The sequence below is a fragment of the Lepisma saccharinum genome, chromosome 2 (genome assembly GCF_977018435.1).
Source record: "Lepisma saccharinum chromosome 2, izLepSacc3.1, whole genome shotgun sequence".
In the NCBI taxonomy this organism is placed as follows: domain Eukaryota; kingdom Metazoa; phylum Arthropoda; class Insecta; order Zygentoma; family Lepismatidae; genus Lepisma; species Lepisma saccharinum.
The window spans coordinates 211,559,689-211,703,867 of NC_139230.1; the positions used below are offsets into that span (position 1 = coordinate 211,559,689).

Sequence of the window (144,179 nt, forward strand, 5' to 3'; positions counted from 1 at the left end):
AATTAAATTTATTATATATTTGGATATACTCTTTTTGTTTTTTGTTTGTTTTTTTTTGCAAATTTTCTCCAATTTCTCCCATAATGAATTACAATACCCAAGAAAATTTTTTTGATAACCATAACTATTGAATTAATTATATATATAATTGAAATCCAAATCATGATTAGATATAAGCCACTAAGGATACAGAAATATACACATCCTTGTGGTAAGCAATCAACAATGCATTAGAGGAGATCCACTCCGCAAATATAGCAAGTAACACATTTTAATAAATATGCCTAAAAGGCTATAAGACAATATTAAAATAAGATTATATGGTTTGATCTGAATAAATATTGGGAGAAGATATCCCAAGATATAAATGACAATAAATAAATATATTATAGTACTCTGATAATAAAAGACTAGTAATAATAAGAGGCATTATGAGCCCATATCTATACATACATATATATATCCCACATATATTTCAATGAGGAACACCTATATAGCACCACACAATTTCATATATCACTGAAAGAAATTTTATAGAAGGTGTCCTGCTTTTTGTTTAACCAAGTTTCTGCACTACAAATATATTTCAAGTTTATAAAATCCCATTAATTCCATGGTGTTGAAATAAATTTTAGCCAATATATCGTATGATTTCGCACAATACAAGTTCCTGGTGACAGAAATCCTAATAAATGTTCATATATAATTACAATCATCTTCTAAGAATCCCTATGCTTCCTGCACAAGGTACACAAAGAAGAGAAAAACTCGACGAAAATTTCCATATAAGAAAAGGGGATGTTTTAATCCTGTAATCGGGAACATCCAATACAGTTCATACATTTACAAGGCAAGACGTGTATATAATCCAATCCCAAGGAATCCTTAAACTATTCCATCTTGTTGAACAAGGTAATTTCTTTTTGTAACAATTGAGATAGCTCAATACATGTTCATCAAAGGAAGTATCATCACTAGAGGGATTTCAAGCAGTACACTAAGGTCACGATGCGGCATATTTTCTGAAATTTTTTTTTTGTGTGTCACAATGTGCCTCTTACGTATCGTAATTTCTTCTTCGTCGTAAAACAGTATCTGCAAAACATACCTGAGGAACACCAGAGTCAATCGGTACTAATCCCAAGTATCCGTACTAGAATCCTTATCCATCAGGGGTCAAAGAGATGCAGAGGTGACGATCTATGTAGAAGAAAATTTAAATCCATTTTTTCTAGTGCAGTTGATGAGCGAAGATCTCCAGATAGACGACTGTGACGTATGACTGCAGGCAAAAAGGCAGAATCTGATAGCAGGGCACTTCGATGAAGATGTTGATATGTTCAATAGGTGTAGTAGGTCATCACGGTACAATTCTCCACGAAATGATAATATGAAAATAAATACAAACCAAAAATTACTAATAAGAAGAGAAAAGAAGGAAAAACAAGAATTATAGGAAAGAAGAAGAAGAATACCATATGATTAACATATACAGATGTACATTTCTACCAGAAGGTGACATTATACGTCTAATGCCTAAAGTTATTAGTTGTTTACATGATATTCAGATTGTTTACGATCATTATTAATGTTCTGATTAAATTTACCTCCGGACCGTACATTGGCCGGTAATTTAACACGGCAGTTAGTCTTAACATGGCCCCATTTTAAACATCTATAGCATTGCTTATTAAGTCTAGAAACACTAGAAATAGGTATATTGCCTGTGACCTGATTTGAAGTTGTCGCCATCAACCTATGATTTTCATGATCCATCTTTTCATCATTTACAGGAGCGCGTGTAAAATTCCGCTCCAATGGGGAAATTTCCTGAGCTAATGTAAGTAATTCAGAAAGGGTAGTTGGTGTTGGTTTAAACAACAAAAAGCCACGAGTGGTGGGGTGTAGATTTTGTAAAATGGTCTGAATCAAAACAGACTCCTCCCAATAATATTTAATGCATTAGCACAGTCAACTATAGTTGAAGCAAATGAATATAGCGTTTCGGTAGTTTTTTGAAATCTACAAACATTAGAATTTATAAGTAAGGTAAGGATATTAGAAGTTACTAACGTTTTCCAAATTTGACATTTTAATGCAAACCACGATGCGTTTGCAGCCAAAGCCTCACGCCACAACATTTTGAGGTTTCCCCCCGTTTTCCTGAGGACATTCGTCAAAATTAGTGATTCTGGGTACATATTTACGCTGACAATCAGCTGAACTGATAAAACGAAGAAGAATAAATTATTACTATCTTCTCCGTTACATAAAGACAGTGCATCGATATCGGCATCCAAATTGCGTAACATTACTTTATTTGACAATGATGATTTGAATCCCGATTCTTTGGGGTCCTCAATGTCTGATTTATCCGCACCTGTTTGGGCGGGTGGGGTAAAAAGTACTTTGGGCATTTTAACATAATCTGGCCGCTTGGGAGTAGTTGTAGGATCTAATTGAACAAAGCCCTTAAACTGAGACATGACGTAGTAAGGTTACAAATAGCAATCAATTTTATAAGTCTGTCAAAAGGAGCTGGAAAAAAAACTAAAATTTACTAAAGATTACACTCCGCAATTTAAGTTCTCCATGCCTGCTACCATCTTTTTGTGGCGAATACTATTTATTTATTTAATTACGCTTCAATTTTGCACGTACCGTGGCTACCCGATACCCAAAATTTTCAAAAAGGCAATATTGAAACGTACAACGTTGTAGAAACGACTACTGTAAATTGTTAATTCGCCCGGCCCAGTGTAGGACCCTGAACTTCGTGGATCGATTCGTTTTTTGATTTCCTCCAGGACACAAAAACAACTTAAATCGCCGAGTGCATGCAATCTGGGTTAACGTAAACTTCTTGAGAAGTGGGGGAATCGTCTAGTTCCCCTTCTCAAAAAAATTACGTACGCCCCTAAACAACCCAGATAAATTCTCTCCAATCCACTACATTACGCTACGTCTAGTCCTTTTGCAAAAGAATAATCACTTAATCTATTTTTTTAAATTGATCAAAATTAATATTCCATTTTAAACAAACTTTTATTCATAGACAGATTAGTTTTTGTAAAAAGGGTAACAGTGACTTTATCAGAACAATATTTTTAATATTTTAAATTATGCAAAATGTAACAGTTCAATGAAAATTCCCTGAGTCTATAAATGTTTACAAATTGGAATTAAACGAACCTCCAAGTACTACTTTCACCTTCGCTTATTCCCTACTTTATCCTTTCTTATTTATAGTTCCAATTTAAACAACTTACAATAAATAACAATGATCTCTCCCCAAAATTTAGTTTGTATATATATATATATGCATTCAATCCCTTCCCAAATCTTCATCAAATGTCATGAAATACGTCTCAACAATTGTGGAAAAAGTATTCGAGATGTTGCCGAAACAAGTCATTGATCAGGTTATCAAATAAAAGGGGGGTACTCGCAATGTTCCAGCCGGTTACGGAGTGGAGAGACACACAAAAAAATATGATTTAATACTACTTGATTTCTTTGTAATAACCAATTCAAAAATAAGTGGCTCAACAATTTAGAAGGATTAATCGGTTACTACACAATTCGCGTATGCATGTTAATACAATGAATTTGACAAAAGCCCCATATCGACCTTCTTCCTTCCCCGTTACGTAATGGCAAAAAGTCCTGATGACTAGGACGAAATGGGCTGCTCAAACGTATAACGTTAGCTACAATGCCATGCCATATACGCCACAAAGGGGAAGAAAAGGTCGGGCTCCTGTTTCGCGAACTACTGTATATACCTGTTCGTCTCTCCGCTCCGGCTGGCGAGTAATCCTGGTCTGTCCTGGGCAACGCGTGTAAGAGATCTCTATCGTGACTGTTCGCTCTCCCAGCTCCGACCGCTGGTCAAACGACGAGTCTATTACGCATGCGCGAGTGACGACTCGAGGCAGCAAACGGCCTCTGTCGAAAAACTGCGCAACTTGATACATCACGTAATGATCCATGAATTGTTTCGGCGCATGACATATCTCACTCTCGTAAATAAAGAGAAGAGAGTGACTGTGGCGGGATGATATTTATGTAAGTATATCAACCGTCACAGATTGTATCCAACTATGGAGCATAATGAAGGTGTGGTATGGAAATTTCGCAAGTCTAAAGTAACATTCGAAGGGGACAACATAAAAATTAATTTGGGTGGGAGAAACAGCTGGTCCAGATATCCTGGTACCGTAGGGCTATGGGAGCTCATTACCAAAAAACAACCAAAAAATTTTACAGAAGATGATTATCAAAGTTACTCTGAAATTTTGACACTCTCTGATACTTTGTACCAAAATAACGATGCCACTCAAAAGCATGTGGAATCGAGCAGCGGGGATAAATACAAAAATCTGATTAAACCTATCTGAAATCAACTAAAAACTGGTAGTGGTATAAAACAATACAATACTTTACCTAAAGAATTTGTATGGGTAAACGATGTGATAAAACTTATAGATAGCTTGCTGGTTATAGCACGGGAGGAAAATGCTGGGAACAATATTTTCCATAATGAGAAAATGGGTATTGTAAACATGATCAGTGACAAACTAGCTAATTTTATTGTAAACGATCCTAAAGGTATAGGATACTTAATTAAAATTATCAATACTTTACCTCCTAAATTCTGGAATATATCAGAGGGTCGAGGTTTAGTAAATATAATATTAATAAACTTCCGTTCAAGTTACACGTACCTGGTTACCAATATTGTGGTCCTGGTACAAAACGTGAGAAACGAATAGAGAGAGGGGACAGGGGTATTAATCCTCTGGATGCAGCTTGCAAAGAACATAATATTGCATACAACACACACAAAAATCTGAATGATCGTCATGTGGCTAATCAAAAACTGGAAGAGGCAGCTTTTGGAAGATTAACAAGCAGAGATGCATCATTGGGTGAAAAAATAACAGCGTTGGGTACAACCATTGCTATGAATACAAAACAAAAATTAATGTGGGGTTTGTAATATAAATACCCTGAAAAAGAATAATAATAATAAAACAACATGAAACCAAAAGGAGTTGTATACCAAATACCATATCATGATCTTAAAAATTTAAAACTTAATTCGATTTTAACTAAAAAACAACAAGAAAAGAAGAGGCAATGTATAGCCAAAGGAAATAGAATGAAATTATTACTCAGTACGCCACAATTAAAACGATTGCAAAATACAAGAAAGAAAACACACAGTGGAGGATTTATATTCAGCATTCCAGCTATCCTGACTGCATTTGGGGCAGTTGGGAGCTTAGCTGGGGATAGTGCTGCTATTGCCAAAACTGTAAATGATTCCAAAAAAATAAGGCAAAACTAGAAGAGCAAAAGCGTCATAATCTTGCCATGGAGAAAAAATAGGTAAAGGTATGAAGTCTAGAGCACTTAGAAAATTAAAAAAAAGAAGAAGCTTTTACCAACCAAGACATTGAATCTTTAATTAAAATATTTAAAGTTAAACACTTCAGGGGGGTTTGCATGTCTGATTCTCTCCCTAAAGGTAGTCCTCACTCTCGAGAATGTGGCGTGGTGAATTTGGACAAGTCCGAAAACGTTGGTACTCACTGGATATGCTATTATAAACAAAATGACAATGCTTTTATTTTCGATTCTTTCGGTGGGGTACCCCCTACAGAATTAATTCGTTACTTGAATCATGTTAAAATTTATTACAACGGTGATCGTATTCAAGATTTCGATCAAATTATATGTGGCCATGTTTGCATTACGATGCTCAGAATTTTAAATAGAATACCAAACATCAAATTAAAAGATTTTCAAAAAGCTGTATTATTGTATATATTAAATATGGGAATTTTTCATTTCTCCAGCGAGACTTCGGTTTTGAAACTACATCTTCACGATGATATTATCGATCCAAAATCCATAGCTCTGAGAGCATTCTACAGTATGTATCTGATTCCGAATGTAACTACCTACAACAATACTATATTAGTAGGTAATAAAAAAATAATTATTCCTCCTGGAAAGTATAACTTATCTACTTTACAATTTGAACTTCCAAACACTGTCTTGCTTTCCCAAGATTCTGTAACACACAGAGTAGAGATTGTAACTACCAATGAAACAGTGGACTTATCTACCATGGGAGAACTTTTAGGATTTGAGAACAATAGCAAATTAAAACGTACTAGTGTTAGGCACATAGGTAAATTTATACCAAAATTCTTAGCTATTGAGACATTGAATATTCACTGTAACATTTCCAAAGGAATGATTATCAAAGCAGGAGAAATTTCGATTGGCAGTCACAAGGAGACAGGTATTATTGTTACATTTAAACCGAATTCGGAATTTATGGAACCTATCTTCTATTCCCCAATCCCACCAGTCTATTTCCCTGTTTCTATTGATAAAGTTGATTACATAGAAATAACAATTACGAATAAGAAAAATGAAATCATCGATTTTGCCGGTGCTAGACGCTAATAGCACTGCGATAATAACAGGTGACAATTAATTAATGACCACATTTATATTGTAAGTTTTGTGGTACTAATTTGTTTTTTCTTTTACATATATAAAGATCGACCTTTGCAAAATTTAGTGGTATAACATGGAAAGGTGGAGTGCACAACAGCGAGCAGCAATAGTGGAATTTTATTTCGCTAGCATTTAGTCGGTGATCACTGCTCAAAGAGGGTTCTGTGCAAGGTTTGGCACGTGTGCATGTCTTTCAAGAAAAACAATTCTGTGATATGTTGCATCCCATAGAAACAGAGGCAGTGTAACTGATGCTAAACGTACTGGTAGGCGGAGATCTGTGCGCAATGAAGAAACAATTGAAAGTGTGAGAGTTGCAATCACAAACAGCCCAAAGATATCTGCAAGAAGGTTGTCACAAGAAGTCGGTGTCAATAGAGAAACAGTGCGCAAAATCCAGAGAAACGATTTGCACTTGTTTCCGTACAAACTTCAGGTATCTCATCAGTTGAAACCGACTGATTTTCAAAAACGTTTATGCTTTGGAGACAGGCTCATAATGACCGATGAAGCTCATTTTCACTTATCCGGTTATGTGAATAAGCAGAATGTGAGAATATGGACTGGAGAAAACTTTATGAAATCCATGAATGGTGTGCATTATCGAGATCATGGATCATAGGCCATGTTTTTTTGAAAACGCAAATGGCGTTACTGTAACTGTTAACGCTGATCGTTACAGACAAATGTTAAGAGCATTTTTTTTCCTGAGTTACAGCGTCGAAACCACAATTTTGAGGACATGCTTTTTCAACAAGACGGTGCAACAAGCCACACTAGTCGTGAAACAGTGCAATTATTGCAACAGAAATTTACCAGTCAGGTGATTTTGAGGTTTGGTGACTTTGAATGGCCTCCTCGTTCCACAGACTTAACTGCTTCAGTTTTTCTTTTTTATGGGGGTACTACGAAACCAAACAACTTACTGGACTTGAAAAGAGCCATATGAAATGAAATTGACTTGATATCAAATGAAACACTTTCAAAATTTATGGATCATATGTTTGTTCGTATTCAGGAATGCATACGATTCAATGGAGAGTACCTCAAGTCTGTTTTTCTTTTTCAAAAAATAAGCAGTGTTTGTTATTTTCCTGTAATTTCATATATCATACTACCTACCCCTTTACTTTTGTAGCCGCAAGTTTAATACACATAAAATTATACTCAAAATAAATGTGGTCATTAATTAATTGTCACCCTTTAGAAATTAATATTTAAAAAATATTAATAAATACCAAGATGGAAAATATTGAGAGTTATGAATTACAGTCCTTCCCTCCAAACAGGAGGGCATTTGTAAATTTGAATCAGCCCAATAAAGAGATACAGTATGACATCACGGTGGGGGACGGATTCATTCATCCACATAGATCTGATCTGTATATAAAATTTGATATTGTAAAACAAAGTAATGGTGAAGAATATCCCCTCCCTGGGGCTAATATAAAACTTATAGATAATTTTGTTCCATTCTTATTTTCTCAAATTGAAGTCAGAAAGCATGGTACAGTGATTGACAAGATTGATTGTCCTGGAATTACATCCACTACAGTGGGGACATTGAAACTGTCCAAATCAGAGAGTGCATATTATAAAGTTGGTGGGTTCGAAGCTGGAACAAAAATTCAAGCAAAAAGTCACACAGTACTGTTCCCCATGCGATTGCTATTTGGATTTTTCTTTGATTATAAAGAAATTATGTGGAGAGGTGGTTTGAGTGGCATATTTCGCAGAGCACCCAATGATCATAATGCTATCATGAGATACAAAACTTTGAATGCAGATGGAACAGCTAATGAGGGTAGTTTACCCGAAGCTGCAAAATGTGTGATCCAGTCTATGGAGTTGCGAATGCCTATAGTTGAATATAAATCGAATTATGCTCTCAAATACAAAGCCAACATTTTGAAAAATCCCCAAATTCCGATACAGTTTTATACATACCAATGCATTTAGAAACCGGTAGAGGGTAAATTGTTTGAATTTGACCTTACTAATCAGTTCCAGTCTTTGCAATATGACATGCCAGAGTTTGTAGCTGTGCTGTTTCAAACAGGGAGAGATGCCAATCAGGAAAAGGATAGCAGCCAGTTTGATAATTGTAAAATTAAAAATGTGTATCTGAAGAATGGCAGAAATAAGGTGTTCCCTCTTGAAAATTATAATTTAAACATTGCAAAACAAGATTATTTGAAGTTATATGAAGCATTTAGTGCTCTTAAACGAGTAACTGAAGGTAACATAGACATGTATTATAATCCAGATGAGTTCATAATTCACAGACCAATGTTTTTAATAAATGCGTCAAAAAGAAAATTGGTAGTTATAAATGATCGAACTAATATAAAATTGATATTTGAATTTCATGAAACTCTACCAAAAAATACTACATGTAGTGCTATATTAATAGTAGAAAAGTCATATGTATATGATGTCAAGAATGAGAGAGTAATAGAACAATTTTAAATAGAATAGAATAGAATATAGAATTTTAATATTTTATTATTTACTTCAGAGCCTTAGGCTCGATAAAAATATATGAATAATTATATATAACATTAAAAAAATTAAATATAAATATTTTTATCAACTTTTTAATTTACATTTATTACAATGTTTTGTGTCAACATTTTCATAGTGTCCATATTCTCTAGTATTGATGTTACAATCTAATATTTCTAATTTATTGTCATGGCCATCGAGGGCTATTTTATTTTTTATTGTAGTATAAACAGTATGATTTTTGTTGGTAAGATAATATGCAGACATTAATTTTTTTTCATTTTTATTTTCAAATAAACAATTTTAAAAATCATCTATTGTCAGTCTTTCTATATTTGGTCGTTTTATACCCTGAGCGTTTTTTAATTTCTTCTTTTTTTCATCTATTTTGATACAATACATTCTTGCTCTAAGTCCAGCAAATTCTGATATTATAGATCCTGCTGCTTCATCTTTCATTTTCAAAGGGGTCATCTTGTTGTTAACACTATAATAAATTATATAATAAACAATCTTTTGGATAGTTACTAAAATCAAAATGTTCTTTCATATCTAGTAAATCTTTGTACAAATCCTCTGTTTCTATTTCATATATAAAACTATCAGTATCCATGTATGCTACTTTTATGTTTTCGTATCTAGCTTGCATCACATCATAATGAAATTTATACATTTCTAATTTAGATAATTCAAGAATTGTAACACCCACAGCAATTGGCACATCACACACTACATCGATGCTACTTCTTTCAATAAGAGTCATATTTTCAGTAATTTCTATAAAACTTTTGTACGTAGGATCAGCAATAAGTTTCAAAAGTTTTTTCCAATTGGTCACCAAACTACACCTCAATCGATTTTTTTGTTCTCTAAAATTTTCCATATATGGCATTAATTATTAATTTATAAAAATCTTTCAAAACTTTAGAATTTGTTTGTATTCGATTGTTTGTATTTTTCATAATATATTGAGCTAACCTTTTTGTTTGATCAAATTTTAAACCCGTATGGATTTTTGTAAATATTATACCTTGCTTTTCATAACATTGTAACATTCGATAATGAAGTACATAATTATTTTTGTTTTCGAATGTTAACATTAATTTTGTTTCTTCTGTACCTGGAACCTTTTGAGATACTGGTGCCATAGCTAACCCATGGTGTTTCTCATGACACCATGGTGGGTATAGCATATCAACTTCCAATAGACAACCTTTTGGATGATCTTCAGGCCATTTAAAAAAATCCCTGACTTTAAGTTCTTCCTGGGTCATCCATTCGTAATTACCAATTGGGAGTGATTTAGTCATAACATACCCATATAAATTGTTCATATCAATATAGTGAATATATTTAGATTTTTTATTAGCATCATAATCAGATAAATATTTATTGTTTGCTTTTATATATCTCAAAGGACACTGTACTATACTGATGTACAAAAGAACATCTAATTTCAAATAATAATCATGATAATCTCCCATTGTTTCGCAACCTAGCATGTCCCAAATTGTGTGTGCAAGTTGATAATCCTCCTCGCTACATTCTTTATCTTGAAGATGGTTATAAAATGCTTCTCTCGGTGGTAACTATCTCTCTTCAATTTTTTCAAAATCATGCATGTATTGATAGGGGTAAAATCTTTTTCTCATTAGCAAATTTATATCATATTGTCTAAATTCTTTTTTTGTATAAATAAATTTGTCTTCGGTTAATTGTTTGACCAGAGTAGCTAAACTGCTGGAAAGAAACAGATATGAATCAAAAAATTTAAGAACAACTGTTATTATATTTTCTAATCTGATAGTTTTCTCTACAATAATATATTTTGTGATATAATATTAATATTCTCTGCATCATAATCTAATTCTTTAATAAATAAATGTGTATCAAATTTTTGTGAATTGTGAATAATTACTGGAATAAAAAATGGTTTTCGTATTTTCAAGTTACATGAATTACAAATCGTATGGATATCTTCTCCATTAAAATGGTTGTGATGTAGAATTTTTTCATTATCTAAATCCAAATTATTTTTACAGTATTTACAACGTATAGCATTATTATATTCCTGTTGTTGTTCTGGTGTAAGTTTCTTCATTGTTTTTTCTGTATGTAAGAATGGAGCAAGAATTTTTACCCACTCTCGAAATGTTTCAATAAATTTTTTGGCTGCATTTTCACCTCGATATATAAACGGTTCTCTTAAGTTATCTGGTATCTGGATCCCATAAGTATTTATTAATTTTAGTCCAAAACTACAAGCTTCATGCTTAGCTATATGTCTTGTATGTGATGTACTTGAATATTGGTTAAAGTTGTTTGCTATTAGCTTTTGTATTGTTTCCAAATCAGCAGAGATTATAAATGGATGTTTTAGCAGTGCCCTAAACATAGAAAATTTTATACTTTTCTTTGAAAATTTGTAAGTTACATGAGGATGAGTATTACAATTTCTAATATGTTGCTCTAATTGTTGTTCGCTTGATATTTTACCCCTTCCATAAAATGTTTTCAGACATCTATCACATATAGTAATTTTACCATGATGTGGTGTTACTTGACTTTTTGTCAATTTTTGGAGATCCTGTATGAGACAGTAGTGTTTTTTTGTTATTGTTTTAACATATAATAAATTTATAGTGCGTCTATCATGTGGTGATGAATAATTCTGTTTGAGTACATAAATATCATCATTTTTTTCATTATAACCATAAACATGAACAGCTATCGATTGATTATTGTGTTCTTTGTATTGTTTTTCAAATTACTGGATATTTTATTCCTTTCATAGCTTTTTTAAATTCTATTTCAATTTTTTTTATATTGGGAAACACGATATTTATTATCTTTAGCTGGATGAAAATGTGCTATGATGAACCAAAGAAAACATTTATTGTCATCATTTTGAATATTCAATACACCTTTTTTGTTTCTGATCTGTTCTGGTAATCTAAAATAACTAGATCCACTTCCCCCTCTAAGGGGGTGATATTTTGCTATTTTCAATTCAAGTTTATGGTCTGTATAACAAAGTGACCATCCTGAATTTCTTTTTTCAAAATTTTCATGTTTTAACTTAAGTTCTTCACAAAAGCCATCATAAATATCATCTAATTGATGTTTGTTACTATAGTGTAGAATTTTTGTAAGAGTATAATGAGAAAAAATGTCTTCTTGATTATTAAAAGAATTTCTATTGTTTGATGATAAAATAAAATTTATTTTGAGACAACATATTGTAAGTTAACTATTTATTTTATTTATAATTTGGGGTTTAAGTTTAGTTAGAAAATGGGGAATATCTAATGTTTCATTATTTATATCAGTTGTATCATATATAATATGATCTAAAAATGTTGATTATTCATGTTTTTATAATTAAGTTTTGGAATTAGTTCTAAATATACATTTTTTTCTTTTGGTTTCTTAAATTAATTTTAAAAAAATTATAAAATTTGAGATTGGTTTTATATATACAAAAAACATTTTTTAAGATGACATATTTTTAATTAAAATAAATAAAAAATATATGTTATTTAAAAAGCAAAAAATATAAAAATATACTATATACTGTAATAAATATTTGTTTTTTTATATGTTAGTATACAAAACTATATATTTTTTGGTAATTAACAAACCTCTTCTCTGTTTACTTTTATCAAAAATCTGTTTTAAAGTTTTAGCAACTGGAGGATATGAGAATATGCAAGTACGGTGTCTTCGGTTCAGATATAAATGGACCGAATATATACTGGAGTATTTTGCAAAAAAAAAATTTTAATTGACTCATGAGAGCCAATTATTTTTTACAGTTAAAAAAGTAATGGATTTCGCTTTAGTTATTTGAAAAGGTGAAATTTAAAAAATTGGGTGTCATAGGGGGAAATTATCTTAATCTTAGAATTTTTATACAATAAAATTGGAATTTAAGCTCTTGCGTAAAACAAATTTTCAGTTTTTTACACTTGGAAAATCAGCTAAAATCATGATTTTCAGTTAAATTACACTAAGAGAGAGCTCACTATGAAACTGTTAGATTTTGGGGGGGTGATCGCTCGTGCCACCTCTATGACTACTAATTTTCTCGGGGAAAAATACAAAACGCACATTCAAGTCAAAATTCAATCTGTATGAAAAACGACTTGAACCATCTTCAAAATAAAATAATTGTAGCTATTACGATAAAATGTTCAGCTATGTTATTTATACAGAATTTCCGGAGACAACAAGTAACATCTGATCACATCAAAACTCAAGGTGATCGATTAGTGTGTATACTTAGTCTGTTACTATTTTTGGTTTTGGTATTTATATATAATTTTGGGGGGCTCAAATCAAAAACTATATACTTAATAAAACTATATACTTAAAAAAACTGGAAAAACCCACAGGTGTCTGTCAAGTAAACCGGAAGTAGACAGGAAGTAAACCGGAAGTAGGCCGGAAGTGGACCAGAAGTAGACCGGAAGTGGAACGGAAGTAGACCGGAAGTAGACCGGAAGTAAATGTGTGTGGGTGTAGGTGTGGGTGGGTGTGGGTGTTAGGTAATTTAATGACACTCGTACCAAGTACGAGATGAAAAAATCACAGAGTTGCAATACTATAAAATCAACAAAAACATCGTCAAAATAGGTTTACCACTGTGCTTGAATTAATGAAAATAATAGGCCTCGTACCAAGTATGGCTTAGAAGGACCACACTAAGAGAGCTCACTATAAAATTGTTAGATTTTGGGGAGGTGTTTGCTCGTGCCCCGTTTCTAACTACCTTTATAGATTTCATGATAGGGGCTTGAACTTTGAAAGTTATGACATCTACCACGTATGCTTCAAGAACCTGATGCTTTTTTACACATCGAGCACCCTTTTTAATCCTTTCATGTCCTCTAAGCTATATCTCGTGACCAAAATTTCTTCATTCGAGCTAGATTGACTCGTAAGACCTTTTTACCTTTGACTTTCTCTACGTATACATTTCTACCTCTGATATGAATTATGCGGTACGGACCGTCATATTTTCGCCTTAGCTTATCTGAAACACCTTTTTTCTTTGCTGGCATGTGTATCATAACCAGACCTTCGATTGCATAAGCTGGTTTTTGTCTATTGGCGTCGAAACGTCGTTTCCCTTGTTGATGGGAAAGAGTGGATAACGTAACAGATCCTGTTTTTCTTGCTGTAATAGAAAAATTTGGGGGAAGCATACCAATGAATAAAAGACTACAGGTGCTGCCTCTGTCAATTAAGACAGGAATTTTCTTCCGAAAAATGTTTATGCTAATCGTTGGACGATAATTTTGGTATTTCTTTTGCTGTGAGAAGGAAGAACAATTGAATGCACAATGAGGCTGATTATGCAGGGGTTTTATTCGACTTGGGCGTAAGCGACCCCTGAGACGCTCTTCCCTTACACGTTTCGGTTTCCTCGATATGGAGATGGAGTTCCAGGCTCACGCTGAAGAGTTTCTCTCTGATTTCTCTCGAAATTTCGGTCGTAGCGACCTCGGAAATTTTGTCCTCTTATAGAAAAAGTCCCTCTTCCATGTCCCGTGGAATAAGATCTTCGTTTAGGGCATGCTCTAGCAAAATGGTATTGCGAACCACAAGTGTAGCAAAGTTTTTCATTGTCCCTGTTACTATTTGGGCGACCCCTGTAAGATGAACGTCCTTTATTATTTGTGTTTCCACGGAAAGAACTTTCATTGGGGGTATAACCATTTTGTGAACCATTACCGGAACTAGACTGATCCATAGTATGAATATAACGTGTTTGCTGTCCATTTCGGCCTGTTACATGTCCCTGTTTCTCTGTGTGTCCACGCACTACTTGGGCGTAAGTTTTTGATGCAATTTCGGCAATGTCGTTTTGCACGTTCTAACAGTCGTAAATTAGCCAGCAAGTCATCCAAAGTTTTTGATTTCATAGTTATGAGTTTTTCTGTGTCCTTAGCTTCTAACCCGTTACACATGAAGTTTATTTTACCTTCGTCCGTCATGTTGGGATCTGGTTTCTGACATAACTTGAGGATGTCGTAAAAGCAATTTTCAATAGACTCGGTATGTTGCTTTTTCCGAGCTGCTAAATCAAGATATGCCTGGCCTACAGGTAATAGCGGCTGAAATGCTTTGGTAAGAGTTTCTTCGATCTGTGCAAATCCCGCTAAGTTTTCTAGCATGGTCCGGTTCAAATCCCAGTACGCAAGAGCACTTTTCTTTAGATATGTGGGTAAAAACATTACTTTCTGTGCTTCGGTCCATCCCAAAATGTTAGCTACTCTATTGTAGGTGTTAAAGAATTCGGTAATACTTTCACCTGGATCTGCGTTAAAATTGTCTAGTTCGATACAAGGAACTCGTGCATAACTGGGTGTAGTGGAAGCTTCACCACTACCGCTTTGTGCATGGCTGGCATTGTGCCTGCGTTATCACGATCTTCAGGGAGAGGTGTACGTAATGCTTCTGCAATCACCCAGGGAGAGGGTACGTAATACGGGCACTAAGAAGGGGTTTGGTGTCACCGGATGCCTGTTGGCGTGTTAAAACCATGAAAGGGGAAATCAACCAAACACAAAAGTGGGTACTCAAGAATCAAAACGAATGGAATCCATACGGAAGAACATGACGACAACACAACCAATCTAATGGACAACACCTAATCGTCCAGAGACAAAACAACAAAAGGACTAACAACGCAGAGACAACACACCCATGTATATGAAATACCACATAACAACAAAATGAACCACATCGGTACCAGAATACTACTATCCGCCGTAACATGGTAGAGAAAGCCGCACCTTCACCACTTATGCAACGCCAAGGGAGCTGGGCCTCCCCGATGGCGCAGTGGTAGCGTCGTTGCCTTGTAATCAAGGGGTCCCGGGTTCGATACCCGGTGGAGGCACATAGTGGTTCGGATCCCACTTTAAACTGTACGTCCAGTCCCGATTAGCCTTACTGTGCATAAAGTGGACTTAAAACACCAAATCAAACCAAACCAAAGCCAAGGGAGCTTTGACATCACTTGGGGTTATAGCTCAGGGTGATTCATGGATACTCAATAATACGTTGTTAATGTTTATTATATCTCTAATTCACACAAGGTTCCGTAAGTTCGGATATATAAGTCCAGTAATGCACATATAACATAATGACCAACTATGTTCTAAGTTGTTAAGTCCTAAGAGCTAAGTTCTAAGTTCTAAGTCTACAAGTAACTGAATGGAGATAATCTAAGGCGCCATACTATAGAAGGATATAGTAAAGTCCTTTTTACCTAGGATTGGCAGAAGCGACAACATCAGCGACAGGCAGCAATTCCCCTAGTACAGGATGCTGTTTCCTGAAAGGGAGGGTTTTTATACCATTTCAGTCGGCGTGTATCGATACTTGCCCTAACCTTCAAGCAACCTTCTCTATTCCAGTGGCCATTTTCACATAAGTCCATTTCCTACAGTCTTGCCCTTCAAACGACACGCTATCAGGACGATCATTATACCATACACGTGGAGGGGTTGGGTGAACCACATGTGCATGTGGAGACCTTGTGTGAGGACACTAGCGATTGCTATCTTACCTCGTCTCCTCTAATGGCAGATTATCTCACTCTTGCGTTTGCTAGGCCACATCCTGTTATTCAACTGTGTTGTTTACCAGAATAAGGGAAAGATGGTATCTTTCCTTTGAGTTTTCCTAGAGGAAGTATAGGACTCGCTATCTCTGTGGCTTGTTTGGCAGAAACCCTGCACAATAAGGATTTTACTTAATGCAACTAAATGTTTGAGACTGGTGTCACTATTGCTAATACAATAAAGAATTTTGCCCGTTACACTTCGTTACTTTGCGGTATTTAGTCCTTTTTATTTTCGAATTATTAAGATCTTATAAAGCTACCAATGGACACTGACTGATCACACCTCGGACTCTTAGGTTCTAAAAAGTGTGCTTTTAGGTTCCTAAAATAGGCTCTAAAAATCCTAAAATAGGTTCGAAAAACACTAAAATTGGTTCTAAAAATCCTAAAAATCTTAAGTTAGGGTCGAAAATTCTTGAAGTAGGTTAAAAAAATTTAAAATTGTTAAAATTCCTGAAAAATGCTGATTAGGTATAGTCACTGGCAATGAAAATGGTAGACATACTCGTATATCGAAAAATATGCAATATCTTGCATAACGTTATGTGTGTTGCCTAACCCTACGGCGATGGCAGACCGTACCATTGGAAATTTGCTATTAAAATCCACTCTTCGCCGTAAAGTTAGACAACAATCTTTTTCATGTTATTCATAGTGAATCTCTGCAATTTTGTGTTTGAGCATCATCTTATATGCTGAAAATAATCTTTTAACAAGAGCATAGTTAGTGGTGCAATCTTCAATGATGAAATGTCAGTTTGCAAGGCGTGAAAGCAACAAAGCACCGAACTGACGCGAAAGTGAGCAAGACCACACAGATCAGACAACTTTGGATTGAACAGGTAACAGTGGGACCAGACATTTTGCTTTGCTTAGAGCTTTGAAAAATCACCATGGACTTTAATGGAGGGAGATTGACAGAGAGTACGTATAAAACACGTTCGTCATTGAATTTTTTCGTGACAAAACAAAACAAATACCTCTGTGTGACACAAAAATCCTGTAAAACCTTTAAAAATATATTAAAACTTAAAAAGAGGTTTGATATAGGCTCATAAACCTAAAATAGGTTCTAAGAAGCAAAATAGTTTTTTAGGCACTATAAAACTTCTCAGTTGTTGCGTTTTTTAATGAAACGCTGACGTAACTTATTATCTCTTACATACCTGTAACCTGGCATGGGGACCCTGACCTCTACCAGGCGCGTCCCTCGGGTGGCGGATGAGGGATCCCACCAGATATGGTGGGGTGGTCCGAATATAGAATAAGGACCCGTGGACCAACAGGGAGCCCAGTGCCTGGGGGCTTAATACTGGACCACCCTCTCTCTAGGGGTTAAAATATAGAGAGCCGGCCCGGAGAACGAAGACCAACGGTTCCAGAGGCGGAAGAGGATCATAGAAAAATCCCAACGGCAATGGAAGCGGAAGAGTTACGACCTTAGTGGCCAATATGAGCCACTAAGAAGCGGATTGGATATCTCCGTCAAATATCCAAAACCAACTGCTGCCTTGCAGGGGTGTGGGAGCAACAAAGGATATGGGAGAAAACCCTGAAAATAAAAATCAGCCTGGTCGTTGGGCTAATTCCCCACACCAGACTAAAACTAGCGGATTCAGAGAAATAAAGGTAGCCTCGGAAAGGATAGATTTAGTAGAAGACGACAAGCAAGGAAATGGAATATCCGAATTGGAACTTGGAATATTAAAACAATTAATGGAAAAGAAGTGGAGATTGTAGGAGAAATGGAAAAGTATAAACTAGCAGTACTAAGACTAAGTGAAGTAAGGAAGAAAGGCAGTGGTATAATGGGCCTTGAAAGAGGATATGTGCTGAGATATGCTGGAGTAGGTAGAGGAAGAAGAGCTAAGGAGGGAGTTGGAATAATAGTTAATGAGCAAATGGAAGAAAGGGTGGAATCATGGGAACCAGTGAATTCAAGGATAATAGTAGTTAGACTGAAAATGGAAGAAAGAATAACAATAATACAAGTTTATGCCCGACAAATGATCAGGACATATTGGAGAAAGACGTTTTCTATACTCAATTACAAAGAGTAGTGAATAAAGAGAATGAAGAGAATAGGAAGGTAATATTGATGGGAGATCTTAATGGTAGAACTGGAAACAATAGGATAAGGTCACATGGTTGTATGGGACCATATGGAGGGGAAAGTGTGATAAATGAAAATGGACAAAGATTAATAGAATTCTGTGTAGAGAACCAATTGCTACAAGGAAACTCCTTTTTCCAGCATAAGAAAATTCATAAAATCACTTATGAAGCTGAGGGAAGGGAGGCAAAGAGTATAATAGACTACATAATTTACGCAAGAGCACTTCGATATGCCTTTATGGATGTAAAGGTAATTGGAGCTGCTGAATTGAGTACTGACCACAGACTGCTAATAGCTATAACAAGATTTAAGAGGAATAATAGAGAAAGAGATAGGAAGTTTGAAAAGATACAAGTAAAGCATCTGGCTAAGGAAGAGAAGAGAAAACAGTATAAGGAACTAGTAGAAGAAAAATTGAATGAATTGGAAATAAGAGGAATGGAAATTGACAGTATGTGGGAAAAATTTAAGGAAGTGATACTGTATGCAGCAATTGAAGTATGTGGCAAAGTTAGGGTGAATACAAAAAGGAAAAGAACTAATTGGTGGACGGATGAAGTAAAAAGGAAAGTGAAAGAGAAAAGAAAGCGTGGAAGAATTACCTAGAATTAAGATCAGAGGAACATAGGTTAATATATGTGCAAAAAGAAATGAGAGTAAATTGGCTGTAGAGGAGGCAAAGCGAAAATCATGGGAGAAGTTTGGAAATGATATTGAACAAAGTTTTGTAGAACATAGAAAGCAGTTCTGGAATATGGTCAAAAGCCTGAAAGGAAAATGGGGAAAAGCAGCAAGAGCTATAAGAAATAAGGAAAATGTACTAGTCATAGGAAGGGAGAATGTGATGGAGGAATGGAGAAAATACTATGAAGAAAAGTTCAAGGATAGGACAATGAGCAAGAACAAGATGAGGAGCAGGAACAGGAACAGGAGGAGGATGAGAGAATAAGAAACAGAGAAGAGGAGGAGCATGTAGAAGAAGATATGATGATAACCGAGAATGAAGTGAGAGAAGCAATTAAACGGATACGAATTGGGAAAGCAGCAGGATGGGATGGAATAGCACCAGAACTAATAAAATATGGAGGACCAAGAATGGCTGAAATACTACTGAATATATTAAGGGGAAGTATGGAGAACTAAGACTATACCAAAAGAGTGGAAAAGGAACATAATTGTTCCAGTACACAAGAAAGGGAGTAATAAGGAATGTGATAATTATAGAGCAATATGTCTATCATCGGTGGTACATAAGATATATACGAATATATTGGAAAGGAGGCTGAGAAAAATCATAGAGGGAAAACTTGAAGAGGAACAAGCTGGATTTAGACCTGAGAGACAAACTCAAGATCACATTTTTATATTAAGAACAATGATGGGGAAAATGCTGGACAAAAATAAAAGAATATACTTAGCATTTCTAGACTTGAAAGCAGCATTTGACTCGGTACCTAGAAAATATCTATGGGAGGCATTAGAAAGTAAGGAAGTACCTAAGGAACTTATTAAAGCAATAAGAAGTGTATATAAGGATGTAAAAGGAATAGTAAGAATAGAAGGAAACGAGTCTAAGGAATTTCAAATAGAAAAAGGAATTAAACAGGGAGATAGTCTCAGTCCTTTACTTTTCATTAATGTAATGGATGAAATAACTAAAATTTGCAAAAGAAGAACACCAAGAGTACAGATAGGATATTTGAATATGAGAGTAGTACAACTGCAAGTACTGCTATATGCTGATGATATAGTCTTAATTGCTAGCAGTGAAGAGAATTTACAGAGGAGCATAATAGAATGGGGAGAAGAACTTGCGAGAAAAGGGATGAAGATTAATATTAAGAAAAGTAAAGTTATGCAGGTGGCAAAAGGAGAAAAAGATCATGAAATAGCAGTTAGATATGGAAACGAGAACTTGGAAGAAGTAGATGAATATGAATATTTAGGAACCATCATAACAAGTGATGGTAGGTGTGATGAAGAAGTCCTAAATAGGAAGAGAAAAGCAAATACAGTATATTATCAGTTCAGTAAAACAATAATGGGAAAGAAAGAATTGGCAGTAAAGACAAAAATGCAGTTATACAAATCAGTATTGGTCCTTACATTAACATATGGAATGGAAAGTTTACCACTTCAAGATAAACATCTGAGTAAAATTCAGGCTAGTGAAATGAAATACCTGAGAAGAGCTGTTAATAAGACTAGGAGAGATAAAGTGAGGAATGAAAGAATAAGAAGAGAAGTGGAACAGGAGTCGCTAGAGAAAACAATTGAAAAGAGACAGCTAAAGTGGTGGGGACATGTATTTAGAATGAATGAAGACAAAAAGGTAAAGCAAATTCTAGAAGTAAAGGTGCAAGGTAGGAGAGGTAAAGGAAGACCAAGGATAATGTTTGAAGACAGAATGGAAAAGATTGGAAGAGAAAGGAATAAGACAATAAATATGATGAAGAGAATGATGAGAAACAGACAGGAATGGAGGAGATGGATCGAGGCAACCAACCCTACGCTATGATGGCAGAAGGGGACTAGAGGAAAACATACCTGTAAAGGAAAAAATAGGTTAAAAACAAAAAATCCGGGGTCTACTGATCACTAATCCACTGTATGAACTATCACACATACCTCTGAAGTCTAATTAACCGATTCTGTTGTACGTACATACAAATCAACTCGGAAATTGAATCGCGTATTTATAGCCTCATTATATTCTAGAACGTTCCCTCTCGCGCTTTGCAGAGATTAAAAATTACAACGAATCATCCTACTTGTTGTACAGCTTTCAAATGCTAACAAGTCTTTTTGTAGTGCTCATGTTCGCTGCGACAACAACGAAAACAGAAGAAACGTTTACGTGCAATATTATCATCAACATATGAATATATTATAGAATATTCTCCGTCTTGCCTGATAATTATTTCTTTCCTTAAATTATCGACACATTATTCAAGAAAACAAAAACCCCATTTAATGTAGTGTAAAATGAAAAATTACCTGGAAGACTCCAGCCCCCTGATCCCCACCTTGGATACGTGTTATTAACAATAACAAGGTTATACAACATTCTCCGCATTGTCTCTATAATTATTTCTCTCAAGTTATCATCACATTATTCAAGAAGCCAATAACCTAATTTTATCTAGAACATTAGCAAAAAAAAACGTCCTGAAGGGGGGCTCGAGCCCCCTGATCCCCACCTTGGATACGTGCTATTAACAATAACAAGGTTATAGACCATTCTCCGTCTTGCCTCGATAATTATATATCTCCTTAAATGATCGTCACATTATTCAAGAAGCTAAAAACATAATTTTATCTAGTGTCAATTGAAAAATTCCCTGGCGGGGGAGGGGGGCTCGAGCCTACTGATCCCCACCTTGGGTACGCGCTATTAACAATAACTGGGTTATTGAACATTCTTAGTCTTGCCTCGATAATTATTTCTCTCCTAAAATTATTGTCACATTATTCAAGAAGCCAAAAATATGATTATATCTAGAAAAAATTAAAAATTTCCTGGTGGGTTGAACCCATGTATCCCACCTTGGATACGTGCTATTATCAATAACAGGGTTACAGAACATTCTCCGTCTTGCCTCGATAATTATTTCTCTCCTTAAATTATCGTCACATTATTTTATTTCACCCCACAAGAAATGAAAAACCTCATTTTATCTTGTGTAAACCGAAAACTTTCGGGGAGGCGCTTGAGCCCCCAAGCCTTCAATACGTGTCTGTATCTAGCACGTTTGCGCAACCCTGCCTTAGGTTCAGGACAATATAATTTTCGGAAACTTATGACTGGCTACATAATTGAATTGAATTGAATTGAATTGAAAAGTCTTTTTATTTACTACAGAGCGAGATTCAGCCTTGGGCTGCTCTACCACCTAACTCTGGTGAATAAAAGTTACAATACATACATTTATAATACTGAATAATACTGAAATCAAATATCATAACATGAATGAATACGACATAAATGAAAAATAATAAAATTATAAGAGAATACAATGACAGATACATTAACACACACACACACACACACACACACACACACACACATACACACGTGTACATACGCAATTTCCAGATCGATACTAAAATAGCATGCACACAGGTTGAAATATTCGTTGTGTCAGATAAGTGCTTGCAAAATACATAGTTTTACTTTACTTGATTCCTGTTGCTTAGCCGTACGAGCTAATGCTCAATTGTTGTCTTTGCAATAAAAATAATACTACTTGTTCTTTGAAGTTTTTGGGTGTTGTAGCAAAAGAAACATAATCGGGAAGAGCATTCCAAACCTTTGCAGACCAGAGGGAGAATGAGCCTTCGAAACTGACAGCAGAGTGGCGGGGAATGTCTATTTTTCGCCGACCTCTAGTATTGTATGGATGTATGGAATTTCTAAATGTCAGTTTCTCGTGGAGATAGCTAGGTGTTTGCAATTTTAATACCTTATATAGTGTAGAACACTGATGCAGGAGGCGTCGCCTAGACATGTTAAGGATTTTGTATGTATTGAGCAAGGGTAGGATGTGCTGATTTCTCCTGATCGAGAGAACGTAACGAATGCAAGAATTCTGTATTTTTTGTATTCTGTTCGATATTTTACGTTGTAAATTCGTGCCGTACACCACATCACAGTAATCAAAAATAGGATATATTAGAGTTTCGATGAGATATAATTTAGTTTCTCTAGTGAAAAAGTCTCTCCTCCTGTAGAGTGATCTCATTATTGTTAGCGCTTTTGTGCATTGCGCTGAGATATGTCCCGCCCAGGAAAATTTGGGATCAAAAGTAAGGCCTAGATTTTTAACGGTTGGTGCATAAATTATGTTTTGGTTTTTAATTTTGATGTTAACTGTATCATAATTTACTTTTTCAAGATAATATTTAGAGCCTAAAATTGTGTATACGCATTTATTCTGGTTAATTGCGAGCCTATTTGCAGTGAGCCACTTGTTAAGGGTATGTAGATCATTGTTTAGATTATCTATCTTGTTTAACAAATCCGATGGTGATGACGATATCATCAACTGCGTATCATCCGCATAACAATGTATATTACAATGGCTGATGGTCTTTGATATATCAGCGACGTATAAGGTGTATAAAAGGGGGGCCAGAATGGAACCTTGCGGGACTCCTCCATTTAATGTTATCGGTGATGATCCGGTGTCGGCAGGGTAAAAAACCCTTTGTCTTCTTTCGTGTAGATATGATTGGAACCAGTTTATTACAGGCTTCGAAAAACTGTAGTATTTCATTTTTGCTAGGAGAAGGTTATGATTGACAAGATCGAAAGCTTTAGAAAGGTCTAATAATACTAGTATAGTTAGTTTTTTATCGTTAATCGAACATAAAATATTGTCCGTGACAGATAATAATGCCGTGGTTGTACTATGAGAAGCACGGAAACCTGATTGAGAATCAGGTAGGATTTTATATTTTGTAATGTAATCTTTTAATTGTATAGATACTATCTTTTCTGTGACTTTTGAAAATATTGATAGAATGCTGATTGGTCTTAAATCGCTTAGAGAGGTTAACGTTTGCTTTTTGGGGAGCGGAATAACTCGAGCTTCTTTCCATGCATTTGGAAATTGGTTGGTTTTCAGAGAAAAATTTATGGTATGTGTGAGTGCCGGAAGTATGAAGGGAAGGGCCAGTTTAAGCATTTTGCACGTAATGTTGTCCACTCCTGCAGCATTTAATCGAATACTGTACACTGCCTTTTCAACCTCAGAATCTTGAACCTGGCGAAAGGATAATTCTTTTGCATCGTTTTGAAAGCAGTTCTCTAAGAAATACTTGCACTCCTTTGCAATAATGGCGTTGTCTCGAGGAACACTGTCGTAGACATTTGCAAAATGTTTATTAATTTCAGAGGGACTGCTCAGGTGAGGCGGAAGTTCTCCCGCGTTCCGTTTGCTACCGATACCAATTGTTTTCAGTTTATTCCACATATTCTTTGAATTTCTCTTATTGTTATTTACAATATAAGAAAAATAAGCTTCTTTCTCTTGCCTCATAACAGAGGTGGTAAAATTTCTTAATCTTTTATATTCGTCCCAATGTAAAATTAATTTGCTTCGCTTGTATTTACGCAGCGCACCATCCCTCAGTTTCATGAGCAGCTTAAGATTATCCGTTAGCCACGGCGCTGGCTCTTTCGTCACCCTAACCGTTCGTAATGGGCGTGAACGTTAAACAGGTCGACGAGATTTTTCTCAAGAAATTCTATTTTAGAATCGATGTTTCCAAGTTTAAACGTTTCATTCCAATTCATGTTTACAGCATCTAGACAAAAATTTTCATATTCAAATTTCTTAAAATCTCGGTACGTAACGTATTTGGCTTTATCCCTGGGTTTTGCGCAATGCAGTGACACGCTCGTCAAGCAGTGGTCTGAAGTTCCGATTGGACTCGCGATTTCGAAAGAAGATACAATGTTGGGGTTGTCAACAATTATTAAATCTAACAATGTTTCGGAAGATTCTGTTATTCTAGTGGGTTTATCAATCAATTGTGTTAAACTATACGATTTTATAATATCTTTGAGAAACAGGGTCTCCGCTTTTTGTGTGCTGAGCATGTCGCAATTAAAATCGCCTAGCATAAGGAAAGCGTCTACACTGGCATAGTTATCTGAAATAATTTCTTCCATGATGGCGAGATATGTATAGGGTACATTTGGTGGACGGTAAAACGCGCAAATGCCAACTTTTAAGTCACTTACACTAACTATCATGCTAATATATTCAATATCATTGGCTTCGGATGGTCGGAAGTATAGCTAAAGTTTGCTAAACCAATGTTTATTATCGATTTACACGAGAAATTCTTACCTTTGTTGAAAATAACGCGGTCCAATGTTGGCGTTAACGCCGCACACCGAGTACTTCAGTTATGGACAAATTGTTTCAACTGATTAGAATTGTCGATACTGTGGAGACTGTTTAGCGATTTGTTGAATCTGTGGAATTGCTGGATGGCGGTCAGTCCGTGTTGTTTTGTTAACCAGCAAATCGAGTATTGGTACAGTGTTTTGTTATCGAAGAATTCTTAGTATTGCTTTAAGTTAAAAATTCTGAAACACCAAGCTATACACAAGATCATAATGTCGCTTCCTTCTTCATCTTCAGGCCATAATATGAAAATTGTATCGTGGAATGTAAATGGAATTCGTTCTCTAAAAGGCGATTTTCGTGAACTTCTTGACTCTTTCCAAGCTGACATTCTGTGTTTCCAGGAGACCAAAATTACAAGTATGTAATAGTAACAAAATCCCTTAGAATTAAATTGTATATTGCTAAATTGATGACATTATGTTAAAAGTACGGTATATTGGAGACGCATTTAAATCGGGTATTTTGTGCTTCGCATGGTTCGTACTTACCAAATGTTGGGTAACATTATCGTATGAGGGAAACGGATTCCTTCAAATTTACAGGAGAAAGTACGGTACTATTATCGTATGGGCAAAACACCTCCGAATCATATATTTCGGACTTCTTTACATTGCTAACGTGTTGCGGAACATTTCTTAAGGCGAAATAATGCATTTCTAACTAAGATAATGTTTATTTTCTCTATTTACGAGTACTTACTATTACTTGTTGTTTCGAATCTGTAACACATTATGGCCGTGATAGCATACTGGTTTAGGGGGCGTTCTGAGAGTGTTTTGTCGATTTATGCAGTGGTGCAACCTCGTTCACCGGAAAATATCTACTTTCGTGCCCCTATTTGAAATTATGCTAATACGTCGCATTTACGTGTAGAACTTGTGAAATAACCTTGCGATTTACCACGTTCATTGTCCATCTTCCTTTCGCAATTCGGAACCATCTTTCTTTCGCAATTCGTTAATGCTCTTCCTTTACGCACAACACTCTTGCAAACTTGAACATTGACGTCAGACGAGGAATGCCTACGTGGTTAGGTTAGGCCTGTTAGGTTAGGTTCCATTAGCATAAATACAAAGAAAAAATAATATTTTCGCTAAGAGACGTGTTACCTTTGTATTGCCTAACATGAAAAAGGTCTCTCCTGTGACGTCAGAACACAATGTTGCTAGGGTGTTGTGCGATAAGTGACACCCATTCGGGTAGGAACCATCTTTCTTTCGAAATTTGTTAATGCTCTTCCTTTACGCACAACCATCTTGCAACATTGAATATTGACGTCAGACGAGGAATGCCTACGTGGTTAGGTTAGGCCTGTTAGGTTAGGTTCCATTAGCATAAATACAAAGAAAAAATAATATTTTCGCTAACAGACACGTTACCTTTGTATTGCCTAACATGAAAAAAACTTTCTGTGACGTCAGAACACAATGTTGCTACAGTGTTGTACGATAAGTGACACCCATTCGGGTCGGAACCATCTTTCTTTCGTAATTCTCTTCCTTCGAACCTTGAATATTGACGTCAGACGTGAGACGATGAATGCCTACGTGGTTAGGTTAGGTTCCATTAGCATAATTACAAAGAAAAAATATAAAAAAACCTCTCTCCTGTGACGTCGGAACACAATGTTGCTACAATGTTGTGCGATAAGTGACACCAATTCGGAAAAAATGGGTTGTTCCGAACTCGACAGGTGGTTCTAGTGAAAACACGGCGAGGCTGAAACACTGGCTACGGGGTTGCATCGTCTTAACACACGGAACATTGCACTCTCATGCAAAAAGCAAATGGCGTAAGGAGAAACAGCGTGTCGGACAGAGATTTTCGCAGAAAACAACACGCATTCACATTAAAATGGATCAAATCTACATTCAGGAACTTCCAAAACGCTCAAGAAAATGATTTCCGTAAGTACTTTCTCCTGTAAATTTGAAGGAAATTTCAAGGAATCCGTTTTGCCCATACGATAATGTTACCGAAAGTACTTACGGAAATCATTTTCTTTAGCGTTGTGGAAGTTCCTGAATGTAGATTTGATCCATTTTAATGTGAATGCGTGTTGTTTTCTGCGAAAATCTCTGTCCGACACGGTGTTTCTGCTCCCGCCATTTGCTTTCTGCACGAGAGTGCAATGTTCCGTGTGTTAAGATGATGCAACCCCGTAGCCAGTGTTTCAGCCTCGCCGTGTTTTCACTAGAACATGATGTGTAGAGTATTTTTAATGATTTTTTTTAACTGCTTGCCAAACCTAACTTAACCTAACCTAACCTTACGGAAAATGGTTTTTGGGGCTAACGTCAATGGTTTGTAGGGCTAACGTCAATGGTTAGTAAGGCTAACGTCAATGCTTGGCGATGTATTAGCATAATTTCAAATCCGGGCACGAAAGTAGATATTTTCCGGTGAACGAGGTTGCAACACTGCATAAATCGACAAAACACTCTCAGAACGCACACTAAACCAGTACGCTATCACGGCCATAATGTGTTACAGATTCGAAACAACAAGTAACAGTAAGTACTCGTAAATGGAAGAAATAGACATTATCTTAGTTAGAAATGAATTATTTCACCTTAAGAAATGTTCCGCACTCGAAAATAACACATTACCAATGTAAAGAAGTCCGAAATATATGATTCATAGGTGTTTCCCTCATACGATAATACCTGTTGGGTATTGCAGAATAAAGTTCAACATGCCATTATGCTTTTTACACGAAAACAAAAACAATTTCTCACATGCAGTAAGATTTTTTTTTTTTATTCCTTTCTTCGCTTCCATAACACACGTTATGGCGGGCACATTTTGACTCAAGTTGTGGGTATGCAATGTTTCCTACCTTCTTCACCGAATAATACCTACTATCGTGTTCGTCACGTGTGAACATTTTAATTATGCATGGGTAGCTGATGGATAGCCCCACGAGCCATTTCCAATAAGGTTAGGTTTGGCAAGCATAGTTAAAAAAAAATGGAAACACTGAGATGGAGTTACATCATCAAATGTAAGGAGCTTCCAGTTCACGTAGGAAAGCGATGACAATTGTGCGTCGGTGAGATATTTCTGTTGCAAAATACATGATTTCTCGGTCAAATAGATTCCACGATGAAAGAAAATACCTCGACGAACATTATAAACCTTAGATAAACTCATTTCCGTAAGTAGTTTCAGTAATACTTTACTGTAGGGGTGACGGATTTCTTACTTTATACAGGAGAAAGTACTTACCCAAATCATTTTCTATAGCGTTCTGGAAGTTCGTGAATGTAGTTTTGAAACATTTTAATGCGATTGCATGTTGTTTTCTGCGAAAATCTCTGTTCGACATGCTGTTTCTGCTGCCGCCATTTGCTTTCTGCACGAGAGCATAATGTTCCGTGTTTTAGATGACGTAAACCCCGTAATCAGTGTTTCAAACTCTCCGTGTTTTCACTATATCTTGACGTGTCGATTATTTTTAACTTTTTTTTTAACTATGCACGCCTAACCTAACCTTACGGAAAATGATTTTTGGAGCTAGTGTGAATTGTTTGTAGGCCTAACGTCAATGGTTTGTATGGTATTATCATAATTTCAAATTGGGGCACGAAAGTAGGTACTTTCCGGTGAACAAGGTTGCAGCACTGCATAAATTGACAAAACACACTCACAACGTGTGATGAACCAGTACGCTATCGCCATACTGTGTGTTACTGAATCGAAATAACGAGTAACAGTAAGTACTCGTAAATGTAAGTAATAGACATTATTTTCACTAGAAATTCATTATTTCACCTAGAGAAATGTTCCACATTCCAGAATAGTACGTTAGCAATGTAAAAAAGTGTGAAATAATGATTTATAGGTGTCACCCCTATAGTTAAGTAGTACCTTAGTTTCTTGTGTAAAAATGAAGAAATGTGTCTCAGATATACCGAACTTTTAGCACCCATTTATACCTGTGTCACATGGCATATTATCAGCAGCAATCCATATTGGAACACCATTCTGTGCAGGAAAAAAAATATTGAGCGAATGTAGAATATAGAGAATGTCTCCAATTTCATTAATATTTGGTATACTAACTAAATTTGGCATTCTAATCACGAATCTGTTGTTAAAATGCAGGGGTCACGTCTGGAAATCGTGAAAAGAAACTGATGTAAGTTGAGATTTTTTTTTTAAAAAAAAAAAAGCTCTATCTCATTGTTTTATGAACAAAATTTTAACGGTACTAATCTACTATTCCCCAGACAGATTTCTTCATTTTTACATAAGAAACTACTTATGCTTAATAAGTTCCTGTAGCATTGTCTTAACATCAGGAAGGTGTTGTGTGTGATGTGGGAATGTATGATAGCGGAGATTCATGTTCTTTGTTGAAAATTAATTCTCCAATGGAGAATAGCCTTTGGTACATACACTTTCGTACATCATCACGTGTCATGATTGTGTTTTGTTCATGTTCATTGGGTATCCAGTGTTTCAAACCATCTGAGTTTGCAACGAAAGTTAGAAACATGACGTGTCGTGGATGCATGGTGAAATTTGTACTGGGTGTGGAAGATCCAGTGTTTTTTTTTATATGACGTGTCATGGATACGTGGTGAAATTCAGGTAAATTTTCCGTATCCTGCAAATGGATTTCTTCAAATTTACAAGTTTGGTACTCATTTAGGGGCAGGTAACTCTGGCCTAATTCTAACATGCCTTTAACAGGGACTCTATAGAAGTAGCCAATTACCCCAGGGGCGGAGTCCGAAATTGGTGGGAAATTTGGACTCAAAACTTTCAAACGAAAATAATTTTTTAGTTTAAATTTCCCACTGATCCCGGGATGGATAGCCCCACGAACCATTACAATTTTCTTTGTAAAACAATGTGAAAAACTTTACAAAAAAATTAGATCACATGAGCTTTGTTCACAGGTATTTCTTGGGGTCCGAAGGCTGAAACACTGCATAACGAATGAAAATCGACAAAACACGAGCACGACACACTATTATCTAGGAGGGTGTACATGCCATATTGTGTCTCAGGCAAGCGAAAAGACTACGAGAAAGAAGTACTCGTAATGTGAAAAATTGCAATTACTTTGATCAAAAAAAACGTGAATACACTTTAAAGAATGTTCCACGAAGCAGATAGGTAAATACGAATGTCAAAAATTGACAAAACCAAAAAGTTATAGGTGTCTGGGGAATAGTAGATTTTTATCATTTTAACTAAGCTTGCCTAACATAACCTAACCTTAATGGAAATGGTTTGTGGGGCTATCCGTGAATGGTTTGTGGGCTACCCATGCATAATTAAGTTTCTACATATGACTCTCGCATTTTAACAACAGATTCGTGATTAGAAGACCAAAATTAGTTAGTATACCAAACATTAACAAAATTGGAGACATTCTCTGTATTCTACATTCTTACCAAAAATATTTGTCATCTGTATGAAAATAAATGCACACTGATGTAAGCTTAATACATGTCACAGGTCATAGATCATGTGCATGCACAGTTTGAAACCTGGTGTAAATAGCTCAAAAGCTATTCTCACCACTTGGTGAAGGTAGTCTCTCCAAAAGATTATCAGAATTTTCCATAGTGTGTAGTGAGGAAGTTAAGTGCTCTCAATAATATACTTGTTTTGTGGTTGGTGTAAGTGATTTAATTTACAAAACATTGACAATGTGCAAAATATAATGGCATAAATACTAATAAGAAATGTTGGTGAAAATAACTCAATCTGTTCTGGTGACAGTAGTTGCATGCACGCTCAAATGCTGAGAAAAAAAACATGCAAGTGGTAATGCTACCAAGCCTAGCACTTTTAACCAAAAGAAAAATACCAAAAATTACTATCAGATAACATATGAAGTGGTAGGCAATGCCCTATCTGGTGTTGTTTTGGGCTTGTTGTGTCAGGTGCCATATTCACTTGTGTGAAGCCTTCAGACTAAGGTAACAAAGGTATATTAGGGGCCCTTGACTGACTGTACCCCTTCCAGAATTTCACAGATTTTGTTAATTAACAGATTTGATGTTTTACGTAACATAGAATTGGTGTTCAATGTGCAGGAACCACAAGTAACAGAGATAGGGGCTTTTGGTTCATTCTACCCCCTTAAGAATTTCATTGAATTTCGCTTTAATCGACACATTTAAATGTTAAAATTGGTTTTGGCATGCAGAAAACACAAATAAGGGAGATATTTGATCCAAAAGCGTAAGTTAAAAGCTGCCACCTCGCAGTACTTTCGCCACTTGTTGTTGGCAAAAACCAATTTTCATGCACACTACAACAGCGAAAGAACACATTGTAAATTGCTGTCAGCTCCTAACCTAACGACGTAAAATCATAGTTGCTGTTGTGGAATGTCATGTTGGGTGCTATATTCACTTGCAACAAGGCTTTGGGCTGTTCCGCTTCACGGTAAGGTAACAGGCATACTTTACTTCACAACAACACATCTACACAAGCTTAAAAACAATTCATACAGAGGGTCAAGGGTACCGAGAGATATTTGATCCAAACTTTATGGCCCATGTAAGTGGAAAAACTACTATTCTGGACTACTTCCTCCGATTTTTCTGTCAAAATTCTGTTTGTTACACACCCATAAAAGTGAAAGACCGCTTTAAATTAGTAACTGCATTTCAAATTACTAGCACTTCTAGCCTAACAAGAATGTCAAATTTATATCCACATTTGCTTTATGTGTGCAGATTCCACAAATAACCTAACCGATGTGTTTGATCTGACAGTGTCGTCCACCCACGTAAGTGAAAAAAACTTTCTAAATTGGGATACTTTTACTGTTATTTTTTTTTTTCAGGAAGATCCATTTGTTACGGACCCATGAAGCAAGAAATAAATAAATGAACACTGGAAAATTCTATTAGCATAAAACCAAACACTTGTAACATAAGCACCAACAATAACGCAAATGTTAAATTAGTATCTTCATGTCAAATTACTGACACCGTCGAACCTAACACTCCTAACTAGGGCTGAGTCAATACCACTTTGAACCGGTACCAATGCTGATACTCTTACCGATTTCCACCAATACTTGAAAATTGCAATAATTAAAATTTGTTGACAATATTTGTGTGTAAATATTCTTCTCCAATTATATGCATCAATTGACCTATAAATTTGCTCTAGAATGTTCCAGAATTACATCAGAAAATTAAAATAGTTATTTCATAATCACAAAATACAGTTTTTTGTGCAAAATAAAAAGAAACCTTGAATTTTGTATAATTTCTGGGATAATTAGTCTCCGTGAAAGTGTCACGTGACATTTTTGCAGAGACTGTGAAAGACCAAAATGCTAGAAAGTATCAGTACATGAATTCCAACCAATACTTTTTGGCTCAGCTCTACTCCTAACCTAACAAAAATGTCAAATATTACTAAGAATATAGTTGTACCTTAAAAAGATGCATGTTTTGCTACATGGTTGCAGGTGCAAAATATGCTACAAACACTGAACATGCACAGGGCATCTTTCAGCAATATGTAATTGATTCACACTACGGAAAGACATGCCCACCTTGCAAGCACAATCCATGTACCATGTGACATGCACCAAAACATCGCTTGCAGCAAGACTCATGCCTACTGATGTCACAACACTTCTACCCTGAAGATGAGAGTGACGTTACCTTTCGAAAGTTTAGAATCTTTTCCACAACTCACCTGGTCGAGAAATGTTTCACATGGAACATAATCTTGATGAATTAAGCAAAAAAAAAAAAAATCACTTCTGGGGGTACGGAGGATCAAGGGTTTCATGCATTACTGCAACATAACACATCTCCAAAAGCCAAAAATGACAGTGATCACTCACCAATATCATAATCTTCATGAACCATGCAAAATTTTCCACTTTCAAGTCCAGTGCTGAGGGTCAAGTCAAGGGTACCACATATGTGAGCTCTGTTGAAGGTTACTCTGCACTTCTGAGTTGTGACTGCACATTGAAAGTCATTACAACCCAGAAGTTTCCATGACTGTACCATTCTTAATTTTTATGTACTAAACACATTCTATGTGCAGTCAGGAAGAAGTTGCTGCTGTTTTGGAATCATTAAAACCATCCTGATGTTCCAGAAATTTATATTCTGGCCCAAGTTCCGATTGTTTAATTCTGAGTTTATCATGATGCACATGCATTTTTTACATAGTTTGATTTCTAATCACATCTATTATATGGTGGAACCATTGGCAAGAGAGCCCACACAGATCCACGACTCCTGTACGTCCTATTCCCATACTGAGGAGAGGGGCAAAGTGGATCAGGCTTCCTTATGGCCCAAGTTGAACTCATGGAGGGGGGGCTGCATGGAGACTTTTGACCGAAGATTCTTTTCCTTGTGGTCGCTCTATAAGACATACTTCAGAGTCTTAGTGATTACTTCTGTGCATTTTCATTACTTACTGCATATTATCTGGAGAACAATTTTCCCCTTCTGTATACTCCCATATGATTCTTTGTTTGCAAGCAGCCATTTGTTTACTCTCATCTTGGATGCAGACTACTGCTGCCAACTTCAAGTGTGGGAGGTGGGTAGAAGCATGTCATTGCTAAATGCTTTTGGTAGGTTAGGTAAGGTTTAGGTCTCTTACCATTGAAAGAACATCCGCAATAAACACCTGATCACGTAATATCCTTTCTCAAGCAAGAAACCCCTTTGAGCCTCACACGAAAATCCACCAAAACTAATGTCGAAGTTGACCGTAAACCAAGAATGCCTGTTCGTGTAAGCTACGTTTCAAATCATAATTTCTCTAGTAACTAATACTTGATGAAGCTTTTGCTAATTAGTTTTTGAAGCTTCAAACTCACTCCCACAATCAATTCCAGTATTCTAAAGCACTTCCTAATGTAAAACATGCTAAAAATCATTTAACATTCAGGAATCGTTACTTATATTCCTGATAATGGTAGAAATCAGGAGGCAATACTTGACATGGTGCAAGGTTCATTTGCAAGATTAGTGAGTTTTTAACCAGGGTTTAAAGGATTAAAAACTAGTGCCATTTGTTGGAACAGGAATAGTAAGTAGATCTGAGTTCCATTTGTGTTATGATTTTGACAAGTTTTACGGGAGAATAAGGACGCCATTCTAATTGCTGCAAATGGTTGTAGAAGTACGTTTCAAGTTTGAAAAAATTAATTTGTGAGAATTTATATCTTCGAAAGTAGGTTATGCAAGTGAGCATGCATATTAGTTGCTGCCATCTGAAGTTAGTTTTATACATGTGCAGGAGATGAAGGAAAGTATCGAAATGTTAAGGCAATAAAGTCTAATAATCCTAACTTACCTCAAAGTACATAGTAACTCCATAAGCATATAAGAGCATACATATAATGCTAATAGTACCCAATCTCACCTGTCTAACTACTCATAAAATCACGTAGGAGAAGGATGGAAAAATCATTCTGCACACAAACAGCAGTTGATCCGAAAAATTGTTCAGTATATGCTTGCAAACCTGTAAGAAATTGATGTGGAAACTGTTGTCTGACTGTTCCCCTTGAGAATTTCGTTAAGTTTGTTAATCAATAGATCTCCATGTTTATATAACATAATATTTGATCCCATGGCATGTTCCAACACATACAGCCAGAAAAACGTGTGGAAACTTTAACATCAGTAAAGGAGATTGCCCACTGAGATGCCAGATGCGTGCCACCACAAACCTCCGAGAGGGAAATTCCATGTGCCTTTCTGAGGGTAGTCCGCCCATGTACCGCTCCACCATGCTTCGAACCATGCTGACATGCGGAACATTTCCCATGCTTAGCTACAACGGGGTCGAGCATGATGCTTGCCGGAACTAAACAAAGAGACGTAAATTTACACGAGAGAGTGTTTGGAGATGCGGCAAATAGAAAATTTCAACCCTAGAAACCAGCAGACTTCTGGCATGGAGATTCCGCGCATTTCACTGTAGTGGGCGTTCCACCATTTGATTTCAATTGAAGCAGACAACAGGTGTTCTGTTGTTACGTTTCTCTGCATCTCAGTGTTCGATATGCTTAAACTTAACACTCCCATCCTAACAAAACATAGAATTACTATCTTAACATATGAGTTTCGTGTAATCATCAATCATCCTCATCATTGTGATTTGGCCAAAGTACAGAAAACAATCCAGAATAACAAAAATATGAATGCCTGTTTTATGTCTTTGATATCAACTTGTTTTAATAATAAATTAATTCATGTAATGCTCTTTTACAGGAGATATGATTGATGATACAGTTGCACTTATCGAAGGCTACAATGCATACTTCGGTTTCTCTCGAAAGAGGAGTGGATACTCAGGTTAGTACATTGTGAGGAGGTATCTGAAATTTGATTTTGATAATACTATACAACAATAGTATTTCTTACTATAATTATTAAACATAATTTTAATCAATGGTGTTTTCATTGGACTAAAATATACAGTACAAAATATCATGCCTTTGGGAGGAAGTTGAGATAATAACACTTCCTTTGGTGCAACATTCCTAAAAAAATAAGTCAAATGCAGGAAGGAATGGCAGAATATAGTGTTGACTACTAAAATTAAAGTAGACATAGGAAATTCGGGCCCACCACTGCTGGAAGTGGATCATGTTAATGTTAATGAACAGTATTATAAACAGACCTTGTTATAATGCATATTTACTGACATAGTTCTTGGTGTAAAAAAATAGTTCAAAATGCTTTCCATTGTTTTTCAAACAACATTTGTAATGTGCATGCAGATTCTCAAACGTGTTTATAAATATGTGTTGCTGCAGTTATATGTAATTCAGTATCAGTTTCCTGTAATTCCACAATTGTCTTATTGAGGTCTCCTTTTAATGAGTGAGGAAAAGCTTTTGCATGGACACACCTGCCATCATGTTTCAACCATTGAGTAGAATGTGTGATAGCTTGCAATGTTGATTGGGCAATAATATTTTATGCTAACATAGAACCATTGCCACTAACATTCAGAAAATTAATAGGATGTGTGATGTTTTTGTGAGTGACAAAGCATTTGCAGATTCTTCAAAAGGGCATGTGATTTTGGGGTTTGTTGATTGATCCTGGTTCTCTGTCTGAGGATGTCTGCGATTATCTTCCAAAAAATACAAGTTTTGTTCACTGCAGTTATGGCACACCACAACTGGGTGTTTTTTTTTTTGTTTTTGTTTTTTTTTTTTTTCAGATAAAACCCAGGCAATTTTTTTTTTCAGGTTATGTGTAAAAATTTATATTTTAAAAATGAAATACATTTTCCCCTGGTGGTAATGTATCGTTAACATTCAATTTGTATTATACCCTGTCCCAGCTATATCTGGAGCAGGCGAACGAAAATAAGTCTTTGCGCAAGTAGTGATGCGAAATGGCTCCACCAGTGAACATGTGAGAGGAAACTGGATTACATGGAAAGGTTGGGGGCTAAGCTACTACAGTTACCAGCCTTCTCAGGAGTGTGTACTGATTCGCTCTGCCCACTCGATATCCTCCCCTTCTCGAACGTTATGCGCAGCCTTTCTCCAGACATAGAAGGGACATAGTTGACTGAATCAAAAACTATTTAACATTTCTGTTAACATATTATGTTGTAAAATATTTGTCCAACAGTTTGATCCTACTCATCCAGGAGGGTAAAGGTAAAGTAAAGGTAAAGTGCTCCCCTGTGCATAGCACCACGCCATGAAGCCGTATAGGGGGTGTGGGGGTAACGCCCCACACTTTCTTGATCCGGTCGTGAGTGGGGGTGATGTGATCAGCATCACGCCCCTGACCGCCTTTACCCCCCAGGGTTTCCCCCAGGTACCCATGTTATTCGATGCTGGGTGGGCGCCGGGGCCGCTTCCATCGTTAGAAAAGTTCCCGGATTTGAACCGGCCGGGGATCGAACCCGGGACCTTTAGCATGGTAGTCAGACGCGTTACCGACTGAGCCACCGCGGCCACATCCAGGAGGGTGTAATAGTTAATGCTGTTGCTTGTGATCAGTTTTCTGGGTTGCTTTCCCTGAGGCGATACATACTTTGGTGTATCCAACAATCAAACTATGGTGTGGGGGGGGGGTACAAAATATGTTATAACCAGTGCTTTTTTTCTGGCTGTCAACAACTGTACTCTATACTGGCACCTTATTATAGGTGAGGACTAATAACATTTTCTTTTAACAAGAGAAATGCCTACGATGCAAGAGGTCCCGGATTCAAATATCGCCCTAGGCATGGTTGTGTGTGTGTGTATACTTGGATACATCATCGTTTGTGAACATAACACAATTTTGAGTAGTTATTATGATGAGCACATTAACAAGTAACACAGTAACATAACAAACAGTGGCATAGCAACATATCGCGAGCACCTGGTCAAGATTAGAATGCAAGGCCCCAATGCGTTCTTTAAATTTCAAATCTCAATCTAAATGGATACGAAATCTTCAGGCATAGGTGCCAACTTTGGGAGAGGGTGGGGGGGGGGAGACACACTCTATGCCTTAAAATTCCTCAAGTAGAAAAAATATTGTTATCAATCCACTATTTTTACATGATATGTCAGCACATTATCATATTTAAATAATAATAATAAATTACTGATGAAATCGATATTTAATAAAATGCTATGGATAAATTTACATTTGACAGATGTATAGTCTTGTAATGCACTGCTGGAATTTTATTTAACCAATTACAGGGTGACGACAGACCTGGAAAACCGGGAAAAATCAGGGAATTTGAGGTGTCAAAAAAAGTCAGGGAATTTTGACTTTTTTGAAGATATCGTTTTGGAACTGCACGGGAAAAGGAAATCTTGTTGCTAAGTTTCAGCCTCAACTTTTAGGCCCCTTTTATGCACAACACAACCACGGTGCCAGAAACCAGTGTTGGCAGGATGAGAGAGAGAGAGAGAGAGAGAGAGATTTGCGGAGGGGCAGAAAAATGTGTTAAGCCTCTAAATATTACGTGGAAAATGCATTGAATTATAATTTTTCTTGTCCATATCGGAGTAGTAACGGGACAGAACTGTCAACAGATGGAGGGGATGGGAGCGGGTGGCACCGTCCGATAGTTGTCGTATGTCGTAGTAAGGCATTTTATTCGACAAAATAAAAGAACGTGGAAACAAATAGGCTCCAATGATACATACGATTTTTGTTAAATATCGACACCTGACAAAATATCGCACTACAACATGTGACAGAAATTGCATGCATGGCATTCTTATGGAATTGATTTTTGTTGGATGTCTTCAGACTGCAACGTCCAACATCACATGCATAAACAAGAGCTTTAGACTGCAAATATGCTGCTGAAATTTTATTTCTCTTCTGGCTCACGTAACCTTATTTAATGTATCAGTGCTTAGGAAGGTTTTCTTTCATCATTCTAACGTTTTACTGGTTTCGCACAAGTTAACATACGTTGCATTATTCTTAGACATCAAGAAGAATCCAACAAAACTGGATATATACATATATTGAATACTATCACGAAAAAGTGAAACATAAATCTGCATTGGTGAACGTTCTAAAAATTGGCAAGTGCATGCTCCCAACCTCAAATTTACTGCAACACTAGTATTGCAATGAAATTAACGCCACACTCTGTCCTGTCTGTTTAAAATCATGAGAGATGGTCATTAATCTCTCAATGTCCAATATTATAAAATAAAATACTAATAACAAATACATAAATATTTTAATATCATATTTACTTGATTCATTCAATCATAAAAGCAAATCACTTTCTTCAAGAATTGACTTTTCTCTGCCAGCCATGCTAAATTTTCACTTTCCATCTACTGATTTATACGAGGGGTGGCCAGAATGTAAATTCCAATTAGTACAGACATTGATTTTTTGCAAACGCGAAAACCGTGAAAAATAGTAATTGCTGCTAAGTTGTGTTTATGAATGTGCAGTGATGTCTGGACACATTATCGAAATAACTCGGATTTTTTTTTAAAAGAAAATGTCCAAAAATTACATAGAACGTGCAAGTTTTCCAACAGCCACATTAAATCATGTATTTCCCACTATTTTTTCAACTTCTATCAAAACCATTTGCATCACAGAGCAAAGTGGCAGGCTTGTAACAGGAGATCGAGTGCGGATCTACCATCACACGGGAGCCACATCTTCAGTATTTGTCACGCGAGATGTGTTTTGAATTACCAAGCTAAGTGCACACCATCGGCATTTGTCGAGTGAGAAATAATGGAGCTTAGTGTCTATCATGCAAGAGACCCGGGGTCGATCCCCTGCAGGGGAGAAGCAGGATCTTTTCCACCTCTTCAAACTGCTCCGGTGCCCACCCAGCATCATATCAAGTGGGTACCTGGAGGAAACTTTGAAGGATAAAGGTAGGCAGGAGTGTGGTGCTGATCACATCACCCCCACCTTCAGCCGTGATGAAGAAAGTGTGGGGCCCTAACTCCACACCCCTATACATCTTCATGGCAAAGTGCAGGGGAGCATTTTACTTTTGCTTCCTCAAAAATCTGTTCGAACATATCAAACTGTCACGAAAATTCGTAAACCATGTGACCTACAAGTTAAAATAATAGTTTAAAAGCACAATGGAGTATTAAGTTTTGGCATATTTGGCAGAAAAATGTTCTAAAACAAAAACGCAAATTGTGGGAAACATAAACACTAACAAGTCAAAAAAAGATAATGCCAATTTTGGTGCTATAATATGAGGGCTATTTTTTTTTTTCAACCTCCGATAGAACATGAAATCTTAACCACAGTGAATAGCAAAATGGGATTATTGACAAACGTTACGTAGACGTATAATCTACTTTTCAACATAATCACCAAGAAGATTCAGACATTTATCATACCAATGCACCAGCTTTCCAATACCCTCTGCAAAGAAAAGTGCCGCCTGTCTGTTGAGCCAGGTCTGCCGAAGCTCCACATTGGTGTGGAAGCACCGTCCTCCCAATCACTTCTTCATTGCCTGGAAAAGGTGGCAAGTCATGGTGCCAGGTCTAGGTTGTAGGGAGGGAGATCAAACAGTTCCCAGTGGTTTTGATGAAGAAGGTATTGGGTTGATGCAGCAACATGCAGTCTGGCATTGTCATGAAGCAAGACAATGCCCGAAGACAGCATACCTCTCTGGCACACAGCTCATTCGATGGTGAATTTCCGCTTCATTGTGCCCCTCTGCCTGTAGAAATTGTATCACACTACGCACTTGGTGGCAGAGTCGATCGTAGTAGACATTTCAACGTGCCCATCGCTCAGCTTCAAATGGCAGGGGGGATGCCAATCATGCTGTGGGATGGCCCGCTTCCTAGTGCTTCACGAGCCTCCTGGCCGCACCATCAGAGGTTAAAAAAAATAGCCCTCGTATATCGGTATCTGTCACGTGAGATTGATTGATTCAAATTTTTTGGGTGCATTGCCACTTATGGGTATTATGCATCCTTCAGTATGTACGGGGAAAATTCCATTTTATAAAAACCTTACCTTAAAATTAAAAAGGGGGTATGAAAAATAACTTTCCCAAAATAACTTTCAAGATAACAAACTATCACGAAGAGGCGTAGGTCATTTGACTTACAATTTGAAACAGTAGTTTTTAAACACCATGAAGGTATATTTTGAGATATTTGCCAGAAAATGCACTAAAATGAAAATGTGAATTTTGGGATAAATAACATTGAATAGTAAAAAATTTTAAAAAGAAACTATGGCTTGTACTACATCCATTATTTGTAATATTACAAGATCTGCTAAGCGTTTTGTTTCAAATTTTCCAAACAAAATTGACAATTGTAGAACCTCACAAGTATTTAAAGCAATAATTTAGAACATTTTCTGGAAGAAAGGAAAAAAAAACACTTTTTGACTGGGTTTTTTGGTGGTTTTTTTTTAAAAAACCCACTTGGGGAAATCTGGGCTGGCACCTGGGCGAACCCTAAACACTACACTACATCATCATCATCCTGCACAGTTTCCTGCCTCTGGGGTGGCCCCCGTGGTGGAGTGGTTAGCACATTGTGCTACAACACTAGGGGTCCTGGGTTCAAATCCCAGCCTGGGCATATATGTTTGTGAGAATCCATTCATCATGTCATCACTCATCCCCATCTTTGCAAATTAGCCAAAAGTGGCACTGCAATCTGGTTGGGTCAGCATAGAAGTCAAGCTCCTCCATTTTTATCTCGTCTTCAACCACTCCTTTCATTCCACTGTGTTCCAATTTTGTCCTCTTCTCCTAACACTGCACTATCTAGTCTTTCCACCAACATCTTGGTCTCTTGCTTGGTCTTATTCCCACTCCTTGTGCTTTGTACGCTCTCACTGGCAGTCTTTCTGCACCCATCGTCTTCATGTGCCAAACCCTTGCATATCCAGGGTAGCTACTCACTGAGAATTCCTTGAATTCTGGGAATTATGCGTGAATAATTGGCTATGTAATACATAAGGTTGAAAAAGAGAAAACATCTTTTGGTGACCTTGATTTTTTGGAAAGTTCACCTTGAAACTGGGAATTATACTTGAACTTTATCATGGTCCTAGAGTGGCCACCCTGATAGAGCATGGTGCCATGAAGGCGGCACATTCAGGGGATATGTGGGTAGGGCCTGACATATTCTTGATCTCGGCCATTTTGGAGGTGATGTGATCACAACCAAACTCCTGCTGCCTTTACCCCCCAGGACCCATTGATTTGTTGCTGGGTGATTTCCACATGTGCTTTATGCAGGGACAAGACTGGAAAAATTCCGACCTTAGATCACCCACCCCAAGATCCAAACCCGGGTCTTCTGTATGGCAGTCAGACAGCCTGTCTACTTTTTTTTTACGTAATAAAAGTAATAACCCTAAGCAGTAGTATCCCTCTTGTTCTATCAATTTTCTAGATTTTCTCTGTATTATCATTGGGGCAAACACAAACATCCACGTCTGAATCAGGATTCGAACCCGGGACCCCTGGCATTGCAGCATGCTGTGTTAATCCCTCTGCCACGGAGGTTGACTAAACCACCACAGCTATCTAGTATTAAGATAGTATTGCAATGCACAACCCTTGGAATTGATCATAGATATATTAACTGTTACGCCATCCAGCAAGAGTAGAATCAAATTTTTCAGAACATAGTATTTTAAATAATTTAATCATTTGTCCCACACTGTGGCTGTGTGGTCATGCTTTGGGCTCCAGCTATGAGACTGGTGAACACTCACCATCATGTTTAAATTGAGGAGCTACGAATGAGTAGTGTAACCTGGTCATGAAAACCTACGACAACGACTGGGGGTTCATTGTGCTGACCACACGTCACCCCGTAATTGGTTGTGTGGTGGCAGTCCGTAGGTAGGCCTGGGCCCTCAATGGTCTGCTGTGGTATGGGTTATGTATATTTTAAGTTTAATCATTTCAAGGTGTGAGACCTTGATTGTCAATTCTTAACTATCTTAGCAGAAAATTGATTCAGTGAACTAAAACAGTACAAATTGAATGTTCCAATATACTACTATCAGGGAAAAAGGTATTTCATTTTTAAAATATATATATATATTTATAAACATAACATGAAAAAACCCAATAAAACCCAGTTTTCCCCGGGTTTAATTGGTTTTTATCTGAAATAAAAAACAAAAAAATGGTTGGGTTTTTTAAAAAAAATGGGTAAATGCCAACCCTGCTTTATTGGGGAAAAATCATTTAAACCAATGTCTTAGGATCATGTAATTCTACAAAGAAAGTTAATGCATTATTCTATTTAAAAACAAAATTTTCTCATACTGTATTTCCAACTTGTACATTGTGAATAGTTTTTTATTTGTGATTTGTCAAAATTCATGATGAAAGTTGTGTGAATTGCTCACAAATTTAATATAAATATATTAATAACTTACATTTTGCAAGTATCTAGGTAACTCCTGGGACGTTTCAGGATGCAACTGCTCCCTTCATCAGGCTCTTCATGTTTAGGTTATGTATAAATCATAACCACATCAACCTTTCCATAGGTACAGGATATACGATTGGTGAAGAGGAATTCTTGCTGGACTTGACGTGAACTGGAGTGTAGGAGGAGTTGGGGGAAATGGAGGGGAAAGAGAGGGGAGGTGCCCGACCTCGCACTCTACGAGGAAACTTTGGAGTATTGCAATTGCAGCACATGCAAACCGTGGCTATTCACAGTTTTAAAGTTTTAACATTCGTAGGAGCAGTTTCTAATCGGGGAAACAGCATGGTAGTATGACGTGCACCTGAAATGGGTTTTAGATTTTTATTGTTTTTTAACCACACACCTTTTACCAATCCTATATCCTGTACCTACGGAATTATACATAACCTAAACGTGAGCAGCCTGAGGAAGGGAGCAGTTGCATCCCGAAACATCGCAGGAGTTACCTAGATACTCGCAAAACGTAAGTTATTTATTTATATTGTCAAAATTGTTACAAATGTCATATAGATGCATTAATTACTTTTTCATATAGCACTTTCAATTAATGGAATGACTTCTCTATTTTATTTTTGCAGGAGTTGTCACCTACTGCAAAGATAGATTCACACCCTTCAAAGCTGAAGAAGGGCTTGGTGGAGTTTTACCGTGTGCAGGTCTGAGTGATAAGGTTGGTCATTATGAAGGTGTATCAAAGGAGTTTGATAAGATGGAACTTCAAGCATTGGATGGTGAAGGGAGATGCATCATCACTCAGCATAAAATTGTGGTGAGTTCGAAAATTATGATCAAAATCAGGCTATGTAAAATTTAGGTGGGTTTCACTCAGGGTTGGCATTTTGCCCTGGTTTTTTCAGAAAAAAACCAACCCGGGTGGGTTTTTTCAGATAAAAACCCAGACAAATCTGGGTTTTATTGTGTTTTTCAGATTGTTTATAAATATATATATTTTAAAAATACATTATTCCCTAATAGTAATATATTGAAACATTCGATTTGTATTGTTTTAGTTCACTGAATCAAAAACTATTTAATATTTTCTGTTAACATAATTAATAATTGACAATCAAGATCTCACACCTTGAAATGATTAAACTAAAAACATACATAACCTGTGCTGCAACAGACCATTGAGGGCCCAGGCCTGCCTACAAACTACTGGCCACACTCCCACCTGATCCTACTCTGAGGTGGGATATCATCCAACCAGTTATGGGGTGATGGTGGTCAGCACGACGAAACCCCCAGTCGTCGTTGTAGGTTTTCATGGCCGGGTTACGCTACTCATTCATAGCTCCCCAGTTCAGTCAATGTTTTATCTAAATATTTCAGACCCTTTCGATTTTTTGTTTCTTGGATATATGTTCATATTATTTCTGTTAAAAATCTATTTCTAGCAGGATTTGAGAAAAATGTCCTGAAAAAAACCATTGTGACTTGTACCACATTAACTATTTTGAGTATTATAAGCTTGGCTAATAGTCCAGGGGCATATGTAATCCTGTGGGTTTTTGAATGAAGGGAATATATGACTACCGGTAATACGTTGCTAGTGTGGTACACAATAACGTGCTACCAGGTGGTTTGCCCACAATTGTGGCAGAAGACTTGTGTGACATCATAAATCCAAGATGTCTACCGCTTCATGTACTAACTAAGAAAATCCATCATAACTCCTTTAATAGGAGTTTTGGATCTTTTTATAGATACATGTTTTGTTTAGAATTGAAAAAGGAACAAAATGGATTCTTACAGTTTTTTTCATATCTTGCACTGTTATGGAGATATATCTAGTGAAATTATTTCGTGCCCTTTTCTGCAAGGATTTTGTGCATATTTTACACTTTACTTGACATTCTGGCATATGAAGGGGTTAATTACTGCCTGTGATATTTTGTTGATGCCTACTATTGTGGTGTATTGCCTGTGTGACATCATACATCCAAGATGGCTGCCTCTGCAGACATTAACAAACAAAAATGACCATATCTCCTTAACTCCTTTAGGAGTAATTTTGACCATTTGTAAGTTTGTTGGGTTTTTACACAAAGGGAAGACATGTGTATGGAGGATGCTTTCATTTGGAGGCATGCAATCATGTATTACTACAGGTGTTTGGCTCGATAATGTGTCAGAGACCATACATGACTTCCCAAATCCTAGATGGCCACCTTGGAGGTTCTGCACATGACATATTGTCCATAACCTGATTTATAATTTGTTTATCAGATTTTTCCAGAGGCACTTTCTGTTAATAAATAACAAGTGAAAAATATTAATTATTATTATTATCATTATCATTACTATTATTATAAATATTACAGTAATAACATCACCTGTGAATTCCGCACTGTCTTTTGAAATTTAAGCAGCTCACCTGTCTTCAAGATTGAGAGTGGTTGTAATCATTTGGGAAATATCATGTCATCAATATAGTCACTTTATTCAAATTCCTTGTCACTCTGATCCAAGTCTCTGTCCTGTAAGTCATTGTTTTCACACTTTCTTTATCTGCACTACAAAGACACAGTTCAGTACGTCGCAGGGACTGATCCTGGCATATGCATGAACATTTCCTCTATCCGCAACTTATGTCAACTGTAATCTCGGAAGTTCTATGTAGTGTGAATACGGCAAGAATGATCCTTCTATTATCCTCATTTTCTTCTTTCTCCATTCAACAGCCTATAGGGATGGGTAGATTTGGAGAGGCTTTTTTCTGCTTTTATTTCACTCAAATACTTGGAAGTAACTCCTCCTGGTGAAAGGTGTGAGGGTCACTTTGGCAGCAGCATTCAAACTATCTATTAATGGTATCCCAGTTTGTGTTTGTACTTGCAAGGAAGGCAAAAAAGTTGTTTTTGAATGCATTTGATGGCGCAGAAGATGATGTGCTTGAATCTCTTGCAAATCTTGCTTCTCCTGGATTCAATGAACAAGATGACAGAATGAATTGATTTATTTTACTTCTCGTTTCTGATACTTTTGGCTAATTTCAAAGATGAAAATGAATTATAGGATAACATAGATGAAAGGGCAATCACAAACACATATGGGCAGCACAAAACTCAAGTCCCATGGGTCCAGACGCCAGAGCATTGATTGATTGAGTTGTTTTTTTGTTTTTTTTATTTAAGTCCACTTTATGCACAGTACGGCTAATTGGGACTGGAACTACAATTTAAAGTGGGATATGTGCCTCCACCGGGTAATCAACTTGAGACCTCTTGATTACAAGGCGACGACGATACCACTGTGGCATCGGGGAGGCCCTAGACGTCAGAGCAATGTTAGTCTGCAAAATGCTGTCCAGGGTGTACTGTGTGGAAGTGAGGTTGATATTTGGGTGTCTCTTTCATGATGACAGGATTTTGCACGACACCAAAATCAAATATTTCGGCAAATTACGATGGTATCTGTTCGGGAAAAGGGATGTTCAAGGCTCACGTCTTGCTCCAACCAATGTTCCCCTCAACTTTTTATCAGAAGGAGTTATTTCCAAGTATTGGAGTCAAATAAAAGTAGAAAAGGATCATCCAAATCTACCCATCTCAATAGGCTGTTGATGGGAAAAGAGAAAATGAAGATGACAAGAAGATCATTCCTGTCCTATTGACACTGCCTAGAGCTCCAGAAAATGTTGAATAAGGAAGTTACAGCCGACGTGATTGCTCCTTTACCATAATACGGCAGTGTCCAAAAAGTAGAAAAATGGAAGGGGGAGATCTGTACAATCACCATAAATAATCATCAGGGAGTCTAACTCACCTTATCTGCATAGGCAAGAGTACTGGTAGTGTCAGATAGGCCCGTGATTGAAAGGTAAACAAAACACAAAACATCATATCAACAAGAGTGCCTCATTCTGTATCGAATGCTCATTGTGATCGAAGGACAATCTCTTGGTCAATGTACAGTAAGAACAAGGCACAAAGACGTCAGCGAAGAATCATCGGACGTTTGGAAGCAGGTCAAACACAGGCTGAAGTCACAGCAGCATTGACTGTGCCACAGTCATTTCCAGGCTTTGGCGACAGTTCCAAGGTACAGTAGGTGTGCATGGTAGGCCAGAACAAGGTTGTCAATTAGTAACAACGCCACAACAGGACCGATATCTGGCTTTAACTGCACGACGAAACTGGGCGATGCCTGCAAGACAACTGTCCTCAAAGCTTGCAGCCACCTCAGGGGTTAGAGTTTCTCTCGCCAAACTGTATACTGGAGACTCAGGACAGCTGGTCTCTATGTGTGTCTCGCTTAATCCAGTGCACAGAAGGGCCTGCTTACAGTAGAGTAGCATCATCGAAATTGAACCCTGAACAAATGGAGGAACATGCTCTTTCACAGATCAGTTCAGATTCAGTTTGCAAAATGATTTCCGTCACACTTTCATCTGGAGAGAACCTCGATCACGATTTAATCCAAGGAATATAGTGGATAGGGATCAGTTTGGTCGAGATGGAATACTGGTATGGGAAGACATGCTCAATGGACGTACAGAGCTGCACTTCTCTGCTGGAGGTACTCTTACTTCCCAGAGCTCCCCGATGGTGCAGTGGTATCATCGTTGCCTTGTAACCAAGAGGTCCCGGCTTCGATACCCAGTGGAGGCACATAGTGGTTCGAATCCCACTTTAAACTGTAGGTCCAGTCCCGATTAGCCTTACTGTGCATAAAGTGGACTTAAAACACCAATTCAATCAATCAATCTTACTGCCCAGAGACACAGAAATGAGGTACTCCAACAACATGTCCAACTTTTCAGAGGCACAGTCAGCTCAGACTTCAACTTCAAGGATGAAAAGATGATAATACATGTGTGCATCGAACCAAATTGGTTAATAACTTTCTTGAAAGCAAGGTTGTGTAGCTGTTAGGGGTAACTTCACCCCATACAAGCCTCTTTTTTTCATCAAGGAAGTATCTTCTGTTTTCTTATTGTTGGCATGTGTGTCTTTGCATTAAAAAACAATTAATTTCATGCATTCTACTCTGGTGTATACCATATTAACATTTTGATTAATTTTCACTATGTTTTATGCAGTTCTGTCACTTTATTAATAAAACATTTTCTCATATCTAAGTTATGCTTAACTTTTGGACACTAGTAGTTATAATAATACTTTTCACTTTTAAATTATTAACAGAAAATGACTGGAAAAATCTGATAAACGAACTATAAATCAGGATATGGACAGTAGGTATATCATCTGCAGAACCTCCAAGGTGGCCATCTTGGATTTCGGACGTCATGTATGGTTTCTGACACATTGTAATAAATGATTGCATGTCTCCAAATGAAAGCATCATCCGTACATATGTCTTCCCTTCGTGTAAAAAACCCAACAAACTTACGATGCTTGTCCGGAAAGTAAAGATACAAACCAAAAATAAGATATAAAATAAATATATTGCTCGCAACTAAAGTTACACTTGATACATAGGCTATTTCTCCACATAAGTGCCACCATTTTCCAAACATTTGTTCAGACGCGGAACAAGTTTTTGTATCCCTGAATCATAGAAATCCGCCACCTGTATCTGGAACCAAGTTGTGACTTCTTCCCTGACTTCATTGTCGTTGGCAAAGTGTTTTCCACGAAGATTTTTCTTGAGCTACAGGAACAGGTGGTAGTCGCTGGGTGCAAGGTCGGGACTGTATGGCAGATGGTGAAGGACCTCCCATTGAAACTGTGCAAGCAGATCCTTGGTGACATTCGCTGCATGGGGGCAGGTGTTGTCATGAATAAAGCGGATTCCACTTGACAACATGCCTCTCCGTTTGTTTTGAATTGCACGTCGAAGATGTTTCAAAGTCTGGCAGTAGGTTTCAGCATTAATTGTTCTTCCAGGCAGCATGAATTCCACCAGCAGGATGCCGTGGCGAACCCAGAAAACAGTTGCCATCAGCTTCCGTTTTGAAATTGAAGTTTCAAATTTTTTGGCTTTTGGAGAATGGGTATGGCACCACTTCAGTGACTGCTGCTTGGATTCAGGCGAATGGTAGAACACCCATGTTTCATCACCGGTCACAATGGATTCCAGGAATGCATCTTCCTCTTCTGCGTAGCGAGTAAGAAAGTCCAGTGCATATCCCAGTCGTTTGGTTTTGTGTTTGTCAGTCAAATGTTTTGGGGCCCAGCGTGCACACAACTTTCTGTACCCTAACCCACTCACAAGTTCATTAATAGTGGTTTTCGAACTGTCAGGAAACATCACACACAATTCTCCAATTGTTACCTGCCTATTCGCACGCACCTCTGCTTCAATATGATTGCGAAGGTCATCAGTGATCACGGACGGCCTCCCACTTCTCTCTTCATCATGAACATCACGTTGACCTTCTGCGAAGGCACGGCACCATTTCGCCACATTTTGACGATTCATTATGTTCCCGTACACAGTCACAATTTCTTGGTGGATCTCTGATGGACGCTTTCCTTGTGCCTGCAAAAACCTGATCACGGCGCGCACTTTGCACTTGGCGGGATTCAGTATCGCTGTTGCCATTTCCAACGTGTGTTCCTCACACAAGACTCAGCGCAGCACTGACTACTCACTCCCAATCCTCGTCGTATGGATCACAGTTACTGCCAGTGTTGCCAACTTTGGTACACATTTTTTCCCTAATGTGCAAATGTGTTTGTATCTTTACTTTCCGGACAAGCCTCGTACAAATGGTCAAAATTACTCCTAAAGTAGTTAAGGAGATATGGTCGTTTTTGTTTGTTAATGTCTGCAGAGGCAGCCATCGTGGATATATGATGTCACACAGGCAATTGTCACAGTAGTAGGCATCAACAAAATATCACAGGCAGTAATTTCCACCTTCATATGCCAGAATGTCAAGTAAAGTGTAAAATATGCAGAAAAGGGCACGACATAGTTTCACTAGATATATCTCCATAACAGTGCGAGATATGAAAAAAACTGTAAGAATCCATTTTGTTCCTTTTACAATTCTAAACAAAACATGTTTCTATAAAAAGAAAATTCAAAACCACTATTAAAGGAGTTATGATGGATTTTCTTAGTGCATGAAGTGGTAGCCATCTTGGATTTATGACGTCACACAAGTCTTCTGCCACAATTGTGGGTAAAACACCTATAGTATATACCCTAGTCATATATTCCCTTCATTCAAAAACCCACGGACTATAGAAATATTGACATATGCTCCTGGACTATAAGCCTTTATTTTACAAGTTTTCTCAAACTGTTGACAATTCTAGAACTTCACAATTATTTAAAGGAATAATTTACAACATTTCCTGAAAAAATCCACATTTTGAGTGGTTTATTTGGTGGGTTTTTCAAGCTGGGGTTTTCTGAAAAAACCTGTGTGGAGAAAACTGGGCTGGGGCCACCTGGGCCAACTCTGGTTTCACCTGATATCAAAGAGTGCAACACTGCCATGTTTGCAAGTCTTCATCTGCTCCATGCTTTGAATATGGGTAGTCTAGTACACACTGCTTGATTAAATTCAGTTATGAAGAATATATTAACATGTCCAACATGTTGACACATTTGCAGATGTTTTGATGCTGTGTAGTCCAAAATTGAAACAAACATATATATTTTTATTCCTTTACAGAGAAACATGGCAATCAAACTGTGGGCAATGTTTTGCCTGCTAAACATTTTACCACTAAACATTCATTATCTGCAAACTCTTTAAGGAACCAATAGAACACTCTGAATTATGTGAAGTAGGTCTTGCATGATTGCGTTCATTGACACAAGAAAACATGCTGGTTCTTTAGGATACTTTATAACTCTACCTGGTTATGAACTACATTTATGTAACTAATAACAAATGTTGAAATGTACACATTATGGCATCTGTACACATCTGTACACACAATGACACGCCTTGCACCATGTCACTCTTTCACTTTCTAACTGTTCTTCTGTCTTGGCACCCACACAAATGGCTGATGGTTGAAAACCACATACGCAATCTCTTGACAAGAAATTTAATTAAACTTATATCATTGAAACAAAATATAATGACTACATGGAAATGATGATAAATAAAACACATTCATATACAGTAGAGATGGATCGATTTGAGATGTTTTCCTGATATCAATGTAAAGTTTTCTGATACTGATAACTAGCCACCTGCATGTTTCATTTTTGGCAAACACTTGAAATGTTCAGTAACATGTTGTGCAGTGTTCATTTTCCATGTTTTTCAAAGGTGAGAGGTTCGTTTTTCTACCATGTTTTGTCACAAAATTATGCCAAATGAACTGCAAAGTGCAAAATAAACCCTTGAACATGAAATTTAAAGTTTTACCAACACAACACTTTTTGAATTATCTGGGAGTTGTGCAAAGTTAGGGAAAATTGAGTAATTCTGCTGCAAAAATTTTTGAAAATAAAAATGGTCTCCTTTACAGAGGAATAAACTTAATATTCTGATAACTATGTAAATGTGCTATTAGGAAGGTAATGTATATTTTGTGTAATAAGTATAGTTTTTAAATCATATTTAGGATTATATTCACCATTTTGTATGAAGCTTTTGATCCCAAAATGTGTCCAGTTTTTATACTGAAATCTTGATCTTTTATTAACCATAAATATGATTAAGTTTCTATTTCAAGTCCACTGTTTGCACAGATAGGCTAATCGGGACTGGACCTACAGTTTTAAAATGGGATCTGAACTAGGGATTACCAGATCTGGATCCTCACGGATCCGAAATCTGGATCCGGTTGGCTCCAGATCATAAAATTTTTCGGATCCGGATCCGGAATTTTTAGATCCGTATCCGTGCCATCCCACATGTGCTTCTTTGGAAAGTAAGAATGTGCTTATAACATATTGTTACCTGCTAATATACATATGTATGTGTGTGTGTGTGTGTGTGTATGTATGTATGTATGTATGTATGTATGTATGTGTGTGTGTGTATATATATATATATATACAGGGTGATTCTAAAGGTATAGTACAAATGAAAACCACAGATACCTCCCATGAAATAGAGATGAAAGTTCCCCTTCCACTTTGCCGAGAGATGCCTCCGTGAGGAGCTAGACAATGCCGAAAACGTGTGAAAATGAACTTCACACCTCTGTACAGCCAGTACCAGTGAACATAGAAAGGCGGAACAAACGAAGTCAAAAGGAACACCAAAGTCGCCCATCCGAAAAACACTAGGCGGCAGCTGCACAACGCATGCGCATGGGGTTCCACAAAGGAAATAGGAGTGTCCCGCAAGACAAGTGAAGGGAAAGGGTAGCGATCGACAACGGTAGGGAGAAAAGAAGCTATGAAGCATGAAGTAACAATTGCACAGCGGGAAACAAACACCATGACTGAAGCAGTGCAGTCGAGAAAAGTAGTGCGGGGTTGCAGAACCACGGGAGGACGACGTAGGATGTAAAAACACACCGAGAATGCAAGCAAAGTGGTCCGTGACACTCGACAGGCAACAGACGCGTACATGGTTCGGGGCAGAAATGGCGGCGCTGGCGGTGCAGCGCAAGGGGAGTCCCCAAAACACAGTGGGGAGACACCGCAGCAAGAACAAAGCACGGTGCAACAAAAGAGAAAGAGGACTGGACGGGGAATGGTACCTGCCAAGGAGACAACAAATGCGGGACGAGGGATTCCCCATAGCAACACCGAGGGGATGTCACACAGAGGTCGTGCGCCAGCAGGACAAACACAGCAACTACGGGCACAGGAGGTTATTGCGAATGAAAGGTGCACGTACAGATAGGACCACGTACCCCGTACTGACGTTGTAACAAACGTCGTGATGGGGCCCAATCAGCCTCTTAGAAATGAAGCCGGAGGAACATCGCTGGGTGGGAGCGGGCGAAAGGCTGCTGGAGTGTCGTACAGACCCCACAACTCCGTACGGTGGACGACACTAATGGACGAGGTCCGAATGTTTCCATCCCCATCACCAGGTCCACCGTTCCCAGACCTGACGCGGCTGCTTGCTTCCGAACGCAACCCCAGCCGAACAACTCGAGTCCCTCCTCGGCCGCAGCCTTCCACTCTGAAACCAAGCATGGCCTCACACCACCGCAGCCGCACACTGCCGCGTGGGTGTGAGACCGGGCCGAGGCTGGACAGATAAACTGCATGGGACAATCGTGTAATGAAGCTACATGGGGGTATGCACATCTGTTCAACTGCTGGGTTACCCCACATTGGTGTACACAAACACCACACGATCGGACGTAGTGCTCCCCGTCGGCTCGAGCAAGACAGACGAAGTACGTGTTGTGGGTGAATTAGGCAAGAATGAAGGACGCTACATGTGTTCCATGATGACAATGCCCCAGAGTACCTGGCCCCACTTGACGGCAGTGGTCAGGTAGTGAAGAGCACAGGCACGGGTGGCTCAGGAACGTCAGCTGATTGTACCACAGTGCCGTGCGGACGTGTGGGCTGATTGGAAGTGCAGCGTCAGGGAGCGTGTCAGTGAAAGAGCCGGTGCGGTGGTGGTGTGCTTGACGTACGACAATTGAGTACGTTGTTTCGAAGCCTTTGTGACCAGTGTGTGTCTGTGTGTGCCACCTGTGCACTGCAGTACAGTATTCCATAATTGGCACTATCCTCACCGTACCATGGAACGCTACACATTTGTAGAACTGAGGGCCATGTATTTTGTCTACGGCCTTGCAGATGGCAATGGCCGAGCAGCTGCAAGCCTTTATCGCGGACGGTATCCGGAGAGGCGACAACCCGACAGCAGGTTGTTTTCGAACGTTCACCGTACCCTTGGTGAATCGGGTGTGTTACGTGCAGGCATGTCGGTCACCCAAGACATGTGCGCACCGCGGCGGTCGAGGAGGACGTACTTGCTCGCGTGGACGACACACCGTCCACTAGCACCCGTAGCATTGCACGTGCAGTGGGAGTATCACAGTCGACAGTGTGGCGTGTCCTTCATGATGATCTGCTGTATCCCTATCATCCACAGCGAGTCCACGCGTTGCAGGCTGGGGATTACCCACGACGTGTGGAATTCTGTCAACGACTGTTGCAGTTTTGTACCGACGATCCCAGTTTTTTGCGCCATGTGCTTTTCACGGACGAGGCAACATTCACCCGTGAGGGCATCTTCAATTGCCGAAACAGCCATGTGTGGGATTATGAAAATCCACATGCAGCAGTCGAGGTGCACCATCAGACCCAGTTTGCAGTGAATATCTGGGCAGGTATCATCGATGAACAGATTATCGGTCCATACCTGCTACCACCACGTTTAAATGGCCGCCTCTATCGCACCTTTCTTGCATCAGTCCTTCCAGAGCTGCTAGAAGATGTACCCCTCAACGTGCGACATCGTATGTGGTTTCAATTGGATGGAGCGCCTGCACATTTTGATGGCACAGTGCGAACCCTTTTGCACCATACCTACCCACAGCGCTGGATCGGCAGAGAGGGCCCCGTCCCCTGGCCCGCCCGTTCGCCTGGCCTCACACCAATGGATTTCTTCTTGTGGGGCCATGTGAAAACACTCGTCTACGAGACCCCGGTGCCTGACAAGGAAACATTGGTAGTGCGGATACTTGCAGCATCGGCTGAGGTGTGTACCATGCCAGGGATTTTTGATAGGGTTCGCCAGAATTTCCTGCAATGCTGCAATGCCTGCATTGAATGTGGTGGTCGTCAGTTTGAGCAACTTTTGTAACAATGTCAGTCCGGGGTACGACTACGTACTACGTACTATTCCTATCTGTAAGTGCACATTTGCGTGGCAATAAACCTCCTGTGCCCGTAGTTGCTGTGTTTGTCCTACTGGCGCACGACCTCTGTGTGACATCCCCTCGGTGCTGCTATGGGGAATCCCTCGTCCCGCATTTGTTGTCTCCTTGACAGGTACCATTCCCCGTCCGGTCCTCTTTCTCTTTTGTTGAACCGTGCTTTGTTCTTGCTGCGGTGTCTCCCCACTGTGTTTGGGAACTCCCCACGCACTGCATGTGTTTGTTTCCCGCTGTGCAATTGTTACTTCATGCTTCATTGCTTCTTTTGTCCCTACCGTTGTCGATCGCTACCCTTTCCCTTCACTTGTCTTGCGGGACACTCCTATTTCCTTTGTGGAACCCCATGTGCATGCGTTGTGCAGCTGCCGCCTAGTGTTTTTCGGATGGGCGACTTTGGTGTTCCTTTTGACTTCGTTTGTTCCGCCTTTCTATCTTCACTGGTACTGGCTGTACAGAGGTGTGAAGTTCATTTTCACACATTTTCGGCGTTGTCTAGCTCCTCGCGGAGGCATCTCTCGGCAAAGTGGAAGGGGAACTTTCGTCTATTTCATGGGAGGTATCTGTGGTTTTCGTTTGTACTATACCTTTAGAATCACCCTGTATATATATGTGTGTATATATATATATATATATATACATACATACATACATACATACATACATACACACATATATATATAATGTGTGTGCGCGCGTGCACGATTTGTAATTAATTAATACACTTGCAAGGGAGGTCTAAGTCTCCCCCTCCGATTTCCATGAAACTTGGCAGGTGTATAGAGCCCCCCCCCCCCCTCAAATGTCAAGATGAGGAGAAATTGAAGTGGGGATCTGACCCTGAAACCACGTAAATATGGCATAGGAAGAAACAGGGGGCAAAGGGCCTATCTATAAACCTGTCAAATTCCATGGGAATCGGAGGGGGACACAGGGGTCAGATGATCCCCACGTCAATTTGTCCTCATCTTGACATTTGAAGGGGGTTTTGGCCCCTAAACCAGTTTTTTAGCCGAAAAAAAAAAACACATTTCTTCCTTTGGGCCCCTCTATACACCTGCCAAATTTCATGGAAATCGGAGTGGAGGACAGGGGTCAAATGCCCACTTCAATTTGTCCTCATCAAAACAAGTATTTCTTCCTTTGGGCCCATCTATACACCTGCCACGTTTCATGGAAATCGGAGGGGAACACAGGGGTCAGATCCCCACTTCAATTTGTCCTCATCTTGACATTTGAGGGCCGGACCCTGTGGCTGAGTGGTTTGCAAATCGCGCTACAATGTCAGGGGCCCCGGGTTCGAATCCCGCTCGGGCACGGTTGTTTGTGAATGTCCATTCATCACTTTCATCATATCATCACTCATCCCCATCTTTGCAAATTAGCCAAGAGGCACAAGATGCGACATAAAATAAAAAAATAAATCAATCAATTGACATTTGAGGGGATTTTGCCCCCTAAAACAGTTTTTAGCTGAAACAAAAAAAACACGTATTTCTTCCTTTGGGCCCCACTATACACCTGCCAAGTTTCATGGAAATTGGAGGGACACAGGGGTCAGATCCTCACTTCAATTTGTCCTCATCTTGACATTTGAGGGGGTTTTGCCCCCTAAAACAGTTTTTTAGCTGAAACAAAAAAAACACGTATTTCTTCCATTGGGCCCCACTATACACCTGCCAAGTTTCATGGAAATCTGAGGGACACAGGGGTCAGATCCTCACTTCAATTTGTCCTCATCTTGACATTTGAGGGGGTTTTGCCCCCTAAAACAGTTTTTTAGCTGAAACAAAAAAACACGTATTTCTTCCATTGGGCCCCACTATACACCTGCCAAGTTTCATGGAAATCGGAGGGACACAGGGGTCAGATCCTCACTTCAATTTGTCCTCATCTTGACATTTGAGGGGGTTTTGCCCCCTAAAACAGTTTTTTAGCTGAAACAAAAAAAACACGTATTTCTTTCTTTGGGCCCGTTTATACACACACCTGCCAAGTATCATGGAAATCGGAGGGGGAAACAGAGGTCAGATCCTCACTTCAATTTGTCCTCATCTTAACATTTGAAGGGGTTTTGCCCCCTAAAACCGTTTTTTAGCTGAAACAAAAAAAACACGTATTTCTTCCTTTGGGCCCCACTATATGCCTGCCAAGTTTCATGGAAATCGGAGGGGGACACTTAGATAACCTCCCTTGTTAGTCTTACACTTGTAATTATATAACACTGCATATATTATAATGTTTTATTTTAATTTGTAAAACTGTAACTGTAGAACAATTGTATAATTTTTGTATAACATTTCTATCTTGTTATGTGTGTTAAAGGTTTCATCCTGGAATGGAATGTCTCACATTTATGTGTGTTTTCATTTCCAATACATTCGAATGAATACATATTCATTTCAATTTGCATTTACAAAATCACCTCTGACATTTTATGTTAAACAAGTAAGATTATTTTTGTGCACGAGTGTGTTAGCCGATGCGTAGCAAAGTATTTTAGGAACAACACTTGAAAAAAATTCTTGTAGGACTAACTAATGAAAAACTTCTTTGTAATCGAAGATCATAATACCGTTTAAGCTGTGGTAATATTATAATGGGATTGAGATATGAAACTCTCGGATCCGGATCCAGATCCAAAACTTTCGGATCCGGTATTTTGGATCCGGATCCAGATTCGGAACTGTTGGATCCGGATCCAGATCCGGAACTTTCGTATCCGAAACTTTCAGACCCGGATCTGGATCCGTGTGGCCATCCCTAATCCGAACCACTATGTGCCTCCACCAGGTATCAAACCCAGGACACCTTGATTACAAGGCAACAACCTTACCACTATGTCATTGGGGAGGTTCCTCCCATATATATGTGGCCCTATGGATAACCAATATTCTACTCATCCAAGTAATGGTACATCGCACAAAGTAGAAAAAGACAAAAAAGGGGGGGGGGGACAAAATACAGTCATAGCCTATGTAAGACTGAAATGCATCATATGTGAATTTAAGGCATCACATCTCTATGCAACATTATTACATGACTTTATTTAGAAGATGTGTCTGCTGAGCATTTTGAAACTTTGCAGACTCCGTACACATATATACTTATACTCAGAGGTCGCTCGCTACTGTAGCTAGCTACAAAATTTATAGTGGTAGCTGTAGCGGCACTACATTTTGAAAATTGTAGTTGTAGCGGTAGTGAAGCTAAAACATTCCTGTAGTTGTAGCGAAAATTTCGCTACAGCTACATTTTTTCTGAGCATTTTGAGGTAGTTTGGAAAGTGGCAACAGCATCAAAAATAAACAATAATATTGCTTACTTTTGCAAGAGACTCAAAAAGACAAAGTCCATTTCATGCAAATACAGGTAATCTAGATTATAAATATCTTTATAACACAGATTATAGATATCTGCGTAATTTATTTCATTAGCATCTGAATAATTCTAATATCTAGATAAGTAACTGTCATAAATGAATATATTCAGGCTAATAGCCATTTATTTTATCTGCATCGCTATTTTGGAGAGAATCATGTCACATTTGCTACACCGCCAGGAAAAAGTGCCCCGTTTGTGCCACCCCTGGAACAAATCCTGTGGATAACGATGACGTAACAGACAGCGAAATATTTACTGTGTAAAACTCAACTTACAGTGCAAAAACAAGGGATCCATTTCCTACTAATCTGACAATGCAATAGTGCCAGCAATCAATGGTTCAGTACGTTAACAGCATTGATCATTTTGAGTGTATAGGATCACACCGACAAGAAATTATTGTTACAAGAAATAGTGTTTCTGGAATTACAATTATTTTGGTCATAATCTTTGTTTGCAAATTTTAAAATAACAATATGTTTAGAACACTCGGTTTACACATCAGTTTCCTCAATATATTTTATCATATTGTAAAAAGGACGTACAGGTTATTGACTTTCCTGCAGAAATTACAATTTTCTTTGTTAATACACAGTTTTCAAATTTATGTGTTTTTCCTACTTTTGCGTCCCTTTTCTGTAACTTTTTTCTAATCATGGCAATGAGGATGCATTGTTTGTTTAGTTATTTTCTTATCTATGCCCATTTTCTGCCACTTTTGACTAATTGTGAGAATGATGAATGATGAGCATAGTAAGGAATGGGGGAGCAGGAATTTCCCATCCTCCCAACTACACGTCTTTCCTAATATTTGTTTTGAGTCCACTTTATGCACAGATCAGCTGATCGAGACTGATACGAACCACCATGTACCCTCCACTGGGTATCGCACCTGCGGCCCTTTGAATACAAGGTGACAATTACAATTTTCACTGTGTTGTCGGGGAAGCATTTCGAATGGAAAAACTTACGTAAAGAAATTGCTCCACCTGTTTCTCATATATACCATTAGAAGCATTCCCCAGCTATCCTCAAGATTCGAGCAAATATCCGCCATCCCCCAAATAACATTCTGTTTAAGATTAAATGACTAAATATCACATTTTTATCTTATTTCCATTTTGCGCAACACTTTATAGTTAATTTCGATACATGTGATATTCTTCCAATTAATTTTAAAAGGAAGTATGTCACAAATATTTTTGATATGACAATAAGAACATCACGGATACGTGTAAGACCTAGTTTTTTGAATTGATATGCTACTTACAAAGGTACTTTATTCTCAAACCCTTTATTAACAATATGTAACTGAAGTATTAAAAATATGTAACTGAAGTAACACTGCTATAAAAATTATAGAATGAAGGGAATCATGGTAATAAATACCAGAATCTATTTTTCAGTACGTACAACTATCATACTAGGGCTTCTTTTGAATAGCCATATAGTTGTTTTAAGTTTTTAATACAGAAGTAGCGCAAAAGTAGCAAAGTAGCGAGTAGCGAACAGGAGTAGCGTAGCAATCTACTTTTTGGTAAATGTAGCTGTAGCTGTAGCAAAGCTACATTTTGGAAGAGTAGCTGTAGTTGTAGTGAAGCTACTTATAAAATGTAGCATTCTGATCACTGCTTATACTTATGCTTAAAGCACCACAGTTAGGCTAAGCCAACTTAATAGGATAACTAGAAGAATTAGGAGAGCAGTTTACACAGCGCGGATGTTTTCTTACATATTAACGAGACCTTTTGTTATTATATATTTTTCTTTCTCTTCCTCTGTTTAAAATATTGCATTGATTGACAGTTGAATATTTACCCTTGGCATGATATAGTTTTGAATGTTTAAAAATCTTAAAATGCATGTGTAGTTTTTTTATACACATATATTGTTTTAAATTTTAAAATATAAATATTGCAATTTTTGCTTCAAGTTACAGCATTTATTAATATTAAACAGGTCTAATATTTTAAACTTCACTTGCGTAACATAATACTTATTTTAATAATCATGGCACTAATAATATTTAAGGTTAAAAGCAGTCTCACTATTTAATAATGTGCTGTAGGCACAACATTTTTTTTGCGGTACATCACTAAAAAGTTTTTAGAGATACTTCAGAAGAAGGTAAACATTTATATTAGCACAGTTTTGTATTAAGCACAAGTTATTGAGAATATTTATTTTGTATGAATATGTATATGTCGACGTCAAGATTTTGTTGCTCACAAACAAGAAGTATTTTCCTAGGATATTGGATCGCGACCAAAGTCCTGGAAATCCATTTTGCTATTGCAGAATGTTTATCGTTAAACCACTAACAGTTTTTGGTTTTAAACTTTGCTACAATAATATGCTAAGCGTATTTTAGAATGAGTTGAGAGAATTATAGATTCTTCAAGTTTTAGTGATGTTAGTATTTATATGCATTTAAATATCGTATAAGTAATAATTATGTTATTTCAGGTAGTCAAGATTGAATTAGTTTTAATTTTCCATCACCTTGTACCTAAGTACAGTTTCATTGATTTTCCAAGTATTTAAAAATGAAGATAACACCTGAGATTAAGTAAGATAAGTTTGGAGTAATCTTGAAATAAGATAAGTCAATAAACAGTGTTTAAAAAATTTAGAGAATAAATAAATCACATCAGGTAAATATTAGGTCAGTCAAAAAGAAAATGCAATCAATTTTTTTTTATTTTTCACAGCAACAATAGAAAACTTACAATGATATAATTTTCCAACATAGTCCTCCTGCACTTCAATACACTTGGTCCAATGTTCCACAAGCTTTCCGATACCCTGAGAAAAAAAGGTTTTTGGTTGAGCAGCAAGCCACGTATGCACTGCTTCCTTCACCTGTTGATCTGTGTCGAATCGACGGCCTCTTAAAGCATCTTTAAGTGGACCGAACAGATGGTAATCTGATGGGGCGAGATCGGGACTGTATGCAGGATGCTCTAACACCTCAAAGCCCAGATTCTGAAGAGTTTGAGCGGTGTTGGCGGTGGTATGGGGACGCGTGTTGTCATTCAACAAAAGAATGCCTTCCAACAATCAGCCTCGTCGTTTGCTTCGAATTGCAGGCTTCAACTTGTTCGAAAGCATATCACTGTATCATTCACTGTTTATTGTTGTCCCCTTTTCTACATAATGTTCCATAATTACCCATAATTAATTCTGAGTCCCAAAAAAGTGTGAGCATCACTTTTCCTGCAGAGTGTTGACACTTGACTTTTTTTTTTTTCACTGGAGATTCAGGGTGTTTCCATTCCATGCTCTGGCATTTGCTCTCAGGTTCGAAGTGATGGATCCATGTTTCATCTCTAGTGATGATTCGTTACAAAAAGGCTTCACCTTCGTTAGCATGTCTGTCCAATAATTGCTGACAGATTCTCGCACGATTTTGCTTGTTCTCGTCAGTGAGTTCTTTAGGGACACATTTCGCACAGACTTTATGAAAGTTGAGCCTGTTATGGATAATTTCATATGCAGAACCATGACTAATGTTCTTATGGTTTGCCACTTCATCAACAGTCACTCGTCGGTTATTCAGAACCAGCTCACGGACTTGCTCAATGTTGTCATCAGTATTGGATGTGGCTGGAAAACCTGCACTTTCCTCTTCCTTCACACTTGTTCGACCACTTTTGAACTTTTCAATCCACTGGTAAACACTTCACAGTGGTAAAACATTGTCACCGTATTGTGCTGAAAGTCTTCTATGGATTTCAGCTCCTGATACACCTTCAGTCCAGTTAAAAACGGATTACAGAATGCTGTTCTTCTGTGGTGCATGCGGACAGTGGTGCAGCCATGTTTACTTGGGAACACTGCAGAGCGAACTGAAGTGATGATGCTGTAACCTGCCACAGGCGAAGACAACGATACTATCTATCGGATTGCGAGTGCAGAAAGCTGTACAGCCAACCTACGGAAAAAAATAAAAACATTGCATTTACTTTTTGACTAACCTAATAAATTAAGCAGATAAATTGTGCCTAGATCAAGAAATAAATAAGTTGAATTAAAATATCTAATAACACTGATGAACAAATTCAAACTTTTTTTTGTTCCTTTGAACGAAAATAGGTGATTATTTATAATTCGACCCCGCTGAATCCAAATCTGAAAGTAGAAATGCTGTATCACCTATCGTTTTCCCTGGATTTTCATTTTTTGTTTTTAATAAAAATTTAATTCCCTTTGTAATAATACATAATATTTTTGCTTGTTTGCTCATGAAATAAGATTTAAATATTGAAGTGAATAACTATGAAATATAAAAAAAAATATATATATATATATATGACCGATTTTGACTGTTCAATGAAGAAATTTCATGCAAAAAGAAGGAAAAAAAAAACACATTTTTACTCACATTTTTAAAATTTCTTTCTTGAACTCTGCCGTTTGTAACTTACCAGAAACCTCTTCCTTGAGGTTCCAACAGTAGTCTGCTAACATGTTCTGTACCGATTTTCTTGCATATTGTTTCTCCATGACAGAAATATCCTGGTGAAATCTGTCGCCGTATTCGTCACTAACCGCACCCAAGTTAGGGGGGGAAAAGTCAAAATGCGAATGTAAAAAGTGAATTTTCAAGGACATATTGCACCCCATGCGCTGATAACACTTCAACAAGTTCCTTGTAGTTGTCAGCTTTCACATTTCCAAGAAAATTACAGCATACTTGTCTGAAAGCTAACCATGCGCATTTCTCTTTTTCTGTTAGCAATTCCACAAAGTTGTCATCATGAACGATCTCACGGATTTGCGGCCCAATAAATATGCCGTTTAACTTACTATCACTGAGTTTAGGAAATGTTTTTCTTAAGTGCCCAAAACCCTCACCGTGTTTATCCAAAGCTTTAACAAAATTTTTAATCAGCCCTAACTGTATATGCAACGGTGGTAAAAAATCTTGTCTTTCTCAAGTAGAGGGTGATTCCTAACACTCTTCTACCCAGGCATTAAGTTTTTTCGTATGGGCCAATCCACAATGTTGTAATGTTTATCTTTCGCCCGGCCGTCCCATTAGCAAAGAAAGCAACAAAATTTTGTAAACCCAGACTGCATGCCTAACAGTATACCAATGATTTTGAGTTCTCCGCATATCTGCCAACCATATTTTTCATAATTTATCACTTTTAATATTGTATGCATATTTTGATATGTTTCCTTCATGGTGGAAGAATAGGCAAGGGGTACTGATGGGTATATATTCCCATTATGCAACAATACTACTTTTAAACTATTCTTAGATGAATCTAAAAATAGTCTCCACTCGTTTGGGTTGTGACTCCTTCCAAGTTCTTGCAGAAGGCCTTCTACATCATTGCAGTAAGTTAACTCATTACTAACAGAAAAATAATGTCTCAGTGATTGTTGGCTTTTCCGATATGACACCTTAACACCATCTTGTAATAAATTCCACCCTCGGAGACGAGAACCTAATAATTGCGCTTGAACTTTAGAAAGGTTGAGGTCTCTGGCTAGATCATTTAGTTCGGATTGGGAAATAAAGTGAGGTATATTTGGATCAGGAAAATTTGGATTGGTGTTTGAATATGAGGGTCCAGGTTCGTCATCTGGAGAAGCACTGCTTGGTTCTGTTTCATCCACTGTCCATTCTTTAGGAGACTCAGGAATTGGTATAAAATCATGACTCATAGGTTTCTTGGCTGAAGGAACCAGGATAAAATATAGAATGTTTTGATTTAGAACTATATCCCACTATGTTCGTTAAACAGAAGTAACAATCCATAGTATGATCTTTCTGTTCTGTTCATATTACAGGGTTTCCGAAGGGCATTGATTTGTGAGTGCCATTAAGCCAACCACGTAAAGTTCGCGAACAATTACAGCAAATTTTACCTGATGCCCAGCTTTTTCCCTCATCTACTTTACTTCCAAAAACTCATATGCTTTTTTCACTATAGGAGTGATAGTATTTCTCTGTGACTTCGGAGTAAATTCCCCGCAAACATAAAACAAGTTCGGGTTATTCACACATTTGCGTGACATGGCGAACTCATTAATTGAGTTATAATATATTTCTTTATAAAAACATTGCTCTGATCGTTTTGTTAAAATACAACTTACACTTCACTTCACTATACACAATATTACATTCACAATTTCACGAACATACACAAACATAAAATACGGCTACTCGCGAAGTTATCCGAAAGGAAGTTAAGACTCGACTAACCCACAAAAGAACAAATCTTAACAGAGAAACAGGAAATTACTCTACTGCCTGATGTTTCCTCCATGAAATATTAAGTGCCAGTCGTAAACACACAAGGTCGCCAAAAGGTTCTTATGCATTTGCTAGGAACCAAACGTTAAGCCAGATGCAGAGCAGGGTGCGGAGACCTGAAACCATAAAACTATAAAATGTGGGTGTTCTGCAAAAAATTTAGGTGATACAGGAAAACGGATGCGATATTCGTTATCAGCACATCTGAATACATAGAGATCACTTAGTTTTATTTAAAGGAGTATTTCATTGTTTATCAGTGTAATTTAAACTAGGCAGGCTTAAGAACTGTTTGTTTTTGTTGCTAAGCAACATGCAAGTCATTGCGATTTTAGTTATGTTAAAGTGATTTCTTCCATACGTAAAAGCTTCTAATTTTGTTCATCTGCTTCTGAAATATTTTGAATATCCATACAATCCTAAATAAGAAAGTGAAAGTGGACGGACGTGTTTAAATCTGCTCCGTGGAACCGCGTGCCTAGCGAAGAGATGGGGGTGTCGACCGAGACCTGGCGCTGCCGTATAGGAATGTACATGGGAAAAGTGCCTTCGAAATGTCAAGCGACCGTGGGGTGCAGTTTTGGATTCAAACAGTGTTTCTTTGCTTACGGACTAGTTGTGCTAGTGTTATTAGTGATTGGAGGCGTGGAACTAAACCCTGAAGAAGGGACGAAATGAAAGAGATCAAAGAAATGTTCCGTGATCTCAAAGCGTCTCACGAATCACTTGTTATCGAAGTTCGACAATTCAACGACGCACTTAGAACTCTGGTCAGTAGAGTGGATGTCCTCCAAAGTGACGTAGGTTCGCTTACAAAACGCGTAGAAGAACTGTCGGAGAACAATAGATGGCTTCAACAAAGGCTGGATGATCAGGAAGATAGAAGTCGTCGGGATAACCTAGTGTTTTACGGTGTCAATGAGGATTCCCCGGGAGAAGACTGGGCAGAATCCGAGACCAAAGTACGTCGAATTATATTTATTTATTTATTTATTTATTTATTTACGACTTTGTTTACATGGCGAAGTTAAGGCATTAATGCCTTCTCTTCCACTTAACCATTAATTACAGGGATCATTTTTTTCTTTGCAGTAAATTGTATACAATTAAAAAATTAAAAAAGATAAATGAAAAATAAAATAATAAAAGAAAAATAATGAAAGTAAAATGAAACTAAAAATGAAAGCAATACAGTTTGAATACGAGCAGTCAAGCCCTGGATTAACCATTAATTACGTACATTGCTCATTATTTTTACTAACACAATGAAAAAAAGTAGCTTAGAAGAAATTAAAAATAAAAGCAATACAGTTTCTACATGCACACACACACACACAAACACACATTCACACACAAGTACCTACATAGAAAGCATATTTCGTGGGCTAAATGTATAACGTATTTCTTTCTGGGAATTTAATCTAGGTCCAATTGTTTAGCATGTATAATTTTAATTGTCTTTTGAATGTTACAATTGAGGAGGAGGCTTGGATTTCGGGGGGCAGTCTGTTTCAGTGTCCTGCAGAGGTAACGGTAAACGAATTGGCGTAGAAGTTAGATCTGTGGATAGGGATGGATAACAGAGATTTTTCACGTGATCTGGTGTTGCGGGAGTGAAAGTCCGAAAGATATTGAAACCGCCCGGAAAGGTATTTTGGATATTTTATTTCTAGGGCTTTGTACAGTAGGACAAGGTTGTGGTAAATCCGTTTATCACTTAATTTCAGCCACTCGACCTTCGCATAATACGGTGTCAAATGTTCTGAATATTTTATGTCAAAAACGAAGCGGACACAGGCATTCTGGATTCGCTGAAGGCGTTTAGCTTGCTCACAATTTACGTCCGAGTAAACAGTGTCACAGTAATCAATAATAGGGAAAACAAAAGATTGAACAAGTTTGGTTTTTATACGTTCGGGGAGGAAGTTTTTAAGCCGGTAAAGAGAGTGTAGTGCACCGAAAGCTCTTTTACACACGGAGTTTACGTGTTCTCTCCAGGTAAGATTATTGTTTAGCGTAATTCCCAGATTTTTAACCGTGGTAGAGAGAGGCAAGTGTTTATCGTTGACCGTAAGATTAGGGAGATTTAATTAATCAATTCTGTTCAGAATCTTTGGGGAGCCTACGAGCATACACTGGGTTTTGGTCGGGTTGACGTGCAAGCCGTGGTCTACAGACCACTTGTTGATTTTTTTCAGGTCGTTGTTTATACGTTCGGTTGCATTCAATATTTCTTGAGGAGGGAAAGAAAAGTATAATTGAAAGTCGTCGGCATAGATGTGATACCTACAGTGATTAAGCACCGACGGGAGGTCGTTAATATATAGTGTAAACAGGAGGGGGCCCAGTACGGTGCCTTGAGGGACGCCACAGGGGATGCTTTTCCAGGATGATCTTCGATGTGGGTCGACGACACATTGTTGACGTCCAGACAGGTAGGAACGGAACCAGTTAACCGTAGAGTTCGAGAAGCTGAATAGGGATGATAGTTTTGTGAGTAAAATTTCATGATCAATGGTTTGGAAAGCTTTGGTAAAATCGAGAAGAACAAGGATTGTAAGTTGTCGATTGTCCATGGCTAACCTAATGTCGTCGGTTACGTTGACGAGAGCCGTGCATGTGCTGTGGTTGCTACGGAACCCAGATTGAAAGTGGTTTATTAGGTTATTTCGTGCTAGAAAGTCACGGGTTTGACCACTAATAAGATGTTCTAGAGCCTTAGACAGAGCTGGGAGGATGCTGATTGGTCTAAAATTGTTTAAATTGATTTCGTTGCTTGTTTTAGGTATAGGGCGTACCTGGGCGAGTTTCCAAAGCGACGGAAATGTGTCAGAAAGCAAGGAGAAATTGAATATGTCCGTGATGGGAATAAGGACATGGTGGAGGATTTTTTTGATCATGAGAATGGAAACTTCATCTACTCCTACGGCCGACGATTTTATCTTAAGTAAAGATTTTCTAACGTCTTCCGGTGAAATCCAGGAAAAGCAAAATTTTGAAGCGTTTGTGGAGTGCGTTGCGATGTTCCGAATAGTTTCAATTTTAACATTATTTTCAATAGTCGGGAGGTCACAAAAATGATTATTCAGTACATCTGGTGCAAACTTAGGAATGTAGAGCTGAGCATAATTCTGCAAGAGGATGACATTCAGCGAGCTCATAGGATAAACACGAACAGCACGCGAGGCCCACGCCCAATCGTTTGCCACTTTTTACGGTACAAAAAAAAGGAAGAAATTCTCAGGTGCCGCAACAAACTAAAAGGTACAAAAATATATGTTGAACATGACTTTTGCTATTCCACTCGGAAGGAGCGCCAGGGACTCCTGGAACATATGCACAGTGCCCGAAATGCTGGTCATAGAGCCTACATTAGTTACCGCCACCTCGTTGTTGACAATGTCAAGTATTCCTTGAGTGATCTCCAACCTGACCCAGCCACCTTATCTGAGCCCCAAACTGTTGGCGCCAACCCGTCTCGAAGTGAAAGTGCAGTTCAACATACCCCAGCCCCTATCCACCCTGGAAGTTCAGGAATGCAGTACGATCGGCGAAGCAAGTGGTCCCGCGGAAATGGCCTCCTGCCTCTCTGAAGATGTCGACGTAGCCACGCCCATCGCAACCTGACAGGTAAGAAGGACATCCCCTCAGGACCCACTGGTGTATTAGTGAAAACAGCTGACAATCTCGAACCTAGCGGAACGAGTACAAACGCAACTAGTGCACACTCCGTTTCTGATAACTCGCCAGAGGATGTACATTCAGTCAAAACCGTTCACGAGAATCAAACAAATCGAGTCCCCATGAGCATTATTTATCAAAACCTAAGAGGTATACGCACGAAAACGAATCAGTTTCTTCTCAGCATTTTGGCGAATAACTACGATGTGGTCTTGTGCGCTGAAACTTGGCTCAACACTTCAATATCCAACTCGGAAATATTTTCAGAACAATACAGTGTTTTTAGATCGGACCGCAACCCACGAGAAAACGGGAAAACCCTAGGAGGTGGTGTTCTTATTGGTGTAAAGAAAGAACATTGCCCTGAACTGGTGGATTTACCGTTAACTGAACAAACCATAGACTGTGTAATTATAAAATTAAAACCGGAACATGCACATGCCATCTATATTTCTGTAATATACATCCAGCCATCATCACCCCTACCGGTATATGAAACTTTGTTCTCCTACATAACCGCACATTGTCCTCTAGGGGCCCCATTGCTCATCGATGGTGACTTTAACATCCCTGACATAACTCATCCTACTAACGACCTCCTCACGTTAGGTTCCCACTGTCGTGAATTGAAGTACTTTATTGATTTTAATGATCTCAAAAACTTAAATACTATACAAAATGCCAACGGTAAAACCCTAGATTTAGTCCTAACAAATATAGATAATGTAACGATACTCCGGCAGGATGCACTGGTGCCGGAAGATACTCACCACCCTCCCCTAGGAATAAATGTACCACGCCCCAAACCTAAGCGTAAAACTTCAAAGTCGAGTATTAAGCGATACAATTTTAAGAAAGCTGATTTCGTCAGTATGTTTCACAAATTTAAATCGGCTAACTGGGAACAATTACATAAATACAACGATATCGATCTTGCAGTGGACAAATTTTATGAAGTAATTAAGTGTATATTTGATGAATGCGTCCCATTCTCCCGCTCAACTTATTCTAATCAGTACCCATGTTGGTTCACGCTAGATATTATAAAAGGTATAAAGATCAAGTCGCACCATCATAAAAAATGGAAACAAAAACAAGGGAATGTAGGGTATCATGAAGCTAACTTTAAAGCCCTAAGAACGAAATTAAAAGCGGAAATAAACAAAGCTTACCAAAACTACCTTAACAGCTGCGAAGCTAATCTGACTCGCGACCCAAATCTATTTTGGTCTTTAGTTAAGAATCAAAGGAAGAATCCACCAGCCCAACCAACCCAACTCAATGGTGAACCTATCGATAACAATAACATCCAGAATGTTTATGCTACATATTTCGAATCTGTCTTTTCCGCGGAACCGTCCTCTTACGAAACCACACGTACGAACGCGCTCCCGAAATCCCAACTTAGTCTCTTAAGCATCCCGGAAATCTCCCTAAAAGAAATCGAAAAAGCCATCAAGAAACTCAAACCAAAAAGAGCAGCTGGACCGGACCTAATCCCCCCCTACGTTATTAAAGGTTGCTCAGAGGCGCTCAAGTTCCCTCTCCACACCCTCTTTAATTTAATCTTGAAAACAGAAAAATTCCCCGCAAGTTGGAAAACGACGGAGATTTGTCCAATCCCCAAAGCAGCAGATAAGACAGACATAAGTAACTACAGACCAATCGCGAAACTGTCAGCTCCAGCTAAACTCTTTGAGCAAATAATTTATAATCATATTTACTCTCATGTCAAACCTATCCTTTCTCCACACCAGCATGGATTTGTACAAAACCGTTCAACTGTGACTAATCTCGTCGAATTAACAAATTACGTTGTGTCAACTATTGACGATAAAGGACAGGTCGATGTAATATACACGGACTTTTCAAAGGCCTTCGACATGGTACACCACGATACTTTAATTCAGAAACTAGCTTACATCTGCCTCTCCCCGCAACTTATAAAACTACTTGCTTCATATTTACAGAATAGACGACAATATGTCATGCACCAAGGACTAAGGTCCTCCTATTACGTAGCCAGCTCCGGTGTCCCCCAAGGTTCGAACCTAGGCCCCCTGCTGTACTTGATTTTCATTAACGATTTACCAGATGCACTAAAAAACTCCGAAAAATTAATCTTTGCTGACGATGTCAAAATTTTCAAACAAATTAAAAGTGATCACGACTGTACGAAATTACAAGACAAACTTAACGAAGTACTTGATTGGTGCAAGAACAACAAGGTTAATCTCAATCTCAAGAAATGCAAAGTAGTGTCATTCACACGTAACAAACATCCCATCCAATATTCATATAACATTTCCGACATAGAAATCCTAAGAGAGAATACTGTAACTGATCTTGGAGTCACTTTTGACAAAGTTTTAAATTTCCAGACACACACTGCACGCATCCTCAGTGAAGCGCACAGAAACCTAGGATTTGTGATGAGAATGTGTAGCCAGTTTAAGAAAAAAGAAACCTTTTTGCTACTTTACTATACGTTTGTCAGATCAAAACTTGAATATGCCTCAGTTGTTTGGGACCCGTTATTTATAAAGGAAATCGAAAAAATAGAGAAACTCCAAAATAAATTCTTAAGGTATTTAGTATATAAATTAGATGGCATTTATCCAAAATTCACTTTGGGTGACATCTTACGCAACATGCTGAGTGTCCCGTCCCTTGAAAAAAGAAGACAGATGCACCAGTTAACTTTCCTTTCGAAACTTGTCAATGGAAAAACAGACTCCTCCGCACTTCTTGCAAAAATAAACTTTTACGTTCCATGCTCAAAATTAAGACCCAGAAATGACCTCTTTAAAATTTCATGCGGTAGAACCAGGATGGCTGAAATGGATCCCATGAGGAGGATGTGCGCGTTGTACAATATAGTCTCCAATAATACCCCTGACATTGATCTATTTAGACCTAAAAGCAATCTTATTATGTGAACCCTGTATATAATAGCATTGTAACCAAATATGTTGTGTACTTTATGATATACCACCCTTGTATTATATATTGTTGTTATGTAATGATTATTCTGTTCCGTCTTATACGTAGTTATTTTCTACTTGTCTTTGTTGTTTTCTCTTACCAATTTTTAATTACTTGTTTTGTCAATATGTATGTAAACTGAACTCAGTTAACCTCAAAGCACTGTAACTGGGCATTTGCCTGTAGTGTTTAATAAATAAATAAATAAAGAAAGAAAGAAAAAAAATATTATTTCGAGTTTATTATTAGTAATGTTTATTATTAGTATTTTTACAATCTTTGTAATTTGTTACTGTAAATGTCAACGCAAGAAATCTGTTACTTATGACCAAGAGCATACCAATGAATTAGCCTTAAGTGAGCTTAAAAATGATCCGCCTCCTGTGGAAAAGCCTTATGATGATGTTGCATCACTTGTTGAAGTACAGTTAAATGTCATTCAGCCACCAAAACCTCCACCCCTGCCTCTGTCCCATATTATTCAGCAAAGTGTAAAAGAAGAAGTTCAAGATCCGTCCCGAAATATTGTAGTTGTCAAAGACGAAGTTTTAGATTTGCCCAAAAATATTGCATCTGTCAGAGATAATGCTCAGAAGTTTGCCGTAAGCAATGTTTCAAATTTTGATCAACACAGATGCAAAGTTGAAAGTGAATTTATTAGTTTGCCCTGTGTACAGCCAATTGCAAAAGTCAAGATTTATTCGAAAGTCAGCCAACAGTAAAAGTCGAAAATGCGCCTAGTTTTACTCAAAAATCAGAAAATAAGCCAAAGTTTCAGATTGCCAAACCTACTGTATCTTTTACTGATCATATTTTTTATGACTACACGTTTGCCTAAAATTTTCCTTAATATTTGTTTTAATTACGTATTATTTTTTTGGGGGGGGGGGTGTTATGTATCCACTATTTAAGCCGATTGCATTTCCATGCAAACCTAATTAGTCCTTTTATTCTTGCTTGCACCTTCCCAAGTCGTCGTTATTATGCAATCGTGGAAGTTTTCGAGTTTTTGCAGCAGCCTGCTGAAAGCTACCACTACTCCGACAGAATCCGAACTCGCCCAAACACCGCAACGAGCCAGCCAGCCTTCCTTTATGCATTGAAGTCCTCCAGGCAACGACGGAATGCAATGCTAAGTGGAAATACATTGCCTGCTGAGTTTACAAATTCCTTTTATTGCCTCGGAGTATCTCCAGAGTGCACTAGAAGCACAGTAAAGAAATAACATGGAGACGACAATGAAAAATTCTTGATATGCATATTTTTCCGATCCAGTGGCGTTCGCTCATTAAATTTTCAAGGGACAAGTTTTACTTAGGAAATTGCCTTCAGATATTTTATTTAATGATCAAAATTTAGTGTTTAGGCTAGCCTCGGTGATTGATGCAGGCATATGCAGCTCAAGTCGCCACGACACCCATAGCCTGCCCAAATTATAACAGTGTGAGAGCACTACAAATTTTATAATTTGAGAAATTAAAGCTTAATTATTAATATTGGAGTTCTATGGGCATTCTAATAGTCGAATAGCTCATTAATCTCGGCAGCTAAGAAATACCTCTAGCTGCCAGAGGAAATCCTCCATGTGGCGTTGTAGTTCCCCGCGGACAAGGTTGTACCAGTAGACCTTGGACCCCCCAGATACGGTAACCCTCTAGGAGTACTCCTTGATGCTGGAGCTTTTCCCAGGTACCATACAATAAATTCTCTATGTCCTCAAGAGAGTCAACGGTTCGGTTATATCGTCTCCACAGAATGGAACTCACCACGTACAGTATCCATGCCCTCAACCCCTGACTTATAGGAGATAACCACACATAAAGGCCTAAATTTTCATATAGGTCTGGCATATCATATAATAGTCCCAACAACGGTTCATCCTGTGGTGATATTTCTCCCATGGCCAACGTCAGATTCAAACTGTATTGGCTTCAGCCTCACATATCCCTGGGATAATATTGTCGATGTGTCAGTTCTCACCCCTTCCCTAGCATCAATCAGGTTACTTATCTGATCCCATATTCAGTTTATTTTGATTACATCAGCATAATTTTAGCTTTATTAAGGCATAAATTTTAACTTCAACTTTAACTGTACTGATGCAGGAATTTTTTATTTATTTACAGAAGCATGGCTACTGGCAGAATAAACTTCATTTTTTGGGTTTCAATCCTAGTCCTATCCTTGATTAGCTTTATTAGATCCCTACCTCACAATGAACAGTCGCAAGATATATTTTTTAAATCACTAGGATTATATTATGAAAGAAGAGGGTTAACCATTCATAGCAGCAAAAATATTTTTATGACAGTGAATGTTTTTATCGATGCGCATATTCAGGTTGAAAATGATTCCGAGTGTGCACAGTGGAAGGTCATTCACAACGATACCAGCACCAAGATTAATGATTATCTTACTGAGATTTCTCAGTATTCTCCATGTAGATTTACAGTGGGAGATGTAAGACCTAATTGTAGAAATTTATATCAGAATGTTACTAATACACACAACAGAGAGAAGAGGCAGATATTTCTCAATTTAATAAATTTGTTTAGTGCAGGACTTTCTGTTTTCAATACCATGTCAGTCAATCATTTATCGCAATCAGTTAAAACTTTAGCAGCCAATCAACATCATATAATTAATGAAGTACAAAATAGAAAACAAAGCCAATTACAGATGGTTAACATTGTCAGTGAAATCTTGGTAGTTTTAAAGCAATCAGTCATGCATTTAAAGGAAGAATTACTTGCTAAATTTTGTTATGACTATAATGAAGAGAGACATATAGTTGCATTATTGCACGCCTCTGAGATGAGCGTTTAGATTTTATAATTATGGAAATAGCTTCAGGAAAATTATCTTATCATATTTTAACTCCTAATTGGCTCCGTACATTATTCAGCATCATCCCGACTTCAAAGATTCGCTCTACAAGACGGACATAGGCCTATTTTACTCTATAACCAACGTATTTTTGATCAATTATGAACCCAGTAGTAGATCATTTCATTTACTTCTTGAAACACCTTTAGTACAGATGAATGACATCGCATCTATTTTTAGAATTGTAAATTTAGGTGTTTTACGTAATAATTCTTGGTCCCGCATTAGAATTCCTGAGCTAACGTACAGTATGAGTAATAAGGGAAGTCCACGATTAGTGCAAATTGTTGAGAGCACGTGCAAGCTTAAAAACTTTTTTTACCTGCTCACGTCGATAAAGATGTACAGTGTTTAGAAGACTTAATTTTACATAATATATAGCATCTTTTAATTTTGAAGTGAAATCTATGACTGAGAACAAATATTTACACACTGTTCGAACACGTAATGGTATTTTAATATCAGGCACAGGTCAATTTATTGTCATTCAGAATTTAAACAATAATTTGAACACCCATAGATCAATTCAGATTAACAAAGGGCAATCTATATTTTTTAATTATCAGGATTTTACTCAGATTATTGTGAATCAACAAATTTTACATACTAGGATTTTAGCTTTTGAACAAGTAAAGATGAGGGAAGTTGAATTATCACTTGATATCCCTAAGAATTTATCTGATTTCACTATCCCACAGTGGACCCAGTGTTAACTTGCATTGAGGCAACTAAATCAATCCATTAGTAAGAGTATTCTGTTTCACAAATTAATTTTAACTCCTTTGCCCATGTCAATTTTAGTTTTTGTCATATGGAATTTGTTGTTAACTGCAACACTTGTTTAGTGTTTTTATAAGCACCGTCAACTTTCAAGACAGTTAGATTTAGAGCAATGCAGCAATAATATATAAATTTTATATGTTTTCAAGGCAACACGTCAATCATGGACATTATTTTCTTATTTAATTACAATTATGTATTTTATTTAAATTTTCCTTATTTATTTTCAAATAATTGTGGCAAATCTGTAACCAATTTATTTTATTTATATTTTATAATAGTATTTTTATTTTGATGAGGCAGTTTAATTTAATTTTAAGAAAAGGCAATGGAATGAATTTGCTTTTGTGTGCATGACTTGAATCAATCAAACCTACTTCCAATATCTTCCTTTCTTTATCTCAACTTTCCTTAAGAATTACCCAACCTGTCTATACAAAAGAACTTGGACGAGAAGTGCCTACACCAGTCATTGGCATTTTTACGAAGGACTTCTGCAAGCAGCAGTCAACTATCGTGCAGACAGACTCATCTAACCAACAACTTGAAGGAGACATGCAGACACCATATTTGCCTCGCTACGAGAGGACTACACCTTTCGAAGCAAGGACAGAATTCAACCATGGATCCCCAAGTTCGGTGGACCACAGACTATAAATTATCCACCACATTTTTGTGAAGGGACCAGATACAATTTTCCTCTACATGGTTTGCAGTTGAGACAAATTTTTCCCAATCTCCCAAGTTCAGCTGGTATTTATACACATTTTACATTGCCCCAAACAAAATGAAGATGACAAGTAACAATAAGAAGAGAAGCAGAGAGACCTGATATCCCTCAGCAGCAGTTTTGGTTTCAACAATAATCGTTGTTTCCCCACACATGCACATGTAAGCCTTTACCATGTGTACTTATGTGGATTTTTCCTATGCACCACGGAGAAGAACATGCACACAAGAAAGCAATAAGAAATGAATGCATGTAGTTTTTTTTCTTTTTTAACATGCACCATAACACATGGAAGCAACATGCAGCAGTTTTGCCAATTATCAAGTGCTAGCTACAAATAGTGTCCACATTTTTCATAAGAAGAATTTCCCATAACAGACTACAATTTCACAGTTCCCTTTCCCTATCACTTTTTCAGAATATCAAGAGAAGAAGTAACATACAATTGTGATTTTGTTCAGACTTATCCAGGAAAATACATGACCCCTCCCCAAAGTGGTCATATTTTACTATTGCTACAAAGTGCATCGATATGAACATGCAAATATAAGCAAAGAATTCCTACAGCAGTCTAGTTCTACAGTACTTTTGATCATGTTCCAGGAAATGTGCATTGTTATCCCAATTTTATTTATCTCATTTACAAGCTGTTACCAATTGAACATCCAAGCATTCATTTTATTTTCACCAAGATGAAACACACTAAGTGACAACATTTCATGCACATTCAACTTCATCTATGTTAGCATGATAAGAACACTTTTTACACATGACACTTTTTTTTTTATGTGTGAAATTTCATTTCTGATGTTTAAAGTCAGAACAGACAGTTTTTTGGACACTTGCAAGACTTTTTAGTTGTGTATTACGCAGTGTCACATCAAGTGTTTTACAAAGCTATAATACAGTACATATAGCAATGCAGTGAAGAAAACCAAGTGTTATTTTTGATTTTCTGGTTTTTATGCCAGTAGCAGTTTCCATATCCCAATGCAAAACAATTATATGCATCAAACCAGCTTCCTATTCATATGCATGAATAGAGGAATAACCAGTGATTGGAAATTTTGTGCACATAATATGCACACCCACCTTCCAGTGAAAGTACATAATAAGCACACACACACACACCCAGTGCAAGCTTGCTTTAGTTTATAATATATTCACATATAATTAAACCGTGCACAAGCATAAATTATTTTATGTGAATGTTTTCATGAAAACACCCTTCCTTTAGTCTTGTAACAAGTGAAGTGGCTACACAAATATTTATATACTACTTACGTATTTTGGAATCCATGCTATCGTGAACTTAATTGTGGACATTTTTTTGTTCACGATATCTACTTCAAAGGTCCAACTCGGGCTCGATGATATAGAAAACATTGGTGAACTCTTGGTTCCATACCAACACACGGTGGCCATTTGCATGTATTACCTTTTGTTTACATCCGAGCTGAAACCATGCCCTGGTATCACTCTGCAGTTGTTCAACTCACTCGATGTGGCTATGCCAAGAGAACATTCTCGTGACTTTGTGATGGTGGCCATTTTGGACCCGTCACGGATGGGATCGAAGGGCTCCGAAGTGCCTTTTCCGTATTAACAGAAGACGAACGACGACCACTTGCAGTTCAGCTATTGTGATTGTGTGTTCCGTGGGAATGAGCGATAGTATGTCAAATTTGTATATGAGCAGTTTTTTATTTACAATGACATTGACATTGAAAGTTACAAGGCAAAAGTAGTAATCAGTGTTTTTCTTTACACTTATAATTAATTGAACTCTTGCTATTTGAGTCCTGCAATATTATACAAAATACTTTATTCATTTTAAGGACATGCATAAAGTTGAAATTTGTTTACAAAGAATTTTCTTTCACCTTTAATTTTTTATTATTATCAATTTGTATATTTAATTTTATGGTTTGAATTACTAATTTTATTAGGGTAACAGATAAATTTTGGTAAGGGAAAAAAGAGAAAGATATATTTAATTATTCAATTATTTTTTATCCTGTTGTTTATATATATATATCAAAGTGGAGAACCTGGGTCATGACAAGATTTGCGATTTAAATTTTAAATTTTCAAAATTGAATTTTTTTTTCCATGGCGACAGAACATATTAATCTATAAGAGTATATTTTATTTAAACTCTCTCTGGGTGCTTCATGTTGATCGGGGCATTCACTTGTTTACTCCAGTTGTCTCAACCTCTGTGGTATGTGAATAATGCACAGTGTTGTGCTATGCAAACTTCCTGATGTATTCAGGATATAGGAAGTTCCATCAGGTTTATGGAGTCAGCTGTTTGCAATAGAGGTAGTAAAAATCATGATTTGGCATGGCCTGGATGATATAGAGGTGAGACAAACTGAGAAGGGACTGACTTTTGTTTTGAGTTGAGGAGAGAGATGAGCTTGGAGAAAGGACTTGAGGGAGAGTGAGGCGAGTCCTTGTCAACGAGCAAGGAATCATAGAGGTGTCTTAGTTTTGTTTTATTCGACGTTACTTTGAATTAATCATCATTCTTCAGATAGACAGGTAAATATCCTAACCCAGGCATGATTCAGGTTTGAAGGTTCATAAAACCGAATGAGTGACCATTGTCTTTTCTAGTGAAGGTATTTTCTTTCAGTTGGCCTTTCGCACTGCCAAACATTTCGCTTGTCATGTCAATGACGAGTGCTCTCATCATTGAGGATGAATGATGAATAAGCTACATCACCCATTATAGGGGTGACTGGTTTCGATACCACCATTCTGTAGAATGATACGTTACTTAGGTAATTTACCAATTCTTAGCTAATTTACCAATTCTCAATCTACAATTAATAGTATTTGCTTGCAGATCTAAACTTCATGACAGAAATTACTATTCAAGTTCTCAAATGTGGGATGTACATTAACCCTTTCTGGACGAGTGATGAGCACAACCCATCATACAATTATTGTCCAATAAGATGGGCAACGGTCATAGCCTGTTGTTCATTATAAAACTTTATTGTGAATAAACAATGGGCTATAATCACACAGTGTCTATTGTGCACATTTGCTGTAAACACCTCTTTCAAATTCCAACTGCTAGAATTCAGTTCCCCTCTACTTTTGGCCCCCGCACTATGGACACTTAATTCTAAGCCTTGTCTACTAATAGAAAGCAAGCTGCCCTTACCACCCCCCTAAATATTGCACCCAGTCGCCTCTACTGCCTGCACAGTCCAAAGTGCAAACTTCTAATCCACGTGGTCTTGCTCACTTTCACGTCATTTCGGTCCTTTTGTGACATTCAAGCCTTGCGAAGTAACATTTCAGCATTCAAAATTGCACCACTATGTTTCAGTTGAAAATTAATTAAAAGATAAAGTAAACCATCTGCTTGTACTTTTTTTTTCATGTTTTACGAAAATTCACACAGAATTCCCAGAATTCAAAGAATTCCAAGTGAGTAGCCACCCTGATATTGTGCAGGAAATTATACATACATAACTCATTTTTTATACCAACAAGTAACTTTTGCTAATAGCACAAGCAATACAATAATCGCCTCACTCTTAGCTTCTCATAATATTTTTTCTCATTTGAAACATCTCATCGATTGTCACGGATCTATAAAAAATCTGTAAAGTTGTGATGTATTGTTGCAAGAGAGCATCGTTTGGTGGGTTAATTTATTCATCGCCCCTTGTCAAAAATACATATCCTCAAAATGTAACAATACTAAACACACACACATATGTAATAACTAGCCTTTGTTATTTTTTAAATTGGAATTATACAAGTATCGGTATCGGCATTGGTGAGGGTATCGGTTCAAAGTGGTATCGGCTCAGCCCTGCTTGTAATGTAAATACAGGTTTCAAATACAATCTTAATTTTCAGATTTTTTTAAATCGGCCAAGAAAAGGTTTATCAATTTTTGTGAAACAACTTTTTTTTTAGTTGGGTAGTCCTATAAATACGATATTGAAACTCTTTGCAGCTCTTTTTAAAACCAATCATCATTTTCAATTTGCACTGCAAAATCAATTTTATACAGATTTTTATTGAACGGAGTAAAGATTTTTGTTGAACTTGCCAACATCATGCACACTGTCAATACCTGACTCGCAGTAACAGCCCACAGTTTCCAAGGTTCAACATACATTGCTATACCAACAGCATGTTCAGTGTTGCACGTTCAGGAGACATCTTTACTCTGCTGAATAAAAACCTGCTCAAAATCTACACTTTTTTTCTCATGACCCATTTACACTTGCAGATTTTCTGTTTTGCACTGGAGGAGAATTATTTTACAGTTTCTGGACCTTTAACCTTTACAGTCCGAATCGGTCATGTGTTGACAAATAGCATTTTTGGCCACAGACCGATTTAACAGAACCTTTTTTTGTCACCTTGCAACCCTGTTCATTTTCTATGCTCGTGACTCGAAGTGTGTGGAACTTGAAACCAAGAGTCGATATGCATCGAGAGCAATGCTGGTGCTCTTCAACTCCCTAATGACGTCAGCAGCAGCTGCTAAATTTACACCACCTCTTTGTCGACGCAGCAAAAGAGACATCGAATGACAAAGCTCACAGAAGTGAGTTGTCACTGTTGTAAATGCTTGTTTACAATGGTTGTTTACAATCTCATCCTTGCAGGAAAGTGACGAGGGGGGGGGGAGATTGTTGTCAAAAATGTTTGCGGCGATAACTTTTCAGCAGGTGAAATGGACTTTGCACAGTGCTTGCTTCAGAAGACAACCACTCCTTCTTCAGAAGGAAAATGAAAAAGGGGGGAGTAAGAGGTAGGATCAGGGCTAAAAATAACTCATGTAATTTTTCCAGCTGACTGTCCCTTTTATTTTGAGAAGGTTGCTTTATTTGAGTTCACAGAGGCTTTACAGTAATGTTGTGCACATAGTTTTTGCATGTTTGCGAGTGGAGTGAGATATTTTTTTGTGTTTTGTTCATCGTAGGAGTGTAGTGAGAGGTATTTTTTACTTGTGTGTGTGTGTGTGTGTATATTTGAAATTCCTGGTTTTTTTTTTTTAGAAGAGAAAATATTGTGCATGTTGCCAACCATTGCCAACACTTTTCTTTTTTTCAATTTTCACATTTGAAGCCACAAATAATAACAAATACATACAGATAGCAACACTTTGTCTTTTTTATGTCAAAGTACATTTTATTCTTAGTAAAATGTTTCTTGTTTCACTAAATTATCTGCCATAGGAAGGAAGCTATAACGATTTTTGCTAAACCTTACAAAACTCGTTTAAATGGCCTGGGACAGAGGTAAGAACTACGTATGCACCACGGGACTTAAAATGTTAATAATCTTGCATGAACCATTGCATTGTGGAAATTACTGGTCACGTTTGCAAACAGACACAGGTGAGATGAAAATTCAGTTAACAAAGTGTATGATGCTTTCAATTCTCTGAATGTTAGCATTATTAGCATAATATGTTAATTGGACATTACCTTTTTGCTAGTACGTTCATCTGTACTTATTCTAACACTACGTTTTGAAAGAGTACCTCTTTTCCCATCTTCAGGTGGACAAATTTCTTTTTTCTAGTGGTGGGGATGAGACGGTGCAACTGGATGCAGCCTCAGAGAACAGCGATTCTTTGATGTTCCTGTTTCAGACTTATCCCTACAATGCCAAAAAATCCCTCTCTAACCTCAAAATACCACTTTCTGCACATATCCACACCCCTAACCCCCTCCCCCCCCCAACACAACAGGTGTTTCTCCCTGAACAATTTTCCGTTCCTAAGCTTCCCTTCTGGGAACATCCCCACAGTGAATTCTATTTCAGGACAAGGTCAAAGCACTGTCGGTCATGTCTACGCCTAACTGCAATAAATGAAGCATGACAATCTTTCTTGAATCAAACTTTTGCCAGCTAGACTAGGAATGCCAGAACTCATAACACTTCAGATAATTCTATTTGAACAGAAGAAGTGTTATCGCCAGTTTATATTGCATATTTGTGGCATTTTCTGAAAAATGGCATAATTCACGTTATTTTGCAATTCCGAAACACCAAAATCTTACCTCCTTAACCTACCCAACTACACTTTAAATACTTTATTATGCTTTCATCAACTTTTCAGTGTTATCCCTAAAACAAAACTTCACGTCCCTAACTATAACCCATTTGTGCATGTGCTACTTTGTTCATCTATTCTCTTCTCTAGAGGGTGTCCAAATTTTTCTATGTAAGCTCGTCCACATTCACATGGTATGTTGTATATGCAGTTTTTGCTAGCTTGTATGGGATTTTCTGGTCTAGTGTGTGATAGTATGTTAGTGTCTTCTTACTGCTGAATGATGAGAGAACCAGAGAGGTATGATACATTTATCCTCTAGTATATATGTGTATCCCTGACAGTCTTCCACAAAAGCTCCCATTCAGTGTAATTTCAATAAATTTATCCATATTTGTATTTGCACTAAATTTAAAAAAAAACAACACAAATTTGCCTGAGATTATTTGTTAAGCCCTTATCAAACATTCCATTCCAAGGAACAAACATCTTCTTGAAGATATTAACACTTTAGAATATTTCAACCGAACCTCAAGAAAATGCTGAGAGATGCAAATATCATAAATAAATACCAGGTAACCAAGAAAGTTCATGCAGTTTTAGTACAAAGAAGAAAAAGTCCAAAACAAATGTGTTTACCTTATGTTTATTCTGCAAAATATCCCACCCGCTTCTACAACCTTCTCCCATCTTTGTACAAGCCTGTAGATGCCATGTTTGAAAAAGTCTTTGTGTAGGGCCGCAAGAAACTGCACCACCGCGTTTTCAACCTCCTCGCGAGTTTGGAAATGTCGATTGTGCATATGGTTGTCCATAGACAAAAAAAGATGGTAGTTTGATGGAGCGATGTCGGGTGAATACGCTGGATGTGGCAGAAGTTCCCAGCCGAGAGAAGAAATCACCTCCAGGGTCATCTTTGCTGTATGCGGGTTAGCGTTGTCTTGGTGGAAAAGAACACGCTTCCTATTCACTAATGCAGGTTGTTTTTTTGCAAACTGTTCAGCCACTCTTTGCAATTGCGCGGAGTACACCTCTTTGTTGATGGTTTTACCACTTTCCAAGAACTCATAATGCACAATCCCAGCCGTAGTCCACCAGACACACAGCAGCACCTTCCGCTGATGAAGAGCAGGTTTTGCAGTTAAAGGTATGGTGTCATTTGACGATAGCCAATGGTATGAGCGTTTCTTGTTATCGTACATTACCCACTTTTCATCACACGTCAAAATGTGGTCCAAAATTGGACAGTTGTTGTTCCAAGTGAGCAAGGAAGTGCAAATGTTCAGTCGTTGGAGACGGTTCGCAGCAGTCAGCTCGTGCGGGACCCACTTACTCAGTTTCCATGATTTGCCAAGCTCATGCAAGTGCACACGAATTGTTTCAGCACTTACTGCAAATCGTTGAGCGAGTTCTTGACACGTTTGACTTGAATCCTCTTCAATTGCTGCCTTCAGTGGTCCACATCGAGAGATTTCGGTCTGCCCGATCGAGGTTTGTCTGCCAGTGTCTCATCGCCACTCGAGAAGGTCTGAAACCACTTTTGTGCTGTCCGTTCACTAATTGTACCTTCTCCAAACGCTGCACATATTTTTCTTGCTGCTTCCGCTCCTTTTGTCCCCAACTTGTACTCATACAGTAAACATGCCTTGATTACTGCATTCGACACAGCCATGGTTCACTGTGAATACTTGCTCCTGAACTATCGACTGCGACCTGTTATCTACGTTAGCCGACGTGCCAAGGAATGAGCTTTCCGCCAATCACACATACATGTACCCCTGGCGGCTGAACTGCGTACTACCCCACGAAAACTACGGGCAGTTGTAAAAACCGCATGAACTTTCTTGGTTACCTGGTATATTAGTAGTGGTTTGCAACTTCATAATTTGTTAAATAGTTTTAATGTAGTGAATCTTGACCATGTTTCTAATTAAGTTGCCTCTGACATGCAAAACTAAACACTGTATATGTGCCAAAATTGAAAGACAATGACCTTTTTTATTTAAATATTCATTGTCTATGTTAAACTGTGCATTAACTTTTCTTTTTACATTGTAGCTGAAGGCTGGGGATGAGAGGACCCTTACCATATTCAATGTATATTGTCCAAGAGCAGATCCACAAAAGCCTGACAGAAGAATTTTCAAAATACGATATTATAAATTGTTGCAGTTGCGAGTGGAAGCCCAGTTGAATGAAGGAAATTTGGTTATTGTTGTTGGTGATATAAACACTGCACACAAACCGATTGATCATTGCAACCCAGATGAGATAGTAAGTTGGCTATTTGTTTCAGCCTTTTGATATACAGTGTGTTTCAAAATGATTTGAACAATAGGAGCACATTCCATGAGCAATACAACATAATCACCAATTGAATATCCCATGAAATACATTCAAACACATCCTTCAGTTTTTTTTGGAATGGGCTAGTAGTTCTAAATTCTGCCACCAGAATTGATTAATTGTATCTTAATTTGGCAATTTATGAATAAAATATAATGAGTTGAAATCGTTCACATCATTTGAAACTTGGTGTATATGGGGCTCGCATTAGTGTGTTTTTGCATGTATTGTCTGTTCCAGAATTTAGCATCCGATGGCTTAACCCTGTGTTCCATGTGTGTGGTTTTAACACCGCCATTTATCAATTATTGTCTTATCAACACCCACCTTCTGTCTAGTTGAGTTTCTGACCTTCCTCCTTTACTCCACGATTTTGTTTTCACTGTTAGTCAGATCTTCAAGCCACTGGGTGTATAAGGGGGGGGGGGTGTGTAAATCCATGTGTGACTTGAAATAAAAACTCATTTTTCCAATTTTATGGTCACACATGCAACATTGAAATTTTCATTATGTGGAATATTATTTATTTTGTCTTGTGTATTTATTTTTACTAACTAAAATGTACATTTCATAGTTTTATACAATCTCAAATTATTTGCAAATAAAGTAAGATTTAATCACAATTATTGATGGCTTGGAGTTTGAGACCTTTAATTTAACATATTTTAAGAACCCGGTCTCTGTCACCGTGTGCGACCAATGATGTAATTTTCTCATGCATCCAACGCAGGGATAAAAATATGCTTGACATTACTTGACATCCGCCATTTCCTTGATTTAGCACATTTGTTCCTAAACAGGAACAACATAAAGAAAGAAATGTACAACCATTGTTAGGTACTAATTGAAAAATGCACGTAAATTTTTAGAACTTACTTTCTACCCTGAAAATCAACCTTGCATCATGTTACGTATTGCATCTTTATTTTTTACCATTATCTGGCTTTTCTACAAAAAATTGAACATGAATTTGTTGGGTGTGTTTTAACCTTTAAATGGATGGCTAGTACATTTATGTACAAATACAATCAATCTTAAATTAATCATTAGGAATGACAACTGATCTGCAGTGTACTGGGTTAGAAACACTGCATGCTCAAGGGCATCCTTGATAAGGCACCTGCATTGTCTCAAGTTGAACCAAGAAATTAGGAATCTTTGGTCCTCAAGACCATTCTGCAAAATGAATGTCAATGAGGTTTGTGTGTGGATTTGGTAGATAAGGTAAAGGGTTGGGTTCCTGTGCATATGGCACTGTGCCATGAAGGCACATTGAAGGGATGTTGGGATTAGGGCTCCACACATTCTCCATTTTGGAGGTGAATCTTCTCCTGAGTCTCACCTAAGGCACAACAGTTTGCATTTTGACTCCCCAAATTGTATATTGTCAGATTTTAACTTGCCAATTTGCACAGGTATTGGACCTGCCTGCCCCTTTGGTGTATTTTGGACTGCTTGTAGGTCAAAACTGAAAGACAGTATTTTTTGGATCTTGATGAGACAATGCTTTATCTTCATCCTAGACTCCTAGCCATTTCTTCCAGTCACCATCATGAATTTTTATTTCTTTCTCTGTCATATTGTTATAATAGGCCACACATTTCTTACATGCATCTCTTTTTGGTTTAAAGTAGCCAAGATTGTATTCATTGAAAACTTGCCTGTATTTCTCTAAACTTTCTGGATTTTTTTCATATATTCTAAACAGAGTATGATTGTTTAACGAAGGTTCCTAGTACTGTTTTGCACCTTATTTTCTGCAATAATGGTTGATTGATTGGTTTGTTGTTTCAAGTCCACTTTATGCACATATAGGCTAATTGGGACTGGACCTACAGTTTAATGTAGAATCCGAACCACCAGGTATTGAACCTGGGGCTCCCTGATTACAATGTGACAATATTACCACCATGCCATCTGGGAGGCTCTTCTGCAACAATGAGACTGCACAGTTGGAAATGAGGGTGATTGCTTTTGTATAAATTCTTCAGCACAAAAATACAAGTTGTTTTGCTTGTTATGAGGGGTGTGCTTCCTTCTCTTATTCTTTTCCATTGCTCCTGCTTCGGTCCACTTCTTAGAAGTTCCATACAGTAAAGTGATCCCATGGTATTTTTCACACAATGCCTTGTCCTTTTTTTCATATATGGGTCAAATTATTCCCACAGTCCAATCCCTGGGCATTTTTCTTCTTTTGTCCACGCTTCCTTTATCAGTTCATGGATGGTCTTCTCCATTCCATCTCCACCATATTTCAGGAACTCATATTCTATACCATCTTCTTGTGATGCTTTCATTGTTCTTTAATGCTTTGATTGCATTTCTGACTTCTTCTAAGGTAGGTTTTATTACTCTTTCCTCATTCATATTTTCCTCTTCTCTATCATCCTCTATATTTTCATTGAGTAATTCATAGAAATACTCTTGTCATCTTTCCAACATTTTGCTTTTGCCTCCAAAAAAGGAGCTATTGATTGATATTATCTCGCCTCTTGTTCTATCACAAAACTTTTGTGTCTCGTTTCTGTCCTTCCTTTTATCCAACTCTTCTATTTTCTTTCTCTCAAACAGTCTTTTCTTCGTCTTGCAAATCTTATCTGCTTGTCTCCTTTTCTTTCTGTACTCCCCCACTGCTTGTCTTGTTCTCCATTGAAGCATCCTTGTCTTAGCTTCATTTTTCTCTTGAATTAGTGCTGAATATTCCTCATCAAACCACTGCTCTCTCTTTTTGTAATCCATCTTTCGCAGCGTATTGTCTGCCACTTCACAGATGACTGTTTTCACCTCCCTCCCTCCACTTAGATTCTACCTCTCCTTCCTCCCGTACCTACTTTATTCTTTCTAGTATCTTTGCAAGTTTCTTCTTATATTCCTTGCTTAATTTGACATCCTTCAGATCCTTGACATTGTGTTTTATCTTTCCTCTTAGTTCTTGCCAAATCTATTTTCTGTCTGTACTTGATTCTCACTAGATGGTGATCTGTGTTACCATCAGCACCTCTACAACTAGTAATCTCCATGGTGCCTGATGCATGTCATCTTGTCTGCAATAACATGGTCTATTGTGTTCTTCATAACACCATCCGGTAACACCCAGCTCTCCTTTTTTATTCCTACCGTGGGAACCAGGTACTTTTAATTACCATCTCCTTGCTAGCCGCCAAGTCTATCAGCCTGATTCCTTTATCATTTCTAATTTCATGTAAGCTTTCTTTCTCTATTATGCTTCTCTTCCTGTTTTCGCATTTAGATCCCCAAGGATCATTTTGACATCATGTTTTTGGACTTTGTTTATTTTCTTCTTCCAGTTTTGTGTAAAAAGCATATTTCTCTCTTCATCTGCATCCTCCGTGAGGATATAGACACAAAGCACTGTGATTAGAATTAGAATTTCTTTATTCATGGGCGAAGTTCAGCCTGTGGCTGCTCTACCAATTGAACAATTTTGCTCTTTAAGTCTTATAGACTACATCCTGTCATTGATTGCTATGAAGTTAATATACACTTGCATTCATAGACTTTTGGAGTAGAAATTCAGTACCATTATTACCTGAATCTCCTCCACTGTACATCAGGATATTATTCCCAGACACTAAAATTCCTTGTCCCTTCCTATCCTGTTTCTTACAGTGCTTCTATTTTCACTCCATATTTATCCATTTATTCCATTGTTTATTTAAACTTTCGTGGTCTCTTTTAAATCCTAACATTCCAAGTTGCTAAAACACTATCCATTTTCCATCTGACAAGGGAGGTTATCTAAGTGTCCCCCTCCGATTTCCATGAAAGTTGGCAGCTGTATAGAGGGGCCCAAAGGAAGAAGTACGTATTTTTTTGTTTTGGCTAAAAAACTGTTTTAGGGGGCAAAACCTCCCCTCTAATGTCAAGATGAGGACAAATTGAAGTGGGGATCTGACCCCTGTGTCCCCAGTCCGATTTCCATGAAACGTGGCAGGTGTGTAGAGGGGCCCAAAGGAAGAAATTCTTTTTTTTTTTTTTTCAGCTGAAAAATGCTTCCCTATCCGGGAACAACGGTGTTTATGAATTCGGCATATCTCTACAATTGCACTGCGTTTGGTACCGACAATCCTACAGTTCTGTGCTGTGTGTGTTACAATTATATGAGCGTGTTCTTCCTATGCCAGATTTACGTGGTTTCGGGGGCCAGATCCCCACTTCAATTTGTCCTCATATTGACATTTGAGGGGAGTTTTGCCCCCTAAAACAGTTTTTTAGCCGATAAAAAAACACGTATTTCTTTATTTGGGCCCCTCTATACACCTTCCAGGTTTCATGGAAATCGGAGGATGACACAGGGGTTAGATCCCCACTTCAATTTGTCCTCATCTTACATTAGAAGGGAGGTTTTGCAACCTAAAACCGTTTTTTTAGCCAAAACAAAGAAATGCGTATTTCTTCCTTTGGGCCCTTCTATACACCTTCCAAGTTTCATCGTAATTGGAGAGTGACACAGGGGTCAGATCCCCACTTCAATTTTTCCTCATCTTGACATTAGAGGTGAGGTTTTTCCCCCTAAAACCGTTTTTTAGCCGAAACAAAAAATACGTATTTCTTCCTTTGGGCCCCTCTATACACCTGCCAAGTTTCATGGAAATTGGAGGGGGACACTTAGATAACCTCCCTTGTGAGTAGTCTTTTTTTTTTCTTGCTGGGCCATCTCCAAGTTATCCAATTCATCCAAGGCAATCTTAAGATATCCGCAACCATTTTCTTTTTATGGAGTAGGGAAGTTAACCCTTCAGCCAACCCCTAACCTGGAGGATCAGGATTTGTAAAGGGTTTACTCCCCTAGGTGGGTTGGCATTATCGTGCCTTCGGAGCCCTTCCTGCTTCTTATTTTTCTGTCAGGGTTTCTTTCCTTCCCTTAGCCTTTGGGGGCCCCTCCCGTTCCTGCAAGGCAGCAGTGTCGTGTGTGTTTTTTTTTGTTTTTTTTAATGGCACTTTCTCGCAATGTCACAGTGTCATCAAAAAGCTTTCCTGGAGTTTTAATCAGTGTGGTTCTGCAAAACCACCCTCTCCAGCCCCTGCTGATACTTATCGCCTCAGTCCAGAACTGCTTATTTGGCATTGCCTCATTTCCAACTGACCATAGTATCTGATCGTCTTTTGCTATCTGCCACCTGTGACCCACCCAGTTGCTGAGGCTTGCCTGTCCCTAGGAAGGCCAGTCATCTTGCACCTCTATTCAGCTCCATCTTAGCCATACTAATAAAAGTAACTATAAACATATGTCTTTGTTGAAAAGTGTCTGTGATAATGATGTTCACTTACATTATCGTAGGAAAAACACACACACACAGTGCACAATAATAAAAATGCTGAATGTGCTCCTGTGTTACAAGTCCAGTGCTAAACTCACGAATGTGGCACATTCTTGGCTTTGGCATTGTAAGTTTTAGTTTTGAAGCACAAGTGTTTCGATAAATATCAAATTCCTCAGAATGAAGTGATCTTGCAAACTGTGACTTTGGCACAGGATTCTATCAATAGAAAGTATTCAGAAACTACACTTAAGTGAAATAGTCAAAATTTGCACATTCACTCTTTTAGATTGGTGCAATTGGTCCAATATTGCCACTACCATTAGTATGCTGATGATTCGCAAATCTATATTCAGTATAATACAGAAAACTACGATAATGCGATATCCAAACTTCAATTCAATCTTGATGCTATAACTAATTGGTCACGGGAAAACTCCCTTCAATTAAATCCAACAAAATCTTGATTCATGATCATAGGAACTTATGGTACCCTTAAAAACTTCATAAAAACTTGCCTTCTCCTCCAACTCTCAACAGATTCCGCTAAGCAAAGTGGATACACGCAAAAACTTGGGGATTGTGTTCGATACACACTTAAATTGGGAGGCACAAGTCAAATTTATTGTGAAAAACTGTATAGGGAAACTTAAATCTTTGTATCATTTAAAACATACTCTGGACGCTGATGTTAAAGAACGCCTTATGCAAGCACTTGTCCTATCCACATTAGACTATTGAGCTCCAGTATACAGCAATATCTCCCAGGGCCGATGCCCTGAATCCAAAAATGTCACTCATAAATTATTTTCTGATCTTTAAAGTTTATATGGAAATTAATATGCACCCTCAATTAATATTAATATATCAACTATGGCATAATCGTAGTTCAATTATGTATAGACTTGCTGTCAAATATAAAATTATATTTAAATTAGTTGTCAATCCCTGGGTGCAACGGACCTTTTGTGGTCCGGCGGTTGAGAAATACTGGCACTAAAACTGAAGCAGAAGCGAATAAGACTGGCTGGAAAAAGCGCAAGAAAAAATCAATTAAAGAAATATGGACTGAACCTACAGTTTGAAATTAGATCCGAAGCACTCTGTCTCCATTGAGGATTGAACCTCAGACCCCTTCATATTACAAGGGAACAGCATTACTTTATTCCACTCCAGAGGCCCATTCATGATTATAAAAATGAACCTTCTATCAAAAAGCCAGCCTTTTTCCAACAGTAATACTTGCAATTTGTTCTCTGTGATGTAGAGGCTAAATAAATCTTAATCTCTGATGAAGTAACAAATAATCTTGTTAAGTATAGAGAACATTCAGACCGAAGCATCACATGACAGTGGGGGGTGTCACATTGAAATGACAAGTGACATAGACCCCTTCAGTCTATAAGCAAGCACCCACCATGCATGCACAAACAAGACCGAGGTGATATGATGCACACTAATGAACGAGCTTTCAGACTGAAGAAGTCAAAGATGACAAGCGACACATTATAAAGCAAAACATTCACCATGCATGCAAGAACAACAGACTGAAGCAGCACAATGCATGCCATGGGAAAAACAGTATAGTCCGAGCAACATGCAAGTGACATGTTTAGCCCGTTGTCGTCCTTCAGTTCAAAAGTTGTTATACTTCAGTTCAAAAGGTTGAATGGATTACTGAGGGTATGTTTTCAAGTGACAATTTCACTTGTTGCTTCAGTCTGAAAGTTCCCCGAGGAAAAGGTACAGGCCAAGTGACAAGTGACACTTGCAGCTTATGTTGCTTCGGTTCGAAAGGTTGCATTTACTTGTAAGGGTTGGTTTAGAAGAGCCACATGTTGGTTCCATCTCAAAGCTCTGTTAAAAAGGATATATACACACATTCACGTAATATACATATACATCTGCATATGTGTTGTGAACAGTAAAGATTTATTTGTCCTGGAACATCGAATATTTTTCATTAACATTTGTTTCATATTTTATGACAAGCATTTAAATGGCCCTGGTCAAAGCAAACTATTGTATGTGACAGCAGCCCTGTTGTGTCCCCACGCTTTTGATAGGCAGTTATTCTTCCATTTAAATACATGGGGAATTTGATGCCGAACATGCTGCTATTACATTAAATTGCAAGTTTAATATTGTCTTAACATCAGAAATGATGTCTGAACATGAGAGTTGAATAATCAGTGCTGTAAAAGTAAGATTTCTGAAAAGACGATCGTCAACAACAGAAAAGATATCAGAACTCAAAAAAAACTTAAAATTTGCACAGCACTTTTCTACGTCACTTGCAATTTTCACAATTTAAGTGATATATTGTTGTGAATCCGGTAAAGAATAAAATACAATAATTCCGCGTAACTCTACTTTTATTTTTATAGTTGTTTTTAATAACTTACCTTTTTTTTCACTTGATATCATACTTTTTCACATAGCTAGTAAATGTGGTCCTTTGTTATATATACACACACTTATCATGAAGAATATGTATTACAAAAAAAATGTTCTCTTTTGTTTCATGTCTCGCAACCTCTGGGGTCTAGTCTGTATCTAGGGATAGATACAGACTATAGATCTATCTTATTAACAGGAATTATAATTTTAAAATTGTTGTTACAAAGAGAGAGAGAGAGAGGATGAAAATACGAGGGGGAATATCTGCTTAATACAATGAAAACATAAGTTAATATGAAATTATTGGATAGGGCATAATATCAGTCATAGTGTATAATAATATATATCATGTGTTTATGCACATAATACATTGTTTCTTTATAATTTTTGGGAGTTTCTTCGATTCCTACCCGCCGTTGAATTACACATGCTTGCAACCAGGAAGAAAGCAAAGCATAGTGTAAAAATCTAAATTTTTGTATTATTGACCAATGGCAGCTAGAGACAACCCAAATGGCATCAAGTTTAGTGTTCTTTGTGCATAAACGTACTATATTTAGCTCGTTTTCACAATAATTCTGTTGTGCTTTAGTATATTAATTCCTAGGTTCAAGAGAATGTAATTTTCGGAAAACGTATGACTGGCTACATAATCTTAAAGCTTTGCTAAATCCATTTTTATTATCGATATACACGAGAAATTCTTACATTCATTGAAAATAACGTTTGAATTGCCTTCCCATCGTGCTCCAATGTAAAGCTTAGGGTAACCAAATAATGAACGAAATTAATTAGGGACACAATAGGGGTGGCGCTGCCACCAGAAAAGTTTAGCAATGAACAGCCCCATTGATACACAGACATGTAAAAGCTTGTTTTAAGTCCATTTCATGGTCAGGTGTGTTCATCAGGATTACATGTTTAGTTTTAATCCTAGCTGACCCATGCCAAGAAACTTACACACTGGGGAAGCATTCAAAGATGGAGCCTGAGAAGCCCACTGAGTGCATTTTGCCTCCTAATTACATTACATTTATGTTTTTGTGAACAGAAGTAATACAGAAATATTGAAAACATTCTAGGTAACAATACAATTTATTTTCAAACAGTTAAAAAATCTACAAAATAGCAAAATAGAGGTGGTAGGCATGCAACCCCCCACTCCCTCCCTCCTTCGGTAAGCTAGAGAAAATTGTATCTGTCTCTTGGCTGCAACATCATGTACATTTTTTAACTACAAACTTGTAAACTCATAACAGTAACTTCAAGTGAAATGCATTAGCTGCAATTGGTAAAAAGCCAAAATTTCTGTTGTTTTTTTTTTTTCGAAAAAAGTTGGCTTTTTATCGGATAAGGACCGCCCATTCAAAAAAGCCAGCTTTTTCAACTCGACTATTGTCCCAACAACTACATTAACCTTCATATTTTAACAATTGCACCTGTACTTACACATCATATAATGCATACTTTGCCTACCCCCCCCCCACACACACACAATGAACTACTGAAGACTTATTACTTATCTTAACTCCATAGTATATATGTATACTAATCTATTCAATGTATTATTTTATCATTGTATAATCTTTATATTATCTTTATTGTATTATCATGGTCAATATGTATTTTTTTCTTTCTTTGTTTGTATTCACTTATTGTATCTCTGACAAGGGTTGTTTGTAAGAATAGCCCATGAGGCTGAAACACACCTGCTTAAATAAAAACCATTCTATTCTAATGATATTTAACTTGTGTAGTTCTGTTCTTGTTGCCATTGTGGTGTAGTTCTATTCTTGTTGCCATTGTGGCATTCTGTTTTCAAATGTTTGTGGTGGTAACTGTTGGTTATGGATTCATCCATTCACCTTACAAATATGAGTCACAAACTACAATCTTTTATCTGAGAATGTGTTTCATTTAGTCAAAATAAACATGGTGCACCTTCCGGAAGACTGTAACCAGCAAGTTGTGCAAGACTTTCTGCTTTTATAGAGGATAGTGAGAGTAACATTTGATTGCAGCTGGGCAGGCTATTAACTATACATCGCATGAAACAAGGTTGGCTGTGCAAGCATTTTTAAATGGCAGAGTTAAGACACAAGCCTTTTTCTTCCACTCATTGATTTATTTCCTACATTTCAACTTGCATCAATTACCATATCACTAACACACTCCTTATAGGGGATAAAAATCTGTAAAGGAATGCATTCATCAGTCTCATATCCTGAACATCTTGGGATATTTCTGTTGGCTACAACGTGGCTTCTATCTATTCATTTGACATCTTCTGACATATAAGTTGATGTTGATTTGGTCAGCAGCTAGGGCACACAGCTACACATAAATGTAAGGTTTGCAGCTGGGGTATTTATATCCTTACTTGTGGTGTTATCATTCGATCATCATTTTAGACAACAACTTGGATGATGTCACAGCCATATGAGCAGACTGAGACCTGATGTCAGGAAAATAAGTATTTTTTTAGTAGTAGATGTTACAAAGTGGTATGTTCCCGGTTCTGTCTTTCTGAAAAGTAAATTAAAATAACAAAAAGCAATATTGACAAGATGAGACATAAAATGTGTGTTCCTTAATGGAATTTTAATACAGGGTGTCCAGGCTAGAAGTATACAAAATAACTGCTTATAATGCGAAAACTACTCCTTATGTTGTCTCCTAATGATGCTCAGTTGATATACCATTGATTCCAGATTTCAGTAATCCACTTGTACAATCAATAGTCCTATTGTGTCACGCATGCACAGACACTGCCTGGCCACCGAGATCCCCAGATTTTCAACCATTCGACTTTTTTGCATGGGGCTTCATTAAGAGGAAAATCATGATTTGGGTGATTTGAGACAGTCTATCTTTGCACTAATGATGCCTCAAATGCTGGTCACACTTGGCATGAGCTTGAGTATAGTTTGGATATCTGTCAAGCTACAAGTAGTGCCCACATTGAGGTGTACAGCGTACATAAAAACTTTAGAGTTTCTTGTCCTAGTTTTGTACAAAACAAGTTAATAAACTTTATAATTGCGAAAATATATATGTGTATTTTTGTATACTTCTAGTCCGATCACCCTGTATTAAAGATGTATATTGTAAGAATGTATTCTACATTTTGTTGATGGTTGATTTGCTGAACATTCAAAATACAGTTCCCTTTCTCTAATTTATATCTTGTTTCTGTTAGCCATAGTATATAATGATAATATGTGTTTATGAGAGTTATATCCCTTGTCCTTTATTTGCAGGAAGAATTTGAAAATGACATTGGAAGGAAGTGGCTTGATGAGATAATAGTTGATATAAATGAGAATCAGGAGTCTGCAAGTAATAAGAGCTGCTTTCAGCTGCATGATAGCTTTCGTTATTTCCACCCAAATGAGAAAAATGCATTCACCTGCTGGTGTACAAAGTTAAATGCAAGGTCAACGAATTATGGTACTCGAATAGATTACATACTCACAGATCAAAATCTGATCAAGGATATGTGTGATTCAGTAATACTGAAAGATATAGAAGGGAGTGACCACTGCCCAATTCAGGGTACTTTTCAAGTACAAACTTTGAGATCTTCAAAATGTGCCTTGCTTTGTGCTAAATTATTTCCAGAGTTATGTGGCACTCAGCAAAAGTTACTGAAGTACTTCTCCAAAGCAAGTGCACAGAGGCAGTTGAGGGAAATGGAGAAGGAGAGTCAGGAAAGTGAGATGAGGCATAAGGCAGATTTACCAAGTGATTCGAGGAGGAAAAAACAATCGCGGAAGTGGACCAAAGCTTCCACATCCCGATCACAGAAATCGATAATGAAGTTTTTGGAGAAAATCCCACCAAGCAGCAATCCCAAAGATTCAGATTTGATAGAGAGGGAGAATCAAAATAACTCTGAATATAACAATGATGCCATTCCAGGTTGTAGCAAGACTGGTACGGATATAATTGATACGTTCTGTGTTCGTCAGGATAGCAATTCTGAGTTCTCCAGCAGTGATTCTCCTGCAGGCAGTGATTTGACACCGAGAGAGAGCTGCAGAGGTGATTCTCAAACAAAAACTGCAAATGCTCTTCCTACAGAAACAGATTATGACAACCTTGCAAATGTTCTTAGCATCAGCGAAGAAAGTGTAACAAATTCCAACACCCCGCCAAGCAAAAGTGAAAATGGCAATGAGAGAAAAACAGAGTCAGGAAGTAAACCAGCATCTTCAGCTTGGAAAGCATTACTATCAGGACCGAAGCCGCCTCCCAAATGCAAAGGCCACAGAGAGCCATGCATTCTTCGTACTGTTAAGAAACCTGGACCAAACCAAAACAGAAGATTCTATTGTTGTGCACGTGGAGAAGGTCATAAAGATGATCCTGAAGCTCGTTGCAACCATTTCCAGTGGCTTTAAAGTTTCATGTTGCTGTGATGTAAGTGCCCATTACTTTCTATCTTCACGGTATAAAGCTTTAAATTTGAGTATGAGATACTTTTTAAAAATGGTACATGTCTTATGTTTGTTATGCATCTTCCACATGATTTATTGTGGTTCTACATGATCATTATCAATTCTTTTTAGTCAGCAAAACCAGTGAAGATAAATATGTATATTGCTGATTATAAATACAGTTAAAAATTATATTAGAATATCCTGTTGTATTCACACATTTCTCCTCATGTATAAAAGTTGAAGTTCAAACAGTATGATGTCCTGTTGAAAGATACGTTACAAGTTTGCCATATCCTGCAATTTTTGCAGAGTTTATCAGAGATGAGATGAAAACGCTAATAACATTCTTGTTATTAGAAAATTGTTTCATTTAGCACTGCAAGGTTGCAACATGTAATCATTAATAGTGTGGCATTTTCCATTTTTATGTAAACACAGTTCTAGTATCTCTGCATGTATATCCTAAGAGGAAATTATTCTTATATCTTAAATGCAGAGAGGAAATTCATGTGATAATAGAGATAATGGAAAGTGGGTGTGTGACATTAAGAAAGTTTTGTGTGGTGCTCATGTTTTACAAAGTGAGCCCCTTTATTTGAAGCACCAGTCTGTGATATTTGAAGAAGGTATATGTTCCTTGGACTTCGAGTCAAGTTATATTTTATTTACGATTTTTCAAATTTTGTACTGTGTACTGCATTCATTTGGAAGATAATTCCTTGGTGCAGATTTCCACTGTCAGTTTTTCTACAATAATTGAAGTAGTCCATTCCAGTACAAAAATTGCTATATTGCCATGGGAGTATGATGACTATTGTTTTCAGTCCTCCATTAACACACTGGTGCCTTTTATTATTAGCTCTCTGGCTGTTGCACCATTTTAAGTGCCATCATACTTTCATGGTTTGTCTAGTTTTCCAGTATTTTGATTTACATACGAATGAGCTGCATCATTTCTACCGTTTGTAAAATGTGAAATATTTCAGTAAGAATCTCTGCACAATGAGATTGAACATGAATAAGTTCAATCGTTATTTGTTAATTTTTTTAAAAAAAATAAAAATGCCTGATTTTAGTACAAAGAATGTGTGTAACATATATTCCAGGTAGCAGATAAATTCTCTCCCACAATTTTTTTAATGCATTAGTTAAAACAGTGTTCTGCATGGTTATAAGTAAAGTTAACTTGTGTTTGCCCTTTTATTTTTCTTAAATTTGATCTCCATACTTCTCATATAATGAGTGTTACTCATAATATTTTTACTTATGAAGTCTTCAAGTGATTCGTACATTGTATTTTAAAAATAGGATATTCCATTTGTGAACTGAATGATGCTTTTAAAATTGATGTATGTTACAACTTATGATTTTATCATTAATTATTCAGGGAGACCAGTATATTGTGGCCTATGCAAACTCTTCTCATACCCCTGTCTTTCATGTTTGTTGAAAATTTAAATTGGGGGACTATGTTATTTTTCCAAGTTTTTTTTTGTTACATTATGTAACAAAGATATTTTGTACACATCATTTTGATTAATAAAATGTATTTACCTGAGTCGGTTGTTTTACTGGTTTAAAATGTGGTATAAATGTAATGTTTAAATGCACTCACTGGTTTGGTGTTCCATTAATTTCAAGAACCTCCACTGCTATGAGCACTGTACTATGGAGCATTATGTTTACACTCTTAACAGGTTTCTGTCTTGCACAATTTGGCCATGAGGTGCTAACTGCACTGCTGTTGATCGTTCATCAGCTTAGGACGTCTGAAGATGTGCCTTCCCAATGGTGCAGTGTTAACGTTGTCACCTCGTAATGAAGACGAGGTTGATACCTGGTGGAGGCACATGGCACACTGGTTCGGATCCCACTTCAAACTGTACATCCAGTCCCAATTAGCCTCTCTGTGTATAAATTGGACTTAAAACAACAAAGTTGTGTTCAAAGTTGATTGATTTTGCTTTTCCTACAGGGAGAAAATGTATTTTGGAAAATTTCATGTAGGATGTTCATTGTGTTCCCACTGTGAGTAAGGTGGCTTGCACCTTGTGCTACATGCAGTCATTAATTCTCAAATGTTCCAGCGTGATATTTGAAAGGGGATGAGGTGGTGTTGATTTTTGGCATCTGTGAGAGAATTTGTGTTTACATTTTATACCCTCCACCTGATGCTGCAAGAAGCGTTACTGGATATATTCAAATATTACACTTTACATAGCAATGTGCAAATAACTAAAGAATTAATAACACGCCTCTCCACCCAACTCCTTATATTATGACTTCTTTGAAGGAGCATTGATGAGTGGTAAATATATTAGGGATGGGTGAGATTAATCAGTACTTTATTGGTATCGGCCGATATAGGCATATTGGTGTATCAGTTTATTGATAAAATTATCAATCTGATATATCTATAATTTAGTGCAATATTCTGCCATTTTGTTATAATTTTTATGGATATAAACATATACATAATCTCTATGCACTACTTTTTTTAAAACTAAATAACTAAATATGCAGCTTGTTTTCCATTGCAGTTATCTGGTAACATACAGTACATTTTTAATAAAGAAAAGGAAGCATTCAGGTTCTTTAAGGACCATTTTAGAATTTTATATCAGATAGGTAGAATATCGGTTATCGGTACTGGTAAGTTTTATATCGGTATTTTATTTTTATCAGCCAGAATTTCTTATCCGTCTATCCCTAATATATATATATATATATATATATATATATATATATAATGGATAAAAGCAAGGACGGCCAAAAGGGCTAAGTAAAAATCAAATAAAGTAAAAGGAAACACTCACCGGACAGTAGGAAAATTCAAAATTTTCGCTAATTTATAGCATCATCGGTGTGAGAAGAAACAGAAGACGGAACCGGAAGTTGGGGTCCTGCAGAGTTGCCAGGTCCCCATTGAAGAAGAAGCGGTGCGTAGAACGAAAAAAACACTGTTTCGTCACCAGGCTCGTCGTAAACTGTGAGTGTGTAGGATGAGTTGGGCGGGAGGGTGGGTGAGGGTTGGGCATGACTGGGTGGCCTTGTTCAGGCCAGGTGGAGTGGTTGCACTCATGGCCGATATATAGGCCCTCTCCCATCTTTTGCGAACAGAGGTGTTGGCTGGTTGGGGTAGGAGGTGGATGATCGCTACCCGGGAGCAGTCATTGAAACTGATGTTGTTGTGGTTGGTGTGGACGGCGACAGTGAAGTCCAGGTTGTGGGTGGAGGAGCGGTGGTTATTGATGCGGAGGTTGAGGGCCGTTGATGTTTCCCCCAGGTAAAAATCACCACAGATGTTGCAGGTGAGGATGTAGATAAGGTTTGAGGCATGGCAGGTCCCTTTGGGATGGAGGGTAAATTTGCCAGTGGCCGTGTGCACCTGGAGGGTGTGAGAAGTGATGAGGATGGGGCAGGTCTTGCACCTGGGTCGGTTGCATTTATGGGCAGGGGGGTGTTGGATGTGTGGTGAAGGAGTGTTGTGGACCAGGATGTTTTGGAGGTTAGGGGGGGCATTTGAAAACCACCCTGGGTTTGTCGGGAAATATGTTTTTGGTTTCGGGATCACTGTGGAGGATTGGGAGAAGAGAGTGCAGTGTGTGCCTGATTTTGTTGAGGTGGGGATGATATTGGGTGATGAGTGCAGGTGGGTTGGTGGCAGCAGGTTTCTTGGTGGTAGTGGTATGTGAGGCAGCTCGTGATATTTGCTTGGTGACCAGGATGGAGGGATATCCACGGTTAACCAGGGCCTGGTGTAGGCGGAGGTTATAATTCTGGCGGGAGGTGGGTGAAGTGTTCAGGCACTGTCCCCTGAGGGCCAGAGAGAATGGAATTGCTTTTTTGGTGTGGAACGGGTGGGAGCTGGAGAAGTGTAGGTATTGCATGTGGTTGGTGGGTTTTATGTGGATGGAGGTAGTCAGGTGTCCTCCCTCGATGTGCACGTCCACATCCAAGAAGGTGATCTGGTTGGGGGAGTGTGTCCAGGTGAATTTTAGGGAACGGAAGTGGTTAAGTTGGTCCAGGAAGGCTGACAAGGATGGTTCTCCATGTGTCCAGAGCATGAAGATGTCGTCGATAAAGCGGAGCCAGAGGAGGGGTTGGGTAGCCAAAAACTCTTGCTCAAGTTGGCCCATGAAGAGGTTTGCATAGGATGGGGCCATTCTGGTACCCATGGCTGTACCTCGGATCTGTAGGAAATTTTGGTTTTCAAAGGTGAAGTTGTTACAAGTGAGGACAAGGTGGGCTAGGTGGGTCAGGAAGTTGGTGCTGGAGTTGTGAGGTTTGGGTCTGCTATTGAGATAGAATTCTATGGAGCGGAGGCCATGGGAGTGAGGTATGTTGGTGTAGAGGGAAGTGACATCAATGGTGGCAAGGATGGTGTTTGGGGGCAATGGTGGGAGGGTGCTGATTTTCTGGAGGAAGTGGTTGGTGTCACGGAGGTAGGAGGGCAGAGCTTTCACAAGAGGCTGGAGATGGGAGTCAACAAAGGCTGAGATTCGTTCTGTAGGTGAGTTATAGCTGGACACAATGGGTCTGCCAGGTTTGTGGATTTTGGGCAATAGATAGAAGGTGGGGGTGCGGGGATTGTCGGGTATTAACATGGCGGTGGTACGAGCTGTTAGGCCTTCAGGTGGGCCGCGGGTGTGGATGAAGTCCCGGATTTTGGTGAGGTGTTCGGCGGATAGGTCAACTGTGGTGGGTTTGTAGGTGGAGGGGTCAGCCAGCTGGCGGTTGGCTTCCGCCAGGTAGTCTTGAGAGTTCAAGACCACCGTGGTGGACCCCTTGTCAGCTGGGAGGATTTTGATGTTGTGGTTGTTGCGGAGGTCTCTGAGAGCTTTCTGTTGGGGGGGATTGAGGTTAGGTTGGTTGTGAAAGTTATTTAAGAATGAGCTGTCAGAGGTGGTGGAAATGACGGCAGTGATGTATCTTTCCAAGGGGTGGTTGGTGGGCAGGGGGGGTGGATCTTGGGAGGAGGGGGGGCTAAATTGAAGGAGGCTCGAAAATTTTGAATTTTCCTACTGTCCGGTGAGTGTTTCCTTTTACCTTATTTGATTTATATATATATATATATGTATATTCAAAAAATACTGGGCTTTCCCGATGGCGTCGTGGTAAAGTCGTTGCCTTGTAACCAAGGAGTCCCAGGTTCGAAAGCCGGTGGAGGCACACAGTGGTTCGGCTTTAAACTGTATGTTCTGTCCCGATTAGAGTATCTGTGCATAAAGTGGACTTAAAAACTTAAAATAACAATTCAAACAATTCAATTTAGAAACTGGTATTTGGGGGAATTGTTTAAAGGATAGTAAACACTCCTATTTATGATTTGGAAGTAGATACGGAGTCAACTCCAAACCCCTGGCTGCGCCAGGCCAAGATTCAACGTAAGAGTCGTTCACATTAGCATTATAATACTAATAGTGAGTAATATACTCAAGTAAACCATAATTTCAGTTTTGGAAGTTGAACTGGACCTGTATATTGTCAGTGGTGACCTAACATCATAAGGTCAATTGCAATCTGCTACAAAGAAATGGCAGCGGACTCCAATTTTGAGAGATACCTAGATAATAGTGGCGATGGGACTCTTATTCACTGAAAATTTGTCACTCAATGAAATGCCGATTGGAAGGACTGGCCCCCCAAAAAGGTGTTTAAACAGGGTACATGCTGTTTAATTTTGGTGTTAGTGGACCTCAAGATTAATATTCATAATTTCAACGATGCCATTTCTTTTCGATAGACCACTGAACATATATTTCTTAAATACTTTCTCATGAAACAAGAACCTTTTAATTAATAGATCATCAGTGCTCGATGTGTGTATGTGGGAGGGAGGAATGAAGGAGGATGCTGTGTGCCAGCTAAGAAAAATTTCATAAAGATTCTCCCACGGCTATGATAATTTGCATAAGTTTCCTCCTCCACCTACTGCAATGTCTTCAAGTTGATCCTAAACTCCAAAAAGCAAATTCACAGCTAGAAATTTTCACATCGAACACTGTAGATCACAGAATCGTAGCATGATCGATTGATTGATTTGGTGTTTTAAGTCCACTTTATGCACAGTAAGGCTAATTGAGACTGGACCTACAGTTTAAAGTGGAATCCGAACCACTATGTGCCTCCACCGAGAATCGAACCCGGGACCCCTTGAGTACAAAGCGACAGCTACCACTGCGCCATCGGGGAGGCCCACAGAATCGTAACAAATTGTAATTGGAAAAGTAGAACTGGTTCGACAGAAATATGCAAAAATTTCAATATGTAAGAAAAATGAACTTCACAAAATCCTCCAAGGGTCTCCCCCATGGCGCAGTGGTAGCGTCATTGCCTTGTAATCAAGGGGTCCCGGGTTCGATACCCGGTGGAGGCACAAGTGGTTCGGATCCCACTTTAAACTATAGGTCCAGTCCCGATTAGCCTTACTGTGCATAAAGTGGACTTAAAACACCAACTCAAACATCACCAAAACAAAATCATCCTCCAAAATAATGGTGACATTTAACTCATACACCCTGCGTGACAGAAGGGGGTATCAAAGGGATAATTGCGCCTGGATTCCACCTCCTACTGAGTTTTGGGGGCTCCTTTGAAATAAAAGCACTGGTAAAACGTAACAAGTGTGGACAATGTGGGAAATTTATCTCGGCTCTGATTTCAATATGAAAAGGCTTGGGGCCCCCTTGAAAATATTTGGTGGGAAGTTACATTTTAAATATAACTTGTAACAAATGTTAGTGGTAAAAAAACATATTTCCAAGTTTGATAGTTTATTGTGTAGTAATAAGGCATCGCCTAATTGAGCAACTGAATCTTTCTACTGGATTCATAATTGTAGACAACTGACACACTACACTACGTTTACTACAAACTGCGTAGCGTATTTTCCTATCGATGGTCATCTGCGAGCAAGTAAGTTAATTCTGCATTTCGGAATGAGCCCACATGTCAAGTTGACTGGACCCTTGTGGCTGGGACAATACGCTGCTTATTATCATATACGTTAGTGGGAACCTGATTTATGTTTCGTATATCGATTTTCTTTATATAAGAGATACTCTCAGTTGAATTACTGGGAGTATATAAAATTTCAGGAGCACGAAGAGAGAACATTATGAGGCCCCTACACCTCGGCCCCCTCCCAGCATTGCAGAGGTTGCGGGGGCGGCCGCTACGCCACTGTGTGTCTGCCATTGATGGATTCCATTAAGCCTCGGCTGGATGTTTCTCTCAACAGCTGAAAACTGCTTCTCCTTCTGTTGACAAAATCTCCTAACATATGCCTCCAATTTCGGTGATACTCTGCAAGGCTTTTGTAGAAGGATACACGAAGTGATGTATTGAATAAAAAATCGAATTGGGATTCTAGTTTAGCGCACAAAAAATTGGAACTGCAGCATTAATTGGATGTGAAAGCAGCTTTAAATGGGGCGTTTGAAGAATTTTAAACCATCTTACCATTTAGGTTCAACATTGTGCATCTTAGTGTCGTGAATTTAGATAGATAATTCCAAGCGTTTGCACAATATCTTCAACAGAAATTACATAATTTTATTACAAAAAATACAACTATTTAGTTCCCACGCCTTCTAGAAGTTCGAGGATTTTCCACTTATAGCGCTGCTGTCGCTTCTGGGCAAGCAACCCTCTGAATGTGTATTCTCCCATCTGCGGCACCGGTCATGTGCCACTCGGAGCGGAGGAAGGGGGAGGGTTTCACACCGCAATTTGTAAACTTATTTGCTTTGACATCTGGTTTATGTTTTGTCCGTGCAAAGACCTTGGAAACTCAGGGAAGTGCATTCATTCCTTCAGTGGGTGGCTACTTTCAAAATACAAGACAGACAGTTTTGGAAGTCGAGGAAGTGAATCGCCATCACTTAGTTTACACAAATTACGTCGGTTCGTACAAGTCTGATCCGAAACAAGAAAGCCAGTTACTTCGTTGACTTACTCTGTGATGGTCTCCGATTTTTTTTACATATCTGGGTTATATGCATCATAATGGGAATTGAATAAAATGTAGGATGGAAGAGGGTGGTTCAGAGATTCCCATTTTCGCATCTTGACTTTTTTTTACCTAATACAATTATATTACTTATACTAAATCTTTTGCGGCGCGGTGAAACCCAAGAACTGATTTATTTTAATTTATTGAGGCTCAAAGTAAATAATAAAATAAAAATTTAAATTAACGTTCATCATATTATTATTATTATTATCATCATGCGTATTATTATTATTATTATGAAACGTATAAAGCGCAATATTTAATAGGACGACAATGCTCTGTGTGAGTTTGGGGAGTAACAAAATTTTAATAAATTTATTCCAAACCATAAATTTCATCTGAAATTAATGATCTCCCCGATCGGATAGTGGTAACGTCATCACCTTGTAATCAAGGGTTCCCGGGTTAGGGTCCCACTTTAAACTGTAGGTCCAATCCCAATTAGCCTATCTGTGCATATCATAGGACTTAATACAAAAATTAATGTAAGTTTATGTAAAAATTGACAATTTTGACTGACGTGGCGGCGTTAAATGAACCTAAAAATTAAAAGACAAATTATACAAAAATAACAGAAAATTTACGAAGGGGAAAATTTATGTTACTGGTTGGAAGATGTAGAGGCTGGGGAAAATGAGACAGAAGACACTCTCCTGGAATCCCCTTCAATTTGAAGAGTGACTTATTGGTAACATTATCTAAGGAAGCATTCATTCATTAACTGACTTTCGAGACTATAGGACTTATGACTTTGCGGTGCATCACAGTCAGAAATCTGGTGAAATCTTAATATTTAGTTTCAAGTGGGATCCAAACCACTTCTTCGGGAGCGGAGTGCCTTCACCGGTTATTGAACCCGGGACCTTCTGATTACAAAGTGTTACCAATAAGCCATCTGGTAGGCCCTCCTTGGTAATGGTGCATAATATTTGAATACAATTGAATTGTATTCTTTTTCCAGCAGTTTAGCGAGTAAAATTTTAAAATTTCGTTTACACTCGAAACTAGGGCGACTTTTTTTCGCCTCTTTTGAGCTGGAATGAGACTTGGCAGAGTCTAGAACTTAAAATACAGAAAACTCCCTTTTATTTATAACTATTTTATCTCTCTCTGTGTGTAAAACCATAGCATATTTTTCACGATTAGGTCTTGTTCCATTTTCCCTCCTGCGTTCTTTGCTCTCTCTCCCTGGCTCTTCAGATATAGAGCTTCCTTCATTTCTTGCCCTTCTCTTTCTCTCTCTCCCTCCACTTGCTCGTTCTCTATTTCGCTTTCTACCTTTTGCTTCTGTTTCTCATTCTCTCTTTCTATAGTTTTTTCTGTATGCCTATCTTTTTGTTTCTCTTCCTTCCTTTATCTCTTTATCGTTCTGTACTGTTTCTTTTCTTTGTTCCTTTTCTCACTCCATCGTGAGAAATGTTTATCTTCATTTCTCTCAATCCACCCCTCCCTCTGTTATTATAGTCTGTTTTGGTTGGTTTTCCTCTTCCTTTTCCTCTCTTTCAGTCTGTGTTGCATCTTTATTTCCACTGGAGGCACATGGCACAGTGGTTCGGATCCCACTTTAAATTGTAGGTCCACTCCCGATTAGCCTTTCTGTGCATAAAGTGGACTTAAAACCACAAATCAATCAATCAATCTTCATTTTCACTTTCATTCTCTATCCTTTGGTTTTTAAGCATCACGCTCCAGCCTCCTTTAGACTCCCCCCCGCCCCTAGGGGTGTCGTCCTCCACTAGTACCTATATAGTTGAGAATGGGTGAACCCCAGAGCCGCTTTATGCAGAGACAAAGCCGCAAAAATCCGACCTTACAAAACACGCCAAGGAATCTAATCTTAGTTTCCTGCAGGTCAGTGAGACTCCCAGCCGACTTTACAAAGGGAAAACTTCCCTGTTATTGTTCTTCAATACTTTTTTTTTCAAATCAACTTTAATCTCTATTTTCTCATTCAAAAAAGAATAGTTTCGGAGAATTAGAGATTATAAAAAGGAAATCACCTTGGCTTTTCTGTCACTTTTGAGCCGAGGACTATTTAGGGGAGGTAGATCCAGAGGACACTGGCATACGCAGAGGGGGCTGCTGAAGGGGCTACAGCCCCCCCCGAAATTTTTAGAAAATAATATATTAAAATGAAGGTAGTAATAAAGTCGAAAAACTCAAAATGACCCCCAATAACCATTTTTGTGTTTGAATTACTTTAAAACGAAGGTTTATAATGGTAATTTGAGCTCATACCAAATGAAAATAAAACACCAACACTGAAATTGATTTACGGCAATGTATTCTATGATTCAACCAAATATTTAATCTCACTCTGTTCAGTAAAGATTAGATTCATCGCACGGAACCCACATTCACATTCAGTTGTAAATATTGGTACAACTTCAACTGAATTCACATAATCCTTGAGTGAGGTGAAAATGTTTCTTGGCTGACATGACATGTTTCCAATTTTCCATAAAACACACGTTCTTAATCATCTAAATGCCATGTGTGTGCATTTAATAGGACTATATGCATACTGCATACTGTGCAATTAATATCGAAAACAATGCTTTCAAACGTATGGTTTTCCTCGATCGGGGGGACCACCTCGACTTATTTTTATAAAACACAACAAAATACTACAGATCTCATCAAGCTCTCGAAGAAGATTAAATGACCAAGCGACTCAACATACGTCAGAAACATCGCCCAGTTTTAGTGTTCGACACAAGAGTACTTGTGAATCGCCAGAAGTCTGAAAAAATACCGAATACATGGCATTTAAAAGAGACAGCCAGGGGTGCCAATTTTTCAAAAACACTGGGTGGGCTCAAAAATTTGAATTCACAAATCACATGAAATATTGGGTGGGCTCGGGCCCCACATACCCGTATAAATTGGTGTTACTGTACACAGTCACCATAAATTGCATAACGAGAATTTTTTGTATGTAGCTATGGTGTGGTAAACTTAATTGAATTCAAATGGAACACCATAAGTACGATATAGTTTACAAGTGGGTTTTGGAAATAATGATCCCCGGTTGAGATGTGTCACTCATAACTAGAAATTTGATGTTTCAAAACAAGACGGGGGGAAAATTCCTCCTATTGTCCCTTCAAATGACACCATACATTAAAATTAATAGATATTCGCTACTTTCAAATGACAAAATTCTGATTTTCAGTTTCATCCTCTTCCAAATGAGCACAAAACGATCTTTATATGTTTCGAAATTATCTGTTTTTAAAATAACCATAAAAAAATATATATATATTTAAAAAAAACAGGAAATCTGTGTGTGCTCTTCTAAAATGGAATTTTCAATGCCCCAACTTTATGCGTGTGTGTATAACTACACACACACACACACACACACACACACACACACACACATATATATATAATATGGAGGACGAATTTTGTACCTTACAGATGAAAAATATTCCTGCGCCACTGTTTATGCACCATCCAAGTTCACAAGTTCAGCCCCCAAAAAGAAAATATATAAGAAAATTTAATTATAATATCTAATTCATCGTACACCAGTGCCAGAGGGTAACAAGTACTGAAATTAAATAATAAAAATATACGTTTTTAGTATTTGTTGCATAATCGAAGGTTATTTATTTCTGTCGAACTTATTGGAAGGCAACGATTATATTTGGAACATACGGTTGTGAAGGCCACTGTCAAAGATGATTTATGCACACTGGAACTAACCAAGAAATTTACTTTTCGTCTACTGGATCCAACCTTCGATCCTTGATATATTTGACATTCATTTCCCATTTCATTTTTTTGCGATATTAACTACACCTAGATGAAGAATACGTGTTGTTATCCCTGTTCTTACACCGTCATATTGCCTATTCAAGTAGTAATAATAATACATTATTAATTAATTTACATATTTAATTAATGTCATTAATCTAATGTGAATACTTTAATTTCATCATTTATATTATAATTATTATTATTTCTGAGACTTCGTTCGGACTCTCCCCCCCGAAATATATTTCTTGATACGTGCCTGCTTTTGAATAATCTTGATTGATTGATTGATTGATTTGTTGTTTTAAGTCCACTTTATGCACAGGAAGGCTAATCGGGACTTGACTACAGTTTAAAGTGGGATCCGAACCACTGTGCCATGTGCCTCCACCGGGCATCGAACAGACTAATATTGAGTAATAGAGGTCCCGAGTTCGGCGGTTATGTACAGAATGGTATTTGAAAGGGAAGGGGAAGTCCTCCATCTGCTTGCTAATATTTGGTTATTGTGGGGAGACTATATATGTACAATTTATAATATATCGATGCTTCAAGAGTAGTTGCCGGAAATTTAGCAAATACCTCACTCTTTACGTGCATCTATCCATTTTGGACACTTATCAATATCTCCAACTACTAGAGCACAGCCAATTATCATTGTGAACTGATAGCAAAAAGTTTGTTTGTTAAACTTGTTTTATGACCAATTTATGCACAGAAAGGCAAATCGGGACTGGACGTATATTTTAAAGTGGGATCCGAGCCACTCAGTGGGGTAGCGCAGATCTTTGGCCCCCCCTGCAAGTAAAATATTGAGGGGTCCCCTTAGTGTAAAATAAAATATTATGCCAGAGTGGGACGGAGGTACAATAGTTAGCTATTTAGCTGCCCTCCCCCCTTCGTTGTACAAGAAATTAACTTTTACCTCAAATATTATGCCTTCCCATTTTTTTGTTATCGACTTATATCACTGTAGTTAGTACCTTCTTGAAACTAAATCAGGATGGCCTGAATCTCTGAAAAATAACTGGAAGAAGAATCTGGAAATATTTTCTCTACTTCAACGCAGCGACACAGCCAGGAATCACTTTTGGAGGAGGGGGAAGCTTCCCGCTGCCAAATATTTTGTTCGTGATGCTTTGTATTTTTGCTTGAAATATTTTTTTAATGAAGTTGCATATATTACACAGATATTAAAAAAATACTGTTTTGGTGGAATTGTAAAAATATAGTAAACACTCCTCTTTTGGACTTTGAGGTGGATGAGCCTTCAGCCCCTAAGCCATCCCCTGGTTCCTCCAGGCCAAGATACGACGTAAGAGTCGCTCATATTAGTCTTCTAATACTGAGTGAGTATTATACTCAAGCAACACACTTATCCTTCAGTAAAGGGGGTTGAACCGGACATCTAGATTGTCGGTATAGTAACCTATCACAAGGTAAATTTCAATCTGCTACGAAGAAATAACTGCGGACTCTAGTCTTGAGTGATAGATAATAAAGCTGCGAAGGAACTCTATTCACTGAAAATTTGTCACTCAATGAAATGCAGTTTGGAAGGACTGAGCCCCTTCCCCCCAAAAATAAAAGAAGGTTGCCACAGGTTAGTAGACCTCAACATCATTATTCATAATTTTAACGCTGCCATTCTTTCTTCGATAGACCAGTGATCATACTTTCTTAAATACTTTTTCATGAAACAAGAACCTTTTTATTAATAGACCATCAGTGCTCGAATTTGCATAATCATTCTCCTTCACCTACTGCATCATCTTCAAGTTGTTCCACACAAGGATCCTTCCTTCTATCTTCAACGCAAACAAGGAAATTTGCAGCTAGGAATTTTCCCTTCGAACACCTTACCTTTTCCCTTACACCTCCCCCCCCCGAATTGCGGGGTTGCGGGAGCGGCTGCTACGCCACTAGGTGCCTCCACCGGGTATTGAATCCGTGGTCCCTTGATTACAAGGCGACGACGTCACCACTACGCCATTGGAGAGGCCCTGATAACACAAAGTGTGTAGCTTCTTGCACGAGAACAGTAACAACAGAATCCTGATTTCAAAGCGGAGAATTTATATTTTAGGTATTTTACTACATAATCTATGTTAGTTGGCCATTTTACTGTAACGAAATGAATGTACCGACGGAAACAAAAAGAAGCATGAGGCTTCACAGTGCATAGGCTGGTGATCTCAAAGGACGATGTGTAAGGTTTACAGTTATTCTTCAGGGTTCCGGCACATCTGTCAATGGCCAGTGTGCACGACCATTCCCTTCTCCCCCTCCCTGCAAGATCATAAAAGCAGCGAGGTCGGGTTGCTGAAACTGGGTAACGATGGTAAGAATATGGGAGTTTCTCGCTGGGAAAAAGGAGAATTTCTTGAAAGCAACGTCAGCGCCTCCCTCGTGTTCCCTTGGTACTGTTGTTAGAACGGAACCAACGACACCCTCGAATTTTGGTTTTCTTTCAACATCCAGCCGCGAAATTTCTTTTTCCACATAGGACAGGACTAGCACCGGAAGTGATGATGAAATCCTAATTAAGGGGCCTCGCGCAATCGTCATGTAAACAAATGAAGATCAGATACCGAAGGGTGTTGTTTGTTGTTGTCTTATTCTGTATATCAATTGAATATATGTTAATTATAAAGAAGTGTGTGAATAATTTGTCGGATTGATATCATTTTCAGGTGAAATCCTTTTACAAACTCCCGAAAGTTAGTAGACAGTTGAATCAATAATGATAATAATGCAATAACTGGAGTATAAAATTATATTGAAAACTGCAAGATACAAACTCGCCGAAAGTGAGTAGACAAGACAGTTGAATCAATAATGCAATAACTAGAGTATAAAATTATGATACTGAAAAATGGAAGAGGAGCTGTGACGAAAGAAATGTCTGTAAGAGAAACCTTAGCATTGGCGTAATGATCGTTTAGTGCAAGATTCCAGCAATATGCAACATGTTAATATGGGTATGTACTGCGAGGCAGTGATTTATCAGCACAAACCCCACATTTTTTCACATGCCCAATTTACAGTTACTTTGGCTGTAAATTTACCCCTACACCCCTCTAAATGCAATGTTAGACCTAGCCAGATTAATATTTCTCAATAAACCTCTTCTGTGAGGGGTTGTAATTAATGCACTGTTTTTTTTTACATTAAATAGTTAATGATATTAGAGTGCAAGCTTCTTGAAACATGTTGATATGAGTGTGTTATGTGAGGCAGTGATATATCCGTATAACCCCCACATTTTTTCATAAATACCCAATTTATAGTGATTTTGGGGCCCAAGTTCCTTTTGTTTTATTGCGATTTCATCATGCTACGTACGTAATTTTTACATGGTTTGATTTCGATTTACGTCTGTTAACACATACTGTGGAGTTTGGCACCCTTGACCCTGTGTACACCCTCTATAGAATGTGAAAGGTTTTGCATTGTATATGAATATTTTGTTGTTTGTGAACGTTTTCAGTTGATTTTAGCTCGCGAAAATGTGCCACTGTGAAATAAAGTGTTTCTTTACCAATAAGAGCCTGAAAGTTTTGCGCAATTGAATCTAGCACCCAAAATGACATTCTACAACAGCAAGTATAATTTTACATAGTTAGGTTAGGTTTGGTACCAATAGTTATTATCGACTTGTTCTTTTGCTATTTGAGTGTGCATACAAAGGGTTTTAATAATAACAAGCGGCGGAAGCACTCCAAAATGGCAGGTTTTTGCTTTTGCTGGTCATACTTTATGATCGAATATCTCAGTTATTTGTGTTTTCCGCACGCTGCAACTAATTTTATATTATGCAAAACATCAAAATCTGTCGATTAATATAAATGTCAATGTAATTCAGGAGGGGTATGGTGGGTAAACGGCCCCATGTGCTTGACACCAGTCATTCGTGTATCAAAATGTTTGAAGATTTTGTTCAATAAGCTTCTACAGGTGCCATGATTGCCAAAATACTGCAATTTAAAGGTGTTGAAAAAATTGCACATTTTGCACTCATACTTTCGTAGTTAGGTGGGTCAGGTTTAGTTCTTTAAGCATTTTCACATGGAATGACCCTGTTTAGAATTTGATGATAAATTACAGAACACAAAGTTAAAATGCCATTACGTCCATGATGAAAAGGACCAAAATATATACTTTAGGAAATGAGTTCATGTTAATGCTAGTATAAATTCTGCTTTTGGTAACAGTTAGATATAGTGAAAACAGAATTCTTCAAATTTACAGGAGAAATGATGGGAAAGTACTTACGGAATTGAGTTCCTGTGGACTTTTGGAAGCTGGGAATAGTGTTCTTTCAATTCGTGCAACTTATTCGGCCGGTAAATAATGTCATTTTCGACATTAATGTATCTCCGTTGCACGATAGCTCATGCCACCATTACCGTCGACTACGTGAATCAAATGTTCCGTGCATTCGAATATGTAACCCCCTGTCAGTGTAGCAACCACGCAGTCGTTTTACAAGATGATGTATGAGCGAGTTTTTTTTTTTCCAATTTAATTTTCTATTTTTGCCTAACCGAACTGAACCTAACATAACCTTCTGTGAATGGTTTGTGGATCAGTGTTAGCCTAAAAACTATCTTTTTTCGGTTAATAAGTGTTAGTGTAGCAACCACACTGTAGTTTTACAAGATGACGTGTGAGCGGTTTTTTCCCCAATTTAATTTTCTATTTTTGCCTAACCTAACTGAACCTAACTTAACCTTCCATGAATGGTTTGTGGATCAATTTTCGCTTAAAAACCTTTTGTGAATAGTTTGTGCGGCATTTTTCGGTTCATAAGTTTGGAAACACTGCATATCAGCTGACGATAGACAACGTGAGTCAAGATTTGCCCGCCATATTGTGTGTAACGAAAGCGAATTAGCAACGACCAATAAATACTTGTAATCTGAAAAATTACACTTTTTTCAGTGAAAAAAAAAAACATAATCCCAAGTTGAAAAATGTTCCGCTATGCATATAAGGTAAGTACAAATATAAATTATTCGGAGTTTAATGTGTTTTCACTATATCTAACTGGTACTCTGCTTTTTATACAGTAACGCACAGGTTTCTGAAAATTTGATCTAGTGTACCAGATATAGGCCTATGTAATAGATGTAATATATGTAATAGAAGAAAAACACTAATGAAGGCATGCAAGTAAATAAAAGAAAATGGAAATCCAACAACTTCAAATTTTCTGCTTTTTTTAAATTTTTCATAAAATTCAATCTTTACCTACAATTGGACATAGGTTTCCCTGTAGCAAGATAAATTTCTCTTCACATAACAACATTGTCTCTGCCAAGCACCCTGAAGCCTCATGTTTTTAAATAACCACTCCTACTTTCTTTTCGTCTCCCTTACCTACAATCTGGGAGGAAACCTGGTCATCAGAAGGGTGTGATGGAGACCAGTTTTTAAGTTTTTGTAAATAATTTACTTAAATTCTGGTTTAGAAGCTTGTTTTCGTAGCTTGCAGAATATATAATGAGCAATAAACCATACTTTAAATGAAATACAATATGAAAAAAGTTGGTTTACTAACTGTAATCGTGGTAATTGGAGAATGTGCCACTGTAATTTACATACACAGATATGGACATCCGAAAGGAGCCAAGGAAAATGACTGTCCACTTAAAAACTACATATTTCACACATAATTTCATTTCAGTCACGGTAATTCATGTTATTTATTATAAATTCATTGAAGAAACATGATAATTTCAGACTGAAATAGTGTTTTTTGAGGGGTAAAAATATTCCTGCCCACCCCCCTCGAAAAGATCCTGGAGATGTCCATGTACACAGAAGTAAGACAACTTATTGTAAACTTTATTTATATAAAAAGGCTAGGCAATACCAAATTCAAAAAGTTACATATATTTTCAACCAGATATGATGCATCATATACATAGCTTAAACAGTTTTTAAATATCAGTAAAGTAAAGTGCTCCCCTGTGTTATGCACCATGCCATGATGGCGTATAGGGGGTGTGAGGTTAGGTCCCCACAATTTCTTGATCACAGCCGAAGGTGGAGGTGATGTGATCAGCACCATGCCCCTGGCTGCCTTTACCCCCCCCCCCCCCCCGAGTTTTCTCTAGGTACCAACTTTATACGATGCTGGGTGGGTACCGGAGCTGCTTGAACAGGTGGAAAAATTCCTGGTTCTCCCCCGCCGGTGATCGAACCCGGATCTCTCACATGGTAGTCAGACGCCTTAATGACTGAGCTACCGCAACTACATTTAAATATCAGTAAAGAAATTATATGGGTCATTCCTTGTCAGACCAATTTCAGAAAGTCTTGGATATTAGGTTTCTCTGAGAAATAGTTCTAAAGCTATAGCCTGTGGAAGAAGGTGGTGCACAACAAAAATTGTGACCCATATTTGATCAATATGTATTGTAGCTAACTGCAAGGTTCAATAACTTTGGAACTATTGATCAATCACAGCTTGTTTAGCAAATACAAAGTCAAAATATGTGTTAAAAGGTCTTGCATGCCATAACAGGCATATTTTGTGTGCATAAAGTTACAACTGTGATCCACCCAGGAACATGGTATTAATAGTAACACTGATGTCGGCTGAATAGACACACATTAGATTATTTCAATATCTATCACATGTGGCTGAATGTACTAGAAATGGAAGAATCACTGGAAACTGTCGTATTTTCAAAGTTGATGCTCCGATCCCATCAATTTTTCTCGCAGATATCATCCTATTTTTTCAACTTTAAACATTAATTAATATGTACCCTTGAAATTTAACATTAATACATGAATTATGGAATATTCAAAGACAGTATCAGGCCGTGTCCAAAAGATGCAAGACCATACTTGAAGCGAGTATACTTCGAGAATAATCTTGCAGTGTGGTCTTGAAGGTGTTGACTGGAAGTGTAAATCTTTCAAACTGCACTTCGACTGCAGTGCCAAATACGATCAGTAGATATAACCGAGAACACGTTGCTTTTCCACATTTTAAACACTTGTGTTTCAACCACAGAAATCACATAGCAAATGTTCTTATACATACATTTCCACACATTTGAAGAACTGCAACAAACAACTTGCTGGCTTTCTACCTCTGCAATTTCTAACAAATGAACAACAACTCCACTTGTCATGTGACCAAGCCTGTAACTTGGCGTACTCTTTAAAATCTCTGTGTATGCCACTTGCGGCTCCACCTTGAATAACACACAATAGGTTATAAATGATGGTATTTTCCCTCAGGTTTTTTATCACCCTGTCTCTGAACCGCCCATTCCAATTCTTCCATCAGGCATTAGTACACACTCCGAGCTACCCACATATAAAATTGGTGGGAAATTGAAGGGGGGGGGGGGGTATTGCACGAAATTCGCTATTGAAATTACATGGAACTATACATAAAAATACATGGTTATTAATACATTCATCTGAAACCTTATTTGAATGAAAGCTTACACCATTTTTAACAAAAGAAAAGAAACTTGAAGTTTCTACGACAAACCTGAGGGAAGATACCATCATTTATAACCTAATGCGTGTCATTCAAAGTGGAGCCGCAAGTGGCGTACACAGAGATTTTAAAGAGCATGCCAAGTTACAGGCTTGGTCACATGACAAGTGGAGTTGTTGTACTAGTATGCCTTCTCTTATCAATGAGAACATGATCTATCTGATTATTAGTTTTACGATCTGGAGAAGACCAGGTACATTTATGGATATCTTTATGTTTAAAAGTGGTACTTTTCACAATTAAATTCTTTGAGGTTGCAAAAGTAATCAATCTTATACCATTATCATTACTTAATTCATGAAGACTTTCTTTACCAATCGTGGGTTTAAATGTCTCTTCTTTGCCAATCTGTGCATTACAGTCACCTAACAGAATTTTCATATAAATTCTCAGTATGATATGAAAATTCTGTTAGGTGACTGTAATGCACAGATTGGCAAAGAAGAGACATTTAAACCCACGATTGGTAAAGAAAGTCTTCATGAATTAAGTAATGATAATGGTATAAGATTGATTACTTTTGCAACCTCAAAGAATTTAATTGTGAAAAGTACCACTTTTAAACATAAAAATATCCATAAATATACCTGGTCTTCTCCAGATGGTAAAACTCATAATCAGATAGATCATGTTCTCATTGATAAGAGAAGGCATACTAGTATAATTGACGTTCGTACACATAGAGGTGGTGACTGTGCCAGTGACCATTATTTAGTAATTGCTAAATTAAGAGAAAGACTCTCAGTGATAAATCATAAGCAACAAAATCTAAAAGTTATAAAATTTGATACAGGAAAGTTTGCTGATGAAAGAATTAAGAAAGATTACCAAATTAAACTGTCAAATAGATTTGATGTTTTGCAGGATTTAAATGATGATGAAAATATAAATGAAACAGACGTAAATAAGAATTGGGAGCACATACGTAATGCAATAGAATCAGCAGCTAAAGAAAGTATAGGATACCATAAACCAAGAAAAAGTAAGCCATGGTTTGATAATGAATGTCATAATCTAATAGAAATAAGAAATCAGGCTAGACTTAGGTGGTTAAATAACTCTGATGATACAAATCTAAGCAATTATAATAGAATAAAGCGAGAAGTTAACCGCACGTTTAGAAGTAAAAAAAGAGATTACTTGAAAAGCAAAATTAACGAAATTGAAACAAACAGCAAAAATAAAAATATCAGAGATTTATATAAAGGTGTAAATGAATTTAGAAAAGGATGGCAACCTAAAGTAAACTTGATAAAAGATAAAGACGGTGATTTTCTAGCTGACCCAAGCGATATTCTAAATAGATGGAAGAACTACTTTAATGACCTTTTAAATATCCATGTAGGAGATAAATCAGAAGTAAATGAAGTCTACACAGCAGAACCTTTAGTTCCAGAACCTAACTTGACTGAAGTTAAAGATGCTATTAAAAGGCTAAAGAATAACAAAGCACCTGGCATTGATTTAATACCAGCTGAGTTAATTAAATATGGTGGAAATTCATTAATATGTCAAATTCATAAATTAATTTGTTTAATATGGAATAAAGAAGAAATCCCTCAACAGTGGAAAGAATCCATAATTGTTCCTGTGTTTAAAAAAGGTGATAAAATGAACTGCAGTAATTACCGTGGAATTTCTCTACTCTCAACAACATACAAAATATTATCTAACATTCTTTTAACAAGACTAACCCCATATGCTAATGAAATTATAGGTGATTATCAATGTGGATTTAAACGTAACCGATCAACTACAGATCAAATTTTTCACATCAGACAGACACTTGAAAAAAAGTGGGAATATAATCAAAATGTCCATCAGCTATTCATTGATTTCAAAAAAGCATATGATTCGGTCAAAAGAGATAAATTATATAATATATTAGTAGAGTTTGGAATACCTAAGAAGCTTGTTAGTATGATAAAAATATGCACCAGTGAAACAGAAAGTAAAATTCGTGTGGGTAATAATGTGTCTGACAAATTTACAATTCATGATGGGTTAAAACAAGGAGATGCATTATCTCCATTGCTCTTTAATTTTGCCTTAGAATATGCTGTAAGGAAGGTAAGAGAAACTAAAGAAGGACTAAAATTAAATGGTGTGACTCAGTTGTTAGCATATGCAGATGATGTAGACTTACTGGGGGATGATGTGAATACAATTAAGAATAATGCTAAAATATTTTTCAAAACTGCTAAAGAGATAGGTTTGGAAGTTAACAAAGAGAAAACTAAATATATGCTTACAGGCCAAAACCAAGTGTTAGGTATTAATCAAAATCTAATTATTGATAACAACTCGTTTGAACCAGTTTCCAAATTCAAATACTTAGGAGTAATATTAACAAATGAAAATTATATTAAAGAGGAAATAAAAAGTAGACTTAATTCAGGAAATGCATGTTACTTCTCTCTTCATAAACTTTTGTCTTCTCGTTTAATATCTAAGAAACTAAAAGTTAAAATATACAAAACAGTAATTTTGCCTGTAGTATTATATGGGTGTGAAACTTGGTCCCTTACATTGAAAGAGGAACATAAATTGAGAGTATTTGAAAATAAGATCCTTAGGAAAATATTTGGACCTAAAAGGGATGAGGAGACAGGTGAGTGGAGAAGGTTACATAATTTAGAACTACATAATTTGTACTCATGTCCAGATATTATTAGAATAATTAAATCAAGAAGACTTAGGTGGGCAGGCCATGTGGCACGAATGGGAGAGGAAAGAGGAGTTTACAGGATTCTTGTTGGGAAACCAGATGGTAAGAGACCTGTAGGAAGGCCAAGACGAAGATGGAGGGACAACGTTGAGATGGACCTAAGGGAAATCGGCAGGGATGGGAAAGAGTATATAGATCTTGCTCAAGATAGGGACAGATGGAAGGCCTGTGTTGCTGCAGCCATGAACCTTCGGGTTTAAGAAGGCTAGAGAGTTAGTTAGTTATAAGTATACTGAATTTAGTCAAAATTGGGGATGGTGGGTGACATGACCTGGATGAATTGACATCCAATGACCCCGAAGCAAGTGTCACTTGTTACTTGGCCTGTACTATTTTCTCAGGGAACTTTCAGACCAAAGCAACAAGTGACATGTGTCAGTCACTTGGAAGCAGACTCTCAGTAAACCATTCAACCTTTTAAAACAAAGTGTGACAACGACCTAAACATGTCACTTGCATGTTGCTCGGACTACACTGTTTTCTCAATGGTATGCACGATGAATGTTTTGCTTTATACTGAATGAGACTGTGTCGCTCGTCATCTGTGACTTCAGTCTGAAATCTCCTTCAATGGCGCACATCATTTCACCTCGGTCTTGCTTGTGCATGCATGGTGGATGCTTGCTTACAGACTGAAGAGGCCCATGTCAGTTTTCATGGCACCCCACTGTCATGTGTTGCTTTGGTCTGAATATTCTCTAAACTTAACAAGATTGTTAGCTACTTCATCAGACATTAAGATTTAATTTAGCCTGTAAATCACAGAGAACAAATTGCTAGTACTATTGTTGTAAAAAGGCCGGCTTTTTGATAGAAGTTTCCTTTTAAAATCACGAATGGGCCTCTGGAGTGGAATAAATTATTAATGTTGCCTTGTAACAAGAAGATCGAACCTCAGTGGTCAGAGTGCCTCGGATCTCATTTCAATCTGTAGGGCCAGTCCAGAGTTGTAAAATAGGATTTTTTTGCTTGACATTTGCGACCAGTCTTATTTGCTTCTGCTTCAGTTTTAGTGCCAGTGTTTTTCAACTGCTGGGCCGCAAAAATCCATTGCACCCAGGGATTGACAACAAATTTAAATCTAATTTTATATTTTACAGCAAGTCTATACATAATTGAACCATGATTATGCCAGAGTTGATATATAAATATTAATTAAGGGTGCATATTAATTTCCATATAAACTTTAAAGATCAGAAATGTATTTATCAGTGAAATTGTTGGGATCAGGGCATCGACTTGTAAGAAATAAATTTACTGGGCTGAGGTCTCACAAATATTGAGAATTTTGCAACAAGCAGCGAAAATACACCACTAGTTGCTCTGTGACCAGGTTTAGCAGCCATTTATCCAAATTATGCATGATGTACTGGAAAGCCAGAATACAAATATACATATTTTACTGAACACAAAATTTAATGTAAAGAGATTTGATACTAGACTTTCTAAAGGTAGAGCAGTATTTTCTTTTTTGCTTCATGTACGTGTTCGTATAACAAATTCAAACATTGTAAATAGTATCTTACTGATCATACTATTAGGTTATATTAAAAAAAAAAAACATACAAAACTACTCTAATTACATGAATATGTTTATACTACATAGATTTATTTAATAAGCCAACCAAAATATGAAGATAACACTCGGTAGGAACCGTTTCAACAATGTTTATGTCTATCTACGAATTTCATATTGTAAATTGTATTTTATATTATGAAATGAGTGTCCACTTTACAGTAGGGAGCTAAACGAAAACAATGAAACAGGAAAAATACTGCCAACTCCTGTATTTTCATTGATTTGACACACTTTTGTGAAAAAAGCTGCAGAAAGCCATTTTTTCCCCGACCATTTCCAATTCTAATTCTGCATGGATTTTTCTCTGTGCACGTGAAAATAGCAACTTTTGTGAATCAAAATTCCATTGAATTTATACATGTCTATAAATTCACTGAGGCACGTTTTTCACAGTTCAGCTTTATTTTTATCAAAGAAGGAAAAGAAAGCTGCGTGGAAAATAGAACAGAATTCTCTCAATCTGTTTACTTTGTTAGTATCCTTTGCAGAACAATCTATCTGACAGATGGAAGATTATTGCAAGATAAAATATCTCGAAGTTGATGTTAAATTGAGTTTGAAATTTTTATACAATTAGCAATCTTTCATAGATTAGTATATGCCGTAACATTTGCGATTTATGTTTGTAGATGCATTTCGAGTCTTAGTATGTTAAATGGCAAACGTAAACTCTGCACCATAAATTAAATATTTTTTTAAGTATGTACACCATTTAATTGAATTAGAATTTTTGGATCCATTGGAATGACTCAGACCCTTTATATTGTTACTATATCTGTGTGTGGGTGGAGAGAGACGGTACTAATATCTAGGATTGAAAGAGAGAGAACATCTATCTGCATGTACCCTTGAATTTTTGGAAAATTCGCCTTTAAAACTGGGAATTATACTTGAATATTACCATGGTCCTAAAGTTGCCATCCTGCAAGATCACTTAAACAAAAAAACAAATGTATTTTTGTTTAGTATCACTTTTCTGTCACTTTTGTCTATTCATGATGAAGAGAATGAGTGATGATATGGTGAAGAGACAGTCATAAAGAACACCCATATCCAGACTGGGATTCGAAACCTGGGACACCTGCCATCTTAGCACACTGTGGTCACCCGCTGGCACAGAGGTCAACTAAACAAATAATGAATACTATTTAGGAACAACACAGGAATAGAATTATCCAAAGGCACCCAAAAAATTCAATAGTGGTTCTTTGCAAACATTTTTTGTCAGACAACAAAGAACAAGGAAAAGCATGTTATGGTGAATGATGCAATGGCTAAATGTAATGAAGACAACAGTATTGAGCCATGAGAGATAACACAGGTCAATACAAAAGAAGTAAAATAGAGGTTTGTGATAAGGGGTTAAATCCAAACTTAACAATTGTAATGTGGTACAAAGGTGCCTGCAGGATTTTTTCTCAGGGAGACTCAAAGTAAGATTTCATATCTTGACCCTCAGTTACAGAAGTTGTTACCTTTTCTTGTTATTATTATTTTACAAATTATAAAATTGAAATTGAGTGAAAATACCTTGGCGCTGTTGACAAATTCCAACTTGAGTCCACTATTTAAAAAGAATTTGGATTCGCCTTGCTTCCTTTCCATAAATATCTATCACTTTGATGATGAACAATTCTTTATCATTTTGAAATTTTTCATGATGCATTGATATCAAGCAGAGAGCACTTAATCTGCTCTCCATCGTAGCACCAATGATCAATGTTTTTATGCATCAAAGGTTACTGTATAAAAGAAAAGTAATTCAAAGTGACAGCATGTGAATTGCCAACTTGGGGAAATGATTTTCGACTTTTCGAGATCCCGACAAATCAAGAAATTCCAAAGGATTGTGTTGGGAAATGGTTATTTCTTGGTATTTTTTCTGCTAAAAGTGTCTAAATTTTTTGAAATTAATGTTTTTTTATTCCAGAAATGCAAAAACAATCACTTAAGAGGGAGGGGAATAGTGTGTAGAATTCAAGATTTTCACCATGAGATCTCTTCCTCAAGATGGGGGAGGATTTTCTCTTTATCGTTAATCAAATAGACATGTGTGCTAATTGTAGTGAAAATAGTCGCATACTCACAGCCAATGACTCCAGCACCTACAGTTCACAAATTTTGTAAGTTTCCCAAAACATGATTGGGGAGGGAAATCCTATCATACGGAACTGATAAAATTTGCCATTTCTGGACCAGTTTCGGGATGGAGAACTTGCAAAATTTGTGAACATGGTGAAAATCTTGAATTTTACACATGTTCTCATCACAAATTTTTATCCTTGGACACCCCTAGTTATGGCAGTCAAATGTTCTTTCCTTACTTTGTTCGACATGGCAGTAATTGCTATAACTTAAAGTTTGCAAGTCACAAAAAAATATTACTCCCTCTGTCCCATAATTATTGTCCGGTACAACTTTGTTTGTTGTCTCGTAATAATTGCCCGATATTCAAACTGTGACATTGATGTAGGCAGAAGAACATGAAACAAGGGAATGAGTCATACAACTTTACTACTCAAGGATCAGTACAAATTGTACTTTTCATCTGCCTCTTCGGCTGTCATTCCTGTACTACCATTTTGGTATACCGGACTATAATTATGGGACAGAGGGAGTAGTATTTATCATAAAATGTCACCACTTGAATTACATGGTATTTTTTTCATATCTTAGCTTTTAACAAGTCAGAATATTTTAATAGTTTAGTAAAACAACATTGCAATTATGCTATTTTAGTTATGGTAAGGGCTGGATCCTGTATAACGTGACAGGTGCAAAATAGCCTAGGTGCTGACGCACCCAAAATTTTAAGTTCAAATTCAAATAAATGTATCTCCAGAGTTTTTTACTCCTTAAACCACTCTATTCTTGTGAACAAATTGTTGCGATTGCTGTACAGAAATCTGAACAATTTGATTGAGTTGGTGTTTTAAGTCCACTTTATGCATATTAAGGCTAATTGGGACTGGACCTGCAGTTTAAAGTGGGATCCGAACCACTATGTGCCTCCACCGGGTATCGAACCTGGGACCTCTTGATTACAAGGTGACAATGCCATCGGGGAGGCCAGAAATCTGAACAAGAATTCATAAAAACAGTAGGATGGATCCATGTTGGTATCGATAAGTATCTTTTGAATTTTCTCCACTGTTGTCAATGATCTTGAGTGACTAGACGAGCAGCCAAGAGAAACAACTCTTTAGTCAAGATATGTCATTTTCAAAGGTTCATTCACCATTGTGACTTGGGGGTCCAACACAAGAAGTTCCACATAGATTTTCGAGAAATGCTGTACCCTTTTGGAAAGCAGATGACAAGAACCAAGGCAGAACTGATGTGCTGCACCCAAATGTGACATCGAAGGCATGTAACTGCCTAGTGGTCAATGCTATGTGGAAAAATGAAACAAATCATCCATTGCCAATTCTTGCTTGCAAACTCTTGGGTAAGAACGTGGACATTTTCAAAACCACCATTATCATCATGCTGGGCCGATTCCAGAGTTCTTGGGAAAGGAATGAATGTCACTGTGTGGAGGGAGGGTTGTGGATTCCTACCCTTCTGTGTAAGTCTTTTGTGGGACTGCTGACTGACTGCAGCGACTTGTTTTTGTTGCATATGACAGAAAAGAATGGGCAGCAGGGGCATAAACAGAGCTGGTCAAATTAGTATTATTATTTTTCCATATTTGTATATATTTCTATGCCATTTTCCTCCCTCTCCAGGTTAACCCAAACAACAAGAATCTTGATTACATCAAATTGAAGTAGGGACGCTCATAATAATCCACTGCAACACTTTAAAAAGGCTTGCAAACTTTCAAAAACTTCTTCTTTTTGCATTCTGTGTGTCTAGAAAGAAGTTCACATAAAATGTCACAAGACATTTTAAAGTGCTATAATGCTACATGAGAACAATTTACGAGTTATTTAATGTGATGTGATGAGTTGTCATAACTCAGTAACTAGACTTTCTTATTTTAAACTGCTGCAATTATATAATCACACAGCCCTCCATTTTGGGGGAAAAATTTGGATCGTTTCAAATCAGTAGGCGATTCTGAAAGTATAATAGTATTTTGAGTGCAGATCACAGAAATGGCATCCATTTTTTTCCCCATCATGTCAGGATTTTTCAAAATTTCACAATTAAAATTCTCACATTCACCATTCCATTACACTTATTACAGACTGCAATAAACTAAATTTAAACATGGGAAATTTCGGTTGTTTACAAACCAATAGGCTATTCTGGAAGTATTTTGAATGCTGATGGAGGATATGACAAATTTCTTCCCATCATGTCAGATTTTTCTCCATGTCATTAGGTTAGGTTCAATTAAGCGCCACCGTATTATAACATTCTGTTTTCAACACCTTCCCAAACACTCAATGTGTAATGAAAAGAAAGTAACACATGCCAATAATATTTTCTCTTTCGAACAGTTCTTCATGTTATGAATTGGGTATAATATCACATCTTTTTTATTTGGAGTTCTTCATCTTGTTTCATTTATACATACGTGTATACATCTCTCTCTCTCTCTCTGTGTGTGTGTGTGTGTGTGGTGAGAGAGAGAGAGAGAGATGAAGGAATTGGGAGCATAAAAATTGAAATCTCCATTTGTTAAAGCATAGCTCTGATACTCATTGGTTGAAAGCTCATTCACCCCAATTTCTACCGGATGCAGAGTCTAGTAATAAGAAATTTCCACTCGGCTCTGCACAGTCAGCAAGGCAATGGCCCTTACCAGCAGTGATTGCACCTCCACTATAACTTTCCACCAGCATCAAGGGATACCCCTGGTGAATATCTTCAGGTGCAAAGTCCACCACATCTCAAAGGAATTCTGAAGTATAAAAATAAACCTGGAGATGGTAAATAGACACCATCGACGCTGATTGACAAGATCACATCATCACGAGGTCGCAACAAGCGTGCGGTACGATTGCAGCAGTCTGGACTACAGAGAGCCAGAAGCCAAGAAGCCAGCCCAAGTCCGGAGAAGTAGCAGTCCAGCGATAAGCCACCAAAACTCCTGCCGCCTCCTATCGCTGTCAACATCTAAGCCAGCAGTCTCCAGCATCTCCCGCCATCTCCAGTGCACCCATCTCTGCCCAACTGTCGCCGACGCCAATAGCCGAGGGCCAAATCATCACGCAAGTGGTGAGTATCATTCAACCGACTAAGGCTCCCAACATCCTTAGTCCACACCATTCAGGGTAGAGGTGGTCAAGGGTGACCCAAACTGAAATCTTATGTTTATTTAATTGAGCTACGTCCCGGCATGACTCGATCCCATAATTAACCAGATGCCACACACGTGTGTGTGTGTGTGTGTGTGTGTGACACACACACACACACTCACACTCTTCAGATTGACCCTGCAAAGAAATAGTCGAATCTCATTAAAGAACGTTACAGGAGGCAAAATATTTTTTGCTATTTTAATGTTTCAAAGGTATTATACTAAAATTCTGTGCAAAGAAGCTGTTTAACAACACCTGGTACGAGTATTTTTTTGGTATACTCAATCTAAAATTTTGTGTCAAGACATTCTTCTGAGGACGACAACTACCATCTTTCTTTAGATGACTCATGCACTGTAAGTAGACTTCTGTCACAATATCTTCTCAACTTTCTAAACCCAATCCTTAGACTTATTTATGCACAACCATAATTCCTATTTTCCATATAAGGAAGGGGGAACACTAAAATTTTGTTGAAATTCAGTTGAAATAGCCATGCTTACGAAGGGTTTGTGGTTCTTTGCATGAACAACATGAGTATGATGATAAAATACAGTTATGTGCCCAGTTTCTTCATTTACTGTGGCTTCAATTCTTGCTGGACAGTTTACACGTTCGATTGCTAGTTGACGAACATACCACTGTTTCATGCATCCATCCTGAAATGTTTTTTGTCCTGATCTGTTGAAATACTTGGTTCTATTCAGTTCCTGTTTCCACTTCAAAAATTCTACAAGAATTGTACATGCTTGCAGTTGTAAGAAATGTAATCAGTGCATTAAAATCTCATGGTAATAGAAGAACCATCACATCAGATAATAAATACTTGCAGTAGTGGAGTGTCAATAGAGATGGGAGACAGTGTCTATCTCAAACTTTTCATTAGTAAATGCAAATAAAATATATATTGATTTCTTTAAATGCTGTATCTGGCAAAAGGATGAGTGTAGCAAGTTCATAATCTGACAGTAAAAACAGAACACTAATCCAAAACAAACCGAACCATACCTCGTCGGAGGCTGCAGCAGGAATGGGATGAGTACTGATGGATGATGTCTGGTTTCTATTTAGACAGGTTTCTATTTGCTATGCAGAAGTAAACTAGCTGATTGGAAGAATTTATTTAATTACAAGTATCGACACCATCATTCTTGACTGATCCTCTATTGCTTGACCAGAAGTTTTGTGGAATGAACAAATGATGTGATTGATTATTCAGTTTGTGTCCTTGATTTCTTTGTTTTGAGCTTCCTCCATTGTTTGTGAATCCACTAGGTTTGGAAAACAATGTGTATCTTTTCTTGTTAGGCACAGTGCCAATCATTATTGACTTCAGTAGTAAACATGGTATCCCCCAGCTAGCAAAATTTTCCCAAAGCATCCTTCAACAGTCCCATTGTCACCATGTCAAACCATAAGAGCATCTCCCACAGGGTGTTTACCACAATAACATCCAAAATTCTTGACTTTTCCATGACTTTACATTTTCTTGACCCTCATTTTTTTTTAACATTTATTTAATTGTCCTCTAATTAGGTGTAGTAAAGAAAATATATATTTTTATTCAATGAAAAACCCCTACCGCAAGGCCAGTTAAGATGAAAATTGAAGCTCTACTTTAAAAAGAGATTTAGACTTGCTTTAATTATTAATACATGTACAACTTAATGCTTCAGACTTCATCCTGGATGGGGAATGGCCACATTACTTTAATAGTTTTACAAAACTTCACACATAGAAGAATGTAATTCTTGAGAAACAGAGTGAACAAATCTTTACCACAACTCAATACAATTTATCAAATCCCAGTACAATGTACATTCACTATACTGTAAAAAAAAATTAGCAACAATTCTTGACCACAAGCATAATTTTGTGACTTTTTCTTGACTTTCTTGGCCTACTTGCTTGACTTCCTTCACATTCCTAACTGATAGACACCCTGCCCCAGATACAATTTTCAACTTCAGGTGCTAGTTTAATGCAAATATTACATCAAACTGCAAGTTACACCTGCAGGCTTCATTGCCAACAATTTTTTCTGGCCTTCACTACATGCATATTTATCATATTGGCAGGGCCTCCCTGATGGTGTAGTGGTAACCATCTTGTAATCAAGGTGTCCCAGGTTTGATACCCAGTGGAGGTACATACTGGTTCAAATTTCACATTAAACAGTAGATTCAGTCGCGATTAGCCTTACTGTGAATAAAGTGGGCTTAAACTCAAACTCTTAGTGGGTATTGTCGATGTTAGATACAAGCCTTTTGATCATATAAGCAAATATCAGGAAGTAGTTTGGCCCCAAGCAATATCATTAGCTCAGGAGCTTGACAGTCAACATGTTAAAGGATCCCACATTTAATTTGCAATAGAGATACATTACTCAGTGGTTCAGATCCAAAGAGGCCTGAAAACAAAAATTTGGAGACCTTGTATTATTCTGTAATACTGTTTACCATCAAATCGAACATGGCCTCATCACGAATATTTGTTTTAATTGTTTTTACTAATATGCATTTTAACTTAGTGGGTCCATACACATGGTTTAAATTCATGTAGCAATAAAACTAATACATTGTGCGAGAGATTTGCATCCTTCAAGACTCTTATTCGTTTCTCAGACAGTGTATCCACATAAAGTTATTGTGTTAAAATGATAACATAGGTTCCCTTGAGTTTGTTCTGAATAATAATCCACATTTTTGAGAGATCTTAGGGAGAATTCACACCATTCATCATTTCGAAGTGACACCAAACTGACAAGTGATGGGAGACACTTGTAACTTGATGATTTCACCAATGAAATGTAGCCTGCAATGGTGCTATGGCTTGGAAATCTCCCTCAGTCTCATCTTAATGGACTTAATCACAGTACACCCAATCTGATTAATTTATCATTGCACAACAACTATTCCCCACAGTACCAGACAGTGTTTGCTTCATCTCTACTTGTGGATATTTACCTTCTGTTATTGAAGGCTTTGTAATTTTTCAAGTGTACGCGAATGTCTATAATCATATACAGGGGCATATCCAGAAATAGAAACTTAGGGGGGATCCAGCCAGGGGTGCCCATTCCCAATGGCATGCCCCCCCCCCCACACCCTACATCAAGTATTTAATGATGACAGCGTATCTATTATTATTATTAATAATAAAATTTACTACATACGAAGTGAATCATGTTTTGCTTAAAATCATGTTTCACACACTAACAAATAGTGTTTAATAGAACGAAGAAGAAAAAACAGTTTTGCGGATAAAGTGAGTATTAGTTTCTCTGTATTTAAATAGTGTTTCTTACTGCCTGGTAGTAATGCAATATATTGTTTTTAGGAATTCACCACTGCATGTATTATTCTGACGGAAAAAAAACAACTTTACTTACTGTACCAGAACAGTTACTCACGGTGGAGTTCGACATGGCTGAAGATAGGGATACATTTACAGTATGACTGGCACAGTGGGCACACATGCCTTTTGGGTATTGTTGATTTATTCACGATTGAACACACCTGCCACTCACATCATAACCTTGACCTGTGATTTTTTTCCATGTCAAGACCAAGTTTGTGACATTGTTAAAAAAGAACTGATGTCAGATTTTCAGCTGACATATCACCACCCAGTGTGAAACTTGTAAACTTTTAGTGGATATTATTCTCAGAATCCACAAACCATGCACACAGAAAGAATTCTTCTATACCTGCTACATCGTGTCTCATCGGGAAGTATTATGAATCAACCATAGTATTTTCCAAATTTGGGGGGTATGGAGTTCCAGACCCCCTGATCACATACACACATGTATGCATGAAACAATATTAACTAATAATAAGCATGGTCATTTGAAATGTTGTGTGTTCATTTATAAGAAAGTGATTAGGGTGGAGGCACCGGGGCATGAGTTTACAATACCGGACCACTCTCCAATTTCTATAAAATTTCGCCTACTTACTAATTTCGGTGTCCTGATGACGTAACTGTAGTTCATATTTGGCAGTCACTTGTTAATATTGTACATTTATGTCTAGAAATTGTAAAATAACATTGCGATTTACCACGGTGATTGTCCCTACACAGCAATTCGGAACTATCTTTCTTTCGCATTTCATTCATGGTGTTCCTTTATGCACAACAATCTTGCTGACGTAACGAGGAATGCCTATGAGGTTAGGTTAGGTTCCATTAGCATAAATACAAAGAAAAATTAATATTTTAACTACGAGAACTATACCTTGTCTTGCCTGTTGATTTCTTCATGTTGGGAAAATGGCATCTTCCGTGGAGCTATTGTTCTTATGGTAGGGTTACGTTACGTTAAGAAAACATAGTTTATTTAGTTTTTTCCTCGATTTCCATACTTGACCGCCAATTATTACATGCAGATTCGTGTTTAGGAGTTCACAATTAGTGAGTAGGCAACATTTCATAGAAATTGGAGAGTGGTCCGGTATTGTAAACTCTTTCCGGCAACGGTTATGGTCACCTTAAGACATTTTTGTACTGTAGATGTAATTTTGTATCATAAAAAAATTGATATTGATTTTGGAAGATTTGAAATGTATAGTTTGAAGTTTTGTGAATCTTGTCATATGGTCAAATTTATTCTATACATAATTCCCAAAAGATGAAAACATTTTAAATTTTTGATGACATGTTTTCCCACTTTTGGCCACTCTGTATCTAGTTATGGGCATCACTTTCTCCATCTCTAGATTTTAGAAATTTCTTTCATAGGGGAGCTACTTTATCTGTGCCTTCACTGCCCCTGTTGCAGCCTCCCGTTTAGACAGAAATCTGTGAATTTAACCTTGATGTCATAATCCACATTCCTTCCACATCTGCGTCAAAGGTCAACAGCTCACAGGTTTTGGGAAAAAAGGGCTGGAATACATGGTAGGCACTATGATTGAATATTGTGCATTCATTTTGTATAATGTATATATCTGTATCATCAAAATTGTTTTAGTAGTCAAGTGTGTAGTAGAGGATGATGTCAGTAGCAGTCAATTAACACCTCAAGAAATGTTTTAGAAGATACATAGAAAAACTAGTTTTACAACACACACATTTAATACTGTTAAATTTTGTTAATTTTAAATACATTTAAATTTTGAATGATTTTCATCTTTTTTATATTTTTTTCCTTGCTGTAGAGGATATTGAAACGATGAGATGAAATAGAACGGTCTCACTGCAGTACATGGGCTGCTTTTTTCCTCTAAATAGACGAACAAAATTTATATCCCCTGAAAGTACGTACCTTCTACATCCATTTTCCGGTGGTACTTTTCCGATTACTATTATATTACTACGCATAAAAAAAGTTTTTCCTACTACTAAAAGCAATGCATTTCTCCATTTGTTCACGTCCATATTGTTTACACACAGTTGCTGTCATTTGTTTTGGGGTCTTCCTCTCCGCACAAGAGTTTTGCTACCTTGTCTTCCAATGTCAGACGAGGAATGCTTGCAAGGTTAGGTTCCATTAGCATAAATACAATGAAAAATTATTCTTTGGGCTAAGAGAACTAACCCTAACTACCTATCAACGTAGGCACTTTTTGCTTTAACTAGATTTGTGCAGAAATGTGTGCCACCATGTCACTTTTTCCCCCAACCTGGATACGAATTTCTCGTTTCTTTCAAAGAAAATTTGGTAAATGTCTGTTATATCGGAGACACATTTCTTCATTTTTACAGAAGAAACTACTTACGGAAATGAGTTTCTGTACCATTTGGAAAGTTCATGGAGGTATTTTCTCACCGTAGAATGCTGCACAACAAGAAACAAGCACTTTTGATATAATAAACTTGCATTTTGTGCAAAGCGACAACATTATGCTGTTGTTTCCATTATGTACCTGCAGATGGCGCAAGCGTCGAAAGTCACGCGGTCTCGCCAGTGTTTCCAAAGGTGCCTTTTTTTATGAGAATTTTTTTTAACTATGCTTACCTAACCTAACCTTGCCGGAAATGGTCTGTGGGGCTATCGTGAATGGTTTTTGGGGCTATCCGTCAATGGTTCGTGGGGCTATCATGAACGATTTTTGGGGCTATCCGGCAATGGTTTGTGGGGCTATCCGTCAATGGTTTGGATGACATAATGAACACGAAAGTAGGCATTTTTCGGTTAAGAAGGTTGAAACACTGCATACCCACTCCAAATTGACAAAACACAAGCACTACGCGCAATGATCCACAGCTGTGCGTGGCACATTGTATGTTCCGCAACGGAAGAAAGGAACCAAAAGAATTACTCGTAATGTGAAAAATCTATGTTATTTTTGTGTAAAAAGCATAATGGCACCTTTAACTATGTTCCCCAATACATAATTGGTAAGTACGAACCATCCGAAACACAAAATATCCGATTTTAATGTGTCTCCGATATAACATACATTTACCGAAACACAGTTTCATACATCGGAGACACATTTCTTCATTTTTACAGAAGAAACTACTTACGGAAATGAGTTTCTCTAAGCATAGAACGGTAAAACTGCCCTTGCCTTGGCTAGGGTTCGAAGCCCAGACTTTCGGCAACAAGATCGTGAGTTTCATGAAACAATTTCCCTTCCAAAGAATCGAATTCACCAAATCTTTCTTACGTGAATAACTTCCTCCAAATTTCCAAGCACTTTATACTGGTGTCATTTCAAGCTGCAGCAATCCACTGACATGTAATATTACCTTAATTTGTTGTACATTTATGAGCTCATTTGGCATGTGCATTCAATGACTCTTTATATTTATTTGTAGGGTTTTTGCACAAATGTCGCAGAGAAAAATTTCCAGAAGCAAATGCGACATCTTTGCCACGAAGTTTGTATTTGTGTTTGCTTGTGTCCCTAATCCGCCCTAATCTGCTTGTGCCTTTCAGTCGCAATGTTGCTAACTAACAACTCTCATTTTTGTTTAAAGAAAACGGCATATTCGCATATGTCCGTAGCTTCTTTCTAAAGCTATTTCTTTTTCTGGGTTGGCATCTCTGATTTTGTGAGGCCCCGGAATCTGGATTTCATTATCACTTCCGGTGCGGGTCCTGGGATATGTGGAAAAAGAAATTTCGCCATCCAGCCGAGGCTTAATGGTGACGTCACAGCAGACGACAAACCAGGATTTGAGTCTACACAACGATGACAACGAGAAAACGTGATTTCTTCCTATTCAATTCAATGCTATTTTCCTTCGGAAGGGGTAGCTTTAATTATTGTGACAGCAGTTATGAAACAAAATTATGATTCGTTTCGTACATCAGTGTAAAGATGATATTTCGGGGAATACAACTATATATGTCACACATACCTTACAGAGAATAAGTTAAAGAATAACCCTCTCAGTTCCAGCGCGTCGTCTGTTGTGACGTCACACTATTGGAGTCCAAATCATGATGCAGGGATTATTTTTGAGAACTTGTAACTCAAGTGTTTCAACCTACCGAATGTTTTTCGAAAGTTGGCTTTCTGCTTAAATACATCTGAAAATGCATGATTGATACATTTATATAATTTGTAAAGAAACACAGGCATGAGTTCTACGTACAGGTAGACTAATCAGGACTCTGTGTTAAGTCTATGTTATATCTTTGGCCGAGTCTGCTGCCACGCACGTGTCAGCAGTAAGAATAAGCGTCAAATTTGCTGCTGCCACGTAATACGTCTGCTACGAGTATGTTACAAATCTTTAGAATTTATGATTAGTGGGAATTAATGTACAGGCAATTTAGAATTTTTTTCTTTAGAAAGCATTTAGCGATATTATTTTAATGCTAACAGAACCTAACCTAACTACGAGAGCATTTAGGTTTGTTATTAGAAGAATGCTGAGGGACCTAATCTTAAAACATTTTTGTGAAAGTAATCAGTACAACTTCACAGTATGTGTTCCAGACGTAATTGCATACATAGCATGATGAAATCACGATAAAACAAAGACCGAGTCTACTGCCACGCGCATCTTTTTGAGATTCTAGCAGAAAAAGAACGTGGCAGCAGACACTGCCTATTTTCCACTTGCGAGAAGTATTGTTGCTCTATTGTTGTGCGATAAGGAAGACCCGTTGCTACGAAACCCGAAATGATTTCTATGCGGGTAAAGCAAAATGTCCTTCACCGTATATACATGCGTAGCATATCTTATAGAAAAAAACAAAATTTACTTTTCGAAGAAAACAAAACAAAACTCTATAATTTTTATTTTCATCTTACATAATATAGCGCAGAAAAACTAATAAACTAATCAAGACTCATAATTGCAGTATGCTGACAGATATGGATTAATTGCAAGACGTAAAGTTTTCATTACGAGCGGGATGGCACATGGCAATAGTGTATGTGTAGTGATATAAATTCAACCTTCATCTGAGTTTTGAACGCATTTCTCAGGTAAAGCCAGGTCTCTTTTACGTGTTACAAGGGAAAATAACAGACTGATCTTATTCATTATAAATCCGTGACATATAAGTGATAACATTTGTTTCTTTCCCAAATATGAAAACATTCCAACTAGAGATGGAAAGTTCCGTTCATTTTTGGGATTCGTTCTTTGTGAACTAGTTCAGCACTGGGATCCGTTCAAAAGATTCGTTCGCGAACGAATTAGCTGACCCGGTCAAAACAACCAGGGGCGGTGCCAGGGAGTTGCGAAGGGATACTTGTTCATTGCACACCCCTTTTTCAAAACCCATATTAAACAGAAACACTATTAACTCTTACAGTGTCACATTACATTGTTACATTGTTGTTGTTTTAAGTCCAATTTATTCACAGATAAGCTAATCGGCGCTAGACCTACAGTTTAAACCACTGTGAAATGTGCCTCCACCGTGTATCGAACCAAAGACTCCTTGAATTGTTGTTTTAAGTTCACTCTATGCACAGAAAGGGTATAGTTTAAACCACTATGTGCTTCCACCGAGTATCGAACCCGGGGCTCCTTAAATATAAGGCGACGCCGTTACCACTAGGCAGGCCTCCACATTACGTCATGGCTTGTTAAACCATGTAATGATATTCAGCCTAGAATGTTGTTAGGTTTTGAAGTGAGACTGCTATTATATTGCATACAACAGACAATCCATTGGTTCTAATCTAAAATCGAAGCTTCATTTACTTTACTGCAATGGCGGCAGTCGCTTAACCGATCAACGACTGTTGTGTTTCGTCATTATTGTTGTAAGATGTTTCTTCTTTTCTTTATTCAGCTATCCCTTTTGTGGTTTTTGATAATTGCCTACAGTTTAGTGTGAGTGGTTTTTACATATATATATTACATTTTTAGCATTCATTTCATTACACATGATTGTAATTAGTGTTTAAAACAAACACTAATCATCACTAACACTAAAACAAAGCTCATTGTCGCGATTAGCCAAAAGTGGCGGAGTAGAAATCTAAATTGTTTTCGTAGAATCCTACTAAAAGTTGATTCGTATTTTATGAATGATGCATGTTTCATATTTAATTTATTGTCAACATCGCACCCCTTTCATTTCATTCCGCACGCCTCATCACCCCTAGACAATTAATTCTGGTGCAGCCGGTAACGACTGACCAGCTGGAGGATCTGCTTTATTCTCTCCAATCGGCTTGCGAACGAATTCATTGTTTCGGTCAAAAAAAACAAGGTGGAGGGTTCTGCTTTCTCGAATTCGTTCGCGAACGGATTCACTGATCCGGTTCGAAACGACCGACAAGCTGGATGTCCTGTTTCCTCGAATTCGTTCGCGAACGAATTCACTGATCCGGTTCAGAAAAGACTGTCAAGCTGGATGTTCTGTTTCCTCGAATCCGTTCGCGAACGAATTCACTCATCCGGATCCGCTTAGCTGGGCCCGGTCAGAAACGAGCGGCCGACTAGAACATATGTTTGCTTTTCCGGAATGCAGGAGGCCTGCCTACAAGATCCAATCAGATCAGAGAAGAATCTTTCGGAAAAGTCAATAACCTTTGATGTGGATGTTACAAGAGGGTTGTCTTGTGCTTGTCACTCACCACCTGCAGCAGCTAAAACCATCCTCACGGGAATGTAACAGGACTTGACTTTGCAAAATGAAAAGGAAGGAAGGGGGACTTGCTTTGTTTGCAGAACCAGCTACCGTCTTTTGGAGCAATGCAATCTGTGTGTATGGGAATTGTTCTAGACATGCCGCGGCATGTGGAAGCCATAACCGTTGCATGGAAATTACCTTTACAGCCATGAGTTAGTTCCCTTGAATAAGGTTTTGACTGATTTTAGAAATTTATAATGCTTCCTTCTTTCAGAAAAAAAAACTAACAATTTTAACAATGGAGAAAGAGTTATGTTAGTAGGTAATTGTGTGATTGTTTACTTATTACTCCATATTAACGAGAAACAATTATAATCAAAAACATTCCCCCATGAAAATTCAGCAACTTCATTCCAGTGTCCAGCCTTAGTGCTTGAAACCATACACCGTTTAGTACAAACACACATAAATAGTGGTACTGATCCTCATCGATTGCATATTATTTAGGTTTCCAAATGCAATTTTAACATTCTGTTTGTTTAGTTTGGTTTCTTCTTCAACGTTCATTGAAAACATATTTTTTTTTAAAATAATAGGTCGATTTTCTATCTCTTCAGACATGTCGTGGTGATGAGGATAAGTGATGAAAAATCATGCAAGACTTGAACCTTCGGAAGCGAGATCATAATTAAACCATTGAATGTGCTCAACTACTGAGGCACACCCTGCGGGGTGTGAAGACATTCAGATGTTACGTATATTCAGCTTTATATATTCTATATTATATTTATATTTATTGCCATTTATGTTATATAGTGTATCTGTCCTTCCACTTTTGTCTAATCTAGATGATGAGGATAAATAGTGGTTAGATTAAATTGATGAAAGGATACCCAGACCAAGATACGAACTCTGAAATATCCATGGTACAGTAGGGAATAGCTAGAAAATATATTTCTCTATTCTAATTATTATAAGTAACTGACATGTTTAAAAAGCAACATTTTAACAATGTGTCAATAACTGTAAATTCTTCATGGAAAGAACTTGCACAAAATATTATAATTTTAAATTTTATAATATTTTCCGGATATGAAAAATATAGTTTAATTTGTTCATCTAGTAGAACTTAAGGTAAATGTCCATGCAAGTGACCGTTATCATGAGCTTGCAATACAACAAACTTTTAAATAATGGCAACTTCTGTCCGAAAAAGAAACTAACATTGAAAATGCACTTTTCTCCTCCTATGACATGAGAACACTGCCTCAGAAATGTTTACCAGCTGTCACATATTTCAGGATGTGTGAAATAGTAGTGGATATAAACCACTAAAACGAAACTTATTTTCTCTGCAAATATTTGTTTTACTCCTTCCTGTTCATTTTATAGTTATTTTTCATAACATTCTTATTTGTCCTTCTTGGAATACATCTGTTGCATGGAGCGTAAGTGGTGACCCTTCCACGTAGTACATTCAATTTCCAACATCACTTCCACATAGTACATTCAATTTCCAACTTCACTTCCACATAGTACAACCTGGACTGTATTTTGCAGGCTAACGAGGCTCTGGCGTTGGGACCTACGGCCAGTATAATCTTCCAAGTGTGTGTGTGGTCCTGTGTTTCACCCATGTTTGTGCTGAGTGCCCTTCTACAGACTCAGCTTTTAACTGAAGCCAGAATATCTTAAGATTTTAGTTATACGGCATTACAGTTGTATTATTACTTATTAGTTATGTTGGACCCCGTATCATGTGACGGGTGCAAAATAGACTAAGTGATGAGTCCCTTGTAACTGCAACGTTTGTAACTCCCTCCCCTCTGTTTGTGGGTGTGTCTTTCCTTTGTGGATAAGTGTATGAAAAAATAAATATGCAGTCGCTAGCAAAGATAAGTATACATTGATTCTCTTTATCGCCCTGTTGTTTTTCATAAGATGGTACTTTAGTGATAAGGAAAATGTCATCCTGCGTAGGTAAAGAAGAGATAAGTATCATCGAGACTTGTTAAGACGAGGTCAAGAACTTCGGGGAATGTAAAATCGAGATTGAAATTTAACTATTCGAGAGTCTTAACTTAAAATTATTTTCCTTATTTTGTGTGTCGATTCTGCCATTTTTGGCTAATTACTACGACGAAAGTGAATGATGATTACTGTCATAAGGCATGCAATAATGATGTGCATGTAAGTTTTCGAACCCAGACCTTCAGTGGTATGTCGACGATTTCGGTGAAATCGAAGTTGCTTTACTGTGCGATGTATTAGAATATAACAAAGAATCCATGCTCTTTAATGTACAAATTTATGTTTTCAGTTTGTCTTCATGGAGGTTTTCTTGTTTTAAATGTTTGTATTTTGAGATCTTTCCTTATCAAAATAATTCTCAATGTTTGTGAGTCCGGATGTACAGTTTAAAGCGATATCCGAACCAACATGTGGCCTCCCCGATGGCGCACTGGTAGCGTCGTTGCCTTGCTAACATAAGGGCCCCCGGGTTCGATACACGGTGGATGCACATAGTGGTTCGGATCCCACTTTAAACTGTAGGTCCAGTCCCGATTAGCCTTACTGTGCATAAAGTGGACGTAAAAACACCAACTCAATCAATCAATCAGGACATCCCTAGATCGAAATACCTTTCGCATTATCCTTTCTTTCGGATGAACGACAAATTTGCCAAATAATTCTAACCATGCGCGTGTTGAGAGTTTTTTCCCCCCAGAGGGTGATAAATCAAAACTATTTTCCAGGGGGATGGGGGACAAAGAATATGTACCTGTACCTGTGGCGATGCTTTATTTTGAATTAATTAGGAAGGTAATAAATAACATTTATATTTATTTTACTTTCCAAGGTAAAAAGAACAGTGAACCAAATGAACAGCACTATCTTCTTCCAAGGGCAGTGACAAGTGCCCGTCTTGTCCCTTGCTGGTTCTAGCCACTTCCGCTTTTTTTCTCTGATGAGGAAATTTCCTTTGAAGACAACATTAGTGGAAACCTGTCCTATTTCCCTGGGTGCCAGTGAAGCGGAGGAGGGAGGGGGTTGGTTCGGGTCTCACGTGACTTGCTGGAATTTTGTTTTCAATCGTGTGTGAGCAAGCAAAGGGACCAACTGTTTTCCCTAAGCGCTCGAGGCTTCTTTCAGTCTTTCTTATGTGAGCATGGAGCGGTTTCTTTATTCGTTCGCGACTGAGCCATTTCGAAATGCATCAGTGAACCGGATCAGTCGTTCATTGGAAAGATTCGTTCGTTCGCGAACGATTCATCTCTAATTCCAACGGATTGCTTATTTTTGGTAATATGTCCGTACACTTTCTTTACCAACAGCTTTTACACTTTCCACTTGTGTTGTGAATAGGTATATGAACTGGGTGTCGACCATTGAATTCGCTATGTAAATTACGTTCATAATGTGGATGGCAGCAGAAACTTCAGAAACCAGCATGTTAGTTGCATATGATCTAGTGTATTTGTTTGCAATCATTTTTGTTTTTTACTAAATGCTCGAAATTCAATGTAGAAGTTTTCAAGTATCAATATGTAATAATGTGTGCTGTCATTGAACTTTCTGGTAGGACATTTCTCTTGCCACTTGTGTTTTGCATGTTGTCACAAACTGGATGTTGCCATTGTATTTGGTAAATATCTTCTTATTGCTGCCATATGTTGTTTGTCCCTGGAATGGCAACAGTAATCTCTGAAGACTTCAGAAACGAGCATGTCTGTTGGACATACCCTTGCATATGTGTTTGCTGCTATTTTTTACTAAGTATTTTTTTTTCTTCACAAGGAGCAAACAGTCTGGCCTAAGTTCTGATTGTGTAATATTATGTTGTGTGAGCACATACTTAACAGGTTTTCCGATTACTTACTTCTTTGTACAGAATTATATTTTCCCATCTCCTCATATATGCTTATGTAAGTAGGATAGACATGTCAGGCTTTGTGCTCCCATCATTATAATTACAAGTGTTTTCATGCTTACGGTGTTACTTTTTAGGCATTTAAATTAGGATAGGTTTCATTACTTTCGAAATTCAAGAATTTCCTTATTGTGAAGCAAAGTATGTTGTTACCTATGGTAACAGTTTCATATATCGGAAACACATTAAAATCGGATATTTTGTGTTTTCATGGTTCGTACTTACCAATTGTGGTATTTATGCTTTATCGCCCGAACACCTCTCACTCGTTTATTTCGTTAATTTTAGCATTGATACTTACCTATTCTGCATTGTGGAAGATTCTTTAAGGTGAGGTAATGCCTTTTTCCATAAAATAGTGTCAACTTTTGATATTATGAGTCATTATTTGTCTTTCTTGTTCCACTTGGGTAACAGACAATATGGCGTACACTCATCATGGATCATCGCACGTCGTGCTTGTGTTTTGTCAAGTTGGAGTGGGTATGCAGTGTTTCAACCTTCTTCACTGAAAAATACCTACTTTCATGTTCATTATGTCATCATAAACCATTGACCGATAACCCCATGGACCATTTCCGGCAAGGTTAGGTTAGGTAAGCATAGTTAGGAAAAAAGAAAAATATCGTAAGAAGAGGCATGTTAGGAAACACTGGCGAGACCGCGTGACTTTCGACGCTCGCACCATCTGCAGGTGCATAATGGAAACAACGGCATAATGTTGTCAGAAAATACAAGTTCCTTACATAAAAAGTGATTATTTCTTGTTCTGCAGCATTCTATGGTGAAGTTTTCAGTTTCCGCGAAAGAAAATACCCCAAAGAACTTCGACAATGCTACAGAAACTGATTTCAGTAAGTAATTTCTTCTGTAAATTTGAAGAAATCCGTTCGGGCGATATCGTATATTTACCCCAATTGTGTATTGTGGAACATAGTTCAAGGTGCCATTATGCTTTTTACATGAAAAGAAATACAATTTTTCACATAGAAAGTAATTTTTTTTATTCCTTTTGTCGATTCCTTAACACACAATATGGCGGGCAAAACTTGACTCCTGTAGTGGGTATGCAGTGTTTCCAACCTTCTTCACCAAAAAATACCTATCATCATCTTCGTCACGTGTGCAAATTGTACATTATGCATGGGTAGCTGACTGATAGCCCCACGAACCATTCCTATAAGGATAGGTTTGGTTAGGTTAGGCAAGGCAAGCATAGTTAAAAAAAGGGTGGGTTGTAAACACTGACAGAGAATTATGTCATGGTCTCACTGCAGAACAGATAGACGAACAAATTTATATGCCCTGAAAGTAGGTATTTCATTTTCCGGTGTTACTTTTCTGATTATATTATTGCGTGTAAAAAATGTTTTTCCTGCTACTAAAAGCAATGCATTTCTGTATTTGTTCACGTCCATATTGTTTACGCACAGTTTCTTTCATTATTATTTCGATGAGGAATGCCTACAAGGTTAGGCTAAGCCTGTTAGGTAAGGTTTCATTAGCATAAATACAATGACAAATTAAATTATTTTTCAGGCTAAGAGAACTAAACCTAACAACGTAGGCATTTCTTTCACTAGCGCCCAACCTGGATACGTATTAAAAAAATTCCGCACCTTCAAACTTACTTTTCCCGATTACCAACTACAAAACATTACCAAAAAAAAATTATGAACCTCGTTCCTCCTAAGCAGCCCATATTCTGCAGTCTTACCTACGTCATCAAACGTATGCAGTTTCCGGTTCACGTAGGGAAAGCAATGGCAATTGGTGTCTGTGAGATATTTCTCTTGAAAAATACATGATTTCCCGGTCAGATAGATTCCACGATGAAAGAAAATACCTCGACGAACGTTGGAAATCTTAGAGAAACTCATTTCCGTAAGTAGTGTCGGTACTACTTTACACTACCGTGGTGACTCAGTCTGTAACACGTCTGACAACCATGCTCAAGGTCCCGGGTTCGATCCCCGGCCAGTTCAAATCCGGGAACTTTTGTAACGTTGGAAGCGGCCCTCGTGCCCACCCAGCATCGAATGACATGGGTACCTGGGGGAAACCCTGGGGTGTTAAGGTGGTCAGGGGCGAGATGCTGATCACATCACCCCCACTCATGACCGGATCAAGAAAGTGTGGGGCGTTACCCCCACACACCCTATACGCCTTCATGGTGTGGTGCTAAGCACAGGTGAGCACTTTATGTTTACCTTTTTTTTTTTTACTACTTTACTATAAGTACAGCGCCTTGAATAACGTATTGTGCAGGGTGGCAACAGACCTGGAAAACCGGGAAAAGTCAGGGAATTTGAGGTGTCAAAAAAAGTCAGGGAAATGTCAGAGAATTTCGTCTTTATTGACTTTTTTTTATTATTTATTTATTTAAAGATATCTTTATGGAACTCTACACGGGAACAGGAAATCTCATTCGTAAGTTTCGCCCTCAACCTTTAGGCCCCTTTTATGCACAACACAACCACGGTGCTAGAAACCACTGATGGCAGGAGGAGAGAGAGAGAGAGAGAGAAATTTCTCTTGCCCGGGCTTCTCGGCGGGAATTTTAAATTTGAACACTCTTTGGAGTAAAATAGTTATAACTCGGCCACTATGGGAGCAATCTACTTCGGATAACTTTTGTTTTGCAGCTAAAACATCAGCGCATGCAACCATGTACAATTCAGAACACCAGACCGAGGAAGGGGGAAATAATGAGAATTTGGCATAAAATGCAAATTGTTGGCGTTTTTAGGAATTTTTTTTAAAGGAATGTCCTAAAACAACGAAAAATTCCATTAAATCCAACATTCTTGTCTTTTCTAGGCCATGTTTGTGTACATAGAACATGCAAGTTTTCCAACATTTTACTGAAGAGTAAACTATAGAGTTATACGTACATGGAATAATTCTGACAGCCAAATTAAATCATGTGTTTCCCACGATTTTTTCAACTTCTATCAAAACAATTTGCATCACAGAGCAAAGTGGCAGGGTTCTAACAGGAGATCGAGTGCGTATCTACTGTCACACGGGAGCCACATCTTCGTATTTGTTGCGCGAGATATGTTTTGAATTACCAAGCTAAGTGCGCACTATCGGCATGTGTCGTGCGAGTAATAATGGAGCAGTGTCGTTAGGGCATCTGACTACTATGCAAGAGACCCGTGGTCAATCCCCTGCGGGGAGAACCGGGATGTTTTCCACCTATTCAAACTGTTCCCACACCCACCCAGCATCATATGAAGCTGGTACCTTGAGGAAACTTTGAGGGATAAAGGTAGCCAGGAGCATGGTGCTGATCACATCACCCCCACCTTCAGCCATGTGGAGCCTTAACTCCTCACCCCTATACACCTTCATGGGAAAGTGCAGGGGAGCACTTTACTTTTACTTCCTCAAAAATCTGTTCCAACATATCAAACTGGCACGAAAATACGTAGACCATGTGACCTACAATTTAAAATAATAGTTTAAAAGCACAATGGAGTATTAAGTTTCGGTATATTTGGCACATAAATGTTCTAAAACAAAAACACGAATTTTGGGAAACTTAACACTAACAAGTCAAAAAAAGATAATGCCAATTTTTGGTACCATAATATATCGGTATCTGTCACGTGAGATTGATTGATTTTAATTTTTTGGGTGCGTCGCCACTTATAATATTTATGCACCCTTCAGTATATACGGGGAAAATTCCATTATTTTAAATCCTTACCTTAAAATTGAAAAAGGGGTATGGAAAATAACTTTCAAGATAGCGTAAGCCATGTGACTTACAATTTGAAACAGTAGTTTAAAAACACGATGAAGGTATAATTTCAGATATTTGCCAGAAGATGCACTAAAATGAAAATGTGAATTTTTGGGAAAAATAACTGTATAGTAAAAAATAAAGTATAAGAAAATACACCAATTTGAAAAAAAAAATATCAAGGTCCCTACCGATCAGGCATAAATAAAACATGAATATCAGTTGTTATTTATTGCATTAGTAACAGTGAGTCCTAACCTAATTTTCGGCATAATCACCACCGTTGTTCTGGCATTTGTTGTAGCATGGCACTAAATTTTGTATGCCCAAGGTATATGTGTCTGACATCAAAGACTGGAACTATCTCTACCACAGTGTAGCTGTTAAATCCTTGCCCTGCCAGAAACCTCTTCAGTTAAACAAAGAGATAAAAGTCGGTACATTCAAGGCCAGGGCTGTACAGGACGTTTTCCAAGATCTCTCATCTAAAGTGATGCAAAGGGCCGGTGTGTACTCAGCTGTTTGGGGTTGTGCACATTCGATTGGCCTTCCGTGAATTGTCTGCACCATCGTCTGACCATTCTATCACTCACGATAGACAAGCCGGTCTGCACACCTTACACGATTGCTGGTGGCTCTGTGCCCAATTCTGAGCATGCAATGTAGGCTACATCGCAGTCTGTGGGAGACTGTATGAGAGCTGCAATCTTAACCTAGAACTGTCCTAAAATGGCTGCATTGCAACTGTACCAGATTACAGCTACATGCCACTTCTTCCTGCCTGCATGTGTGTGTGTGTGTGTGTGTGTGTGTGTGTGTGTATCTCTGACCACTAATGCTGTGTATAAGCACCATTGGAGTTTTATTCAGGATGCCCCTCGTATATGAACTTTCAGAAGCTTTTATTATTAGAGTGTTCCTGTTTTAATGTGTGGTTAGCTAAATCAGGTACCTATACAATGCAATTCTATAAATTCCTTGCGTTAAATTTCTAATACCTACATACCCTTATCGTCAGCATTAATGGTATGA

General features: G+C 37.7%; 1 protein-coding gene across 1 annotated transcript; it reads left to right on the forward strand.

Annotated features, from left to right (window-relative positions):
- The first annotated feature begins 25,791 nt into the window (after positions 1-25,791).
- LOC145984296 (DNA-(apurinic or apyrimidinic site) endonuclease 2-like) lies at positions 25,792-98,160 on the forward strand. The gene is made up of 5 exons (XM_083117939.1): positions 25,792-26,071; positions 35,950-36,033; positions 44,219-44,409; positions 84,191-84,406; positions 95,421-98,160. Exons 1-5 carry the CDS (start codon positions 25,924-25,926, stop codon positions 96,561-96,563), a joined length of 1,782 nt encoding a protein of 593 aa, XP_082974065.1. The 5' UTR covers positions 25,792-25,923; the 3' UTR covers positions 96,564-98,160.
- Positions 98,161-144,179: the final 46,019 nt, after the last annotated feature.

What these genes read in the sequence shown, in the direction of transcription:
- LOC145984296 (XM_083117939.1), top strand. Translation starts at nt 25,924, where the DNA reads ATGTCGCTTCCTTCTTCATCTTCAGGCCATAATATGAAAATTGTATCG. An exon ending in CCAGGAGACCAAAATTACAA is followed by an intron (nt 26,072 to 35,949) that starts GTATGTAATAGT and finishes GCTCTTTTACAG; the next exon opens with GAGATATGATTGATGATACA. An exon ending in ATTGCAACCCAGATGAGATA is followed by an intron (nt 84,407 to 95,420) that starts GTAAGTTGGCTA and finishes CTTTATTTGCAG; the next exon opens with GAAGAATTTGAAAATGACAT.